We start from the raw sequence: 113,368 nt of genomic DNA, 5'->3' as shown, positions 1-113,368 counted from the left end.
GCTCAAATTAAGCACTGCAGCAATTGACCAATGAAACAAATACCTACATTTATTTTCCCATAAATACAGTGCATGTTTGCAAAATGTAATGTACCCGGTAGGTGCTTGAGAACGGCAACGTTTTCAGTTACAATCTGAAGATATGCATAGCATTGTAACATACGTCACTCTCCCGCTTTAAAATGTGTTTTGTGTTTATAGGGGGCAAATGGTCCCTTTAATTTCCCCTCTATTTATTTATGGTGAAATTGAATACTATTGAAAACTGACCCGAACCATTTCTCCATTTGTCTATTTGGTTGGTTTCAATGACAACAAGTTCAGATTCCCCTTTATGAAAAACACATATTCAAGAACATATTGAGGGCAAATTTAGGACAATAAAATGTGAATACTGAATAGTCGGATCTAACCCATCAGCCCTGCCAATTTTAGAAAGTGATACTCTTGTATTTTCGAAATAAAGACCAAATTAAAAAGGTGTCTGTTGTATTGCTTTATTATGAACGCTGTTCCCTATGTTAATATTTCACAAATTATATCTTGATGTGCAGCATTCTGCTTTTCTTTTCAAGCCATTTTATCATCTCTATTTTACATCCACTTTACCATAAAGTCATGATAGTAACAACGGATAATGTGTAAACACAAATGCGTGTGTGTCATTTTGTCTGTAAGTGTGTAGCTACACATTAACGTGGTTCAGTGTCTCTGAGTACAAAGATTTTTCGTGAGCGGTAATCAGTGTGGAATTTACAGTGCCTTCAGAAAGTATTCACACTCCTTGACACCCTGAATTTAAAATGGGTTAAACTGAGATTTCGTGTCACTGGCCTGCCCCATAACGTCAAGGTGCAATTATGTTTTTCAAAATAGTTTACAAATTAATTCAAAATGAAAAGCTGGAATGTCTTGAGTCAATAAGTTTTCAACCTCTTTGTTATGGCAGGTATACGTTCAGGAGTAAAATGTCACTTAAGTCACTTAAGGAAATGCATGGACTCACTCTGTGCAATAATAGTGTTTAACATTATTTTTGAATGACCACCTCATCTCTGTACCCCACACATACAATTTGTTACAATAATTATCTGTAAGGTCCCTCAGTTGACCAGTGAATTTCAAACACCTGTATCAACCACAAAGACCAGGAAGGTTTTCCAATGCCTCACAAAGAAGGGCACCCATTGGTAGATGGGTACAAATAAAAAATAATCTGACATTAAATATTATTTTTTAAATTATTTATCTAGGCAAGTCAGTTAAGAATTATTTTTACAATGCCGGCCTACACCGGACAAACCCAAACAATGCGGGCTGGTTGTGAAACAGCCTGGATTTGAACCGGGGTGTCCTGTAGCACTGAGATGCAGTGCCGTAGATCGCTGCGCCACTCGGGAGCCTATGGTGAGCATGGTGAAGTTATTAATTACAATATGGATAGTGTATCAATACACCCAGTCAATACACAGATACAGGCGTCCTTCCTAAATCGGTTGTCAGAGAGGAAGAATACCTGTCATGGATTTCACCATAAAGCTAAAGAAATGTACTTTATGTCATGATACAAATCGTTATGTTTGGGGCAAATCCAACACAACACATCATTGAGTACCACTCTTTGAATTTTCAAGCATGGTGGTGGCTGCATGTTATGGGTATGCTTGCAATCGTTAATGACGAGAGAGTTTTATAGGATAAAAAGAAATGGAATGAAGATAGGCACATGCCAAATCCTAGAGGAGAACCTGGTTCAGTCTGCTTTCCAACAGACACTGGGAGACAGATTCACCTTTCAGCAGGACAATAACCTAAAACACAAGGCCAAATATACACGGTAGTTGCTTACTAAGAAGACATTGAATGTTCCTGAGTAGCCTGGTTACAGTTTTAAATTAGTTAGGCTTGAAAATCTATGGAAAGACATGAAAATGGCTGTTTAGCAATGGTCAACAACCTATTTGACAGAGCTTGAAAAAGAAAAAGGTGCAAATATTGTACAATCCCGGTGTGCAAAGCTCTTAAAGACTTATCCAGAAAGACTCACAGCTGTAATCACTGCCATAGGTGATACTAACATGTATTGACTCAGGGGGGGGCGGGAATACTTATATAAATTTGATTTATTTTTGTTCCTTTTTAAATACATTTGCAAAAATGTTTTAAAAAACAACATGTTTTTGTCTTTAGGAGGTATTGTGTGTAGATGGGTGAGAAAAACATATATTTAATCATTTTTTAATTCAGGTTGTAACACAGCAAATAGTGGAATAAGTCAAGGGGTAGGAATACTTTCTGAAGGCATAGACCAGAGGAACATACTGTATGTACAGTACAGTACTTGGAAAAAAAACGTTTCATTTTCTGGCGACTGCACACGATGACGTGCGGATAAATCGAAGAGAAAAGCGAGCAACTCACTTTCTTACTGTGATTGGCTAAATATTCCCCATTGAGAGCCAATGGATGAGACTCTTTGTTGTTCATGGGAAATGATGTTCTAATACATTTCAAGATGTATTGAGAACTATAAGAAACTCTATTGTATAAACTACAACTTCCAGCAACAGTTTCAGGGGCGTGGGCGATTTGTGACATTTTTTGTTTTGCAGCAAGAAAAACATTACGATTGTTGTAGCTAGTAAATGCCACTTTTGGTAACATAGATATTAATGGTATATACATTGTTGGAGTATTCATTTTTTTTTTTTAGATAGAGGGGAACATATTAAAGATTTATCATCCCGATGTATTTATTTGTAACTAGCTGGCTATTCAGTGGCCGTTAACTAGCTAGCTTAGCTAGCCGGTTCGGGTAACGTTAGCTAAGTCACATCTCCTATTCTTGGTTGCCCTTTCGCCAGTAAAAAGGACGATTTTAAGATGAAAGGAAAGCTTAGCTAACTGAATGACAAACAGTGTATCTGCAAATTCATCTAGTAACTGTATCAGCATAATCCCAGGGTGGGTGGCTTTTGACCTAGAGGGCACGGTCTTGCTATGGACAGCTAAGAAGAGATTGGTTGGATGTGATGGTCATGTAACCATGTCTTGTAAATCCACCAAAGTTGCACCAAGTGTTGATTTCGACCATAGCTGCTCGGACAGTGTGGAATATTTGACACTTAATTTCGGCCCATTCGAGACTGTCCATCGCTGGAGAAGGCTCCCACCGTGTGATGAGTTTGTCGGTGCCAGGTGAGTTGACAACTAATGTCACTATACATTTCTTTGTAGCTAGTGCTGCGGTGCTGACGACAATGTTGTTAGGCTATTCCTTGTGATTGCTGGTGTGACCATTGTGACAGTTGCATATGTAAAACATATTTTCAATTCTGCAGACGCAGCAAGCATACCGTTGTGGCATACAGGGATGCCATATATGTATTCGGGGGAGATAATGGGTAAGACATGTTTGAGTCACATATTCATGTGGTTGCATTGCAATGTCGAGGTCGTGTGGAAATCCTCAGTGATCTAACTAAGCCCCTATTGACTTCTGACAGGAAAAACATGCTGAATGACTTGTTGCGCTTCGATGTGAAGGACTGCTCATGGTGCCGGTAAGAATCACCTTCACAAATTCCTTTAAATATACCGCGCCTTCTGAAAGTATTCACACCACTCCACATTTTGGTGTGCTAAATTGAAAATGGTTTGAATTGAGATTTTTTTTGTCAATGGCCTGCACACAATGTATGCGCGCACGACTGTATGTCGTTTTGGATAAAAGCGTTTGCTTATATATTTTATATATATAATGTCAAAGTGGTTTTATGTTTTTAGATTTGTTTTCTCAAATTAATAAAAAATGAAAAGCTTAAATGTCTTGAGTCAATAAGTATTCAACCCCTTCGTTATGGCAAGCCTAAATAAGTTCGGGAGATAACATTTGCTTAACAAGTCACATAGGGGGATGGTGCCAACAGAGAGGGCTGCCTTTCTTCCAGCTCTTAGGAAACTTTGCAGTATTATTTTTTTCTCTGTTTTATTTCTCACATTATTAGCCCAGAGAATGTTTTGTGTTACTACATACAGCCAGGGCATTTTTACAAGCATTTCGCTACACCTGCAATAACATCTGCTAAGCACAGGTATGTGGCCAATAAAAGTTGATTTGATAAGTTGCATGGACTCACTCTTGTGCAATAATAGTGTTTGACATAATTTTTTGAATGACTATCTCATCTCTGTACCTTACACATACAATTATTTTTAAGGTCCCTCGGTCGAGCTGTGAATTTCAAACACAGATTCAACCACAATGAGCTTTTCAAATGCCTTGCAAAGTGCACCTATGGAAAAAAAATATATATATTCATTTGAGCATGGTGAAGTTATTAATTACACTTTGGATGGTGCATCAATACACCCAGTCACTACAAATAAACATGCGTCCTTCTTAACTCAAGGGAAGGAAACTGCTCAGGGATTTCACCATGAGGCCAATGGTGACTTTAAAACAGTTCCAGAGTTTAATGGCTATGACAGGAGAAAACTGAGGATTGATCAACAACCATGTAGCTACTCCAAAATACTAACCTAATTGACAGAGTGAAAAGAAGGAAGTCTGTACAGAATACAAATATTTCAAAACATGTGTTCTGTTTGGAACCAGGCACTAAAGTAATACTGCAAAGAATGTGGCAAAGCAATTCACTTTTTGTCCTGAATACAAAGTCTTATGTTTGGGGCAAATCTTGAGTGGCTGAGTAACAGTTTTGACTTAAATCTAGTTGAAAATCTATGGCAAGATGTGATAATGGTTGTATAGCAATGATCAACAACCAATTGGACAGAGCTTGAAGAATTTAGAAAAGAATAATGGGCAAATGTTGCACAATCCAGGTGTACTCAACAGGATTCAACCTGTCTCTAATTATTCTCTCTTGTTTTGGTCTCTCCACAGTAGATATGCTACCATTCTATCAGTTAAACCACCTCAAGTGGTAGTTTAGAATTAATCTTCAATCTAAATGTATATTTTTACAAAAATTCTTTGAGCAACAGGCTTAAATTTAATCTAGGTTTAAAATGAAAACTAAACTTAGATTAGAGGAATGATTTAATTTAAAACTAGGTTTAAAATTTGGTGCAACAAGATTAATAGATTAACCATGATTTAACCCAGTTTAAGTGTTAATCCATGTTGGTGCAACGCACCCTTAGAGACTTGCCCAGAAAGACTCACAGCTGTAATCACTGCCAATGGTGCTGCTACAAAGTATTGACTCGGGGATGTGAATACTTAGGTAAATTAGATTTCTGTATTTCATTTTCACAACATTTGCAAACATTTCTAAAAACATGTTTTGACTTTGTCGTTGTAGGGTATTGTGTGTAGATGGGGGAGGGTATTTAATCCATTTTGAATTCAGGCTGTAACACAACAAATGTGGAATAAGTTAAGGGGTATGAATACATTCTGATGGCACTGTACATGACACTGACAACACTGTTCTATAAGATCCATCATACTTGAACTGAAGGCTGACAAACTGAATGTGTTCCAGAGCCTTCACCACCGGCACGCCACCTGCACCCAGGTATCACCATTCTGCCGTGGTGTATGGCAGCAGCATGTTTGTGTTTGGTGAGTTTTTCTTCAATGCCTGCTAGTTTATGTTCATCTAACTTCACGTGTGGTCCGTAATAGCTTTAATCTTGTATTTTAACTTTTCAGGGGGCTACACTGGCGATATCTACTCAAACTCCAATCTTAAAAACAAAAATGACCTTTTTGAGTACAAGTTTGCAACAGGACAGTGGACGGAGTGGAAAGTGGAGGGCAGGTAATTTGTGATATAGGGAAGTACAATATGTGTTTACCAAAAGATATCACCTCTTAGTCTGTCATATTGCTTCAAGCAGTCTTTGTTTATATTTCAGTTTGCCTGTGGCCAGGTCAGCACATGGTGCCACAGTGTACAGTGATAAGCTATGGATATTTGCTGGCTACGATGGAAATGCCAGGTAGGTTTGTTTGACAATTGTGTCATATTTATTGACAATGTCCTGATGTTTACATAAAAAGATAACTGATTTGATGGTTTGCTCTACCTGCAGGTTAAATGACATGTGGACCATCAGTCTTCAGGACCGAGAGCATGCCTGTTGGGAGGAGGTCATTATGCAGAACCTTCTCTTAACGAAGGGACATACACAGGAGAATCTTCAAGCACACTCAAGTTTATAGACATGCAACCAACCACACATAATGCATATACATACAGTGCCTTTGGAAAGTATTCAGACCCCTTGACTTTTTCAACATTTTGTTACGTTTATAGCCTTACTCTAAAATGTATTTTAAAAAATCTACACACATAATGACAAAGCAAAAACAGGTTTAGACATTTTTGATAGTTTATTTTTATTTATAAATGATCACATTTATATTAGTACTCAGACCCTTTATCATTACTTTGTTGAAGCACCTTTGGCAGCGATTACAGCATAAATTTATAAATAAAAATAATTTATAATTTATAATTTATAATTCATAATTTATAAATAAAAATAATTCTTGGGTATGACGCTTGGCACACCTGTATTTGGGGGAGTTTCTCCCATTCTACTCTGCAGATCCTCAAGCTCTGTCAGGCTGGATGCGGAGTGTTGCTGCACAGCTATTTTCAGGTCTCTCCAGAGATGTTAGATCGGGTTCATTTCCAGACTCTGGCTGGGCCACTCAAGGACATCCAGAGACTTGTCCTGAAACTACTCCTGCGTTGTCTTGGCAGTGTGCTTAGGGTCGTTGTCCTGTTGAAAGGTGAACCGTCGCCCCAGTCTGAGGTCCTGAGCACTCTGGAGCAGATTTTCATCAAGGATCTCTCTGTACTTTGCTCTGTTCATCTCTCCCTCGAGCCTGACCAGTGTCCCAATCCCTTCCCCTGAAAAGCATCCCAATAACATGATGCTGCCACCACCATGCTTCACCGTAGGGATGGTGCCAGGTTTCCTCCAGACGTGATGCTTGGCATTCAGACCAGAGAGTTCAATCTGGGTTTCATCAGACCATATAATCTTGTTTCTCATGGTCTGAGAGTCTTTAGGTGCCTTTTGGCAAACTCCAAGTGGGCTGTCATGTGCCTCTACTGAGGAGAGGCTTCCGTTTGGCCACTCTACCATAATGGCGTGATTTGGTGAAGTGTTGCAGAGATGGTTGTCCTTCTGGAAGGTTCTCACATCTCTATAGAGGAACTCTGGAGCTTTGTCAGAGTGACCTTCGGGTTCTTGGTCACCTCACTGACCAAGGCCCGTTTCCCCCCGATTCCTCTGTTTGGCTGGGCGGCCAGCTCCAGGAAGAGTCTTGGTGGTTCTATAATTCTTCTATTTAAGAATGATGGTGGCCATTGTGTTCTTGGGGATCTTCAATGCTGCAGAAATGTTTTGGTACCCTTCCCCAGATCTGTGTCTTGACACAATCCTGTCTCTGAGCTCTACGGACACTTTCTTCGACCTCATGGCTTGGTTTTTGCTCTGTCATGCACTGTCAACTGTGGGACCTTTAAATAGACAGGTATGTGCCTCTCCAAATCATGTCCAATTTAATTTAACACAGGTGGACTGCAATCATGTTGTAGAAACATCAAGGATGATCAATGGAAACAGGATGCACCTGAGCTCAATGTCAAGTCTCATAGCAAAGGGTCTGAATACTTATGTAAATGAGGTATTTCTGTTTTTTATTTTTAATACATTTGCAAAAATGTCTAATAACTTGTTTTCGCTTTGTCTTTATGGGATATTGTGTGTGTGAGGATTAAAACAAATATATATATAATCCATTTTAGAATAAGGCTGTAACGTTACAAAATGTGTGAAAAGTCAAGAGGTCTGATTATGTTCCGAAGCCACTGTACATGGCAACAACAAACAAATGCATAGGAAAGCAAATGCTGATGTCATTTCTGTTTTTGTGGTGTCTCAGATTGAACAGAGCGGTGAGATCCCTCCCTCCTGCTGCAACTTCCCTGTAGCCGTGTGCAGGGACAAGATGTTTGTGTTCTCCGGCCAGAGTGGAGCCAAGATCACCAACAACCTCTTCCAGTTTGAGTTCAAGGGCCACATGTGAGTAAGCCAGATCAGACTGAACGTTAATAAAGCCATTCTGAACGAGTAGACACAAAAGAGAGGCATTTAATGACACTACGAAGGGAGTGCTTGTGCTGCTGATGTTCGAGGGTCAGATGACCGAGATTCTGTCTTGTCGATCCTCCCGTCACGCCCAGGTGGACGCGCATCCCGACTGAACACCTGCTGCGGGGCTCCCCCCCGCCCCCCCAGAGGCGCTATGGCCACACCATGGTGGCCTTCGACCGTCACCTCTACGTGTTTGGAGGCGCGGCCGACAACACGCTGCCCAACGAGCTGCACTCCTACGACGTGGACTCCCAGACCTGGGAGGTGATCCAGCCCAGCCTGGACAGCGAGGTATGTGCTCAGCAGGTGTCCAACTGGTCACCGAGTAGGGCCCCTAGTTATTAGTACTGATTAGTCTTAAACCCATTCCCAAATCCACTCCTAGCTTCTACTCCTGTGCAGTTGTAGAGAATGTGATTGGTGTAAGCAATTTGGGATTAGTTCCACTTTGTCCTCTGATAGGGGCTAGGTGGAATTTTCTCCATATTGCTTCAACCTATCAAATAATCTCAGATGCCCAGAAGTGCCTAGGGTGGAAGGGCTTATGGGTTGTAATGTATTCTCTATACCCGAAAAGAAGTGAAAACGTGGCATGTTTGCATTGTCGGGTGCATTGTCATATTTTTGGGCGCAGCCCTAATTTGATGTCAGAGGTACCCATGTGTCTGTGTTGATCGGGCTGCCAATACAGAACATTAGAGAGATGAGTTGCATAGCAAGCATGAAAAAAGACGGTGACTTTAATAAGCTCCCACAGTGTTTTATTGAGACACCTAACATACAACTTTGTGTGCGTCCCAATAAATCACGGTGGGAGTGTATCAGAGTTGCAAGACATAACTTCAGATTCTTTTTTTCTTATTTTCATCCAGCACCTTAAAGGAAAATTCCACCCCAACACGATCTTTTGGTATTTGTTTCATTAGTTAATTGTTGATATAGTGAACAAAATGTTTTGTACATCAACAATCAAGTTTTCAAGATGTATGTAATTATGAAAATACAGAAATACAGCCTGTATGATGCAAAACGCAGAATCATATTGTGCAAAATGCATCATACTGGCTGTATTTCTCTATATTAAAAGTGATATATCTTGAAAACTTGATTGCTGACATACAAAACATTTTGGTACTATATCAACAATGCACAAATAAAACAAATACCAAAAGATAGTTTTTGAGTGGAGTTTTCCCACTAAGATATGTGCATATTTTTGCATGCGATCCATTACATTTGTGCCATTTGATTTACACGTATATGTTTTGAAGTCCCACTGCTCTCTACCTTTTCCAGGATCCCCTTGGAAACGAGATGACCTCATCTCAAGGGTCAATCCTGGTAAAAAAAATATATCTTTAATCAAATAGAAAAATGTCTCTCTCTGTTTGCTCTCTCTCTCGTCTGGTAAGCTGCCCCCGGCCGTAGCTTTTCTTCTCCATACAGTTACAGCTCAAAACAAACACAAAAAAACAACCGCTGTTTGATTTAAGCCAATCTGGGTGGTTCTTCTCCTCCTCGCACATACCCAACCCTTCTGAGTACTACAGAAACAAACAATCTCCAGAGGGAATTGAAAATAAGCTACAGAGTGCAGCTTTAATAACATCATTGTGTATTTAGTCAGAATGGAATAGCTCAACAAGCCACTGGTTAGGCATGCGCATAATTGGGGAGCAAAATAATAAGATATGGCCAAAGACCCCATAGACTAATTGATTGTCCACCTTGGATCTTCCATTGCCTATAGACCTGTGTCAATGCGGTACGAGCCACTGACTGCTGGGTCATATTCATTAGGGCACATAGTCACAAAAATGCTTTAAAACGTTGTGCACAAGAAAAAAAAATTGTCAGGTAGTCCCTCCTTGTTTCATTTAGTTGTCTTCTGTTTGTTGCCTAATGAACACGATCTAGGGGATTTCTAAAACATGGCTGAGGAGGAAAAAGCCATTGCATCTCTTGCCTCTTGTATCACGAACTGACCTCATCCGCTTTCCTCTCTTTCTAGTCATTTTGAAGGGATCTTCTGCTAAACCAGTGGGGGTCTCGTTTGTCCATGTTGCCCTAATCACTCCCTCTTTCTCTCCCATCCTCTCTCTCCCTCTAGATGCCCAGTGGAAGACTTTTCCACGCGGCCGCTGTGATCCAGGATGCCATGTACATCTTTGGGGGAACGGTGGACAATAATGTGCGCAGCGGGGAGATGTACAGATTCCAGGTGGGTGTCTGTGGGAGTTGAAAAGCATTTTTAAGGTCAAAACACACAATCAGCTACCCGACGTGTCACTGTGTTGCTCTGCATGGTGGGAACAATCGACGTATTGATTGAAGAAAATGAAATGGGTTAAATAGGACCATTTAGTCGCTCACTACCCATATTAACCCTTATGAACTTTTGTTATTCTTTTCCATCAGTTTTCTTGCTACCCAAAGTGCACGCTCCACGAGGACTATGGCAAGCTGTTTGAGAACCGTCAGTTTTGCGATGTGGAGTTCATCCTGGGAGAGGTGGGTCCTCACAGCTAATCAACGTGCTGCTGGGAGACTGAGCTGAGATTTTTTTTTTTAAATAGGCACCAAATACATTTTATTTTTTTAAACGGACTGGAACAGGGACTTAAGGGTCTTATAAGAAACGCTCATTTTCGTCTTCCTTTGCTAAACGTTTTAAAACGTTTCCTGTTGCATGCCCTAATGAGCACGACCCTGCCTCGTAGAGGACAAAAGTGGATCAGCTGCCTTTTAATAATTAAGGGATTGTCCAGCTTTTTGCTTCCCTTCCTATTTTTTTCCTCTTTATTTTGACCTCCGCTCTCTTTCTCACTCCCTGTTCTTTCTCCGACTGCAGAGGGAGGAGAGAGTCCTTGGTCATATTGCCATTGTGACTGCAAGATGCCAGTGGCTGAGAAAGAAGATCCTGCAGGCCCGGGATAGACAGAGACAGGTAAGTGGAGAGAGCTTGGGTCCTCTTCTCACCTTCGTCATGCTTTAGTCGTCAGTCTCCTATGTATAAATGACGTGGTGGAGCAGAGGCACACTTACAGAACTGTCAACATTATTCAGTATAACATGGTCCGTGCAGGAATCGAACCCACATTGCTGGTTTTGCCAGCACCATGCCCTTAACCCACTGACCCAATGGAACGACCATTTCCTAATTATTTGAATGTAACCCACATGGGGCTGATTTCCGTGACTCACATTGAGCCTAGCTCTGGACTAAAAAGCCCTTTCAATGGAGAACCTCCATTGAAAGGACTTTTTGTTGTTGTCCAGGACTAGGGTTAATAATATGTCTGGGAAACTGGCCCATGAAGTAGTGACTGTTTGTAAGTGTCCTATATCTGTGCACAGAGGATTAAACAACAGGAGAACAGTGAGGAGGGGGGTGAGGAGGGGGCGGGGGCCGGAGGTCCCAGGGATATCCCAGGGGGCACCAGGGCTTCGGGGAACCAGCCGATGCTGGAGGTGCACATCAGAGAGGCCGAGGCCCAGCCCTTCGAGGTGTTGATGCAGTTCCTGTACACAGACAAGATCCAGTACCCACGCAGAGGTCAGAGTTCACCCACCGCTTACTCATACCTATTCATAACCAAATCAACCCTTAGCTCCCAGCCCCCAGGGCACCCCTATCAGAAGGCAAGGTGGATAAATTACCATATTGCTTGAACCCAGCCACTCCTCTCAGGTCAACAGGAGTGTACTGTAAGAGCTAGGGGTTCGATTAGGGAAATATTTACCCCCACACATACTGCATATGAAACCTCTTCAAAAGAGCACATACATTGTACTTGTCTTTTTTGGATAGTGGCGATTTTTAAGATCCTCTGCAATTGACTAAAATGTCAATGTTTTCCTGGACTCCCCTCAGGTCACGTCCAGGACGTTCTGCTAATCATGGATGTCTACAAGCTGGCGCTGAGCTTCAAGCTGTCGCGGCTGGAGCAGCTGTGTGTGCAGTACATCGAGGCGTCGGTGGACCTTCAGAACGTTCTGAGCGTGTGCGAACAAGCCAACAAGCTGCAGCTGGATCAGCTCAAGGTAGGACGACCCAAAAGAGGGTTTTTGCTAATTCCAGGTTGTAAAATCAAGCATTAGCAAAACAAATAAATATTCTGTCAATCTATCGCTCACACGACCTGTTCTTCTGTCCCACCATAGGAGCACTGTCTTAACTTTGTGGTGAAGGAGACTCACTTTAACCAGGTGATCATGACCAAGGAGTTTGAGCACCTGTCCACCCCTCTGATCGTGGAGATAGTCCGGCGTAAGCAGCAGCCTCCCCCCAGGGTGTACTCGGATCAGCCCGTGGACATCGGCACCTCCCTGGTGCAGGACATGAAGGCCTACTTGGAGGGCGGCGGCCTGGACTTCTGTGACATCGTCCTGCTATTGGACGGACACCCGCGGCCCGCCCATAAAGCTATACTAGCCGCCCGCTCAAGGTACTGTCACTGTACAGGGCTGTAATCAGTGGGGAGAAACATCTTGACATGGATGTCCTAACTGATTCCCCCCCCCATTGCAAAACTTTGTTGCGGTAACGTCTCGTGCCCTACTGAACACGACTCAGGTCTATTTGAATCCCACACGTGAACTACCACAACCTCTTGATCAGAAGTTGGGGTTGATTACTCGTGTTGAGTTACTTTCCCTGACTGCTTGTGTGTCCGTTCTGTATGTGTGCAGGCTTGTAAATGGGGTTGATGTGTCTCTCTTTCTCTGGGCAGCTACTTTGAGGCGATGTTCCGTTCCTTCATGCCCGAGGACGGCCAGGTGAACATCTCCATCGGGGAGATGGTACCCAGCAAGCAGGCCTTTGAGTCCATGCTCCGCTATATCTACTACGGCGACGTTAACATGCCTCCCGAAGACTCTCTGTATCCTCCCCACTCGGCCCCATACGTGGCTAGCATCTTCCACATTCATTTGTTATTGTGTCCAATACTATGGGGGAGCCATTTTGTATAATGCTACATGCATATTGGGTCATTAGAAGTGGCAGGACTATCACTTGGCAATACTGATCTTTGCGTGCAATGACGGCCTTGACTCTTGATAACAGCTACCTGTTCGCAGCGCCATATTACTATGGTTTCTCCAACAACAGGCTACAGGCCTACTGCAAGCAGAACCTGGAGATGAATGTGACGGTGGAGAACGTCCTCCAGGTATACTGCACCCACCGTTAATCCCCGCTCACGTGTTCTAATCTAGCCTGTAGCTGTATCCTGTTAGTGTGTGCCGCATTCATCCCCCTTCAGTTCCGTGTCCTTCTTTTCAGATCCTGGAGGCGGCGGACAAGACCCAGGCCTGGGACATGAAGAAGCACTGCCTGCACATCATCGTCCACCAGTTCATCAAGGTGGGTGGGCTACTGGTGTCTGGAGCCCTGGGGGGGTGTTGCCTCCCACTCCACAGCTAAACTAAGCCCCCGAGGGGAAACTCTGTGGGGAGTCCCCCCCCCCCCGTTGCCCAAATGGATTACCCCAGTCTTCCTCTACACAGTGGTTAGAGAAGAGACAGTTTACAGCCAAGCACCTTATCCTTCGCGCTTGTCGTCTCTCCTTACAGTGCCATTCCGGGAATATCTTTTTGTCTTAACTAACCAAGCAAAATGCTACGTACCTCTTTTTCTACGCCAGGGGCTCAAACTTGCCACCCTCGAGCCAGATGCGGCCCGCAGTTGTCTTGGTAATGTCTTACTTGTCAGGGTTTTCCTCTAGCCGATTTCATGCGGCCCGCAGTTGTCTTGGTAATGTCTTACTTGTCAGGGTTTTCCTCTAGCCGATTTCATGCGGCCCGCAGTTGTCTTGGTAATGTCTTACTTGTCAGGGTTTTCAGTTTTGCACTTTGATCCGCTATTTTTTTTCACTCCCTCTTTTGGCTTTGCTCAACAACTTTGCTCTTCCTGAGTCTTTGTTTGATCGTGACAGTTTTTTATTTATTTGTTGCTTCTCCCCCCCCCCCCCTTCTGAAGGTGTCCAAGCTCCCCAACCTGAGGTCCCTCAGCCAGCTGCTGCTGCTGGACATCATCGAGTCTCTTGCCTCACACATATCAGACAAGCAGTGTGCAGAGATGGGCTCCGACATCTAGGACCAGGCTGCTCACTTCTCCCTACCGCCTACCGAAGCCCTCCGTGTCTGCTCCCTCCCTCTTTAGTCATTCCCTTACACCAGTGGAGGCTGGCGGAAGGAGAAGTGGGGAGGATGGACTCCCCTGCCCTCCCCATTTCTCCTTCCACTAGCAGCCACTGCCTTATACGTTACTGTGGGCCTTTACATAGCATTTCTTCATCCTTGTCCTAAATGTCAATTTGTATCTATGCTGGGTTACCTTGTATCAGCTCTCTTATTGGAAAATGATCACCTGAATGTGTACATCTGGGCCAGGCTTGAGAATGCTGACCTTCACGATTGCGCTAGCATGAAGTAACCTTCCGTTCATCCTTGTTCAGTTAGCCTGATTTCAGTTAGCATGGTTTATAAGTACCCTTTTTCATCTACTTATTTCCTCGTATATTCATCTTCTAATTTCAGAAATGGTGTAAAAAAGAAAGAAAGTTGAATTCTCCTGCATAGTAAGAGTACATACCACAGGAGGTTGGTGGCACCTTAATTGGGGAGAACGAGCTCGTGGTAATGACTGGAGAAATATCAAATTCATCAAACATGGATTCCATGTCTTTGATTCAATTCCATTCGCTACATTCCAGCCATTTATTATGAGCCGTCCTCCCCTTTGCAGCCTCCACTGGTACATACTGTATATGTATCTATCATATAATAATTATTTATGGTTGCACTATTACAAAATACATTTTACGAAGTATTTAAGACATAGTTGCAGTACGTGGTCATTATTCTAAGGGGATTCGGTTTCCCTTAGCAACTAATTCAGTGTGTTCATTGAATGGCTAAGTATTTCCAACCTCTGCTTCGCGGTCAAGATGGTTTCAGATTAGCTATGGCATGTCTAGTACTTGAGTGGTGTTTATCTAAGCTTGGGAGAACCATGTTTAGTTTGACATTGACATTGGAATTGAATGGATATTTAACATTGGCAAACACAGGACCTATATTTCTAAGTCTCTGAACCAGCAGCGGCTGTACAGTTTGCAGAAATAAGCCCACTCAAATACTCTGTTTTAGTTATGACGACATGCTGCTAAGTCAAATGTTTGTTCACGTTGGTTGCGTGTACTCAAAGCTTTAATAAATGACCTAAATGAAGTTCATCAATTAGTCTATGTATACTTAGCATACACCCCATCTTGTCACCCATAATAGGTTAGCTTTGTTTCAATTGATGTTTTGCTGTGAGGGAGATTATCAGCAAATTTTGTGAAGGTTCCCAAAAACCCAATAAGCAACAATCTAAAAGAGAACACTTTTTGAAGAAAAACATTTATACAGTTGAACTACTAGCTCTCTCTTTCTCCTGCCGTGTACTGTGTCTACCCGTCCCGGACCCGAAACATAATAGTAGAGAAGAGACTGACTTGATTCTAGCACAATGTATCTCTTGCCAGTAGTGTGCAACCAACATTGCCTTTAGCCCAAAGGGAGATACAGAACCCAAGTGCCCAAAACCCTGTTTTAGCATGGGCAGAGCCATTGAGGACGCATAATTGTCAAGTAGTCAACTGGATGGGTCTTCTTATGGGTTAAGGTTCACATGATTCTATCCAGGTCATTAGCCAATTAATTAGACTCATGAGCAAACGTTCCATAACTGCAGGTGGCAGTACATTGCCAACCCAGGCTTTATACCTGTTCAAACAACACACTCCAGGTGGCAGTATGCACCATTCCAGTTGGTTTACCAACTCATAGAGGTAGTAGAAGAAAATAGACTACTTCAAAATTGAGATGGCCTCAATGGCGCTGCCCGTGCGCTCACAGACATATTGCGCCCTCTAACTGTCGCTATGCTTTAGCTGTTGGGCTGCAGCAAGCTGGCATTTAGAAACTTGAAATATTAGACTTTTTGAAATCCAACAGATATTGAATCAGGGGACCACTTGAGGGCAATGGAGCACATCAAAGCTGAAGGAGACCTTCAAGTCTGCGCAGGTTAACCCTTGACCTTTGTCTAAACAAATTACCAGTGTATTCCAGTAGTGTCAGGTTCCAATGATATGTGGAAGATAAGCTTGCACCCCCAAAAACTGTATGACATACTAAATTATATTTTGATATTTCTGTATACCGGTAGTCGACCTTACCTAAGGTTGCGAAGGGAGGGTATATCACATGTAAAATATATTGAATAAGATGATTATAAAATGACAAAACATTATCCTCAATATAAACCAACTTAGAGAATACCATTAGTGTTTCATATGAGGGATTCAGCATGAAATATGTAATTTTTTTTACAAACTATGTCAATATGTTTAATGTTTTGGCGTCAAACTGGGAAAGGGGGATACCTAGTCAGTTGTTTCAACTGAATGCCTTCAACTGAATTAAAGAGGTGTGGGGGGGCTGCCTTAATCGACATCCACCTTGACATCCACCTCTTCGGCGCCCGGGGAACTGCCTTGCTCAGGGGCAGAACGACAGATTTTTTCCTTGTTAGCTCGGGGATTTGATCCAGCAACCTTTTGGTGGTGGCAGTTGGGAAAAAAGGCAATAGTTGGAAGAGTTGGAGTTAATTGAAAATAATGCCATTGTTGATTTCTTTAATTAGGCTATTTTCTCTTGAACCATATGGTCTATTTCAGGGGTGTCAAACTTATTCCACGGAGGGCCGAGTGTCTGCAGGTTTTTGTTTTTTCCTTTCACTTAAGACCTAGACAAACAGGTGAAGGGAGTTCCTTACTAATTAGTCATCTTAATTCATTAATCGAGTACAAGGATGGAGTGAAATCCCACAGACACTTAGCCCTCTGTGGAATGAGTTTGACATGTGGTCTTTCTACTAGAAACTCATGGACACATTAAATGAATACTAAATATGAATACATTTAAAAAAAGTTAAGTGTAAATTACCAAAATTATGATAGATTGCCATAGACTTTCTGATAATTACTGAAGATTCTGGTAAATTACCGGTAGCTTTGCAACCTTAACCTTACCATTCATTTTGGATTTTTGGATCTGCGTATAGCTGGGTCTACAAAACATGGCCTAGGATGTGGACTGATTTTGACAAAAGGCCACTTTTGAGATCTGAAAACATCTGATAAACTTTGATTGGAGTTTAATATCCATTTTAAGGCTGTGTTGATTTTCTGTGGAATGTGACTCCTTTTCATCTGTTCCCAATTGATTTCATGTAACATTTAAAATAAAACGCTTTCCCTAAGGTCGATGAATGAAAGAGTCGAGGGCTTAGTGGCCAGATAGGATTTCATGTTCCCTGCCAGCTACAAACCCAGAGCTCTAAAACATAAATGAGGACCTCACCAAGTGTTGGGCTCTTGTTCAGCCTAAGTAGTATTGCTTTGAGCACGAGGTGCTATTAATAGTCTTGACACTTGAGACGTTTTGGCAAATCAACTGATTTTCTCTAGATGAAAAAAAACTTGACTCAAAGAGCCAATCTCAAAAACTCATATCAGTAACATCAACACATGGTTTCATTTGAAATAATGAGTTATACATGAGGCAGCAGTAGCCACTCGGAGTTGAATCCATTGAATCGGGCCACTCTGGACACCCTTGCGAGAGTTTCTGGCGTTTCCTCTTTGTGTTTGTACCCCCATGCCCAACTTGCTCGTGTTTCCTTCCTGTGCACACGCTCCGTCCCCAGGATCACACGGGACATATCTGGTTTCATCTCAGAACAGTGCTCATTGTTCCCTACAATGATATGTATCAATACGACAAAACAGTATGTCTGTTGTATTTCCTCATGACCTGGGATTATCTCCTGGTTATCAGGTGTATTTTATTAAGATGCTGGATGAGGCGGGCTGGCTGAGTCGGTCCGAGTGTTACCACGGGATAGGGGGACGGGGTGCCCAGTCGCTCACTGGCTGTTCTTTGGCCAATATAAAGAGAGGGACAGAGAGAGTGTGAGGAGTGTAAACGACGACAACGACTGACAGAAGATGGTGCTCCTGACTGCCAAAATCATGGCAGAGAACTGCGCTCTTTGTCACAGTCGGGGGGTCTGGTCACTACTCTTGTAACCACCTTCATCCCCCTGTGGAAGACCTTGAACTCGGACCTGAACTAAGCGGAGGACTAGTAGTCAGGCCTGTGGCACACCTGCATCTTCACAGAGGAGGTTGGGATATAGCCTTTGAATCCCTCATGGCCCTGCCTGTGGACTTGCTGGCCTCCATGGTGCTCATGCTGTTGTCAGGGCACTAGGGCCCTGACCATGGTGGTGACCTTCCCAGGCCTGAAGGGAGTGGAGCTGGGCTCTCTGGAAGCAGCAGGGTTTGAAGAGGGCCTCCTCATTGTCAGCGGTGTGCTGTCCTGGGTGTCGGGGCTCACCACCCTGGCCCGTCTCCCTGGTGACCTACATGACTGTGGTAGAGTTCTGGGACGAGAACCTGGCCGACGTGGTTTCATGCTCGGAGTTTGGAGAGGCCATGTTCTCTGGCTGGTTCTCAGGCCTCTTCCTGGTCATTGGAGGCTCCCTCTTCTTTGTGGCTGTGTACATGGCAGACCACAACCTGCAGCAGCGAGTGGCCAGCCTCCCAAACACCCCCCAGGAGAAGCCAAGGGGACAGTACTACTTAAAGACAGGTTTTATAGTCAAACCTTCGGTTGATCAAGTTATCTTTATTGTCCCAATTGGGAAATTTACAGTCGGGGTTCAACAAGAAAAAATAAAAATAAAAACAGTGACAACCATACAACCGATATAAACATAACATGAAACAATGAGATGGATAAAAAGGAGTAATAATTGTGCAAAAGTGCAGCAATAGAGAGACATTTCATGTGCAGATTCAGAAAGTTAATGGCCTGTGGGATAAAATAGTTATTGTATATGTTGCTATTGAATTTGGGAAGTCTGAAGGGAGAAGCGCAAAATGGTCAAGGTGGGGGTGACCAGGACAGTCTAGGATACTGTTAGTTCTCCTCACCATTCGCTTTCTGAACGCCACTGAGCTGTGCCTGTTGCATCCCAATGAAATTGCTGCCCACTTTAACCACCCCGTACAACTTATTTCTGTTGCAAACATTGATTGCCAAACCAGGCCACCTTTGAGAACATCAATACGGATTCAATAAAACAGTGTCATCATTGTCTTGCTGACGTTAAAAGAGTTAATCTCAGATGGTATGTGTTCTCCTCAAACGTCAACTTGTTGTCCAGCACTGTTCCCAGGTACTTGTAGATACTGACCAGCTCAATGTCATGTCCCATGACCACAGTGGGTGTGGGGTTCAGTGGCAGCCTTCTAAAGTCAATGGCCATATCTTTAGTTTGGAAGACATTCAGTTGGAGGAAGCAGTTTTCAAACCATGACGCGAAGTCATCTACCACAGGCCCATGTTCAGACTCTCCATCCTGTAGGAGACTGACGACGGCAGAGTCATCTACCACAGGCCCATGCTCAGACTCTCCATCCTGTAGGAGACTGACGATGACAGTCATCTACCACAGGCCCATGCTCAGACTCTCCATCCTGTAGGAGACTGATGACGACAGAGTCATCTACCACAGGCCCATGCTCAGAATCTCCATCCTGTAGTAGACTGACGATGACAGAGTCATCTACCACAGGCCCATGCTGCAGACTCTCCATCCTGTAGTAGACTGACGATGACAGAGTCATCTACCACAGGCCCATGCTGCAGACTCTCCATCCTGTAGTAGACTGACGATGACAGAGTCATCTACCACAAGCCCATGCTGCAGACTCTCCATCCTGTAGGAGACTGACGATGACAGAGTCATCTACCACAGGCCCATGCTTCAGACTCTCCATCCTGTAGTAGACTGATGACGACAGTCATCAGCAAACTTGATGATGTGCCTGTTTTCATATTCGCTACGACAGTCGTTAGTGTATAGTATGTATAGGAGAGGAAAGAAGACACAACCTTACCAAACGGTGGAGGAGCAGAGCTGCTTTGACATGACGCCATTTAATCACACTTGTTGGGACTGGTCGGTAAGGAAGTCCACTATCCAGCCCACAAGGCTCACATCCAGCTTGATGTGGGAGGAGCTTCTCTGCTAGTATGTGAAGCTGGATAGTATTGAAGGGAGACGAGAAGTCCATGAACAGAAGCCTCAAGTGGGGGTTTTCGGCCCTCCAGGTGCTTGTAGAGGAAGTTGAGTAGGGTTAGAGTGTGGTCCTCCATCCCTCGCTTGGCCCTGTAAGCAAACTGCAGGGGGTTCAGGGAATACTCAAGAGTTTAGGCACCTTCTGCAGCTTGAGTGAAAATGTGATGAAAAAATCTACTGAGTTGTTCTGCACATGACTTAAGTTCCTGTCCACCAATGTCTGGTCCTGGGCTCTTTTTTTAAACTTTGGTCTGTCTGAATAGGCTAGTGACACTGGATGCAAAATTCCATTTTGGGAGTAGCAATTGTCCTCATACGCATCTGAGTAATTCCTCCACTAACGTTCTGATTGTCAGATCTGAGATAAAACCATTTAGCTCATCAGCCAGTCCTTTGTGTTTAAACGGTATCATCTTGTTTCCCTAGTCTTGTAGCCCAACCACAGTTCTCATTCCATCCAGGCAGCCCTCAGATTGTTGCTACTCCAGATAGCTTTTATTGGTCCAAACCTTCACTTACCGCTTTTGCGCTTTCCCACTCTTCAGCACAGTCCTGTAAAGAGGCAGAAGTTGCACTGTGTTGTGGTCAGATGAGCTCTCACTTTTGCCCTTTCTCACTCTTCAGCCCAGTCCTGTAGAGAGGCAGAAGATGCACTGTGTTGTGGTCAGATGAGCTCTCGCTTTTGCCCTTTCTCACTCTTCAGCACAGTCCTGTAGAGAGGCAGAAGTTGCACTGTGTTGTGGTCAGATGAGCTCTCACTTTTGCCCTTTCTCACTCTTCAGCCCAGTCCTGTAGAGAGGCAGAAGATGCACTGTGTTGTGGTCAGATGAACTCTCGCTGTAGACTTGTAGGCCCCTCTGATGGAGCCATAACATAGGTTCAGGGTCTTGTTGAGGTGTGTTGGGAAGGTGACATATTAATCTGTGTTATTCTGAGTTTTCTTCATGTTACAGCGATTTAAAATGTCCTAAAAGAATATTGGGGGCATCAGGAGACAGAGGTTGCATTTTGTGTCACAGTATAAATAAGATTAGCAGCATTCTTCGCATTGGCATTACGGTGAATGTAAACGACCATTGTAAATATTTGGGGAAACTCTCTTGGGAGATAGAAAGGCGACAGCAGCTCAATATCAGGTAGACATAGTCTCGCAGGACAGTTACATTGTTGCACCATCGGTGATCTATGCACAAGCAGACTCTGCCCCCGTGATTTCCCAGTCGAACTGCTGTCCCCATCCAGTCGGAACAGACACCCGAATCATTTTATCTCCAAAGACGAGTCAGTCAGCCAAGACTCATTAAAAGCCATAAAACAGGTGCCTCTGCACTCCTGAAGATGATTGACCTTTGCCTGCAACTCGTCTGTTTTATTCCTCAAGGATTGCACATTCGCCAGGATAATATAAGGTAAGGGGATGCGTAGCCTGCTGCTGATGTTTAATCCGTAATCGAACGCCACCTCTCCTCCCCCGTTTGCGAACACGGCCATCCTTTCCACGGTTCAGAGCATTAAATCTATTCATCGATTGCCAACACTTTCATGTGTTTCAGAAGAGAGTCCACAGACTTGTTAAGGGGTTTATCCACCGAAGCCGGGCGATCCCATTGCAGCAGGAACTCCAGTGAGTAACGTTTTGTTTGTTTGGGAGTGGCAAGAGTTCACGAAGGCCAATGGAGAGATTCAGTAACGTTATAATCAACCAAACGAGTGAAAAAAGTATCTCCATTTTACGAATGATCTCAAACATTTAGAACATTTGCCACATCTAACTGGACAAAAACAGGCTCACTTGGGACTTTACAAACAACATAGTAACAGAAAGTGTAACACAAACACCTGCTATCTGGAGCCGCAGCTTTGAATGCCTAATTTGATTATTTGAATGAGAACGGTAAGAGAAGCTACAGTTGACTGTGTGAAGTTGACTTCAGACTGTGACTACCTGGGTCTATTTTGAGATATTAAAACTAGGGTTGCAAAGCTACTGGTAATTTACCAGTAATCAGTAATCTTCAGTACATTTGGTAATTCATAGAAAATATATGGCAATCTATCATAACCTTGGTAATTTATACTTGAATAGTAAAGAAATAGAATCATTTATATCTGTCTATATTGTCCATTAGCTTCTAGTAGATAGACCATATGGTTCAAGAGAGAATTGCCTAGTTAATGAAAAAAGCATCTAATGAACAATGGCAATATTTCAATTAACTCTGCCAACTAGTGACTTTTTTTCACAACTGCCACCAGTTTGACCACAGAACGAACATTTTTTTTAATTGTACCTTTATTTCACTAGGCAAGTCAGTTAAGAACAAATTCTTATTTTCAATGACGGCCTAGGAACTGGGTGGGTTAACTGCCTGTTCAGGGGCAGAACGACAGATTTGTACCTTGTCAGCTTGGGGATTTGAATTTGCAACCTTTCGGTTACCAACGCTCTAACCACTAAACTACCCTGCCGCCCCATTGACAACATATACATATAGACCATAGTTCATGATGATACACAATGGTATTCACTAAACTGAAGTTATTTAGGATAATGTTTACAGCATTGTCATTATATTTTCATTTTATTCAATATATTTGACATGATAAAGCCACATAGAGGGCCAGAGATTATTACAGACGCCTGTGATAATCTCAAGTACCCAAAAGGGCCACTAGATGTCTTGTGATAGATTACTTCAAATCCTTGGTAGTTTACTGGTACATTCTGAACGTTTCCAGGAATATACCCTCCCTTTGCAACCCTAATTAAAACACAATTTTGAAATGTTTGATAGCCACCTTTTGTATATTTCGATATTGTTTGACATGGATAAAGTCCTGTATTTCTGATGGAAAAGTGCAATGAAAGCTTTTGTCGGTAACCCTAACCCGTTTGCACTCATTTTATTAATTGCATGAGCCTCTGGTCATTGTAATTCATGTACCTGCTTGGTTTCTGCATGTCTGGTCTCTTGATATGGACAATTCCAGAGTAACGGGATTACGCTGAGAACTGTTCAAAATGTATTCCAAACTAAAACCATTGATTTCGAAGTTGAACATACCATATAACTTAACAAGTAAAAAAAAATGGATTGTACAATATTTGCCGATTTTTGTTATTTTCCAAATTCTTCAAGCTCTGTAAAATGTGTCATTGATAGACAAGCATTTTCAAGTCTTGACATAGAATTTCAAGCAGATTTAAGTCAAAACTGTAACTCGGCCACTCAGGAACATTCACTGTCTTCTTGGTAAGCCATTCCGGGGTAGATTTGGCCTTGTGTTTTTAGGTTATTGTCCTGCTGAAAGGTGAATTCATCTCCCAGTGTCTGGTGGAAAGCAGATTGAACCAGGTTTTCCTCTAGGATTTTTCCTGTGCTTAGCTCAATTCTGTTTATTTTTTATCCAGGAAAAACTCCCCAGTCCTTAACAATTTCAAGCATACCCATAACATGATGCAGACACCACTATACTTGAAAATATGAAGAGTGGTACTCAGTAATGACTGGATTTGCCCCAAACATAACACCTTTGTTTTCAGGACAAAAAGTGAATTGCTTTGCCACATTTTTTTGCAGTATTACTTTAGCGCCTTGTTGCAAACAGAATGCATGCTTTGGAATATTTGTTCTTCTGTACAGGCTTCCTTCTTTTCACTCTGTCAGTTAGGTCAATATTGTTGAGTAACTAAAAGGTTGTTGAACCATCCTCCGTTTTCTCCAATCACTGCCATTAAACTATGTAACTGTTTTGAAGCCACCATTGTCTACATGGTGGAATCCCTGAGCGATTTCCTTCCCCTCCGGCAACTGAGTTAGGAAGGACGGCTGTATACTTGCAGTGACTGGGTGTATTGATGCACCATCCAAAGTGTAACTTTTCATTCTTAATTAATTTGTAAACATTTCTAAAAACATAATTCCACATTGACATTATGTCGTATTGTTTGTTGACCAGTGACAAAACAAAAAAAGTCAAGGGGTGTGAATACATTTTCCAAAGGCACTATAACTTCCACCAGTTAGAGGTAGTTAGAGGTAGTTTCGTGAGCCAATGCTAACTAGCGTTAATGCAATAACTAGAAGTCTATGGGTATCTGCTAGCATGCTAGTAGATATCTATAGACGTCCAGTCATTGTGCTAACACTAGTTAGCATTGGGTCACGAAACTACCTCTAGTTTATATATTGTATCGTCCCTTAAGGGATACATTGGGATTTTGGCAATGAGGCCCTTTATCTACTTCCCCAGAGTCAAATTAACTCATGTATACCATTTTTATGTCTCAGTGTCTAGTATGAAATAAGTAATATATATATATATATATACACACAAAAAAAAGGAAATGATAAGATGGCTTTGAGAAGTGTTTTTCCTCAATTACCTCGACTAATCGATGCCCGGTTAGTAATTTTACTGCTGCTCTTTAATTCTTTTTTATTTATTATTATCTATTTTTTTTTACTTGTTTTTTTTGTTGGTTAAGGGCTTGTTAGTAAGCATTTCACTGTAAGGTAACCTGTTGTATTTGGCGCATGTGACAAATAAAATGTGATACAATTTGAAATGCTATCTTATTTTTTAGGGTCCCTGATCAATATTACGTAACATAAGGGGGAGCTATTTATTTTCTAATGCAAACTCTGCAGTTATTTCTTTAGTGTAATATATTGACGATCCCTAACGATCTCCGGATAGTTGTGGCAAAGTTAGGCTAACTTCAGCTACCTTAGCCACTGCTACCTAAACATCTATGGGAGTGGTGGGGTCATGTGGTAGCTGTTAATTTATTTGGTTGCCATACCACCTTTAAGTAACATCAAGCAAAATGATTGAGTTGATTTGGCCATGCCGCATGCCTTTACTACTCCCATTGATTTTTAGCTAGTGGTGGCTAAAGTTAGCTGAAGTTTCTACGGGCTGTTTAAAGAAAACCGAACCATGGATTACAGTTAGTCTGGGCCCAAAGACTACTTTCAGCGTGAGGGACCGTCTAACAAAAAGTGGAACTTCCCCTTTAAGTATGGCAATTGCTGAGATTCATTGCGACAGGGAAGATAAATGAATTGTAAGCCTCAATAGATACTTCCAAAGTTTTTTTAGTACACTTGGCCACATGAGGCAGCCTGAGTTCTTAATGCACATTTTGGCTCAGAAACAAGGAGCTAGACCAAAAAAAAGTTTGTTTGAGGAAAGACTACGTAGTCTACTGTAAATGTAAAAGGGAGAAAGTTCAAGCAATCATTTATCACCAAGTAAAGTAAAATGAGTCACTCTCTGTGTCAAAGTCAGTTAAATCAGATTTTTTTGTATTTACACAGCCTAGTATTGCCCAGAGAGTGGCAGGGGTTAAGCCTACACTTAAAGCTGCTGACATTAACATTTGGAGATCGTAGCTCGTAAATGAGTCACCCATTTGCTAGCCTGTAGTACTTTAATCTGGGTTTTTGGAGTGTGTGGCTGGCTGTCCCTGGGCAAGTGTGCAGATAGGAGTACTACCAGAAATAAATGAAACTGAGTGATGTACCAGTAATGGCATGTTGTGACCCTCCTCCTGCCGTCGGGTCGAGAGATGATCGGTCATCTTGCTTACCTTATAGTAACAATAACACTTGACAGACACACGTGCATGCACACACACACACATTCACACACCCAGTGTTGTTGTTCGTTCTCTATGTGACCAGCAGAGGGTATTTTTTTGCAGAGCAACAATACACAAGAGAGCCCAAGTGATTGCTTGTTTGCAGTGGCTGAGCATTACAGGCAAATCAAAACATTTCATTTGCAACGTTATGGTTCAGGTGTCACCTCTGGGTCCAGGTATTTTAATAGTCTTTGTTTTTAATGACCTGTATAATATTTTAAATACTTTTTGTTTACTTTCTAGCATTCAAAATAATAGAAAGCTATCTTTTATTTCCCCAAAACCTGTCAATACAACTCACTGGGACAAGCCAATTTGCTTGCCCGTAGTACTTTAATTAAAGACCTGCAGTATAAAGGACTTGCATTATGTTTTAGCATTAATTAACAGTTCCATATAAACAAAATCATGTATGATGTGTAACTATTTGTCAATTTAAGTGTTGTTCATGTTGCAAAGAGGCTCAAATGCCTACGCAATTCAAGAATAACCCAGCTGTGTGTTGTTGGTGCAGTATTTCCATAAAATCAATCACTTTACATGAATTATGATATGAGGCCTTTGCCGTTGTCATAAATTACAGAGGGGATCTGACAATCCACCTGGATAATAATACATCATTGTAAATGAACAATTCAATCAGAGAAACCAGCACAGCTGGATAACAAGGACTGCTTCAGTGTTCCCTTTTCCCACTCTATCCAGCAAGCAGGGGAAAACTATACTTTTCTGGTTGCAAACTGGTTTTCTGTTGATAAATACATAAGATTACAACCAAGCAAATATGTATTTTTCCCCTAACGTCTTGGAAATATTTCATATTTCGGTTATTAACTGGTCAGATTTACAACCAGTAAGAAATGTCTTCTGGTCGCTTCCTGAACTGAAATATAAACGCAACATGCAACATTTTAAAAGTTTTTACTGAGTTACAGTTCATATAAGGAAATCAGTCAATTGAAATAAATAAAATGGGGCCCTAATCTGTGGCTTTAACATGACTGGGAATACAGATATGCATCTGTTGGTCACAAAGACCTTTTTTTTTTATTTTTTAAGTACGTGTGTGACCACCATTTGCCTCATGCTGCGTGACACATCTCCTTCACATAGAGTTGAGCAGGCTGTTGATTGTGTCCCACGCCTCTCCAATGGCTGTGCGAAATTGCTGGATGTTGGCAGGAACTGGAACATGCTATCGTACACATCGATCCAGAGCATCCCAAACATGCTCAATGGGTGAGATGTCTGGTGAGTATGCAGGTCATGGAAGAAATGGTACATTTTAAGCTTTAAGGAATTGTGAACAGATCCTTGTGACATGGGGCCGTGCATAATCATGCTGAAACATGAGGTGATGGCGGCGGGTGACTGGCGCGACAATGTGGCTCAGGATCTCGTCACGGTATCTAATGTGCATTCAAATTTCTTTTGATAAAATGCAATTGGGTTCGTTGTCCGTAGCTTATCCCTGCCCATACATAACCCCACCGCCACCATGGGGCACTCTGTTCATAATGTTGACGTCAGTAAACCACTTGCTCATATTACGCACGGTGCCTGCTCTCTGCCCGGTACAGTTGAAAGCGGGATTCATCCTTGAAGACCACACTTCTCCAGCATGCCAGTGTTCAGTGGGCAAATGCTCACTTTTGATGAAGTCGGTTACGACGCCGAACTGCAGTCAAGTCAAGACTCTGGTGAGCTTGACGAGCATGCAGATGAGCTTCCCTGAAACCGTTTCTGACAATTTGTGCAGAACTTCTTCGGCTGTGCAAACCCACAATTTCAACAACTGTCCAGGAGGCTCATCTGAGAACACCCCGCAGGTTAAAAAGCCGGATGTGGAGGTCCTGGGCTGGCGTGGTTACACATGGTCTGCGGTTGTGAGGCCGGTTGGAAGTATTGCCAAATCGTCAAAAATGACGTTGGAGGCGGCTTATGGTAGAGAAAGTAACATTTAAATTATCCGGCAACAGCTCTGGTGGACATTCCTGCAGTCAACATGCAATTGCACGCTCCCTGAACTTGAGACATTAGTGGCATTGCGTTGTGTGACAAAACTGCACGTTTTATAGTGGCCTTTTATTGTCCCCAACACAAGGTGCACTTGTGTAATGATGATCATGCTGTTTAATCAGCTTCTTGATATGCCACACCTGGCAGGTGGATGTATTATCTTGGCAAAGTAGAAATGCTCACTAACAGGGATGTAAGCAAATTAGTTGACATTTTTGAGAAATAAGCTTCTTGTGCGTATGAAACATTTCTGGGAAATGTTATTTCAGCTCATGAAACATGGGACCAACACGTTACATGTTGCAGTCAGATAGGTATTTACAAGTGGGCAGAACATTTCCACACAGACGGGCATGTAAAGTGGCAAGAAAAAGTATGTGAACCCTTTGGAATTACCTGGATTTCTGCATAAATTGGTTGGTTTTCAAATTGGTTTTCAAATTTCATCTGATCTTCATCTAAGTCAAAACAGTGTGTTTCAACTAATAACACACAAATTATTGTATTTTTCTTGTCTATATTGAATACATAATTTAAACATTCTCAGTGTAGGTTGGAAAAAGTACAGTTGAAGTCGGAAGTTTACATACACCATAGCCAAATACATTTCAACTCAGTTTTTCACAATTCCTGACATTTAATCCTAGTTAACATTCCCTGTCTTAGGTCAATTAATTTAAGAATGTAAAATGTCCGAATAATAGTAGTGATTTTATTTCAGCTTTTCTTTCATCACATTCCCAGTGGGTCAGAAATTTACGTACACTCAATTAGTATTTGGTAGCATTGCCTTTAAATTGTTTAACTTGGGTCAAACATTTCGAGTAGCCACCCACATTAAGTTGTGTGAATTTTGGCCCATTCCTCTTGACAGAGCTGGTGTAGCTGAGTCAGATTTGTAGGCCTCCTTGTTCGCACACACTTTTTCAGTTCTGCCCACAAATGTTCTATGGGATTGAGGTCAGGGCTTTGATGGCCACTCCAATACCCTGACTTTGTTGTCCTTAAGCCATTTTGTCACAACTTTGGAAGTATGCTTGGGGTCATTGTGCATTTGGAAGACCCATTTGCGACCAAGCTTTAACTTCCTGACTGATGTCTTGAGATGTTGCTTCAATATATCCACATTATTGTCCTGCCTCATGATGCCATCTGTTTTGTGAAGTGCACCAGTCCCTCCTGCAGCAAAGCACCCCCACAACATGATACTGCCACCCCCATACTTCACGGTTGGGATGGTGTTATTCGGCTTACAAGCCTCCCCCTTTTTCCTCCAATCATAATGACGGTCAGTATGGCCAAACAGTTCTATTTTTGTTTCATCAGACCAGAGGACATTTCTCCAAAAAGTACGATCTATGTCCCCATGTGCAGTTGCAAACCGTAGTCTGTTTTTTTTTATGGCGGTTTTGGAGCAGTGGCTTCTTCCTTGCTGAGCGGCCTTTCAGGTTGTGTCGGTATAGGATTAGTTTTACTGTGGATATAGTTACTTTTGTACCTGTTTCCTCCAGCATCTTCACAAGGTCCTTTGCTGTTGTTCTGGGCTGATTTGCACTTTTCGCACCAAAGTACGTTCATCTCTAGGAGACAGAACGCGTCTCCTTCCTGAGCGGTATGACGGCTGCGTGGTCCCATGGTGTTTATACTTGCGTACTATTGTTTGTACAGTTGAACATGGTACCTTTATGTGTTTGGAAATTGCTCCCAAGGATGAACCAGACTTGTGGAGGTCTCCATTATTTTTCTGAGGTCTTGGCTGATTTCTTTTGATTTCCCCTTGATGTCAAGCAAAGGAGCACTGAGTTGGAAGGTTAGGCCTTAATACATCCACAGGTACACCTCCAATTGACTCAAATTATGTAAATTAGCTTGTCATGGCTTTAGAAGCTTCTGATATCATTTTCTGGAATTTTATAAGCTGTTTAAAGGCATAGTCAACTTGGTGTATGTAAACTTCTGACCCACTGGAATTGTGATACAGTGAATTATAAGTTAAATAATCTGTCTGTAAACAATTGTGTGAAAAATTACTTGTGTCATGCACAAAGTAGATGTCCTAACCGACTTGCCAAAACTATAGTTTGTTAACAAGAAATGTGTGGAGTGGTTTTAAAACGAGTTTTAATGACTCCAACCTAAGTGTATGCAAATTCTGACTTCAACTGTATGTGAACCCCTAGGCTAATGACTTCTCCAAAAGCTAATTGGAGTCAGGAGTCAGCTAACCTGGAATCCAATCAACGAGATGAGATTGGATATGTTGGTTAGAGCTGCCATGCCCTTAAGCTGGAAAGGGTTACAAAAGTATCTCTAAAAGTCTTGATGTTCATCAGTCCACAGTAAGACAAATTGTCTATAAATGAAGAAAGTTCGGCACTGTTGCTACTCTCCTTAGGAGTGGCCGTCCTGCAAAGATGACTGCAAGAGCACAGCGCAGAATGCTCAATGACGTTAAGAAGAATCCTAGAGTATCAGCTAAAGACTTACAGAAATCTCTGGAACATGCTAACATCTCTGACGAGTCTACGATATGTAAAACACAAAATAAGAATGGTGTTCATGGGAGGACATCACGGAAGAAGCCACTGCTGTCCCAAAAAAAAACATTGCTGCACTTCTGAAGTTTGCAAAAGTGCACCTGGATGTTCCACAGCGCTACTGGCAAAATATGATGACAGATGAAACCAAAGTTGAGTTGTTTGGACAACACAACACTGTGTGTGGAGAAAAAAAGGCACAGCACACCAACATTAACCTCATCCTAACTGTAAAGTATGGTGGAGGCAGCATCATGGTTTGGGGCTGCCTCTTGGCCTGGACAGCTTGCTATCATCAACGGAAAAATGAATTCCCATGTTTATCAAGACATTTTGCAGGAAAATGTTAGGCAATCTGTCCACCAATTGAAGCTTAACAGAAGTTGGGTGATGCAACAGGACAACGACCCAAAACGCAGAAGTAAATCAATAATAGAATGGCTTCAACAGAAGAAAATACGCCTTCTGGAGTACCCCAGTCAGAGTCCTGACCTCAACCCGATTGAGATGCATGACCTCGAGCAGTTCACACCAGACATCCCAAGAATATTACAGTTTAAACAGTTTTGTAAAGAGGAATGGTCCAAAATTTCTCCTGACCGTTGTGCAGGTCTGATCCGCAATGACAGAAAACATTTGGTTGAGGTCATTGCTGCCAAAGGAGGGTCAACCAGTTATTACATCCAAGTGTTCACATACTTTAACCACGCTGCGCTGTAAATGTTTACACGGTGTGTTCAACAAAGACATGAAAACGTATAACTGTTTGTCTTATTAGTTTAAGCAGACTGTGTTTGTCTATTGTTGTCCTAGATGAAGATCAGATCAAATTTTATGACCAATTTATGCAGAAATCCAGCTATTTCCAAAGGGTTCACATACTTTTTCTTGCCACTGTAGGTTAGGGTTACGGTTGGGGGAAGGGTTAGCTAACATGCTAACTAGTTGCTAATACCTATAATGCTAAAGTTTTCAGTGATGAGATTTGAGCACGCAACCAACATATCATGGTAGGGCCTCCCGAATGGCGCAGCGGTTTAAGGCACTGTATCGCAGTGCTGAGGTGTCACTACAGATCCGTGTTCGATCCCGGGCTGTGTTGCAGCCGGACGTGACTGGGAGGCGGTGCACAATTGGTCCAGCATCGTCTTGGTTAGGGTAGGGTTTGGCCGGTTGGGATGTCCTTGTCCCATCATGCTGACACGGTTGCTAGTTGTACAATGTTTCCTCCGACACATTGGTGCGGCTGTCTTCCAGGTTAAGCGAGCAGTGTGTCAAGAATCAGTGCGGCTTGGCACGGTCATGTTTCGGAGGACGCATGGCTCTCAACCTTTGCCTCTCCCGAGTCCGTATGGGAGTTGCAGTGATGGGACAAGACTATAATTCCAATTTAGATATCACGACAAAGGGGTGAAAAGTTTTTAAAAAATAACAAAAATTAAACATCATGCTCATTTCACTGTCCTGGATTTACATTTACTATGTTATGTTTAGTTTATGAGACTAGTCTGACCAAGCAGGCAGAGCAAGCAGGCAGTGCAGGGGGGAGCCCAGGCAGACCAGCCAGTGCAGGGGGGAGCCCAGCCAGTCTTTAAACAGGCTTAACTGGCAGTCAGGTCTTTAGCATCTGAAGGCGATGCTGAAAGGATCTAAGCAGGAGGGGGAGTGTGTGTGTGTGTGTGTGTGTCTGCGTGTGTGGGAGAGAGTGAAAGAGGAAGGGGGGGAAGAGAGCCGAGCACTGTGAGAATTTGTGCCATGTTAGCATCCACCCAGCAACTCTGTCAATACTGCATACGGCTTGGAAACTGGCAGAGGTCCCTGGTGCTGCATTCGCAGGCTCCGTCAGTGAGAGAGAGCAGCTTCCACGACCCCCCCCCCCCCCCCCCCCCTCCCAATCACTGTGCTGCTCGAGAGGTTTCTCTCAGTGATAGCACATCCACTAGAGCACCGGCCGTTACTGCTGCAGAGGAGGAAGTGGGGACAGGAGGAGAGCTGAACGGGAGATACGGAGTGGGAATACTCTAGAAGAGCAAGCTAATCCCGGAGGAGGGACATGATTCTCGGAGGACTGGTTTGATAGTATGCTACCGTGCTCCACAGGGAAGGCTGAACATTGGGACGTTTGACAGACAGGCACTCGACAGTGCACCTGCTCCACACTGGATTGTTGGGTAAAATTATTTTCCTCTTTTACAGTCAGCAAAGGCTGATTTTAGGATTGTGCTTGTTACTGCTGATATAGCTTAGTGTGGTGCTTAGTATATCAAATGGACTATACTACATTCTGTGTTCAGCATGTGGTTCAGCACTATGTCCATTCAGCATTATAGAGCCAAGGAAGTACCTTGTTTCTGGGCCAGTTCCACATATTTCTGCAGTCCTGCTTAAAGAAGTGGAGAAATGTGGTGCAGTGATATATCAAATACTCTGACACACAGTACACCAATAAACACAAGGCACTTCACAAATATGTACACTTATACAGTGGCAAGTGTGTGTTTATGTTCGGGAAATGACAAGAATATTGCTTCAATTAGGAAGTCTTTCATTGAGGGATATTCTGCCCTCAACACAATGAAAGGTCCACTGAGGGAGATAATAATTGTTTCGTTTCATTTTGATATTGTGTGTGTGTGTGTGTGTGCGCTCACGTGAGTGTGTGCAATTCATGTGTACCTAGGTGCTGAATGTGTGAAATGTCTGAGAAATTGGTTGTTTCAATCGTTGTTTCTGACCATGGAAACTGGTCCCCTGCAGGAGTGGACACCCCTCTGTAAAATTCTATTCTGGTTTTCCATGACATCACAACTCCTTTGGCCTAATTTGGAGGCAAATGCTGAAAGTAGCACAAATGCCCTGACACTCCATCTCTATAGTGCCGCTGCCAGCTACTCCACGTTATACATTTCTTTAATTCTTCATTATTTGTTGTTTATCTGCCAACTTCAAAATCAGACTCAATGTTTATGTGCGTGCTTTTTTCCCCAGATAGGGGTCTTTTTTTAATTGAAGTAAATTCAGTTCAGTTTCAAGTTTGGTGTGAAGTTACATGGTTAACACAACTAATTGGAAGCAGAACTTCTCTGGTACCACGTGGTATTCCTGCCTTATCTCACCAAGTGTACTAATGGTTACCCTCTGATTTCCACAACAAGTTCAACAACCTGACCTCTGCAGCCTGATCATGGAAAAAACGCATTTCAGAGATCATATGTTACATTCCAGACTTAACAACTTTCAGCATCTATTGAATGGCAACTTAACTGTCTTTTAGGCGTAGGATCTACATGGAACCTTGTTCATCTTGGACATATGCATGATTACATGATTTAACTGTGATGGAGTAAACGTAACTGTACAATTATGAACCTTCTGTTTCCATGGGACTGCCATACACGTAAAAATAAACGTTAGATTTTGATCTTACCTTAAATAACTATAGTTTTTGGACAACAAACTTAAACAAGCATGCCAGCATATGCAAGACAAAGGGGGAATGCACTTAGTCACAAATGTAGGATTGTTTCCCATGCTTCTAGAGCCTCTCATTGGGGAATCTGATTAGCTCCAATGCAATGTTTTATAATACATCCAGTGTGAAACTGGTAGCCTCTGGAAATAAACAAAGTCACTCAAGCTTCTTTCCATCCTTTAACCTAGAGTCGATGTCCACGCCCCCACGGAAATCTAATTAGCATAATACACAAATCCCCATTAAAAAATGGGTCCATTTAAACTAGAGATAGTCACACTAAGTACAAATCACATGGGAATGGCGTAGCGCTGCAGAATACTATAGTAGCCTTGCTGGTTAAGTGTGCCTTGAATTCTAAAGGAACCACAGACAGTGTCCCCAGCAAAGCACCCCCACACCATCACACCACCTCTTCCATGCTTCATGGTGGGAAGCACACATGCGGAGATCATACGTTGTTGTTGTGGATAATTGTTTCAGAAATATAATACTCTCAGAAGAACTTTGTGAATTCAATGTAGACTTTAATACAAGTTATTAAGAGCCGTGCTGGTCCGCGGAACAGCCGCCCCTTCTTAGCACTGGCTCTGCTTTTATACATACATAGTATTTGTGTACATCACATATGTAAATAAAGTTACTCCCCCTTAGTTCGTCTGCCACCATTAAAATCCTATTCTGAGTTCTTTGCTTGTTTACGCCCACTAACGCTCATATCTGCTTTTGGTTAGGTTATAACGATGACAGAACTCTTTCCATGTTCTAAAAATAATGTATGTATTGCATGCTTATGTTTTACGTGTTTTACGTCATTAGTTATCTTGCCTACATCTTTCTTCCTGTATCCTGCTGACCATAGCACGTTCAGCTGTCATAAATGCACGTATGGTCTTGGTTAATGTATTCTTTCTTAAATAGAGTATGGTCTGGGTGTCATATGGCCTGGGTATCATCTTCTCTTAATGTGCATGTCCTTGCTACTACAGCCTAGTAGCCAAACCTATATGTAATGCTGAGCTTTCCTTAATAGTTCGCTCCAACACTGTTGGAACCAAAAATCTCAAATTTGGACTCATCAGACCAAAGGACAGATTTCCACCGGTCTAACATCCATTGCTTGTATTTCTTGGCCCAAGCAAGTCTCTTCCTATTGGTGTCCTTTAGTAGTGGTTTCTTTGTAGCAATTCGACCATGAAAGCCTGATTCACGCAGTCTCATCTGAACAGTTGATGTTGAGACGTGTCTGTTACTTGAACTCTGTGAAGCTTTTATTTGGGCTGCAATTTCTGAAGCTGGTAACTCTAATGAACTTATCCTCTGCAGCAGAGGTAAGTCTGGGTCTTTCTTTCCTATGGCGGTTGTCATGAGAGCCAGTTTCGTCATAGTGCTTGATGGTTTTTGCGGCTGAACTTGAAGAAACTTTCAAAGTTCTTGAAATTTTCCGGATTGACTGACCATGTCTTAAAGTAATGATGGTGTCACGTTCTGACCTTAGTTCCTTTTTTATGTCTTTGTGTTAGGTTGGTCAGGGCGTGAGTTGGGGTGGGTAGTCTATGTTCCTTTTTCTATGTGTTTGGCCTAGTATGGTTCTCAATCAGAGGCAGGTGTCGTTCGTTGTCTCTGATTGAGAATCATACTTAGGTAGCCTGTTTTCCCCATTTTGGTTGTGGGTGTTTGTTTTCTGTTTAGTGTATGTCAACTTACAGAACTGTTTTGTTTCTTCCATTTAATTTTGTTATTTTGTTTTGTGCGTTCAGTCAATACATTATGACGGACACTTACCACGCTGCATATTGGTCCGATATTTCATACTCGTCATCAGACGACGAAGAGATCCGTTACAGATGGACTGTCGTTTCTCTTTGCTTATTTGAGCTGTTCTTGACATAATATGGACTTGGTCTTTTACCAAATAGGGCTATCTTCTGTTTCCCACCCCTACCTTGTCACAACACAAGTGATTGGCTCAGACGCATTAAGAAGGAAAGAAATTCCACAAATTAACTTTTAACAAGGCACACCTGTTATATGAAATTCATTCCAGGTGAATACCTCATGAAGCTGGTTGAGAGAATGCCAAGAGTGTGGAAAGCTGTCATCAAGGCAAAGGGAGGCTATTTGTTTAACACATTTTTAGGTTACTACATGATTTCACATGTGTTATTTCATAGTTTTGTTGTCTTTACTATTACTACAATTTTAAGAAAAACCTTTCTGTTCCAGATAGGGGATCTTATTATTTCATGCGTTTGTATGGGCTAATAAATGTTTCATCAAAACATAAAAAGATTTATCGATTTGAAATAGCAAAATTATCCTTGGTATGACCTTAACAATTCCGTGTAGCTTAGTAGAGTCCCCCTTCCCCGGCTTAGACTGTTATGTGTAAACAATTGTTATTATTTCATCAGCTTAAAAAAAAAAATCAATCAAAGACAAGCTAAGTATTCTATCAGTCGTGCAGGTTTTATAATATATCAAGAATTTTCAAAATTAGAACTTCACAGGCTTGATTAGGTGAGAGGTGTGGTCAAACATGAAGTGTGGTGTTACTCTGTCATGATCGTCTGCCCTTATCAGCCATGGATGAAAGCGAGAGGCCTAATCTTTAACCAAGGCCTGATTTACCTTTTGGAACAGGTGTTAGATGAATGAAATATTAATATAGTAACCAATTGATATGTTAAATAACCAGTCACCCGCGCTTCGGGGACAATTGATCCTGTTCCTTCATCTACAGCATCGAGAAACCACATCCTTACAGAAGGAAAACATACTGTCGCTGTCTGATGAAAACCATCTCCAAAACCTCATTATTCAGGAAATGGAAAAAATGTACATTTTCCTATTAACGAACATACAATTAGGAAACTTCTGAAGATATTTTGAATAAATGCTCTTGGTCCGAGAGTCATAAAATCTTCAGAATACATTAAGGGGAGTGACTCCATTCAATAAATGTAATAAAATGTCATTTTTTATTTCACAATGTTAGACAGCGAGGTTAGACACTCTTGCATAGCATTACTGGTGAAGATCTGACCGCATTGAACTGAGGACTTTTAAAGGCCCAATGCAGCAGTTTTTTAAAATCTACATTTGCATTTGACATTTTAGTAATTTATCAGTTTTCGGAAGATGGGCAGGGACCATTGGGATGCCAGGACAGAGAAAAGCTTTGACTAGCCTGAGCAGGAGCGTGCTGTAGAGGTGGGACAGCCAAGAGACCAGGCGTGGCAGAACGGAGTGCTCAGAGTTGGGATGTAGGATTTGAGCATAGCCTGAAGATGGGGAGGGGCAGTTCCCCTTGCTGCTCTCTAGGCAAGCACCATGGTCTTGTAGTGGATGTGTGCTTTGACTGGAAGCCAGTGGAGTGTACGTAGGAGCGGGGTGACGTGAGAGATCTTGGGAAGGTTGAACAGCAGACGGGCAGCGGAGTTTTGGATAAGTTGCAGGGGTTTAATGGCACAAGCAGGGAGCCCAGCCAACAGAGAGTTGCAGTAGGCCAGAAGGAATATGAGGAGTGCCTGGGTTAGGATTTACGCTGCTTCCTGTGTGAGGAAAGGTCATACTCTATAGATGTTGTAGAGCTTGAACCTGCAAGAGCGAGTCACTTTTTTGATGTTTGCAGAGAACTGTCCAGGGTCTTTCCTAGGTTCTTTGCACTCTTTGAGGGGGGGGGGGGGCACTGGAGTAGTCAACCGTGATGAGAGGAAGAGCAGCTCCATCATGTCAAGATGAGCTTGAGGTGGTGGGCCGACATCCAAGCAGAGATGTGTGTCGCCACCTGGGTGTCAGAGGGGAATGATAATATAGTTGAGTGTCATCTGCATAGCAATGATAAGAGAGACCATGAGAGGATGTGACTTGGTGTATAGAGGAAAGGAGCTAGAACCGAGCCCTGGGGGATACCAGCAATGAGAACACGTATTGCAGACACAGATCCTCTCCATGCCACCTGGTAGGATCAAACTGCCAAGTAGGATGCAATCCAGCAGTGTGCAGAGCTTGAGATGCCCAGCCCTGAGAGGGTGGAGAGGAGGATCTAATGGTTCACGTTGGCTAATGCAGCAGATAGATCTTGGAGGCTGAGAATAGATGAGAGAGTCGGCTTTGCAGAGCGGAGAGCCTCTGTGACACAGAGGAGAGCAGTCTCAGTTGAGTGACCCGTCTTGAAGCCTGACTGGTTGGGCTCAAGAAGATCGTTCTCAGAGTGATAACGAGAGAGACAGCATGCTCACGTGTTTTGTAAAGAAAAGAAAGAAGGGATAGAATATCTGTTGTTATTTTTGACATCAGAGGGTTTGAGTTTTGGTTTCTTGAGGAAGGGAGTGATTTTTGGCCATCTTGAAGTCATAGGGGATGCAGCCAGTGGTCAGTTGCTGATGGAATAAGGTCTCCAGAGAGAGTCTGAAGAGGGTATGGGGTCGAGTGGGCAGGTTGTCGGGCGGCTGGAAATCACTAGTCGCAGGTTTTCATCTGGAGAGCGAGGGGATGTGACTCCTGTGATGAGATGCATGTGGCAGGGACTCCAGACTATTCCGGAGATAAAGGGAAAGCCAGACACGATATGGAGTGTTTACGGATTTATTCGATCTCTCCCTATCCCAGTCTGTTGTCCCCACTTGCTTCAAGATGTCCATCATTGTTCATGTACCCAAGAAAGCGAAGGTGACTAAACTAAATGTCTACCGCCTCGTAGCGCTGACTTCTGTCATCATAAAGTGCTTTGAAAGGCTAGTTAAGACCCACTACACTTTGCATATTGCCCCAACAGATCCACGGATGCCTCATTGCCATTGCACTGCACACTGCCATATTCCACCTGGACAAGAGGAATACCTATGTGAGAATGCTGTTCATCGACTACAGCTCAGCCTTCAATAACAACATTGGCCTCCAAGCTCATCACTAAGCTCAGGGCCCTCGGTCTGTACTCCTCCCTGTGCAACTGGATCCAAGACTTCCTGACGGCCGACCCCAGGTGGTGAAGGTAGGCAACAACACTTCCGCCACGCTGATCCTCAACATGGGGGTCCCACAGGGGTGTGTGTTCAGCCCCCTCTTGTACTCCCTGTTAACCCATGACTGCGTGGCTATGCACATCTCCAACTCAATCATCAAGTTTGCTGACAACACATCAGTGGTAGTCCTGGCTACCAACAACCACGAGACAGCCTACAGGGAGGTGAGAGCCCTGGTGGAGTGATGCCAGGAAAATAACCTCTATCTCAACGTCAACAAAATGAAGAAGATGATCGTGGACTACAGGAAACAGCAGAGAGAGCACAACCCGACCCACATTGATGGGTCAAAAGCAGTTCCTCAACATGCAAATCACTGAGGACCTGAAATGGTCCCTCCACACCGACACTGTGATGGCGGCTAAAGAAGAAATTCAGCTGTGTCCCTAAGACCCGAAGCTTCTATCTCCAGGGCATCAAACTGTTTAGGCTGGGTTACTGTACACCACTTTGTGACATCAGCTGATGTAAGAAGGGCTTTATAAATACATTTGATTGATTGATTGAACAGTCATCACTACTAGTTGGCTACCGCCCAGTACTCTACTCTGCACCTTGTACAGTCGTGGCCAAAAGTTTTGAGAATGACACAAATATGAATTTTCACAAAGTCTGCTGCCTCAGTTTGTATGATGGCAATTTGCATATACTCCAGAATGTTATGAAGAGTGATCAGATGAATTGCAATTAATTGCAAAGTCCCTCTTTGCCATGCAAATGAACTGAATCCCCAAAAAACATTTCCACTGCATTTCAGCCCTGCCACAAAAGGACCAGCTGACATCAAGTCAATGATTCTCTCGTTAACACAGGTGTGAGTGTTGACGAGGACAAGGCTGGAGATCACTCTGTCATGCTGATGGAGTTCGAATAACAGACTGGAAGCTTCAAAAGGAGGGTGGTGCTTGGAATCATTGTTCTTCCTCTGTCAACCATGGTTACCTGCAAGGAAATACGTGCCGTCATCTTTGCTTTGCACAAAAAGGGCTTCATAGCCAAGGATATTGCTACCAGTAATATTGCACCTAAATCAACCATTTATTGGATCATCAAGAACTTCAAGGAGAGCTGTTCAATTGTTGTGAAGAAGGCTTCAAGGGCGCCCAAGAAAGTCCAGCAAGCGCCAGGGCTGTCTCCTAAAGTTGATTCAGCTGCAGGATCGGGGCACCACCAGTACAGAGCTTGCTCAGGAATGGCAGCAGGCAGGTGTGAAAGCATCTGCATGCACAGTGAGGTGAAGACCTTTGGAGGATGGCCTGGTGTCAAGAAGGGCAGCAAAGAAGTCACTTATCTCCAGGAAAAACATCAGGGACAGACTGATATTCTGCAAAAGGTACAGGGATTGGACTGCTGAGGACTGGGGTAAAGTCATTTTCTCTGATGAATCCCCTTTCCGATTGTTTGGGGCATCCGGAAAAAAACTTGTCCGGAGAAGACAAGGTGAGCGCTATCATCAGTCCTGTGTCATGCCAACAGTAAAGCATCCTGAGACCATTCATGTGTGGGGTTGCTTCTCAGCCAAGGGAGTGGGCTCACTCACAATTTTGCCTAAGAACACAGCCATGAATAAAGAATGGTACCAACACATCCTCTGAGAGCAACTTCTCCCAACCATCCAGAAACAGTTTGGTGACGAACAATGCATTTTCCAGCATGATGGAGCACCTTGCCATAAGGCAAAAGTGATAACTAAGTGGCGGAGAACAAAACATCGATATTTTGGGTCCATGGCCAGGAAACTCCCCAGACTTTAACCCCATTGAGAACTTGTGGTCAATCCTCAAGAGGCGGGTGGACAAACAAAACCCCACAAATTCTGACAAACTCCAAGCATTGATTATGCAAGAATGGGCTGCCATCAGTCAGGATGTGGCCCAGAAATAAATTGACAGCATGCCAGGGCGGATTGCAGAGGTCTTGAAAAAGAAGGGTCAACACTGCAAATATTTACTATTTGCATCAACTTCATGTCAATAAAAGCCTTTGAAACTTATGAAATGCGTGTAATTATACTCCAGTACTCCATAGTAACATCTGACAAAAATATCTAAAAACACTGAAGCAGCAAACTTTGTGGAAAATAATATTTGTCATTCTCAAAACCTTTTGCCACGACTGTAGACTGCTGCCATATGCACAGTATATATGCTCATTGAACACTGGTCACAAATCGTTTCTGTAGTTAAAAACAGTTAAGATTAGCATTCCTGCAACATTATTTTGTTAATTTTATTTGATATCTGAGAAATGAAGCTAATCAATTACTAACTTTATAAACTCAGCAAAAAAAGAAATGTCCCTTTTTCAGGACCTTGTCTTTCGAAGATAATTCATGAAAATCCAAATAACTTCACAGATCTTCATTGTAAAGGCTTTAAACACTGTTTCCCATGCTTGTTTTAATGAACCATAAACAAGTAATGAACATGCACCTGTGGAACGGTTGTTAAGACATTAAGACACTAACCGCTTACAGACGGTAGACAATTAAGATCACAGTTATGAAAACTTAAGACACTAAAGAGGCCTTTCTACTGACTCTGAAAATCACCAAAAGAAAGATGCCCAGGGTACCTGCTCATCTGCGTGAACGTGCCTTAGGCATGCTGCAAGGAGGCAATAAATTGCAATGTCCGTACTGTGAGATGCCTAAGACAGCGCTACAGGGAGACAGGGCGGACAGCTGATCATCCTCGCAGTGGCAGACCACGTGTAACAACACCTGCACAGGATCGGTACATCCAAACATCACACCTGCGGGACGGGTACAGGATGGCAACAACAACTGTCCGTGTTACACCAGGAACGCACATCAGTGCTCAGACTGTCCGCAATAGGCTGAGAGAGGCTGGATTGAGGGATTGGAGGCCTGTTCTAAGGCAGGTCCTCACCAGACATCACCGGCAACAACGTCGCATATGGCCACAAACCCACCGTTGCTGGACCAGACAGGACTGGCCAAAAGTGCTCTTCACTGATGAGTTGCGGTTTTGTTTCACCAGGGGTGATGGTCGGATTTGCATTTATTGTTGAAGGAATGAGCGTTACACCAAGGCCTGTACTCTGGAGCGGGATCGATTTGGCGGTGGACTGACTGACTGTTACTTGTGATTTTGACCCCCTTTTTTTGTTCAGGGATCCATTATTCCATATCTGTTAGTCACATGTCTGTGGAACTTGTTCAGTTGGTATGTTGTTGAATCTTTTTATGTTCATACAAATATTTACACATGTTAAGTTTGATGAAAATAAACGCAGTTGACAGTGAGGACGTTTCTTCTGTATTCTCGACATAGCTCATCCTACTGAACTACTGCTGTACGTATATTTTCCTACTTATATATCGTCCATACTGTCTATACATATTTATATTCCGGACTCTGACATTGCTCGTTCTGATATTGTTTGTTCTGAATTTTGTATAATTTTTTACATTTGGGGGTGGGTTGGGATTATTTGTGTATTGGTATTCTAGTGTTAGACACTTACTGCACCGCTGGAGCTAGAAACATAAGCTTGTCGCTGCATCTGCTTTAACATCTGCTAATCTGTGTACGCAACGAATACAATTTTTAGGGTAGTTTTGTGTAAGTGGGACCAGTGGACTCCGTAGGCTGTGTAAATAAGGAGCTCATGTTGTCAACCTTTTTTTTCCAAAGAGAGGGAGGAGGGGAGGAAAAGACTTGCCCAGGGTTGGAGACAGAGGCAGATGTAGAGAAGGCGTGGAAGGAGGATAGGTCCTCCGGAAGTTTAGATTTCCTCCATTTTTCGCTCAGCTTTCCACAGCCCTGTTCTATGAGCACGCAGTGAATCTCAATATTAAATCATTTTTGGGTAACAATTAAGTACCTTACTGGAATAGTTTTCCTTTTAAAATTGTACAATTTTGCTAGGACTCTCTGGAGGTGGTCTGAGTGAAGGGCCCAATTGGACGGCTATTTAACCTGAAAGCTAGCTGTTATTCGCAAAGAGGTTTGGAACTCTCTTTGTTATTGGTCTGTTGACGTATACCGCCTGGTGATGTCAGCAGGCGAGCCAAAACTCCACCCATGCAAAACCTGCTGTTTAGATGATCCTGTTTCAACTGTAATTTCAACCAGCTGGAAATAGCACTAATATCTTCTAACTTTTAGTGTTATTTTCATCAGCTGTTGTACAATATGCTACAAAGCACAGGGGAAACTGCATTTTGACTGCACTGGGCCTTTAAGGTGAAAATGGCACCCTACTGTATGGTTGCTTGAGGAACCAAAATAATTTCTGATACAGATTTACTGAAGCTACTGTACATCTGACTCTTGATGTCACTGAATGCCCAAGGCAGTTCAGTGCAGGTATAGTCTGTGTGGAGTTTGTTATTGTCTCTTTAGGGAAAAGGGTCACTTACTACCTGGCCTGCTGTATCTGTTTGTGTGTGGGCTTCATCATGACCTGGATGGGTCAACATTCTCCTGGTAGTATTAGGTGGAGGTGCAGGTGTGGAAAGTTGTTATATCTGGGAATCACATTTTCCCCCCTTAGTTTACCTGGTGTGTGTGATACCAACCCCTCGGGAGTGCCACATCGGTGATCAAGTAAGGTACTATTGGCTGTGGTGCAGTTAAATGTTCATGCAGTTGGAGTCCTTAACTGGAGTCCGTTTAGAAATGAAGTATGTTTACTTGGGCTGCTCAAAAAAAGTAAAGTCCCTTTTCTAAGAAATAGAAGTGGCCATCGATTTGAATCTGGTCCTCTGTTTAACATTATTGTCGATTTAATAAAAATAAAAATCTATATATTTTTACAAGGGGGGGGGGGGGGGGGGGGGTACTGCCTAAGGTTTGAGCCATAATGGCTTATTCCCAGCTACATTCCAGTGAAAAATATTACATGTGGGGAGAAGTGAGTGAAACTGACAGCTTGTTTGCAAGAAGGATCATTAGCACTGCTTGGGGACAGGCCCAATGGTGAGTGACTGGGATCTGCATCATGTTGTGAGGACCAAATCTGCTTAACCTACTTTGGGTTAGCACTAAATATCTCGGGCTTGCTTGAACCTCACAATAGCAGCCTTTCTGGTGCAGTTTTGATGTTCATAAAATATGAATTTGTATGGAATTATTGATATGGACACATGGAAGATATAGTGCTCTTCCCTGACACACACACACACACACAGTATTTTTTTGTATGTGTGTATATATCATCTATATATGTAATTGTTGTTGTTGTTGAAATTTCAGGTGTGGTTTTTGGACACCTGTGAAGTTTTCCCCCCATGTGATATTTATTTTTTCTTACTTCCAGCTACAGCTGGTCTCCCATCCAGAGACCGACCAACTATATAGTGGTTGTTTACATCTACTTTGTTTACAAGCATTGGTGTAAACAAGCTTATATTTTGTGTTCTGATGGGGTATGAGTTAAGCTAAGCTCATGAGGCATTTATACGTTGTACACCTCCCATTTTGCCCTCAGAACAACCTGAATTTGTCAGGGAATGGACTCTACAAGGTGTCAAAAGCATTCCACAGTGATGCTGGCCCATGTTGACTCCAATGCTTCCCACAGATATGTCAACTTGGCTGGATGTCCTTTGGGTGGTGGACCGTTTTTTGATACACACAGGAAACTGTTGAGCGTGAAAGCCAGCAGCGTTGCAGTTCTTGAGACAAACCGGTACGCTTGGCACCTACTACTATACCCTGTTCAAAAGGCACTTAAATTTTTTTGCCTTGCCCATTCACCCTCGGAATTGCACACATACACAATCCATGTCTTTATTGTCTCAAAGCTTAAAACTCCCTCATTAACCTGTCTCCTCCCCTTCATCTACACTGATTTGAAGTGGATTTAACAGGTGACATGAATAAGGGATCATAGCTTTCACCTGGATTCACCTGGTCAGTCTATGTTATGGAAAGACCAGTTGTTCTTAATGTTTTGTATAATCAGTGTATTCTTCAAGAATTTTTGGGTTCATATTTATAAGTCCAAAAACTGATGTAGCAACTAAGGATTGCCCCTTTTTACAGACAGCAGAACTATGTCGCCATTTGAATGTGATCCATTAACCTGCCCCAAAAACAATTATTCTGTCCACTGTTTTGCAAATGTCTTGCAAAATCGTTCCCTTGTCCTGCATTTGGGCTTTTTAGATTTTGCCACCCTAATACCACCGGTGGAAACATTGCTACTGCAACATGTGAACACCATCTTTTCACATGTGAGGAGAATAACATTATTTCAACCCCACATGTGAGTCTGCAATTCCACATGTGGAAGTGAGATTTTCACAGTTGGAGTTTTCTAATGTGAAAATGCAAAATTAAAATGTGAAACTGCATTTCACATGTGTGGGGAAAACAACATGTTGTTCTTCTCACATGTGAAAAGGTGGTGTTACCATGTGAACTATAATTTAGTACACGTGACATCTTAAGCTCAGCATGTGAAAACAGCTATTTCACGTGTGAAAATACAATTTTAAAAATTGAAATTGTATTTTTTTGTTGTTGTAAGGGTTCAGTCTTAATGCAGTTTTTGACTGTTGTTGATATCTTCATAGGGAAACATCGTTCTAATACAACATTACATTTTGAGGTGTGTTTGTTTGTTGGTGCGTCATTGAGAGTGGAAATTATGAACTGTTGCCATGGAGATTTTCACAAATTGTGTAGGGAAAAACAAACGCCCACATTCTTCCCAAAAAGAACCAGGCTTACCCAGTTGTTTATCATGCTCAGCTTGTATATTACCTTTTTTTTTTTTAAGATGACGAAAACTGACTCTTGATCATTTAATTCCATGCTGCAAAATAAGAGAAATGGAAATATCCTTCAACTTCTTGAACGTTTTTTTGTGATCCTTTTGAGGTGAATGTATTGCGAAGTATATGTGTGCGTAAATACTGTCTTAAACAGTTTGAGAGTGATGACACGGCACAAACATTTTACTGCGTGAAATGTGTTTTGTCACTCAGAAGAGCGAGCTTTCCACGTCTCACTTGGTCTCTAATACTTTAACCACTGCTCCATTCAACAGGTTCTAGCTTTATTTTGTTCTTCTTTTTTTTTTTTTTTTTTTTACCTCATGGACATTAAGCTGTGCTCTGAATATCAAGTACTCCCTTTAGTTGCACCACCCAAAGGATGTTTTTGCTATTGACGATGAATCATACTGTTCTTATGCTTCTTACTGTAGTACCGCACTCGTATTCCTATCAACTGCTGTATTGTTAAGCAACAGCAAGTGGGTTGAAATACCACAAGTTCTGGCAGGGGTGTGTGGGCAGCGTTTGGCAGCAAAACAAAGGTGGTTTTGAAACTCATGGGGCCTCTGCTTCCCTTCACTACAGAGTGACATTTAAAGTGAATAGGTGCAAAGGCTGTTAATGGTTAACACTTATGTATGCAACATGTCATGTATTAAGTAACAATGTACGTGGAAAAATGTTACCAATTAACACTTATTCCACTTTAAGGGCATTTGGACACACACACACACACACACACACACACACACACACACACACACACACACACACATTAGCTTCATGGTAGAGAGAGAAGGGTTGAAAACAAGTGACAACCTTTTCTCAGCCTTACATTGTTGCCAAGTGTTGCTGGAGGGCAGAGCACACAGGAATAGTAATAGCTGCTCTATACAACCTCATAGAACCAAGTTTGGGCCTCACAGGACATACTGTATTAATGAAATCGCTAAAATATGGAGTTCTCTTCTCTGATCCAATATATACAGACGGGCAGGTTGACGGACAACTACATACCCTTTCCTTTTCAAACGAGTGGTTGATGAGGCTGTTTTTTGTTGTTGGTGGAAAACAAATATGTTTTAACAATGCCACTGAGAGGACTGTGGATGGCATGGTGAATGCTAATGGCTGTTAGTGTTAGGCTAGTCTTAACTACCACAGTGGCCTTTCCAGGACTTTGTCCATGTTTCTCAGCATCATGAATAGCTCGAAAAGCTTATTGGTTCGTTGTAAAAATGTTGAGCCACAGTTGATATACTGTAAGTATTGTATTTCAATTTCCAAAATGGGCAGTGGTTCACATACATGCAAACACACCACACACTACAGGAGAAGGGCTTGCGAAAACTCTAGGTTACTTACAGGATGCGCCTGGGTGTGTCCATAAGCTCAAAATATCCAATCACACAGCTGTTGGAGACCGACAAGTCGAGTGGCGAATGAGAGCCCCTCTCCATAAAGGGAGCCTTTAACCCGCCAAACTGCATGCCTCTCCTCCTTGCACTCTTGCTCATCTTCCTTGTGATCTCACTCATATTCATATAGAATCGGGGTTACGTAAGTAATCTAGAGTTCTATTTCAAATACTCGTTTTGATGTCTCACTATGGGACAACTCCCATGATGCAGACATGCTCTCCGAAGCCAGTGTAGTTCCAACAGCATCATCCCTCAGATGCCACAAGTATGCCACAAAAAAGGCGCAGAGACATCCAGTTGGTAAAGACCTTATTAAAGTATAAGGGGTGGCTGTACTTGCCAAAATGCAAATCTCCCATAATGAGATGCCATTGAACAGAGCCCAAGAGGTAGCCATACCTCTGGTGTAATGAGCCCTTCCGGGCTGTAGCCTTTGCTATTATATTTTCCAATACAACAGCCTCCACCATCCAAAGATAGCTGTTAATGAGGTAGGGTGGCCTGCCCTTGCAGGGAGGTGCCCAAAAAATGCAGGGGTCATTGCCACAAATGGTGGAGACACTCTACTTCCATAAACAGGAAGAGCGGTGGGTGTAACCACAACCTCCAGGGCGCTACAACACAATTGCCACTGGGCCCAGGCATAAAAGAGTGGGTTTGGGTACCCAGGAGGACCCCGGGGCAAACTGAAGGCACGTACGGTCGCTTTGCAGCCATAGGGTAGACGGAAAAGCAGGTCAGAAAAAAAAACATGACATTTCCCCGCTTTCCAGCGGCACAACAGGCCACGATGGGAAAGCCTCAAGCACAACAGGCCACGATGGGAAAGCCTCAAGCACAACAGGCCACGATGGGAAAGCCTCAAGCACAACAGGCCACGATGGGAAAGCCTCAAGCACAACAGGCCACGATGGGAAAGCCTCAAGCACAACAGGCCACGATGGGAAAGCCTCAAGCACAACAGGCCACGATGGGAAAGCCTCAAGCACAACAGGCCACGATGGGAAAGCCTCAAGCACAACATGTCCCATGTAGAGGACCCGAACAGACCCAAGGACAATCAGACCAAATAGGATCAGAGTGACAAAAAAAATAACGTTTATCAGCCAAGTTGCTCTTCTGGTTAACAAATAGGTCTTTATATGTTGGCTAAGCCTTTACAAGTCAATAAAGTCACCTTATTAGCGTAAAATAACTATGCTATAGGCTATGCTGAGCCGTTGTCGGTCCATTCGGTTCCAACCGAGTCTATCAGCTGTAGTTACGTAGATCCGATGACAATCAAACAGGACCCGTCTCGGGTGGACCCTTGAAGACCTCTAGTCCCATGTGACGGGCTAAATGCTTGAAGACTGGTTTTGTTTAAGTGACATGCACCCTCAACTTTGGTGTTACCCTACAGTAAATGTCCAGGCCTGTGTGACAGGTGAGATGGCAGTTAACTGGACCTTTAGGAGATCGTCCCTCTGCTTCCAAGGGATGATCTGTGTAGGTCACACCACTTCTCCAAAAACGCATCTCCTGTTTTACCAGACAGTGGGCGTGTGGAGGGGCACTGTCACTCTGGTGAAAGGTCTTGACTTGTTGGCTTGTTGCAGGCAAACGTCATTTGGGTCCGCAGATCCCTGCCTAACGGTAACTACCAGGACTGGTTAAATGCGGGAGAGTGATCTCCACCAACCAGGGTATCCTTGGTCATTTGAAGGGCTCGAAGATGAGGGATAAGCCTGTGGCAGGCCTAGGAGAGAGAAAAAGCTTAGGGCATTACCATTGAGAGGCTGTGCCAGTGCTTCCACTCCTACTGGTGCAAAAACACTAAATAGGGACGGGTTCTCCAAAACCCTCCATAGGGTTGTCGCTTTTTACAGTCTGTCTTTCAAGTCAGTCTGGATAGATGCAGAGGGCTGCCTCTCAGGAACTGGTTTAAACTGCCAGCGAGAGCGTGTCATGCGCACCCCAGGACATGATAACATTGCAGGGGAGGGCAGAGTATGTTCTGTTGCTGGGATATCCTCTTAATGCGTCCGAGGCATATGGGCATAACGTTATAACCCTAAACAACATGCCTGATCCTCTTGGACTGTGTCCCTAGCAGGTGGCAATTGGTATGGCTATACCGTGTCACCGAGGTGGGTTTTTTTTGCGCGAGAGAGCAGCCAACGAAATGACACAATGCTTCAACTGGCGTAGCTTAAAGGTGGCAGGAAACATGCTTGTAACCCAGATGTCCTAATCCTAAGCAATAGATCAGCTATGTGTCTCGTCTGTCTTGGCCCTAACTCGGAGAGGAGGGCTAATTAGAGCAAAACATTTCCCCAAAGGTAGAGTAGAGCTGGCAAATCCCTGACTGCGTGACCAAGCGCAGATAGGAACGAGATGAGGGAAAAATGGACTTGGTGTACCAGATTTCCCCGGACCAGAAAATATGAGTAATGGAAAACCTTACTGACTGTCCTATAGCTCGATAGAGTTTTCTATCAATAGAGCTAGGTCGCCATAGGATTTCCCCAAAAAGATCCAGAGAAACCCAGTGGGTTACGGCGATCTTTGATGTGAACCCCGGAAACCTGTTTCCCTGTTTTAGTATATGGAAACAGGGGAATTGACTGCCACCTCCTGGTGATAGCACTGAGGAGGTACTCGTGAGCCTGTTTAAACCGGGTTGCTGGCGCAATAGACGGTAAGAGGCAAAAATGCCGCAAGGCAAGGGGAGCCGTGGTTATGGCAATCTGTCATTCAGCTCCGTCAGTCAGAAGAGACTGGAGAGAGAGAGGACATGCTGACTGCCGTCCTGGCTTAAAACATGAGAAGGTGCCTAGGGGATAGCCTAGGGGATAGTCTAGGGGATAGCACCTAGGGGATAGCACTTGGGGGTAAGAGTGCACCCCCCCCATTTTCCCATGTGAGCGAAGACATTGGCAGTCTGCTGAGTCGCCAGGGGTCTTAGGCCCCCAAAGACGGTGCGTTGCCTCCTCCCTGCTGTGAGGCTATGGTGAGTTGCAGTGACCAACAGGTTGCCACGGGGCCTGGGAGACTTCGCCTTCTTTCATACGCATTTCATACATCTGCATGGAGTCAACAGCAGGCCGAACAACTCCTTGGGTGTCATGGGCATCCAAGAGGTCCGCTGTTTCTTTGTCTGTTAAGCTGGAAAAGCTTAGCCAAAGTGCCCTTTCTTCCAACACCGCCAGGCTTACGGTATGACCACAGCCAGGAGGTTTAGATCCGTAATCATACAGATCTCATCCCAAGCATCCTTATTCAGGGTCCCCGAATCCAGTTGCTTCCACACATCCTTCACTAACTCTGCTTGGAAAGCCAACAATAAAGAGGTCAGGTTAAGTGCTCTGATTGACAAGGCCAGGGCTTTGTACGTCTTATGGAAAATGGAGGCAGAAAAAACGCTCTGTCTTTCTAGGGAGGGAACTTCCAGTAGTGTTGGTTGGAAGTGGTAAGCCAGTGACGGCTCCACTTCGGAAAACCCAGATTCTTCCATATTGTTAATGTCCATTCTCGGGAAACCCCTAGCCAGGATATTGCTGGCAAGGGGCTTATCCCATGAGCTCCTAGCCTCTCTGATGCAGGCTGGGAATGCGGGAAGCAGTTGCTTAGGGGGATGGTAGTCTTTTCCCATCTTATTGGTCCCTTCCGTGATCCTAGGCCCCCAAGGGAGCTTGCCACTCGATGTTGTGGGGAGTTGAGCCTCGGCCGGTGGCTGAGAGGGGAGGGAGGGGGTAGAAATAGCGGCGCATTTTAGCCTCCTTTTCAAACACACTCTAGAGAGAAATTTACCATGCTTACAGGACACTGGGTTGTCGTGTGCTTCTTGAGCATGCTCCCTTAACAGACAATTGTTGCATAAAATCCTTCCAACTAGCCACAAGCACAAGAATGTGATTGTTTGAGTGTTGTGGCTCGTCTAGGGTTGGGGCAGCAGTTGCCATTGTGTAGAACAGGGCTATGCTGAAAATGCCTGTTGTAAAAACAATGTGTAAGTTCTGGGCTTTAGTTAGGCGTAAGATACTTCATAGAAGCCTTGCTAAAGCTAGCTAGGATGTGCACAGTGGGAACGCTACAGCCGCGAGGCTAGTGCTGCGTTAGCTAGCTAGCAGCTACCCTTGCTAAGGTGCGCTGTAGCAAAGAGGCCAGAATGACCAGTTTGGCTACACGGACTATCTGTCTCTATGAACACTCACAGGGCTCTACACACTTACGCACACTGACAATCCAACACACATACTCACTCCATCATTTGCTCACACACACACATAATATCCACATACATTTATACTGACTCTACACACCCACTCACATACAATCATCATATACAGTACACTGCTGCTACTCTGTTTACATTGATCCAGTATCCCTGCACATTGTAAATATGGTGCTGGAACTGACCCTGTACATAGTACGTTTACTTACATTATCGTGTTCTTATTCTTCTCTCATGTGTTTTTGTTCTACCTTGTTATTTTTAGTATTACATTGTTATTGATTACTGCATTGTTGGGGTTAATGCAAGAAAGGCATTTCACTGTACTTGTGCATGTGACATTAAAACTTCAAACTCGAGAGGGGCTCACCTCATTCGCCACTCGACCTGTCTGTCTCCAACAGACGCTATGTGATTGGATACTTCGAGCTTATGGACACGCCTAGGCGCATTTCCATAGTGAGACATCGAAACAAGTATTTGAAATAGAATGATGAGTAGTCATGTGAAAAGCTTTTATAGAGCTGTCTAGTGGTGCTGTCTGATGTTCGGGCTTTTCCAGCGTAGCTGGTGGAGGGATAAATGTGTGGACGGGCTCAATGTAATCAACACATTTTTCTCCCTCCACCAGCCTCCACTGGGCTTTTCAGACACTCTGTTGTTTATCACTCTCCCTCTTCCCAGGTGGTGATGTGGAGGAGCTGAGGTCTACGATGGCTGGCCTGGACCTACACCTGCACGTGCTGATACCCCCATTTCAACGTTGTCATCGTTACCTCCCAACCCAGCAACCCAACCCCAGGATCTGACCCTGTCTCCCCCTCACCTCCCCTGGGCTTCCTCCAGCCAGACCTCCTGGCTCTACCCTGGGCCCATCATGGGAGGATGCCTCTCCAAAAGCAAACCAGGTGCCCACCTTCCCCATCCCGTTTTCCTTCCCTCCTTTAAAATCCTGGAATAATTGCCACTTATTCTCCAGCTATATATATATATATAGGTCATACAAACTCCCCTCCCGACTGCCTTTTGTAGCATGGCATTTTGTGGAGGATGAATTCTTATGCTCTCAATTGCCATTCCTTCAAAAGGGTTGCATAGTCAAATATGAGTTTCAAATGTACGGCACAATGTAATAATAAGAACTTTATTTGTATAATTAAGTGCTTCACGTCATAAAATGAAAAGTACAAACAAAGACCGGAGGAAGGAGAATGAAAAAAGATAGCTAGTTAAAATCATACTTTTAATGTAGGATTTCAAATGCATCTTTATAGAAGTGTGTCTTCAGTAGGGATTTCAAAAGAGATGCTGAATCTGCAAGCCTGATGTCCTCTGGCAGACCATTCCAAAGTCTAGGGCCCCTCATGGCAAATTCCTGGTCTCCTTTCGTTTTCAACCTAGACTTTAGAATGGTCCACAATGCCCTGCCAAGAGGATCTCAGGCTGTGTCCTGGCTCGTAGGGAGGTCAAAGATCAGAGTTATAGGAAGGAGCTAATAAAGCCTTAAATGTGATTTTAATACAATTTTAAAATCTATTCTCAACATAGAGAATGTAGAGAATCCAAAATAGATGTGCCATGGTTACATTTCCTGGTGCCTGTTAAACGCCGAGCTGCATGCAACTCGAGCTTCAGGTCAGGGTCAAAGAAGACGTCAACGTTTCTGGCCCTAGGCTTTACATTGGTGGACAAATGAGCAAGGTTATTTACAGTATGGGTTCGAGCAAGGTGACAGGCGAAAAGAACGACCTCGGATTTCTTAGCATTGAAATTTGTCCGACATCCCACATTTGATGTCATTTAAGACACTTATGAAGGGTAGCTACGCTATCTCAGTCACCGGGTCTGATTTGGCTGCATTACTGTAGCAGTGAAATTGAAAATGTAGGATTGCGGATGTATGGCTGTTTCAAAGCAAACACATCACTGTTTAAATGCAGTCAGCTTGTTGGAGGGGGCAGTAAGTGTTGAAAATCAAACGCATTACTTTATTATAATTTTTAAAAAATCTCTAGTTGTTCTTAAATCTTTGACTTTCAACGGTGCATAGGGAGAGCGATTTTTAATTTGTTTTTGTGTTGTTTTTTTAAGCATAATTTTCACAAAAACAACCACCGCAATATACAGTATAATGTGTAGGGGATAGGGAACTTGTCTCCAGTACTATAGGGAGATTGTTTTGAGGGTGGTGTGTTGGAATAGATGCCCCTCACAGTGAAAGTCTAATTAGTCCGAGTCTGTAGGAAACAAATGGGCCCCTGAATGGAACCTTGGACACAACAGTGATGAGCACCAGTATAGTCAACAAAATCAGACACTGAACCAGACAAAAACTGATTTTACACAATGTGAGATAAATACATGTTTTCAATCTGTAAAACACAGTATCACACCATCAGGGTAAAACTTTACATTTAGTGCCCTTACTCTGTAGTTATTCCTGTAAATACAGATTAGCATGTATTGTAATGACTCCTGTATTTATTGTTACATTGTATTTAGAGTTAAACGTTCAATCGTGAAGAGGAACATTGAAGATGATGGTGATTCTCTAAGTGTATTGTCATGATGCTGCAAATTCCAGAACAAAACGTGGACTTAGTCAAAATATTCCAGAACACAGAGTTTCTGCAGAATCAGTGAAAAGCAGATGTGTTAGTGGGAGCTGAGATGTCATGCACGTTGCCCCTCAATTTGGTCCAATAAAATATTTCAGCAACATATTGTAAACGCGGAATTGTTTCTAAGACTGGAAAGTCCATCAATGCCCACTCAAAAAGATGCAGCACATGATGCTTCTGAATGAAAAGAATAGTAGAAGTGTGTGGGAAAGGGGGATAGGGGAGAGGGATAGGGGAGATGGTACTGCATTCTATGTAGGAGTATCTCTTCCTTCAATGAGAATGCAGATTATACTACATTCTATGTAGGAGTATCTCTTCCTTCAATGAGAATGCAGATTATACTACATTCTATGTAGGAGTATCTCTTCCTTCAATGAGAATGCAGATTATACTACATTCTATGTAGGAGTATCTCTTCCTTCAATGAGAATGCAGATTATACTACATTCTATGTAGGAGTATCTCTTCCTTCAATGAGAATGCAGATTAGACTGCATTCTATGTCGGAGTATCTCTTCCTTCAATGACAAGCAAGGGTATGTTTGTCCTGAGGTGTACAATTCGCTCAGTTTTCCTCGTTGATGCATTGGAGAATCTCAGTGGAGAGAAAGGTCCCTTAACTAAGCAGGTAGAATCCAAAAACAAAGCAGTTTGCATTGCTAGAAGAAAAGGTCATATATAGAACTGCAAAGCACCCATATTTTTTTTTTTAGCAATGTGTATGATGGTAAAAATGACACTTCATGCATGTTATTTACAGTATGAAAGCAATGGCTTGGTTACACAGCTACACATCATGGGCAGATCGCCAAAGACTCAGTTAAAGGTAACAGGTTTTTAGGACGGAGTCATCTGACATCGTTTGCTAATCATTGACAAATAAACCCCTGTCCAGGAGAAGATGAGTAGAGGACCATAATATACACGTTCTATATGATTTTAATGATGATTTTAAAATATTTTAAAAAAAATTGCTAATGCACATGAATGGGTTGTGCCGGCTTACATTAGATTGATTTAATGAAATAATGATTGAGTTTGTTGTTTCATGTTAAATTATGGTGTTACTCTTCATTGTATTTGTATACTGTATATCTCTTATCAAATACATGTGGCAATTACTGGACATTTAAAGATGCATCTGATGTTTTAGGAGAGATTCTGACTTCAGCATGGAGCAATATGGTTGAGGATCAACTTATGGATTCAGAATGGTCCTGATCTGTGGATGTGATTTTGTGCTATTTAAAATCAAAAGAAAGATCATCAAAAATATATATATCTCTATAGCAAATCTCTAATGTACAAATTGTGAATTCCTCTTATGTAAGATTCTATAATATATCTCGCAAAAATAAAGATCCCATATTAGTCTGGGGATGGAGCCTCTCCCCTTTCCTCTCCTGCGATTGCAGTCACTCTCATGATTTTCCAGTGATTTTAATTAAGACTCGCTCAGCAGGTGAACATTCCTGCCAGATTACCATGTAAGAACCGGATGGTCAGCACATTTCTCCAGCCGAAGAGATAAAGCTAGCTGCAGTGAAAACGGGTTACAAAACCATTTCTTCGAATGAAGAAAAACAAACCCCAGAGGCAACTGTCATCAAATTTCTCTTGGGCACCTCACAACAAATAAACCCACACATCCACTTAGGCTTGTATGTTATTCAGGAACATATCTAATGCATAGTGTAGTGATCCTAAATATATACTGTATCTGAACTGTCAAAATCATGTTTTTCATGAAATTGGATGATATTTGGATGAAACCAGATCAAAGTATGATGACCAAAGTATGAACAGTGACTGTTGCCTCTACGTTTGATAAAGTGTGATCATAAAGTTACTGGTCCCCTCCCCCATGTCCAACACTTGGATTCAGGAGGCGGGATTATTAAGGGGATAGTGACATCACTCTAACTCTTTTTTTTATTTAAATACACCAATGGTAACATGATGTTCTCTTACCTAATTTAAATGAGTACAGCCTTTTAACCAATGTCAGAGAAGGTGTGTTTGCAGAGAGGTGTGGTTTATCTGCAAATATAATGAAAAGTTTACACTATTTGTCTATGGCAAAGATACTTATGTTTCCTTTTTCATCGGTGTCTGGTGTTGGCTAGCTAGGTCTTCAGCCAGCATGGAACAAAAAGGGGGGGTCAGTCAAAACTCTGACACAGTTGTCATGTCAACTCAGCCGTCAGTGCTGCTGTGAACCGACCATAACAGACATGCCAAACTGGAGATGTATATAACAAATTGACATCATCGATGCAATTTAAATGTTGTTTGAGTTGCTTTGTGCATCACCAAATTTGCTTGAGATGATTTTACTGCACCACTGGTCTCTGCTTCCAAGTTGCTTGACATGGAGCTGTCAGTCAAGCGAGCTCATAAATATAAGCTCTTCTCCCACTCAGCCTGTCTTTTCTGGTAGTAAATAATTAAAAAAGTTAATTCCTGGTAATTAACTATGAGAGAGAGATACATTTTTCTCAAATTTTGAGCATTTCTATTCCCCCAAAATATTATGGGTGATTCACTACATGGCAAACAGGATGTGGACACCCCTTCAAATTAGTGGATTTGGCTATTTCAGCCACACCCATTGCTGACAGGTGTATAAAATCAAGCATACTACCGAGTGCTGAAGCGCTTAGTGAGTAGAAATCGGCTGTCCTCTGGAAGCAACGTCAGCACAAGAACTGTTTGTCGGGAGCTTCATGAAATGTGTTTCCATGGCCGAGCAGCTGCACACAAGCCTAAGATCACCATGTGCAATGCCAAGCATCGGCTGGAGTGGTGTAAAGCTCGCCACCATTGGACTCTGGAGCGATGAATCCCGCTTCACCGTTTGGCAGATGCCAGGAGAAGCTACCTGGGCTGTTTTTCTCGGTTATGGCTAGGCCCCTTAGTTCCAGTGAAGGGAAATCTTAACACTACAGCATACAATTAAATGCTAGATGATTCTGTGCTATCAACTTTGTGGCAACAGTTTGGGGAAGGCCCCTTTCCTGTTTCAGCATGACATTGCCCCTGTGCACAAAGCGAGGTTCATACAGAAATGTTTTGTCGATTAGTGTGCTTCCAACATGACTGGCCTGCACAGAGCCCTGACCTCAACCCCATCGAACACTTTTGGGATGAATTGGAACGCCGACTGTGATCCAGGCCTAATCACCCAACATCGGTGCCCGACCTCACTAATGCTTTTGTGGCCGAATGGAAGCAAGTCCCCGCAGCAATGTTCCAACATCTAATGGAAAGCCTTCCCAGAAGAGTGGAGGCTGTTATAGCAGGGGGGTGTCCAACTCCATTATAATGCTCATGATTTTGCAATGAGCTGTTCGACGAGCAGGTGTCCACATACTTTTGTATGTAGTGTATTTTAGTCACTCAAAAGGGTATTTTTACAGGGAATTCAGAATGACTGTGCTGGACCTTTTGTCACACAGCAGGTTGTCACACAGCAAAATCATTTTCATGATCAAGTCGGTTTCATTCGATACAGAAACCCTTCTCCATTGGGAGTCTGCTGGGTATGGTAATCAAAGGGAAAATGAATAAGAATATCAGGGGTGGCTGGTGGCTTAAAAGTTGAGGAGGAGGATGTGGGTGAAAATGATGAACTGTACCGTATGATAAGATTAAAAACAAGTGACTGGGCGAAGATCAGCCTGAAAAGTGTTTCATATTTCTAATGGTCTGTCCTGCAGTTGAGGTGAAAGTGGAGCTTACCCTCTTGGAGAAAGACAAGGAAGCAGATGTGATGTCACCCAATGGAAAGGCAAGCCCCTTCTCTGACTGCAGGCCAAACGGAGCGCTGGGACACTGCTCCGACGAGGACGCCGCTGCCGCACCCCTTCGGCTCTACAAACCCCGCGACTACGTGGAGGCCTCAGTGTGTCATGTCAAGGACATGGAAAATGGACAGTAAGGCCACACAAAAGACAACATATCCGGTCAATCACCTGGAATTGTTATGGCTGCAACCAGTCCTTTTTTTCACTCAGATATTTTCTCTCTTCCTGTGTGTGTGTGTGTGTGTGTGTGTGTGCGCTCTTATCCCTGCCTAGGATGCGAGAGGTTGATTTGGGAAGTGGCAGAGCGCTGCTCATCAAAGAACATGGAGAGTTTTCTGCCATTGGGCACAAGTGTCCACATTATGGGGCACCGCTGGTCAAAGGTGAGTCCGGTTCTGCATTGTTTGCTTGTTTGATGTAATATTGGTATGGTATCTTTTTGCTGTCTTCTGTTATAAACAAGCTCTGAGGTGGATTGGTGTATGATACAGTGGAATACATATCTTTGTGTGTTGCAGGTGTCTTGTCCAAAGGGCACGTGCGTTGCCCCTGGCACGGAGCTTGTTTCAACATCGCTACAGGAGACATTGAGGACTTTCCTGGGCTGGACAGCCTGCCCACCTTCCAGGTGACCTTCCTCGTTTGGTTCGCCGTGCCATTCACATTCCCTGCCTTCACATACTGTCTCTAAGCATCGTCAAAAACCGTGTACACATCGCTCATGTCTGTTTGCTTCAGGTCCGAGTTGAAAAGGACAAGGTGATAATTCGCGCTAATAAACAGGTAAAGATATTCTGGGACAATCTAGAACAGATCATTGTTCTCAAACAACTGATTCCCCTTTGTTGACCTGGCAAACATTTTTATCTTCCAGGATCTTCAGTCACAGAAGAGGTCAAAGGCCATGGCCCGATGTTCAGCAGTCATTAACTCCAGCACTGGCTTCAGCCACATCCTCATCGTTGGATCAGGTGAGTTGGCCATTGAGCATCTCCTTGCACTCACACACAGCTGGTCCTGAGTATTCCAAAAAAGGATAGATGGCAGCTCCCAAACATTACCGCAACAGCCAGGTTTTTAGGTGATGGTTAGTGTTGCAAAGCTACTGGTAATTTACCAACATTTTTGGTAATTAACAGAAAATCTATGGCAATTTATTGTAACTTTGATCATTTATACGAATAACTTTCCAAAAATGTATTCATATACAGTATTCATTTATTATATCCGTGTCAATATTGTCCATGAGTTTCTAGTAGATAGCCTAATTAATGAAAAAAGCATCAACAATGGCATTATTTTCAATTAACTCTGCAACTCTTCCAACTATCGACTTTTTTCACAACTGCCACCAGGTTGACGCCAAAACAGTGACAACAAATACGTATTGACATAGTAAAATAAATACAAGTTTATAAAACATTATATGAATTATATTTCATGCTGAAACCCTCACATTAAACAACATTAGTATTCACTAAGTTAATGGTTTATATTTGGGATAATATTTTACAGCTTTGTCATTCTGTTTTTTATTTTAAAATCCTCTTGTTAAATTATTTAATATACTCTGAGTGTACAAAACATTAAGACATCTTTCCATGACTGACCAGGTGAATCCAGGTGAAAGCTATGATCCCTTATTGATGATCCACTTCAATCAGTGTCGATGAAGGGGAGGAGATGGGTTATTAAAGAAGGATTTTTTTATGACTTGAGACATGGATTGTGTATGTGTGCCATTCAGAGGGTGAATGGGCAAGACAAAATATTGAAGTGCCTTTCAACGAGGTTTGGTAGTAGGTGCCAGCCAGGTTTGAGTGTGTCAAGAATTGCAACACAGCTGGGTTTTTCCACACAACAGTTTCCCATGTGTATCAAGAATGGCCCACCACCTAAAGGACATCCAGCCAATTTGGCACAATTGTGCGAATCATTGGAGTCAACATGGGCCAGCATCCCTGTGGAAAGCTTTCGACACCTCCTAGAGGACCAATTGAGGCTGTTCTGAGGGCAAAAGAGGGTGCAACTCAATATTAGGAAGGTGTTCCTAATGTTTTGTGCACTGTGTATTTTTTTTTTTACATGTGATAAGGCCACACAGAGGAACAGAGATAATTACATAGACTTGTGATAATCTGAAGTACCCAAAAGTGCCACTAGATGTCTTGTGGTAGATTACATGAAACCCTTGAAAGATACCAACATTCTGGTAGTTTACTGGTAAACGTAGAAAGTTTCCAGTAATATACCCTCCCTTTGCAACCCTATTCATGGTGCTCTTTTTGAAAACTTTTTTAAACATATTTTATGCTCTTTGGCCAAGTTTTGTTTGTTTACACCGCTCTAAGATTGTGTCTGGTATTTTAAACTGAATCCACGCTCCGATTCACTATTATTTTTCTCTCTCAAATAGTTCTGGTAAACGGAGCATGGGTTCAGTTCGGATAGCAAGGATCTAAGATCCTACATAGACGTTAAACCAGTGTCTTGTGCCTCCAGGTCCAGCAGGGCTGGTGTGCGCTGAGACGTTGAGACAGGAGGGCTTCACCGATCGCATTGTCATGTGCACCATGGACAAATACCCACCCTATGACAGGCCTAAACTGAGTAAGGTTTGTACAGAGATCCAGAGCACACCACAGAGACTACACAAGGACTATCCCCATAAAGACTTAAGTGTCCATGAGGGTTCTTCTGGATACAAGCATGGTTGAAATTGCTGATCGACGGTCTACCAGTTATGCCCTACTGTGTTTCACAGCAGATTATATATTCTTCCCAGAGATGTCATGCTCCAAAATACTTACCATTTTGTTATTGCTAGTATTAACCCATCCTGAACCCATCTTTAGCCTGTAATCTTGGGATAATATTGGTCCTGGCCAATGTTGACATTTGGCCGTGATATCTATGGGAAAACGGTTTGCTGACGTTGCGATTTAAATTGGGATAATGTTGAAAGCGAAACCAACCAATTTAACGTTGCGTTAGCATCATAAAAGTGCTATTTCTTCAATGAACTTCACCTATAACATTTCAACTTAACAAACGTCACCCCATAAAATCCAGTCTGTGGCGTACTGTAACTAACTGTCTCCCCCTCAGTCCTTAGAGAGCACAGCAGAGCAGCTCCGGCTGCGCTCCATAGACTTCCTCCAAGCCCATGACATCGAGCTTCTCACGGAGAAGGAGGTGAGACCTGAAACACTGATTATATAGGTTACATTTGAATCCATGTAAAGTAGGGAGTTTTGAAATGGAGTGGCTACCTGAACATCTTCCAATGAGAAGATTTGAGCTTTCCATTGCAAAACTTTTAGTTTGGTGTCCCTAATGAACACATCCCCTTGGGGACACCCATGTTCTCTTTCTAACTGTGATGTTTGGATGCCATAGGCTGTGGCAGTGGACGTCAAGGTGAAGGCTGTGACTTTTCAAGACGGCTCTAGGATGGAATACAGGAGGCTTTTCATTGCCACAGGAAGCAAGTGAGGAGTGACCGGAAATAGTCTTTGGTTGAATGCAATAAAATGGAATTCAATTCTGATGTGATTGATATAACCAGTTTTGACATGAGTCATTGTTCTATTGACACTGGTATACCACTGTTCTGTGTCTTTTGTCAGACCCAAGCCATTGAACTATAAAGGCCAGGACGTTAGGAATGTGTTTCACCTCAGGACCCCTGAAGATGCTAATAACGTAGCCAGGTTGGCCAACAACAAGAATGCTGTGATTGTGGGAACATCATTTGTTGGTGAGAGAGATGACAGACATGCAGTAGATGTAAATTCACATATGTAGAATATTTATAAACGGTTCTTGAAGGCTACGTTAAGCCTTAAAAGTTGTAGCTTGTGGAATCTTTTGTATTTATAGTAGCACTGTAGCACTTCTATGTGTGAATGAGTAATCATCAGTGTTCTGCGTTAGGTATGGAGGTGGCTGCCGCTCTCACTGACAAGGCCCACTCTGTCTCCATCATTGGGATAGAAGCAGTCCCTTTCCGGAAAGCTCTGGGGGAGAAAGTAGGGAAAGCCATAATGAAGGTAGGGACCCGCCCCTGGGAAAATGGCCCTGATACCTCTAGAACACCCTCATCTGCATTCCTACACATAGAAACATATACTATACATGTGAATCATGTTCCTTGGGCTCAATGCACCAGGCACCAAAAGGGAATATGTCTAGTACAGTATATTCTTATCGGTGCTCATGCACTTATTTAGACAATCAGGTATATATTGTCCATTTTAATCCTGTTTTTTTTCAGGGGAGGGTATACCGGGTGTATCCCTGGTGTGTGCATGCATGCACGGCCATGTGTGTGTAGGGCCTCCGTATACCATGTTTTTGATGTAACACTGCATGTTCCCTGCTGATAAGACACAGCAGAGGGAGACTGTGGAAACAGTCATGCCTTGTACCATAATACATAGTGTTAATAATCCGTTATGAAGAGGCTATTTATAGGGAGGGTTGCCGCCTCACCGCCAGTTAAGCTTAACTCTTTGAGAAGTAGCTTTGATCTTATGAACCTTAACCCAGTGCTCTCTCTGGCTCTGTCTGTCTTTTCAGCTGTTTGAGACGAACAGGGTGAAGTTCTACATGTTGAATGAAGTGTCGGAGATGGTTGGCCATCATGGACAGGTATTCCGAAAGTGAGAGAAACAGCATGACATTATGCACAGTTGGCTCTCTCCTTCCTTCGCACTGCTGGCCAGTCAAGACCATTCTCAGGCTTCGCCTAGATTCTCTCCCATGGATTTCGCTATGGTGGAAACTCCCTCTTTGCGAATGACACACAAATCTATGAGAGGAAGTGTGCAAGTATACACTTGGGGAGAAGAGGAGAATGGGTATCCAGCCATTAAACGCTGATGAATGGGTGTGATTTGACCCGAGTAGACCACAGAGTGCCAACAAGCAAAGGATAGGCAGCCCAGATAACAACCAGTTACAACCTCCATTTGAAGTGTGACTCAGTAAAAGAAGCGTGTGCCAATACTGGTTTTGCAACAAAACAAAGATACTTTGTACTCAAGCAGTAAAGTAGCAGAACTGCGGGTAATCTAGTGGTAATATTATGTGTGTGTTGCCTCACTGTTTTTGTCAATGTTTTTTTGTTGTTTTATGTTCCACAGTTGAAAGAGGTGGTTCTGAAGAGTGGGAAAGTACTAAGGGCGGACGTGTGTATTATTGGCACAGGTGAGGTGGCCAGCTCAGAGACACATACGCTCGTTCCGCGATAGCCTCAACTTTAGCACACTCGCTCATTTCAGTGGCCGTGCAGGAGTGTAAATGTAGACTTCAACAAACTCAACCACTAATGTTACCCTGATTCCCGGTGGTGAATTCATGGTGGTCGATGTCTCTTCAACCTGCAGGGTCAGGCCCAGCCACTGGATTCCTGAAACAGAGCGGAGTTCACATGGACTCCAAGGGTTTCGTCCCCGTCAACAAGGTAGAAACGACAATGATGACGCACAACAATTCTAATGACGCACAAATACTTTGAATGCACTCATTTCAGTCAAACAATTCACTTCAGTGCCACTCTATTGCAATGATGCACAAGTGTTGCTGGGTCATTTGTAGCGCTAGAGCCGTGAGTTTTTCATCAGTTGCCTAATTTGTCAGGTGGCTTGTCTAGTACGAGATACTCCTGATTTCCACATTGGCTCCTGTATTCTTCTGGATAACCCTCTAACCCTCAGACAATGCAGACTAACATTGATGGTGTCTATGCCGGAGGAGACATTGTGACGTTTCCTTTTCCGGGGCGGAGCAATAAGAAGGTGAACATCCCACACTGGCAAATGGCCCATGTGCATGGTAAGTGTTCATTGTTGTGTTAATAAAGTGTTAAAGGAAACAATGCATCATAATGAAACAAATACCAAAATATCATTTTGGGGTAGAATTTTCACATTTCCCCCTAAAGCAGGGGTGGGCAACTCCAGTCCTCGAGGGCCTGATTGGTGTCACAGTTTTGCCCCAGCTAACACACTTGACTCCAATAATCATCTAATCATGATCTTCAGTTTAATCAAATTACATTCTAATCAGCTGTGTTCACTAGGGATGGAGAAGAAGTGTGACACCAATCAGGCCCTGGAGGACTGGAGTTGCCCAGCCCTGCCCTAAAGGGTCAAACACTCCGCTGCGTGTATGGGGCTGGATTTGCAGGGGATTGTTTTTATGGGACCTTTTTCTATTTGTTTGTGATTGACAGGGAGAGTGGCAGCGCTCGGCATGATGGGAAGACCCACTGAGATCAAAACGGTGCCCTATTTCTGGTCAGCCATGTTTGGGAAAAGCCTACGCTACGCAGGTAAACAGAGCCTCATTCCACAAGTAATATCATTTAATACAGGTAGAGTCATTTAGCAGATTTTATCCAAAGCACATGGCAGAACTGTCAAATGTGACAGTGACACATCTACTTAGTGTATGTGGCCTGTGCATGTTTCAAAACCTCAACCATGGTGTTGCCAGCACCATGCTCAGTCTAACCCACTGAACCGTTGGAAACTTTCATTTCTTTTGTTGTTCACATAGTTATACAGGTGTTGTTCATGTACTGTATTCATTGTTTGGGAAGCGTTACATTGGGACTGAATAGGTAGGGGGGGGATCTGCAAATAGTGAGTTGGTAAGACTACTACCAATGCTTTCCTCCAAATGCCTCTGAGATTGTAGTGCCAGTACTGCCACCTAGCTGTGATGTCAGACACTGAGGCATTTCAGTCATTTTAGGATTCAGAAGTAGGCCATTTGTGATATGTATGGTGGTGGTGTGGCACCCTGTTTACAAACCTAAAGTGTATCTATTCTATCACCAAGGTTACGGGGAGGGCTTTGACGATGTCGTCATCCAAGGGGATGTGGACGAACTAAAGTTTGTGGCCTTTTACACCAGGTATGTGTCCAAAAACCATCGTGGCTATCTGCTGAGATGCCATCAGTCCTGGTTGTTTTGTAAAGTAAATCCTCTGTTTTTTGTTGTTGTTATGTTTAGTTCTTATATATTCCAGTAGAGTTCATCCTTACCATAGAATGAACTCCCTTAAACCGAGTTTGTTGTCTAAAAGTTGTTCGGGTGTATCTCTCCCACCTATAGGAGTGAGGAAGTGGTTGCTGTTGCCAGCATGAACTATGACCCCATTGTATCCCGTGTGGCAGAGGTCTTAGGGTCCGGAAAGACGATTAGAAAGCGAGATGTTGAGTAAGTGCATGTCTATGCTCCTCTACAAATGTTACCAAATGATGTGCGATAACTGTGAAAGACATTCTCCTATGTTAATAAGCAGAGGAGGGTTTGCATACATTTGCCAGTGGGTGTCTGTCCGTTTGAAGATGTGTACTGCAATGCTTTACTGTAAACACTGTCTTACTTTCTCTAATGTTGATCTTTCATTTTTTTAATTGTGCACTCACACAAAATGAAGGCTGTTAACCCGACAACGCAAGTACGAAATCTAAGACGCATGCCTTTCTCAATCCCTCCACGAACAATCCCCTCATGTGAAACACTGTTGGAACACACAAATCTGCCTCGGCATGCTTATTCTATACATGCAGTTCAGTTCCAGCCGTACACTCTTGTTTTCTGTTGTTCAGAGCCTAGAATACATTATCCAGGTCATTCTTGTTTAAACTGCATAATATGCACTCTGAGTGATGTTTTTTGTTGTTTTTGTTTCCTCTGCATTGCAGGACAGGGGACATGTCTTGGTTGATAGACAAAGGGTCGCAGTGAGCGAATCTCCACGTCTCAGGCTCTCCGTGCGTCTGAGGTCTGTTGGACACTAGAATATGGACACGTTTGGTGCTGGTGAGATGCCGTGCAGCCATACTGTGGACATACAGCAGCAGACCCCTGTCTGGGACTGTTGGAGTCACTCCCCTTGGATTCGAGACTGAGATGGTTCGACAGAGAACGTCTACGGTGATGGATTACATACTGTATTCTTACCAATAACCTGAGCCATACACGGTTTTAACACGCTCCAATGCCGTAATGGCAGAACTGTGTGCTCATGGCTATGTTCTGTGATTTCACAGTTAAAGCAATCCTGGATGCAGTCTCTGTGCTTCTGCATGATGCATCTACCTGTACACTTTGTTTATAAAGGGCCGGAGAGGGTTATTGCATTTTTTTGTATATGCAACTTTGTATATAGTTATAATCCTCAATACACTGTAACAAAACCGGGCTGTACAATTTTAAACTGGAGTTTTCTAAGGTTGAGGTCAAACTAATTTAGTTGAGTATGCTCATGTGGGCTAAAACAGACCAGGTACAGTATCTGGTAGTTGAAATAATAGGATTTCTTAAAGATTGTTCAGCCCCAATTTATAGAAGCAAAGACATTGTTACCTATCGAAGCCACACAAATACGACGCTTAGGTTTGTCAGCGTTGCAATTAGACCTTCAACTGCAATGTTTGCCTCAACCATGCAAATATCATACGATAAACTGCACATAATCCTTTAGTTGCAGCAATTGAATGTCCCTTTCCCCACCTGACGCGTACATGCACGCGCACGCACACGTGAAATCCTCACAATATGATTACAAATCATTATTTTATGGAATACAATGCATCCCTTCTTATTGGTGGTGACCTTTGTTGCCTTGCTCATACAGATGCAGGATCTTAATTTGATACATTTTTAGTTAGGGCAAATCAAGTCTGAAACGTTTAAGTGGAAATGTCAAACTTTTAGAAGCCTTTTTTAAAAATGGAATACACTAACTACAAGTTTGCATTTCCTGCATCGGGATGATCAAATTAAGATGCTACATCTGTGGATTGCACAAACGAGAAATTGAAATGTACTTTAATCTATGTTAATGCTTGCGCAATAGAAAAGGTATGTCTGTGCTTTCTAACAAAACTTAAATGACTGTTGTTCTTTTAGATATGGTCATGTAATATTTGCTGAAGGCTATGAATGCTCTTTGTTACTAACTCAGGGAACTGAAGTTTGAGGCCTGGTCACATTGGGGTTGGTCCTGTTGCAAAAAAAAATAATAACTTGTTGCTTTTATTTTCTTACCATATATTGGTTATCTGTATTTGAAGAGGTCTTGTTTATCATTTCCTTAGATACAGTGCCTTGCGAAAGTATTCGGCCCCCTTGAACTTTGCGACCTTTTGCCACATTTCAGGCTTCAAACATAAAGATATAAAACTGTATTTTTTTGTGAAGAATCAACAACAAGTGGGACACAATCATGAAGTGGAACGACATTTATTGGATATTTCAAACTTTTTTAACAAATCAAAAACTGAAAAATTGGGCGTGCAAAATTATTCAGCCCCCTTAAGTTAATACTTTGTAGCGCCACCTTTTGCTGCGATTACAGCTGTAAGTCGCTTGGGGTATGTCTCTATCAGTTTTGCACATCGAGAGACTGACATTTTTTCCCATTCCTCCTTGCAAAACAGCTCGAGCTCAGTGAGGTTGGATGGAGAGCATTTGTGAACAGCAGTTTTCAGTTCTTTCCACAGATTCTCGATTGGATTCAGGTCTGGACTTTGACTTGGCCATTCTAACACCTGGATATGTTTATTTTTGAACCATTCCATTGTAGATTTTGCTTTATGTTTTGGATCATTGTCTTGTTGGAAGATAAATCTCCGTCCCAGTCTCAGGTCTTTTGCAGACTCCATCAGGTTTTCTTCCAGAATGGTCTTGTATTTGGCTCCATCCATCTTCCCATCAATTTTAACCATCTTCCCTGTCCCTGCTGAAGAAAAGCAGGCCCAAACCATGATGCTGCCACCACCATTGACAGTGGGGATGGTGTGTTCAGCTGTGTTGCTTTTACGCCAAACATAACGTTTTGCATTGTTGCCAAAAAGTTCAATTTTGGTTTCATCTGACCAGAGCACCTTCTTCCACATGTTTGGTGTGTCTCCCAGGTGGCTTGTGGCAAACTTTAAACGACACTTTTTATGGATATCTTTAAGAAATGGCTTTCTTCTTGCCACTCTTCCATAAAGGCCAGATTTGTGCAATATACGACTGATTGTTGTCCTATGGACAGAGTCTCCCACCTCATCTGTAGATCTCTGCAGTTCATCCAGAGTGATCATGGGCCTCTTGTCTGCATCTCTGATCAGTCTTCTCCTTGTATGAGCTGAAAGTTTAGAGGGACGGCCAGGTCTTGGTAGATTTGCAGTGGTCTGATACCCCTTCCATTTCAATATTATCGCTTGCACAGTGCTCCTTGGGTTGTTTAAAGCTTGGGAAATCTTTTTGTATCCAAATCCGGCTTTAAACTTCTTCACAACAGTATCTCGGACCTGCCTGGTGTGTTCCTTGTTCTTCATGATGCTCTCTGCGCTTTTAACGGACCTCTGAGACTATCACAGTGCAGGTGCATTTATACGGAGACTTGATTACACACAGGTGGATTGTATTTATCATCATTAGTCATTTAGGTCAACATTGGATCATTCAGAGATCCTCACTGAACTTCTGGAGAGAGTTTGCTGCACTGAAAGTAAAGGGGCTGAATAATTTTGCACGCCCAATTTTTCAGTTTTTGATTTGTTAAAAAAGTTTGAAATATCCAATAAATGTCGTTCCACTTGTTGTTGATTCTTCACAAAAAAATACAGTTTTATATATTTATGTTTGAAGCCTGAAATGAGGCAAAAGGTCGCAAAGTTCAAGGGGGCCGAATACTTTCGCAAGGCACTGTATGTAGAGGAGGAAGTATTTCCATCTCCGTTTTGGCATGTTGAAGATTCCAAAATGCTTCAGCCCTGAGGTGAAAAACAAGACCACATTTTGAAAGACATTCTTCATACAGAGAAGCTTAAATGGTAGTTTTTGTTTTTTTTAATAATGGAAACTTTGAAATAAAAGTCTTCAATAATGTTTCCTGTTCTGCTATCAGTATGTATTGGCATTAAAGCTATATTTTATTAAAGTCAATGGCACAAAGCCCCTTTACAATAATTACAAAAGAGGATCTTTTTACACAGCAAATTGACCAGAGACGCCTAGTGCTGATTTTTCAGTGTAACACTTCCAGTGTTGATTCATTCACTCTGTGTGGTGTTACACCAAAACCACAACCATCATTATATTTCCCAGCATGCTCTATTGCAGAAGTGTATATATATATTTTTTAATGTACATTTGATTCATTAATTTTATGCTACTTAAATGTTTTTCTAAACTAATCCAATCGGTTACTTGGACGATTGCAACCGTTACTGAAATGGTTGTTCCTGTTAAGTCTTGTGGGTTACCTTAGTCTAATCAACCCAGTCATTCATTCTAAATGCAGGTTGTGGGTAATACAAATTCTAAATGTTGCCTATCCCAACTCGGGCTGGATTCCAATAGGAATTACACATCACTTTGCAAGCCAGCATAATGTGACCTGCAGGGCTGATGTGGCCTGTAAACTTGTGATGTTATGGTTGATACCAGAGCTCCGAGGCATGCGTCAAAATTGCTAACGCCTTGATCACACCGACAGTGTCGTTGCACAAAAAGGTAAGCAGCAGCATCTGGATATATGTGTAACAAAAGTTAAACATTTACTTTCTGCTACCATTTCTGTCTATGCATACAATTTGACTCATACTTCGATAAATCAAACGTACGCGCCACACAGAACGCACAGCAGCAAGCCAAATGCAATGTCCCATTGGAAATGAATGTACTTCTGGTGTACCAAAATGCAAGGCCACTGTCGGTGTGATCGAGGCATTACTTTGAAGAAGCACGTCCGACGCTTCATTTGATCACGTGCTTCTTCAAACCATGTTTTGCACTGATTGGTTCAGGTGCTTAGAGTCCAAGCTGCTACTGGACACCGTACTTACAAATATAGTTAGGATTTTGTACAAAAAGGTAGCGTAGGGAACCATGGAAATTCAGGGATGTGACGGTATGAGGTCAGATCCAGTTGAAGGCAAAAAGTTGTTTTATGCGAAACACATTCAGCACTGTTGTTCATTTTTTAATTTAGTCTTAAACTGGGTAGTTCAAGCCCTGAATGCTGACTGGCTAACAGCCGTGGTATATCAGACCGTATACCACATGACAAAACATTTTTACTGCTCTAATTACATTGCTAACCAGTTTATAATAGCAATAAGGCACCTTGAGTTTGTGGTATATGAACAATACGCCACGGCTAAGGGCTGTGCCTAAGAACATCCCTTAGTCGTGGTATATTGGCCATATACCACACCCCCTCGTGCCTTATCGCTTAATTAAGCATCCCAAATAATGCCATCAATATACATTTTTGAAAAATAGGTAACTTGAAGGCGAACCTGGTTATAGGCTACTAAAGACAATTTACCAGTTTTGATTAAAACAGTGGATCATTTATTTATTTTTAAAATCACACTGCCATATTTCTGACCAGATGTCACTAATGTGCATTGTGGACAGAGCCTCAGTTTCCCGTCACTCTTTAGGGTAAAACTACACCTTGCGAAATACTTGTATTGTTCTAAATTTGCTTAGGATCTCACTTGAAGGCTACAAGACTGAAAATGGATACAGTTATGGGTAGTAACTACACTTCAACCAAAAGGCAAGGCACACTGGGAAATATGCAAATAAGGCTTTACACAAAGCAGTGTGTGAACCTATACAGACACTGGACCAGTTTTAAATGTAACTTTCTAGTTCTCAAACTGATCCCTGGTTTGTGATCGTGGTGGAAAATACACAGAACAATACACAGGATTAATCAGAAAACATTTAATTACCTTATATTACATTGTTGTTACAGAGTATAGCTTAATGTATAAGATACCTCCTACTTTGAGGAAATGCAACACGTAAACTAGTTATACAAGCAAAAAGCAAAAAACAGGATACATTTACATAATTTAAGTATATTATATTGAAAAATAAATAACATCAAACACCAGTACACAAGAACCCTAATACATGTAGAAACAGCACCATTTCACAAGAACTTCAGTTGTGATTATTCCCTAAAGCTACATCGAAGACATACCCAAACTTGGTGTTTACAGTTTGAAACATTATTGCAAACAGCACACAGTGGAGGTATTCTGCATTGTACAAGTATAAATGACCCCAAAACAGGCACCTTATGAGGCCAATAAATATATATATATTCTATATACTGTATTCATTGAAGGCATTAAATGGTAAGTTATTTTACGTTTCACTGATCCAAAGACTAGCAGTAAGACAAACGGCATACTAATCCATATAATTGAGTATTATAACCATGTACTACCAAACAACGAGACATTCAGAAGGTGAAATACACATCAGTGCTTAGTCAGGGCTTCACTTCACAAGCAGGATTAGAAACTGGGTGGGCCCGAGCCCTGAATGCTGATTGGCTGACAGCCGTGGTATATCAGTCTGTATACCACGGGTATGACAAAACATTTATTCGTGCTGCTCTAATTACATTCGTAACCAGTTTATAATAGCAATAAGGCACCTGGGGGGGTTTGTGATATAGGGCCAATATACCACAGCTAAGGGCTGTGTCCAGGCACTCCAAGTTGCGTCGTGCTTAAGAACAGCCTCTAGCCCTGGTATATTGGCAATATGTTACACCTCAGGCCTTATTGCTTAAAAATACTTTTCACACCTTTCACTACTACTATACTGTGCTGTGTGAACCATTCTACATTCTGTATTGGGAATCTTTCTCATCAAAGGAAATAGGAGGCAGGAGAAAGCACTGAACTGACTGTTCTATTTAATTTGCTAACCATGTGGAAGCAGTCTGGTAAAAAAAAGTCTGGCCTTTTAAAATAGAGTTGGTGTGTCTCCATATATTGCCATAAAATAGCATTCCCTGCCACACACACAGTGTTCTCACGTCATGATCATCTCTATCTTTGCATTCCCATAGAAAAAATAAATAATAATTATTGTCCAGAATAGACACTTCTATTGATACTGTAGTTTGTAATACAACATATTCATTACAAAATGTCAAAGGATCCCCCAAGCACGTTCAAACATTAGAATCTAAGATGTTTCAAAAAAAGACATCAAGAAACACCTGCCAGCAAATTGTTTGCTTTTTAGCTTAAGAGAGTCATTTAAGAAAGGTAGCCTATAAACAAGTAAACAGTCCCATACATGCTTTCAGATGTAAATACATACACATCCTGAAAAAGTCACGAGAAATTTCAGATTGAGATACTTCTTAAATCACAGTTTTCCAAATAGAAAAGGCACTTTATAATTCTCTCACAGTTATATACTGTATCTCACAAATTGAGTTATACACTGAACAAAAATATGAAAGCAAAATGCAACAATTTCAAAGATTTGACTCAGTTATAGTTGGTATAAGGATATCAGTCAATAGAAATAAATAAATTAGGCCATAATCTACAGATTTCACAGGACTGGGCAGGGGCGCAGCCATGGGTGGGCCTGGGAGGGCATAGGCCCACACACTGTGGAGCCAGGCCCAGCCAATCAGAAAGAGTTTTATTACAGAAAGAAATACTTCTCCCTCCGCCCAGTGGCATATAAATGTACCAGAAAGCTTCCCAAATTGTGCAATCCTAGGCATGTGAGCCCTTGATCAGTGTGATTAGGAAAAGACTTACGAAGACGTCCTACATAACAATCAAGGAGAAAGTCCGGCATGTAGATTTCCGATGGATCCGCCCGCCCCTTATCAGAAGTCATATTCAGCAGCACACTGCGCGAGATACTCCTCGTATAGTTTTCCCTGTTGAAATAAGTTGAGAATGGAATACAGATGATATGTACCCAGTAGCGCATTTCATGCCTCAGAAATATATCTAAATCGACACACTTGATATACACAACTTCTTCGACCGAATTGCAGAATGAGAATTATTGCAATGAAATCGCACCTTCTTGGCTTTGACGACATCCTGGACGTAATCGCTGTACTCTGTGAGGCTTCTCTTCTCCTTCTTCGTAAGAGTCCTATTCCCTTGGCTGAGGACACAATCACATGACAACGGCTGTCAATCAAAGTGGGAAATGTTTTCCATGAGGGAGGGGGGGAGGGAGGGGGGGGGGGACTGGAGTAAGCAATGGATTAGTGTGTGTTTTTTGTGCGTGAGAAAATGAGAGAAACAGTGATTCTGCTTACCGGGCAAAATATTTGGCAAGACAAAAGAAAAAGTAGCAGAGTACACCAAATATGATCACAAACAATATCTGGAAATCCTCTGGTATCCAGGTCCACAGAAAGACAACTACACCCTGTTGAGACGAGCATAACAGCAGTATTTAGAACAGTATTTTGAGGCAAACGGGATATCAATTCTTATTCTGAGTCTTGGTTGGTCATGCTCATGACAAGTTTTTAAATGCATTAGAGCTGCGTCGTAATGCATCTACAGGAGTGCCTAGGGAAGAGGGGCTAGGGGGCGATTTGAAATTCAGCGTCTGAATGTTCGAGTCAGGGGTTAGGAGTCAGAGGTTACCTACCATGGAGAGCCCAAGGGCTTTGGCCAGCCCATCTCCCAGCAGCTCCTGCAGCTCCTCTGGAGTCAGGGTGTTGACGACGAAGCTGAGGATGAAAAGGCACGGCAGTAGGATGCCCAGTGCCCCACACAGGAAGGAGTGCAGACGGACACTGCTGTTGAAACTCACGTCCGCCCTGCAGCAACACAAACAGAGGCCCAGGGGTTAATGGAGCTTTGAGAGGAATAGCCTGGTCCCCTATTTTTGGGGTTCAGTGCCTTGCTCAAGGGCACAAGGGTAGAATGACACCAGCAGCTCTCCAGTGGCCAGTTCAAGCCCTACTTTTCTGTCACCCGGCCCAGGACTTGAACGAGCAACCTTTCGGTTACTGGTCCACCTCTCAAACCACTAGGATACCTACTGTTTCCTTCTCTTACCTGTCCTGGGACAATTTGCTGTCGATTGTGGAGGAGATGAGGTCACAGTCCTTCTCCAGCTGGTCCAGTGTCTTCTGGACGGCCTGGTTGATGGTCTTCTCTATCGTCTGACACACTCCGTCGATCTGGTTCACACACCGGCTCGGCTGGACAACAGGACAGAGGTATAAGCAGCCAACCTCTTGGTCACACAACATCCTCCTCCATAAAGTACACAATGCATTTTGCTCACTTCTGATGTTGATATACTGTATGTGTTTTGGAGTTTTGAGAAGGAAAGACTGGAAAGTTTGGCCTCCCTCTCTCAGCAGTAATCCATTGGTGCAGGACGAATGCAAAAATCCACCGACCATCCATCACACAGCCTGACGACCATTGATTACCGGATGAGGGAGCGATTACTCAGGTCTGAAGCTGCTAAAGGTGGCTGATCAGGCCTAGTGGTTTATAACCCCTAGTCCCACTGAGACTGAATGTAACTCTCCCAGCTGTCATAACACAAGTGATTCATCCTGTTCTCAGCGATCCACAGCCATCAGATCTCCTGATCAGGAGGATTTACCTTCCACAGCAAGAGTGCCTTAAATCCAGACCTAACCAAACGACATTCAACAGCTGAAGATCGATTACAGGGAGTAGGCTACACTTGACGGAAATGCTCTGAAACAACTCCATAGCCTCCCTCCAGAGGACAGTGTCATGGGTTTAATATTTTAATAAAACTTTTGTATTTATTCTCATCCCATCCACATGGTTTCAAAATATAATTATTTTGCACTTAAAAGCCTCATATACAGTGCCTTGCGAAAGTATTCGGCCCCCTTGAACTTTGCGACCTTTTGCCACATTTCAGGCTTCAAACATAAAGATATAAAACTGTATTTTTTTGTGAAGAATCAACAACAAGTGGGACACAATCATGAAGTGGAACAACATTTATTGGATATTTCAAACTTTTTTAACAAATCAAAAAACTGAAAAATTGGGCGTGCAAAATTATTCAGCCCCCTTTGTAGCGCCACCTTTTGCTGCGATTACAGCTGTAAGTCGCTTGGGGTATGTCTATCAGTTTTGCACATCGAGAGACTGAAATTTTTTCCCATTCCTCCTAGCAAAACAGCTCGAGCTCAGTGAGGTTGGATGGAGAGCATTTGTGAACAGCAGTTTTCAGTTCTTTCCACAGGTTCTCGATTGGATTCAGGTCTGGACTTTGACTTGGCCATTCTAACACCTGGATATGTTTATTTTTGAACCATTCCATTGGTATATATTCTTCAGCAGGAACAGGGAAGATGGTTAAAATTGATGGGAAGATGGATGGAGCCAAATACAGGACCATTCTGGAAGAAGACCTGAGACTGGGACGGAGATTTGTCTTCCAACAAGACAATGATCCAAAACATAAAGCAAAATCTACAATGGAATGGTTCAAAAATAAACATATCCAGGTGTTAGAATGGCCAAGTCAAAGTCCAGACCTGAATCCAATCGAGAACCTGTGGAAAGAACTGAAAACTGCTGTTCACAAATGCTCTCCATCCAACCTCACTGAGCTCGAGCTGTTTTGCTAGGAGGAATGGGAAAAAATTTCAGTCTCTCGATGTGCAAAACTGATAGACATACCCCAAGCGACTTACAGCTGTAATCGCAGCAAAAGGTGGCGCTACAAAGGGGGCTGAATAATTTTGCACGCCCAATTTTTCAGTTTTTGATTTGTTAAAAAAGTTTGAAATATCCAATAAATGTTGTTCCACTTCATGATTGTGTCCCACTTGTTGTTGATTCTTCACAAAAAAATACAGTTTTATATCTTTATGTTTGAAGCCTGAAATGTGGCAAAAGGTCGCAAAGTTCAAGGGGGCCGAATACTTTCGCAAGGCACTGTATATCCTACTTGCCCTATTAATTATCAGTTCAGTAGAAATTTATTTTTTTTAAAACCTGGTAAAGTAGTAGCTGAAAAGGAAATCTTCAGCTTTACCACTACTTGATTGACTTTGTCAAATTAACTGTGAGGCAAGCTAAACAGGGCTAGAGGGCGGTAGGGCCTAAATATCCTGTGAAAAAACACCAAGACATTTCTCATTGTACATACACATTGAAATATCAGGAAATGCTTTGAGAATACTTTTCAACCTACATTTGTGACTTTGTGCAGAGTTTTATATTGAACGAGGTCTCTGGGACAGACTTGTCTAGCCTTAGTCCGTGGTGTCTTACCTTCTGGGGGTTAGGGATGTATATGGTGGGCATCTCAAAGCCACACTTGTTCAGCCCCGGTCGGCGACACAGTTCCTGAACTATCTGCATCATGACACGCTGTTCATGGGAAAACAACAAATGAAAACTCAAATTAAATCACATTTATTTATATAGCCCTTCTTTCACCAGCTGATATCTCATAGTGCTGTATAGAAACCCAGCCTAAAACCTCAAACAGCAAGCAATGCAGGTGTAGAAGCACGGTGGTTAGGAAAAACTCCCTAGAAAGGCCGAAACCTAGAGAGGAACCAGGCTATGAGGGGCGGCCTGTCCTCTTCTGGCTGTGGCGGGTGGAGATTATAACAGAACATGGCCAAGATGTTCAAATGTTCATAAATGACCAGCATGGTGAAATAATAATAATCACAGCAGTTGTCGAGGGTGCAGCAAGTCAGCACCTCAGGAGTAAATGTCAGTTGGCTTTTCATAGCCGATCATTAAGAGTATCTCTACCGCTCCTGCTGTCTCTAGAGAGTTGAAAACAGCAGGTCTGGGACAGGTAGCACGTCCGGTGAACAGGTCAGGATTCCATAGCCGCAGGCAGAACAGTTGAAACTGGAGCAGCAGCACGGCCAAAACCAAGGTATTCTAGAGAGATTTCATGAATGCAATATTCTAAGTTTGGGAAGTAACATGTGCTATAACACATATTATAAGCTGGTTGGTTCGAGCCCTGAATGCTGCTTGGCTGACAGCCGTGGAATACAGTGCATTCGGAAAGTATTCAGACCCCTTGACTTTTTACACATTTTGGTATGTTGCAGCCTTATTCTAAAATGGATTAAATCGTTTTTTCCCCCCTCATCAATCTACACACAATACCCCATGATGACAAGGCAAAAACTGAAATATCAGACTTCCTTTACTCAGCACTTTGTTGAAGCACCTTTGGCAGCGATTACAGTCTCGAGTCTTCTTGGGTATGACGCTACAAGCTTGGCACACCTGTATTTGGGGAGTTTCTCCCATTCTTCTCAGCAAATCTTGTCAAGCTCTGTCAGGTTGGATGGGGAGTGTTGCTGCACAGCTATTTTCAGGTCTCTCCAGAAAATGTTCGATCTGGTTCAAGTTCGAGCACAGCCTGGGCCACTCAAAAACATTCAGAGACTTGTCCTGAAGCCACTCCTGCTTTGTCTTGGCTGTGTGCTTAGGGTCGTTGTCCTGTTGGAAGGTGAACCTTCACCCCAGTCTGAGGTCCTGAGTGCTCTGGAGCAGGTTTTCATTAAGGATCTCTCTTTCCCTCGATCCTGACTAGTCTCCCAGTCCCTGCCGCTGAAAAACATCTCCACAGCATGAAGCTGCGACCACCATGCTTCACCATAGGGATGGTGCCAGGTTTCCTCCAGACGTGACACTTGGCATTCAAAGAGTTCAATATTGGTTTCATCAGACCAGAAAATCTTGTTTCTCAGAGTCCTTCAGGTGCCTTTTAGCAAACTCCAAACGGGCTGTCATGTGTCTTTTATTGAGGAGTGGCTTCCGTCTTGCCACTCTACCATGAAGGCCCGATTGGTGGAGTGTTGCAGAGATAGTTGTCCTTCTGGAAGGTTCTCCAAAGAGGAACTCTGGAGCTTTGTCAGAGTGACCATCATGCTCTTGGTCACCTCCCCGACTAAGGCCCTTCTTCCCCAATTGCTCAGTTTGGCCGGGCAGCCAGCTCTAGAAAGAGTTTTGGTAGTTCAAAATGTTCTCCATTTAAGAATGATGGAGGCCACTGTATTCTTGGGGACCTTCAATGCTGCAGAAATGTTTTGGTACCCTTCCCCAGATCTGTGCCTCAACACAATCTTGTCTCGGACTCTACGTTCCTTGGACATCATGGCTTGGTTTTTGCTCTGACATGCACTGTCAACTGTGGGACCTTATATAGTCAGGTTTGTGCCTTTCCAAATCCTGTCCAATCACTTTAATTTACCACAGGTGGACTCCAATCAAGTTGTAGAAACATCTCAAGAATGATCAATGGAAACAGGATGCACCTGAGCTCATAGCAAACGGTCTGAATACTTATGTATCTTTTTTATTTTTAATAAATGTGCAAACATTTCTAAAATCCTCATTGTGGGGTATTGTGTGTCGATTGATTAGGATTTTTTTAAAATTTAATCCATTTTAGAATAAGGCGGTAACGTAACAAAATGTGGAAAAGGGGGAGGGGTCTGAATACTTTTTGAATGCACTGTATCAGATTGTATGACAAAACATTTATTTTTACTGCTTTAAATTATGTTGGTAACCAGTTTATAGTAGCAATAAGGCACCTCAGGGATTTGTGAATATGGCCAATATATCATGGCTAAGGACTGTGGCATAGGCAGAGTGCCTGGACACAGCCCTTAGCCGTTGTATATTGGCCATATACCACACCTCCTCGAGCCTTATTGCTTAATTATGATGTGATAAAAATAGTAGATGTAATTAAAATTGGCAAGTTAAATGAAATTGTTATACCACACAGCAACTGCCATAATGTGCTTCAAAAATCTAATCCATTCTGAACCAACAAGCATAAACCAACACACATTGTTCTCCACAGACATCGATCCAGTCACTGCATGGACAGCAGAGGGTTCTAGATGGAGGTTAAATGGAAAGTACATCGTCAAAGAGTAACTGACCTGTCTGTCCGTCTCCCTCCCGGCTTCATCTGCCTTGCTGAGGTAGAAGCGCAGCTTGTCCGCAACCTTATCGCTCAGCTTCTCCACAATGTTGAGCGTGCGCTTGCACAGCGCCTGGCCCATAGGGTCGAAGAACACAAAGACCAGGTCCGCCTGCTCCCCTGGAAAGAGGCACCCCCACGTAGAATGCGTTTATAAAAAGATACAATCAAGTCCCCCCAAATAATATTTGTCACATGCGCCGAATACAACTGGTGTGTAGACTTTACTGTGAAATGCTTGCTTACGAGCCCTTCCCAACATTGCAGAGTTTAGAAATAACGACACAAGAGGAATAAAATACACAAACATTTAGCTATATACAGGGAGTAGCAGTACCAGATGAATATGCAGGGGTAGGAGATATTTGAGGTCGATATGTACATGAAGGCAGGGTAAAGTGACTAGGCATCAGAGTGATTACAAAAGATCCTCTTTGTGCTATCCCATCCTCCCCCATGCACCAACATACCAGAATGATTACACAAGGTGATGCAGTCCTGCCTATGTGACGGGATCAGGGTGTGTGCGTGGGTGAGAATGTGTGCGTTAACTGCATATCAAGCCACACCAGCGAAGGGAATGAGTCATACCAAACGAGGTGATCGCGCGGTTGACATCAAAGGGATAGACCATGTCCCCATCCACCAGGCCCGGTGTGTCCACGAACGTCACCAGACTAAACTTCTTCTGCTTGGAGGTGGAGATCTCAGCCGACAGATAGTCCGTAACACCTACAACACACGCCGACACAGTCAGCCGGACCCAATTTGCTCTCGGTCCCTCCCCCTTGACCCGAACCCTTTAATTTGATCAGATCTGTAAGGTCTGGATAGGTGTAAGCAGTGTAATGGTGGCACTTCCACCATATTGCTTCTACCTTCCATATCTGCAAACATTGAACGGGCCAAGAGGAAGAGGTAAAGAGTGAATTGGGACTGTCTGTGTGCATACAGTGCCTTCAGAAAGTATTCATACCGTATTCATGCACTTTGACATATTCCACATTTTGTTGTGTTACAGCCTGAATTCAAAAATTGATTAAATATATTTTTCCCCTCAGCCATCTACACACAATATCCCATAATGACAAACTGAAAACATGTTTTTTTTTTATGTTCGCAAATTAAATACATAAATATCTCATTTACATAAGTATTCACTGTGTCAATACTTTGTGGAAGCATCTTTGGCAGCGATTACAGCTGTGAGTCTTTCTGGGTAAGTCTCTAAGAGCTTTCCACACCTGGATTGCGCAACATTTGTCCATTATTCTTTTAAAAATTCTTCAAGCTCTGTCAAAATGGTTGTTGATCATTGCTGGACAACCATTTTCAGGTCTTGCCATAGATCTTCCAAGTAGATTTGAGTCAAAAATGTAACTCGGCCACTCAGGAACATTCACTGTCTTCTTGGAAAGCAACTCCAGTGTAGATTTGGCCTTATGTTTCAGGTTATTTTCCTGCTGAGAGGTGAATTCATCTCCTAGTGTCTGGTGGAAAGCAGACTGAACCTGGTTTTCCCTCTAAGATTTTGCCTGTGTTTAGCTCCTTTCCGTTTCTTTTTAATCCTGAAAAACTCTCCAGTCCTTAATGATTCCAAGCATACCCATAATATGATGCAGCCACCACTTTGCTTGAAAATATGGAGAGTGGTACTCAGTAATGGGTTGTATTGGATTTGCCCCAAACATAACACTTCGTATTCTAGACTAAAAGTGAATTGCTTTGCAGTATTACTTTAGTGCCTTGTTGCAAACAGGATGCATGTTCTAGAATCTTTTTAAAAATTCTGCACAGGCTTCCATTTTTTCATTCTATCCTCAGTTTTCTATTACAGCCATTAAACTCTGTAGCTGTTTTAATGTCACCGTTGGTATGGTGAAAAGCCCTGAGCAGTTTCCTTCCTCTCCGGCAACTGAGTTAGGAAGGACACCTGTATCTTTGTAGTGACTGGGTGTATTGAAACACAAATTTTAATTATTAACTTCACCATGCTCAAATGGATATTCAATGTCTGCTTTTCATTTTTTACCCATCTACCAATGGGTGCCCTTCTTTGCCAGGCATTGGGAAACCTCTCTGGTCTTTGCGGTTGAATCTGTGTTTGAAATTCACTGCTCGACTAAGGGACCTTAAAGATAATTTGGGTACAGAGATGAGGTAGTCATTCAAAAATCATGTTAAACACTATTATTGCATGCAGAGTGAGTCCATGCAACTTATTATGTGACTTGTTAAGCACATTTTTACTCCTAACTTATTTAGGCTTGCCAATAACAAAGGGGTTGAATACTTATTGACTCAAGACATTTCAGCTTTTCATTTGTAATTAAGTTGTTTAAAAAAATGTAAAACATGATTCCACTTTGACATGATGTGGTATTGTGTGTAGACCAGTGATATTATTTGTGTAGACCAGTGACCAAAAAATCTAAATATAATTCATTTTCAATTCAGGCTGTAACATAATAAAATGTGGAAAAGGTCAAAGGGTATGAATACTTTCTGAAGGCGCTGTAAAGGAGGCTGGACTAAAGTATGGCCCTTCTGGAGAACTTGTGGGTGATAAATAAGAAGTGGAGTCCCGTTGAAGGCTGTCAGCACCAAAATCTGTTTTATTTGTTGCCCATAAACTTCAGTGCGGTCAATACTTGGAAAGCTGAGGACGATGCCCGCAGCGCTAGTCTGCAAGAATGCAAGGACTGTCTATTCTACATTTCTCTACGATTTTGCATACGCCTGCAGAGACAATTAGGATGAAGCATTTGTAAACAATTTCAAAACCATTTTGATTGGATCCAGAGCAAGTAGTACAGTGCAGTAGGCTACTTCACTAAAAACCCTCTACTCAGACAAAAACAAAACACGGCCTCAGATCAACCCTCAATTTGACTCGTAAGGTCTGAATTATGCCTTTACCATCCCCTTCTGTAGAGAGGTCTGTAGTCATAGTTACCCACAACAGCTCTTCAACTGGCAGCTTTACAGAGGGGAGTGAGACATAAAGCTAGCCAGTGAAGAACGACTGTGAAGCAACGCACAGTGGGGGTTACATGACACACACACAAACACACCATGCACTGCAGCTATGACTGACCCTCCCCCTCCCCCAACCCCTTCCCTCTCAGAATCAGAACAGGATGACTGTTGAGAGACACATACCCACCTTCCTCCCCCACTTGGGATGACACTGGGGCTTTATCATTGCGAGAGGCAGGTGTTACCAGCCAGTACAAATCACAGCCTTGTGCTGCTCTTGCTGTTGGTGCACATTAGCATTCCCAACATTCTCCTATATCAACGCGGCTGCTCGCTCCCCTAATGCGTCAATCTCCCTAGCAGCTCGAGACGAGATGAGACGTCTCCATAGATTTCCACCCACACGGCCCCGTCTCCAATCACAACACAACCAAGACTCAAGGACAAGGTCCCTTTCACGGCACAACAGAGGGGCATGTCAAACACAGTTAATGAGGTCCAGCACCCATTACTGCGCTCCAGTTGGGTCCGGTTCTAAGACATTAAGGGTGCAGCGCAGACTCCTGTGCCCGTCCCTATAGGGGTTGAAGACAACTTGTGCTTTTACCATTGTCATTATGCAAGAAGAACATCTAAAAATAGCCAAATCAAATAGATTAGATACAGACATGCTGCCCCAGTATGGGATAGATTCCTTCATTGCAAGAGCCCCCCTCCCCCCAATAAGCTTCTTGAAAGGAGAAAAGGTGAAGAGAACGATATTCTATTCTGGCCCTGCTAGCGCTGGGCTTGCCACCTCAGACAGAGGGATAGATACCCGGCATATCCAGTGCACCAGGATAAGGTCAAAGGCTGCAAGACAACGTGACCCTGCGGGGCAGCACAGGGCAGGGGGGTGTTTATATCAAGTGTCTCGAAGTAGAAGTGACGATTTAGGATCAGTTTTGCCTTTTAGGTCACAATTAATACGATTGTAGGGACAGGGGGCGCTGATCTAGTTTTGATACATATGGCTCCAGAGCCGCCTGTGTTAAACCCAATCCAGAAAAACTCAAGTACTGTAGTATAGTATACCCAACCAGAGTTGGACCAAACTGACGGCTGTCAAAACGGATAACTTGACATGCCATTTTGATGCTGTACATCAAATTTGAGATCTGAACATGTAACCTCTTGACAAGACTTTGATTAAAGACTGTTGTTCCAAGACTGTGGAAATGACACTAAACATATTACTTGATTAAACACCTGTTCCTCAAGAGCACACACTCTTGTTCTGACAAGAGTATCAAGCAAATAGAGAAATTAGACTTGAAAGACAGTGTAAACCAGCAAACAAATGGCAATAATCACACAGAGGACAGATTTTGATGAGTCATCCTCCACTGCTTAATAACATCTCAACATGTCGTTGGCGTACGGCGTTGGTGTCGGTGGTGATGTGGACATAAATAGCTAGCTGTATCCAGAACAGATCCATGATGATTCTCCAGCGCCTCAGCAGGCGGCCTGTGGCTCCTCAGTCAGTGGCAGTGGCTGCTGCTGGTGCCTTGGCTAATCCATCTCTCACGGCTGTGACATTTCTCAGCTGCTCCTCCTCCTGTCCTTCTGACTCCACCGCACTGCCGTAGACGGGGCGTGTGACTCACAGCTCCATACAATGCAGTGTGCACTCTGCACCCGGTGAACCCCCTCTCTCTCTCTGTGTACACGTCTCGCTGTCAATGTGGAGACACACTGAATCCGCACTGCACAGGCCCTCCCCTGGCCTTAGACACCTTGGACACACCCACCAAGACCGTATCTACATTCATGTTGCCAGCTACCTTGTAGCCATCAAATTGGAGCTCCAACCTACTGCAGCTACTCAACAGGCACTTTGCCTAAGATGACAGCACGACTTTGTCTGATGGTCCTATGTAATCCCAGTCTCATCTCCACCTCCCCGAGATATTAATGACAGTGAGAAGCAACCACACAGAGTCTGCAGCACAGATGAAGTGTTAAACCACACTGATGTCCCAAATGGCACCCTATATAGTGCACTACTTCTGACCAGGGCCCCATAGCGAACGGGGCTCTCGTCAAAAGTAGCGTGCACTATTATAGACATCGGAGACGCAACCAGACTATGATGACTCAGAATTGAGCGTTAGTCATCAAGACACACCACCTATAAGCTCTAGCTCCTATCAGACAGACACACCTTGTGGAGGGAACCAAGCAGCAGTATGTTTGAACCAAGACTTCAGTAAGAAATCAATGCATTCCAAGTAGATTTGATGCAATGTTCTGATACCGTGGACAAAGTCACTTGGATCAGATTTACAACTTTAAAAAAAAAAGGTCCAATGCAGCCATTTTTATCTCAATATCAAATCATTTCTGGGTAACAATTACTGTGATTGTTTTCAATTAAAAGTGTAAAAAATTATTACAAAATTACTTCTTAGCAAAAATGCAATTTCTCAAGCAACAATTGTGCTAGGACTATCTGGGAGTGCTCTGAGAGAGGGGCCTAATTGGAGGAGCCAAATGGGAGTGACGTGTCACCTGAAAACTATCTGTTGTTTGTTATTGGTCTATTAAAAAATTATTTTCAAACAGCTCTTATATTAAAAGTTCATTATCATAATTTTCACAATTTCATAGAATCATTCCATCCTCAGTGTGAAAATATATATAAAACACAGGAAAATCATGTTTTTGACTGCACTGCCCTTTTAAGCCTTTACACCAGCGTAAAGTTTGCATTATTTCAATTAAAACAGTTTACCGTGAAATGTATTTTCTTCTGTATTTACCAACATGTGTGTGTTTTAGTCCTCCCTGAACAGAATAGATGAAAACTTAAGTAGCAAAATCTGCTCCAGACTAAACACTTTTAGGTGGTTCTGAGGTGCACCAAAATGTGCCTACCATAAGGATAATGGACAGAAGAACACAAACGTGCCATTAAGTTACAGGTGTGCAGTCTTTCCTGCCGCTGTGAAAACGACAATGGGTTCAAAATAGGAAGACAGCATTAAAAAAACAACAACTGTGAAATAGGCAGAATATAAAGCTGTGGAAGTTAGACGGCAATCAATTTTACGCCGTAAATACTCATACAAGAGAAAAACATAAAATTGTGCCACAAACGGACTCGTAAACCAGGCACACTGGAAAGGATTTCCGACGACAGGGGAAACCCTACCTTTAAACTCCAGGAGTGGTCGGAAATGGGGGTAGAGATGGAGCGTGGCATTTCCCTGTGGAAGATTTTTAAAAAGATAGTGAGAGAGGTGGTAGGAACAGACAGAAAATGTCTAGCTACGTATAGACTTGTTGGGAGCCCAGCTGGTCAGAAAGATGTCTTCCTCCTAGAGTAGCCAGGCGAGGCGTTATTCTTGGTCTCAATGCCAGGGGCTTTGCTGCAGCTCGCGCATGGCTTTAAGCCCTTCCTGTATATAAAGCAGATAATCCTTACAGTCCTTCACTATAATTACATTATTCATCTTCATCTCCTTCACCAAGGTAGGGGAGGGAGAGAGAGAGAAAGAAAGAGAGAAGCTTGTTGCCTAGCCTGATGATACTGCAAATATGCCAATCGCTCTCTCTGCTCTCTCTCTCTCTCTCTGCATGCAGCCCAGGTCCTCTGGGGATGGAGCAGCATGCAGAGTGAGCCATCACCACTGTACGTACCATTACGTTTACACAGGCATACATGCATTGCTTAAGCAAGCAAGAAAAGTGGCCTCTCATTTTAAAACTACACAGAGTTAAAATGAAAAAATTAAAAATCTGCGTGTTACATGGTACCTGCACGCTTGGTTTTTTAAACTCACACGAGCGCAATTTCACTGCAGTGACATTATTCAAGTCATAAAAAGAAAGTTTGTTCAATTTTTTTTTCAGACCTCAAAAGTAGAGTAATATATCAAGATGCAACCACGTCCCAATGTAATATACCGAATATATCATATGTAATTCAGCAGAAGCTTTTATCCAAAGCGACTTACTTTCATACGTGAATACAGTGCTCTCCATAATTATTGGGATAGTGAAGCATCATCCATATCGGGGGGAACGGTTTAGCAATTACAGCACTTTTAATAGATAGTCAACCCCATTTTAGGGGACCAAAGGTATTGGGACAAATTCACTTATGTGTATTAAAGTAGTCAAACGTTTAGTATTTGGTCCCATATTCCTAGCACACAATGAATACATCAAGCTTGTTAACCTATAAGCTTGTTGGATGAATTTGCTGTTTGTTTTGGTTGTGTTTTAGATTATTTTGTGCCCAATAGAAATGAATTGATAAAAATACACCTTATGGAACAGCGGGGACTGTGAAGAGACACACACAAAGTACAGAAACATTGCATACGCACACAAGCGCTAGCACACGCACGTACATTGTAGTATGGTGGTATTATACATTTTGTATTGTAGATATGTAGTGGTGTAATAATGTTATATGATGTGCTGTTTTATATTTTGTTTTATATGTAATGTAAGTGCCTTAATGTGTTTGGACCCCAGGAAGAGTAGCTGCTGCCTTGGCAACAGCTAATGGGGATCCCTAATTAATACAAATACAAAAGTCAATAAATACAAATGGTAAATAATGTAGTGTAATTTTCAAGTCACCTTTATTGTAAATAAGAATATAATAGAATATAATATGTTAGTCCTGAATTAATTGTGACTAATGATAATGAGAAAGTTAAGACACACAAATATCATACCCCCAAAAATGCTAACCTGTGGAGTGGTTAGCATTTCTTAACTTTGACATGTCATCATTCACGATTAATTCAGGACTATCCGTAATCATGGTAGCATCCACATTGATGTAGAAGTGTTAAGAAATATATTCTATTCTTATTTACATTAAAAAAAGGGAATCCAAAACACAATACATTATTTACTATTAATTTCTATTGGGCACAAAATAGTCTGAAACACAACCAAAACAAACAGCCAATGCATCCAACAAGTGTGTAGAGTTACAAGCTTGGTGTAATCATTACATGCTAGGAATTTGAGACCAAATACTAAACTTTTGACTACTTTAATATATACGGTATAGGTTCATTTGTACTAATACTTTTGGTCCCCTAAAACTGGGGGACTATGTACAAAAAGTGCTGTAATGTAATTTATAAAACGGTTCACCCGGTATGGATGAAAACACTCTCAAATTAAAGCTGACAGTCTTTAACCTCATAGTCATTATATCATTTAAACTTGAAAGTGCTGCAGTACAGAGTCAAAACAACAACAAGTGTGTCACAGTCTCAATACTTACGGAGGGCACTGTACATCAATGTGTAGATCCAGCTATATGCCTAAATCTCAAATGAGTGTACAACGCTGTAAAGATTTCCTAAATATGTACCAGCGGTGACCAACAACAGGCTCCAGTGAACATAGTTATGGCTGCAATGAATGAGATTCATGGCGCCAGCGACAGTAAACCATTGGTAAGCAATTATTAGCATACCACAAGGCTTACTGTTATGGTATTCAATCGCCACTGGCTGAATACGAAGCAAGTTGTTTACAACATGGTTAAAAGAGCTTTGAGAGACATTCACAGCAGCGGTGGCGTGGTGCTACGAACTTACCGTCAGCGATTCTCTTTTCCGACCACTTGTTATAAACGTAAATCCCTGCGTTTCTATGGCAACGCCTGTTTTCTGTATATGTTCTTCCACATACCTGAAATGGCAGCAAGTGAAATTGAGTCAACAATTGTGTGAAATGCACAGCACATTGACAAATTCCATCACTAGGGATTTTAAAAAAAATATATAAATATTTAAATCACAGAATCAAACTTGACAGTTATTATTAATTTCAAATGTATGTGTGACTATGACATTCATGATATCCTTTAGGATACAGTGTGATAATGAAAACGTTACACAAAGCAAATGCAAAACAAAAACAGAATCTTTACATGTCATATTCATTAAACAGACTCATACATCTACATTCTTAGGTATTTCACATCCTCACTAAATTGCTAGATTCCTTTCTTTCCATTAGGAAAGGTCTCGGGTAAATAAATCACCGGATTGTTAGACCACAACGTCTAGGCTAATGCTGTATCTTGCAGCACCTCCAATCCATGTCCCTGTGTGGACATTCGTCAGCCACATTTTAACAAACATATTTGCCTCTTCCTTTCTCCTGCCCTCTTTCCTTCCTTCCTACACTCGACTCTTGATTTGTGGCCTAGCCTGTGCCGATCCTTAGCAGTGATACTAGGGAGCTATATTACCAATTAATAAATGAGCTTTTTCCAGCAGAGTGGTTCCCCATTATCATCACAATGATCTTCTTCCGTGGAGGAAGGAGCCGGAGACCCAGTCGGCTTGATATCTTCACCAGCCCTGAACACACACAAACATACACAGGTCAGACGGCTTTCCTTTCTTTCGGACACTACCGTTTCAGTATGGGTCAGGCAAGCCGTGCTATCAAATCTAATCAAATTTGTGGTGTAGACTAACAGTGAAATGCTTACTTATTATGGGTCCTTTTCCAACAATGTTTTTCTAAGACCCCTTTTCCATCTTTATCCAGATATCACAACATTTACTTATGCCACATTAAGATTTTTTTTTTTTTTAAATGGTTGAAAAATGTATCTATATCTATCTAGCTCAGGAAATAGGGCATGAACATAGAGTAGGCCCTAGGCCCTGAGAGCATGATCTGGCCAACAAACTGCAGTGGTGTAAAGTATTTAAGTAAAGATACTTCGATGTACTACTTACATTGTTTTTTAGGGTATCTGTACTTTACTATTTATATTTTTGCCAAATTTTACTTCACTATAGTCCTAAAGAAAATAATGTACTTTTAACTCCATATATTTTCCCTGACAACCAAAAGTACTCCTTAAATTTTGACAGGAAAATGGTCCAATTAACACACTTAATGGTCATCCCTACTGCCTTTAATCTGGCGGATTCAATAAACACAAACGCTTAATTTGTAAATGATGTCTGCGTGTTGGATTGTGCCCGTGGCTATTTGCCAATAAATAAATAAAAAAGAAAATGATGCCGTCTGGTTTGCTTAATATAAGGAATTTGAAATGGTTTATACTTTTACTTTTGATACATAAGTACATTTTAACAATTCCATTTTACGTTTGACACTTAAGTATTTTTTAAACCAAATACTTAGACTTTTTGCTGAAGTAGTGTTTTACTGGGTGAGTTTCACTTTTACTTGAGACATTTTCTATTAAGGTATCTTTACTTTTATTCAAGTATGACAATTGAGTACGTTTTCCACCACTTGACAAACTGTAGGCTATATTTATTATTTAAAATATGACATAAGACCAATATTGTACTTTTTTTTAATGCCAAATACACATCCAAACACTTGGTTAAAGACCTGGTTAAAACAACAATACCAAGAAGTTTGCCACTGTTAAAGACCCTGTTTGTTTGGGGTGTTTGACATATTAGTGGATAGTGACAGACAACGCTTGATGATCAGAGTAGAACATTCGAGCACGTGTAAACACAGGCATTAACTTTTAAATGAATTGCTACTTTGTTGAACAGCAGGCTTGACGAATATGCACGGCTGTTCTATTGATCATGTAGGCTATGTGTGTAGAAATAGCTTGCTATTTACCGTTTTCGCTGTCGATATATAAATTGTGGCATTCTCTCAAGATTCGTTCACTGGGTGTGGTGATCGCGGATTCCAGAGGGTTTGCCACAGAACGGGGCTTTCTACCGCCCGACATGACAGTTGTAGAACTACCTTCCACCATCTTTAAAATGACAGGGGGAACGTTTACGGTGATGCACAGTGTCTATGATTTGCTCACAGATAGAACCATTTGCGTTTTAGATGAGGTTACGGCTAGATTGAATACAGTTGTCAAATTGACGTCTAAAGAAGATTTGTTTTGTGCGGAGTTTAGCATTTTAGCTAACTCAACAGTTTTCCGAATCATAATTGAATTATCCTAACCGGCTGCGTAAATTCTAACCGACTACGTAAAAAATATATTCTGTGCGAGTCTGACATAAACCGTATCCCATCTAGTCACGTCCATTAGAAGGCTTGACAGCGTCGCCTTGAGACTAAAATACAGAAGTACAGCTCAAAAGAACAAGGAGGCCTATGTCGGTAGCACTGTTTACAGTAGTATTAATGTAGTAGACTATACATCACATAATATAAGTAAATAGAAGGGTCTCTTTTGTCTTACAAATTGCGTAAGAATTTAGGCATTTTGACATTCCAAGTCCAATATGTTTGTGTAAACTTGTAAGGTTAGGCTACTATACAGTGGGGCAAAAAAGTATTTAGTCAGCCACCAATTGTGCCAGTTCTCCCACTTAAAAAGATGAGAGAGGCCTGTAATTTTCATCATAGGTATGACAGACAAAATGAGAAAAAATCCAGAAAATCACATTGTAGGATTTTTAATGAATTTATTTGCAAATTATGGTGGAAAATAAGTATTTGGTCAATAACAAAGTTTATCTCAATACTTTGTTATATACCCTTTGTTGGCAATGACAGAGGTCAAACGTCTTCACAAGGTTTTCACACACTGTTGCTGGTATTTTGGCCCATTCCTCCATGCAGATCTCCTCTAGAGCAGTGATGTTTTGGGGCTGTTGCTGGGCAATACAGACTTTCAACTCCCTCCAAAGATTTTCTATGGGGTTGAGATCTGGAGACTGGCTAGGCCACTCCAGGACCTTGAAATGCTTCTTACGAAGCCACTCCTTCGTTGCCCGGGCGGTGTCTTTGGGATCATTGTCATGCTGAAAGACCCAGCCACGTTTCATCTCCAATGCCCTTGCTGATGGAAGGAGGTTTCCACTCAAAATCTCACGATACATGGCCCCATTCATTCTTTCCTTTACACGGATCAGTCGTCCTGGTCCCTTTGCAGAAAAACAGCCCCAAAGCATGATGTTTCCACCCCCATGCTTAGGTAGGTATGGTGTTCTTTGGATGCAACTCAGCATTCTTTGTCCTCCAAACATGACAAGTTGAGTTTTTACCAAAAAGTTATATTTTGGTTTCATCTGACCATATGACATTCTCCCAATCTTCTTCTGGATCATCCAAATGCTCTCTAGCCAACTTCAGACGGGCCTGGACATGTACTGGCTTAAGCAGGGGGACACGTCTGGCACTGCAGGATTTGAGTCCCTGGCGGCGTAGTGTGTTACTGATGGTAGGCTTTGTTACTTTGGTCCCAGCTCTCTGCAGGTCATTCACTAGGTCCCCCCGTGTGGTTCTGGGATTTTTGCTCACCGTTCTTGTGATAATTTTGACCCCACGGGGTGAGATCTTGCGTGGAGCCCCAGATCGAGGGAGATTATCAGTGGTCTTGTATGTCTTCCATTTCCTAATAATTGCTCCCACAGTTGATTTCTTCAAACCAAGCTGCTTACCTATTGCAGATTCAGTCTTCCCAGCCTGGTGCAGGTCTACAATTTTGTTTCTGGTGTCCTTTGACAGCTCTTTGGTCTTGGCCATAGTGGAGTTTGGAGTGTGACTGTTTGAGGTTGTGGACAGGTGTCTTTTATACTGATAACAAGTTCAAACAGGTGCCATTAATACAGGTAACGAGTGGAGGACAGAGAAGCCTCTTAAAGAAGAAGTTACAGGTCTTTGAGAGCCAGAAATCTTGCTTGTTTGTAGGTGACCAAATACTTATTTTCCACCAGAATTTGCAAATAAATTCATTACAATGTGATTTTCTGGATTTTTTTTCTCATTTTGTCTGTCATAGTTGAAGTGTACCTATGATGAAAATTACAGGCCTCTCTCATCTTTTTAAGTGGGTGAACTTGCACAATTGGTGGCTGATTAAATACTTTTTTGCCCCACTGTATACCGTAGGTCTAGTGAAAGGTCTGTAGTCCCTAGGCTCTATAGGCTATAGTCAATAAACTGAAGAAAGAGGTTTCAGTTTTTTTCCATTGTGAAAATTAATGTAGAAATGGAAATCATTGAAATTCTAGCAATGGCATGTAGCCTATCCGGAAACAGTGGAATGACCATCCTGCTGACCAAGAAGGGGCTTATGAGCTTTTCTGGTCACTTGACTTCACAAACAATGAGGTCTTTATAATCAAAAAGGAAAATTGCCACACTGATGACCATAAAATAGGTCAAATCCAATAACTCAATATACCTCTTCTTCGTTTTCGTGCATGGTTTTCAAATAAGACCTGGGCTATACCTTTGAAATTGCACCTTTCATAGGCCTACTGATAGCACAGAGTAACCTAAAGGAATGCTGTCAAGAGTTCATTAAACACCTTCATACAAGTGATAATAACACAGCCTAGGCTACAATGGAATCATCACACCTACAACTAGTATGGGTGTGACCAGACCATAAATAGCCCAGGTTTAATCCATAAGTAGGCTGCAGTTGCTTTACTTGAATAAATAGTGCCTTTTTATTTGTTGGGCTCAATGAACGAAATTCAAAATGGATAGCAATGAAGTGTCTGCAGATTTAAAGAAAGAGGTAGGCCTTTTATTCATGTGAAAGGTAAAAATAGCCTACTGCTTGATGAAGATATCCGCACAAAATGTATTATCTGTAACCGATGTGTGATAGAGAAATGTGTTTCATGGCATATTTAATAGTTACTGTGTCTAAAGAGTGCAGAGTTTCCCACTCGTAAAAAAGAGAGAAGTCTGTAATGCAATGTTATGCTCCGATGAGGAGACACTGGGTCATCCAAGGAACAACTGATCAATTGTATTATCCTCACCATATTTATGGCGCAGCCCGACCACATCCTCGAAAGGCACTCCACTTGAGGATGAGTGGTCTACATTAGCCTAGGAGAGAGCAACTTTTGCACTTTGCCTTTGGCTAGACAGAAAAACCTGTGTACAATCTGAAGTTGGACATACTGTAAGATAAAACAAAAAGCAGGACTCAAAATGACTAAAGGAGATACGGAATATCAATTTTTGCTTGAAGGCAGCAAAGAAACAAAAAAGAAAATTAAGGTATGCATAATAATTATAATAATAATAATAATAATAATAATAATAATAATAATAATAATAATAATGAAGAAGAAGAAGTGTTATTGCTATATTAGTAATAATAACAACCGTGATAACACATGTATTGTCATTATTATTATTGGTGTTGTTGTTATTATTATTATCATTAGTGTGAATTATAAGTTATATTTAATCAATGCTAAATAATAAATACATGTATTATACTGCATATCTTGTTTTAAACTAACTAAGCCCACTGTTTTTGGTGTCCTTCACCTGCAAACAGGGACTCCAATTATTACAAAGTTATTTAAAGAAACCAATAGCCTATTTCATTGTCTACACTTGGCTATTGTAATTATTAACCTAAGCTAAAAATATATTTGATATGTATTTGTGCCTCATTTGAACGTCTAACAGCTATCTAATAGCAAAATATGACCGTGATTGGGCTACACCCGTGAGAGTTATCCTTTTTCTGTTCAATGCTGAAAGTTGAAAAGTACAGCACAGAATCTGAACGTACCATCTGATGCTAAACCACCAATTATGTGTGTTATTGGTTTCAGCGTCCGAACAAATCCCTTCTACTGGCAGTTTGTGCAGCTTGCATTGGAGGAACCTTTCAATATGGTTATAATATTTCAGTCATCAATGCCCCCACCAAGGTAAGACATTATGGTCAATATGTGTCTACTTAAAAAAAAAGGGGGGGGGGGGGGGGGGTCTGAAGTTGCTACATCCATTTTGGGACTTAATTAAGGATATGGACCTACTTATTCCTTAAGAATGTAACTTGTAAATGCCCCTTAGTTCAACTGCTGTACCCCGTCACAACCCAAAATGTGAGATTATTTTATTCCAATGTTTGTAGACAAAGTACATGTAAACACTGTATAGCCTTAAAACATGGTTTAAACTATCATTTGTATGTCGTTGATGGTCAGCCGTTGCATCAATAGCTCTGTCTATGAATTTGAGCTTGGTTACATTTATCCAGACCCCTCCCTCAGCTTTTTACTGAAACAGTGGAGGGTTATTACATTTTGTCATTGTTTCAACCGCAGATTGCTCCTTTAAGTTTAATATACCTAGATGGCTAAATAGAACATGTTTTGGTGTTATTGAATTCATGAGAAGATGATACTGACATCGGATAATCATTTGTAGTCTGTCCTCATTAAACCATGTCTGTGTGTTCAGAAATCAGTCCGTCTAAGCAGTCACACACAGCCCTGGAGGCTCCATGTAAATCTTAGGGCACATTTACAAGGGAATCATGACAACAGCAAAAAATAACACTTACGAGCATGTAACATGGAACCCTTTTGAGTAAAAAGAGATTAATTCTACCATGCCATTTCAGTATTGTGCAATTGCTGTGTGTTGGTACATTTCTCACACACATTCAGAGGTATAATACGTTCTTAAGTTATGCAAATTACGATTCCATTTCAGCTGTGAGCAGTGCATCTGCTTTTCAAGGCTATGTTGAGTTAGGGGTGCTTTTTTCCCAGTCTGTGCAGAATTTCATCAACCAAACCTGGCTGGAGCGCTATGATGAGGACATCTCAGAGCAATACCTCACTCTCCTGTGGTCCAACATCGTGTCCATTTTCACAATAGGAGGATTCATTGGAGCAACTATAGGTGGAACACTGGCCATTCGATTTGGGAGGTATAAAGAAGTGTTTTGTTAATAATGGCTTGAATCCTCATTTGGATATTTGTGTTTACACATAGGCTATTACTGTTTTGGCAATAGCCATTAGACTGCATGCATTCTTTCCCGCCAAACAAGGCACTTTCAATACAAGTTTAATTAACGGCAATTATTCTGTGTCAAAGAAAGGGGACACTAATGATGAACAACGCATTTGCCTTACTGGCTGCTCTGTTGATGGGCCTGAGCTACCCCACTGGATTATTTGAACTGCTCATCGTTGGACGATTTTTCACAGGAGTAAATGCGGGTAAATATGTTAGTGCGTTAGTCAAGGGAAGTGTTGACATCAGTAGTTTGCAGTCTTTATTTCTTAGCTGGATGTGTTGAAAAATGTATATTTATTGAAGGTTTTGTCTTGTCTGTAAGTTAATGTGCCACACTTTGTTCTAATAATATGCTGATTGCCAGGTATCGGCATATGCGTTCAGCCACTGTATCTGGGGGAAATCGCCCCAAGGGCACTTCGTGGTGCCATGGCAATGGGGACTTCTATTTTCATCACCGGGGGCATCCTTACTGGACAGGTGATTGGGCTTAAGTAAGTTTAGATCATCCTGGACTATTGCCTACTAACTTCCAGAGTACTTTGAAATGAAGACTGCGCATAACGTCTTGTGTAGGTTCCTATAATGAGTGTCTATGATCCTGCAGGGAGCTCCTCGGTAAAGAAGAACACTGGCCCATCCTGCTCTGCACCACCTGTATCCCAGCGTTCCTGCAGCTCCTCATACTGCCCTGGTTCCCAGAGAGCCCTCGCTACCTGTTGATCGACAGAGGGGATGACGTTGGATGTAGAAAAGGTATGTTCCAATCACATGTCAAAATATCTACCATAATATCTACCACATAAGGACTGACAACAGTCATCGTGCTGAAAACTATTGGGACAGAAAACAGTTGTTTTAGCGAAAAAGCAGGATCCAAGTCTGCAAACCTAAATTGTAACGTAACCTACGATCATTCATCTAAAAAAAGAGAGCCGACCTGTGTCACTCCATACCTGAACATTGATTTGACATGATGGAAAGTTTGGAGGGGGTGATGATTCTTCCTTTATCTGAGATTAGAAGGGACGGGAAACATAAATTATACAAATCTTTCCCCTTGAGAGACATACTGGGTCAAGCACATGACTGCAGTGCATACTGTAACAGCAAGTTACACTGCGAATAGGCAATGTCTCTCATTAGTCACACAATCCTTGCTAATCAAATAAATACCTCTGTGTATCCCACTGTGTCTGTCTGCTTTGGTTTTGTTACGCTGGCTGGGTGGATTCCTGTTATGAGTGTGAGGGATAATAAATGAAGCGTGGAGTGGAAAGAGACCATGTGAGCTGTGTCTTGTGTTTCCTGTGGACAGCGATGAAGCAACTCCACGGCACGGATAACTTTGATCGCGAGCGGGAGGACATGGAGAGGGAGAGGGTCAACGCCATTGGCATTAAACCCAAGAAGCCGTGGCAGCTGTTCATGGACCGCAGCCTCCGCTGGCAAGTCCTCACCATCATCCTGCTCAACGCTGCCCAGCAGCTCAACGGCATCAACGCTGTATGTTAGCAACAGACCACATTTCCACACATGACCCTATGTCCCCTCGGGGGTGCAACGTTTATCAGTATGAACTCAAATCAGAAGAAGTTGGTTTAAATGTACAATATTCCATTCACAGAATTCTCATGTTAAATTAATATACCTGCAGGACATACAGATTGTTATAGGGCATACACGGTGGCGGATCTAGCTTGTATGGCTCCCTGGGCGACCCCCCCCCCCCCCTCTTTTATTCTCTGTTCTGAACGTACTAGACGACCAGTTCTTTTAGCCTTTAGCCGTACCCTTATCCTACTCCTCCTCTGTTCCTTGGGTGATGTGTAGGTTAACACTTCCATTCCCCAGGCGCTCTCATTTCTTGACTTCTGTAACCGTAAAAGCCTTGGTTTCATGCATGTTAACATTAGAAGCCTCCTCCCTAAGTTTGTTTTATTCACTGCCCTAGCACACTCTGCCAACCCGGATGTCCTAGCCGTGTCTGAATCTTGGATTAGGAAGACCACCAAAAACCTTTCCATCCCTAACTATAACATTTTCTGACAAGATAGAACTGCCAAAGGGGGCGAGTTCTGTCTTACTATCCAGGTCAGTGCCCAAACAATTTGAGCTTCTACTTTTAAAAGTCCACCTCTCCAGAAACAAGTCTCTTACCGTTGCCGCTTGCTATAGACCACCTGCCCCCAGCTGTGCCCTGGACACCATATGTGAATTGATTGCCCCCCATCTATCTTCAGAGCTCGTGCTGTTAGGTGACCTAAACTAGGACATGCTTAACACTCCGGCCATCCTACAATCTAAGCTTGATGCTCTCAATCTCACACAAATGATCAATGAACCCACCAGGTACAACCCCAAATCTGTAAACACGGGCACCCTCATAGATATCATCCTAACCAACCTGCCCTCCAAATACACCTCTGCTGTCTTCAACCAGGATCTCAGCGATCACTGCCTCATTGCCTGCGTCCGTAATGGGTCTGCGGTCAAGCAACTACCCCTCACCACTGTCAAACGCTCCCTAAAACACTTCATCGAGCAGGCCTTTCTAATCGACCTGACCCGGGTATCCTGGAAGGATATAGACCTCATTCCGTCAGTAGAGGATGCCTGGTTATTATTTAAAAGTGCTTTCCTCACCATCTTAAATAAGCATGCCCCATTCAAAAAATGTAGAACCAGGAACAGATATAGCCCTTGTTTCACTCCAGACCTGACTGCCCTCGACCAGCACAAAAACATCCTGTGGCGTACTGCAGTAGCATCGAATAGCCCCGCGATATGCAACGTTTCAGGGAAGTTAGGAACCAATATACACAGGCAGTTAGGAAAGCAAAGGCTAGCTTTATCAAACAGAAATTTGCATCCTGTAGCACTAACTCCAAAAATGTATGGGACACTGTAAAGTCCATGGAGAATAAGAGCACCTCCTCCCAGCTGCCCACTGCACTGAGGCTAGGAAACATTGTCACCAACGATAAATCCGCGATAATTGAGAATTTCAATAAGCATTTTTACACGGCTGGCCATGCTTTCCACCTGGCTACCCCTACCCCGGTCAACAGCCCTGCACCACTCACTGCAACTTGCCCAAGCCTCCCCCATTTCTCCTTCACCCAAAACCAGAAAACTGATGTTCTGATAGAGCTGCAAAATCTGGACCCCTACAAATCAAATCAAATCAAATGTATTTGTCACATACACATGGTTAGCAGATGTTAATGCGAGTGTAGCGAAATGCTTGTGCTTCTAGTTCCGACAATGCAGTAATAACCAACGAGTAATCTAACTAACAATTCCAAAACTACTACCTTATACACACAAGTGTAAAGGGATAAAGAATATGTACAATGAGTGATGGTACAGAGCGGCATAGGCAAGATGCAGTAGATGGTATCGAGTACAGTATATACATATGAGATGAGTATGTAAACAAAGTGGCATAGTTTAAAGTGGCTAGTGACACATGTATTACATAAAGATGCAGTAGATGATATAGAGTACAGTATATACGTATACATATGAGATGAATAATGTAGGGTATGTAAACATTATATTAAGTAGCATTATTTAAAGTGGCTAGTGATATATTTTACATAAATTCCCATCCATTCCCATTATTAAAGTGGCTGGAGTTGAGTCGGTGTGTTGGCAGCAGCCACTCAATGTTAGTGGTGGCTGTTTAACAGTCTGATGGCCTTGAGATAGAAGCTGTTTTTCAGTCTCTCGGTCCCAGCTTTGATGCACCTGTACTGACCTCGCCTTCTGGATGATCGCGGGGTGAACAGGCAGTGGCTCGGGTGGTTGATGTCCTTGATGATCTTTATGGCCTTCCTGTGACATCGGGTGGTGTAGGTGTCCTGGAGGGCAGGCAGTTTGCCCCCGGTGATGCGTTGTGCAGACCTCACTACCCTCTGGAGAGCCTTACGGTTGTGGGCGGGGCAGTTGCCGTACCAGGCGGTGATACAGCCCGACAGGATGCTCTCGATTGTGCATCTGTAGAAGTTTGTGAGTGCTTTTGGTGACAAGCCAAATTTCTTCAGCCTCCTGAGGTTGTGGGTGAACCAATTCAGTTTGTCTGTGATGTGTACACCGAGGAACTTAAAACTTACTACCCTCTCCACTACTGTCCCATCGATGTGGATAGGGGGGTGTTCCCTCTGCTGTTTCCTGAAGTCCACAATAATCTCCTTAGTTTTGTTGACGTTGAGTGTGAGGTTATTTTCCTGACACCACACTCCGAGGGCCCTCACCTCCTCCCTGTAGGCCGTCTCGTCGTTGTTGGTAATCAAGCCTACCACTGTTGTGTCGTCCGCAAACTTGATGATTGAGTTGGAGGCGTGCGTGGCCACGCAGTTGTGGGTGAACAGGGAGTACAGGAGAGGGCTCAGAACGCACCCTTGTGGGGCCCCAGTGTTGAGGATCAGCGGGGTGGAGATGTTGTTACCTATCCTCACCACCTGGGGGCGGCCCGTCAGGAAGTCCAGTACCCAGTTGCACAGGGCGGGGTCGAGACCCAGGGTCTCGAGCTTGATGACGAGTTTGGAGGGTACTATGGTGTTAAATGCTGAGCTGTAGATGAACAGAATTCTCACATAGGTATTCCTCTTGTCCAGATGGGTTAGGGCAGTGTGCAGTGTGGTTGAGATTGCATCGTCTGTGGACCTATTTGGGCGGTAAGCAAATTGGAGTGGGTCTAGGGTGTCAGGTAGGGTGGAGGTGATATGGTCCTTGACTAGTCTCTCAAAGCACTTCATGATGACGGAAGTTAGTGCTACTGGCGGTAGTCGTTTAGTTCAGTTACCTTAGATTTCTTGGGAACAGGAACAATGGTGGCCCTCTTGAAGCATGTGGGAACAGCAGACTGGGATAAGGATTGATTGAATATGTCCGTAAACACACCAGCCAGCTGGTCTGCGCATGCTCTGAGGGCGCGGCTGAGGATGCCGTCTGGGCCTGCAGCCTTGCGAGGGTTAACACGTTTAAATGTTTTACTCACCTCGGCTGCAGTGAAGGAGAGTCCGCATGTTTTCGTTGCGGGCCGTGTCAGTGGCACTGTATTGTCCTCAAAGTGGGCAAAAAAGGGATTTAGTCTGCCTGGGAGCAAGGCATCCTGGTCCGTGACTGGGCTGGTTTTCTTTTTGTAATCCGTGATTGACTGTAGACCCTGCCACATACCTCTTGTGTCTGAGCCGTTGAATTGCGATTCTACTTTGTCTCTATACTGACACTTAGCTTGTTTGATTGCCTTGCGGAGGGAATAGCTACACTGTTTGTATTCGGTCATGTTTCCGGTCACCTTGCCCTGATTAAAAGCAGTGGTTCGCGCTTTCAGTTTCAAGCGAATGCTGCCATCAATCCACGGTTTCTGGTTTGGGAATGTTTTAATCGCTGCTATGGGAACGACATCTTCAACGCACGTTCTAATGACCTCGCTCACCGAATCAGCGTATTCGTCAATGTTGTTGTTTGACGCAATACGAAACATATCCCAGTCCACGTGATGGAAGCAGTCTTGGAGCGTGGAATCAGATTGGTCGGACCAGCGTTGAACAGACCTCAGTGCGGGAGCTTCTTGTTTTAGCTTCTGGCTGCAGGCAGGGAGCAACAAAATGGAGTCGTGGTCAGCTTTTCCGAAAGGAGGGCGGGGGAGGGCCTTATATGCGTCGCGGAAGTTAGAATAGCAATGATCCAAGGTTTTACCAGCCCTGGTTGCGCAATCAATATGCTGATACAATTTATGGAGTCTTGTTTTCAGATTAGCCTTGTTAAAATCCCCAGCTACAATGAATGCAGCCTCAGGATATGTGGATTCCAGTTTGCAAAGAGTCAAATAAAGTTAGTTCAGAGCCATGGATGTGTCTGCTTGGGGGGGAATATTTATCGATTATAATCGAAGAGAATTCCCTTGGCAGATAATGCGGTCGACATTTGATTGTGAGGATTTCTAAATCAGGTGAACAGAAGGACTTGAGTTCCTGTATGTTGTTGTGACCACACCATGTCTCGTTAACCATAAAGCATACGCCCCCGCCCCTCTTCTTACCAGAAAGATGTTTGTTTCTGTCGGCGCGATGCGTTGGGAAACCAGCTGGCTGCACCGACTCCGATAGCGTCTCTCGAGTGAGCCATGTTTCCGTGAAGCAAAGAACGTTACAGTCTCTGATGTCCCTCCGGAATTCTACCCTTGCTCGGATTTCATCAACCTTGTTGTCAAGAGACTGGACATTGGCGAGAAGTATGCTAGGGAGTGTTGCGCGATGTGCCCGTCTCCGGAGTCTGACCAGAAGACCGCTTCGTTTCCCTCTTTTACGAAGTCGTTGTTTTGGGTCGCCGGCTGGGATCAATTCCGTTGTCCTAGGTGAAAGGCAGAACACAGGATCCGCTTTGGGAAAGTTCTATTCTTGGTCGTACTGATGGTGAGTTGACGCTGCTCTTATATTCAGTAAGGGCTAGACAAGCTGAAATGGTTGTAATCCCTATTACTAGCTTGTTCAACCTATCGTCCGAGATCCCCAAAGATTGGAAAGCTGCCGCGGTCATCCCCCTCTACAAAGGGGGAGACCCTCTTGACCCAAACTGCTACAGACCTATATCTATCCTACCCTGCCTTTCTAAGTTCTTCGAAAGCAGACAGTTCACCGACCATTTAGAATCCCACCGTACCTTCTCCACTATGCAATCTGGTTTCCGAGCTGGTCATGGGTTCACCTCAAGCCACGCTCAAGGTCCTAAACGATATCATAACCACCAAGACACAATACTGTGCAGCTCTATTCATCGACCTGGCCAAGGCTTTCGTCTCTGTTAATCACCACATTCTTATCAACAGCCTTGGTTTCTCAAATGACTGCCTCGCCTGGTTCACCAACTACTTCTCTGACAGAGTTCAGTGTGTCAAATCGGAGGGCCTGTTGTCCGGACCTCTGGCAGGCTCTATGGGGGTGCCACAGGGTTCAATTCTCAGGCCAACTTTTTTCTCTGTATACATCAATGATGTTGCTCTCGCTGCTGGTGATTCTCTGATCCACCTCTACGCAGACGACACCACTCTGTATACTTCTGGCCCTTCTTTGGACATTGTGTTAACTAACCTCCAGACAAGCTTCAATGCCATACAACTCTCCTTCCGTGGCCTCCAACTGCTCTTAAATGCAAGCAAAACTAAATGCATGCTCTTCAACTGATCGCTGCCCACACCTACCCAGCCATCCAGCATCACTACTCTGGACGGTTCTGACTTAGAATATGTAGACAACTACAAATACCTAGGTGTCTGGTTAGACTGTAAACTCTCCTTCCAGACTCACATTAAGCATCTCCAATCCAAAATTAAATCTAGAATCAGCTTCTATTTCGCAACAAAGCATCCTTCACTCATGCTGCCAAACATACCCTAGTAAAACTGACTATCCTACCGATCCTTGACTTCGGCAATGTCATTTACAAAATAGCCTCCAACACTCTACTCAGTAAATTGGATGCAGTCTATCACAGTGCCATCCGTATTGTCACCAAAGCCCCATATACTACCCACCACTGCGACCTGTATGCTCTGGTTTGCTGGCCCTTGCTTCATATCCGTCACCAAACCCACTGGCTCCAGGTCATCTATAAGTCGTTGCTAGGCAAAGCCCTGTCTTATCTCAGCTCACTGGTCACCATAGCAGAACCCAACCGCAGCACGCGCTCCAGCAGGTATAATTCCCTGGTCACCCCCAAAGCCAATTCCTCCTTTGGACGCCTTTCCTTCCAGTTCTCTGCTGCCAATGACTGGAACGAACTTCAAAAATCACTGAAGCTGGAGATATATCTCCCTCTCTAGCTTTAAGCACCAGCTGTCAGAGCAGCTCACAGATCACTGCACCTGTACATAGCCAATCCAACTAGCCTATCCATCACCATAGTGCTTCTACACCTGCATTGCTTGCTGTTTGGGGTTTTAGGCTGGGTTTCTGTACAGCACTTTGAGATATCAGCTGATGTAAGAAGGTCTATAAAATACATTTGATTTGATATTGTTATATATTTCATTTATTTTACTCCTTTGCGCCCCAGTACCGCTACTTGCACACTCATCTTCTGCACATCTATCACCCCAGTGTTTAATTTGCCATACTGTAATAATTTTGCCACTATGGCCTATTTATTGCCTCACTCATCTCATTTGCACACACTGTATATAGACTTTCTCTATTCTATTATTGACTGTATGTTTGTTTATTCCATGTGTAACTCTGTGTTGTTGTTTGTGTCGCGCTGCTTTGCTTTATCTTGGCCAGGTCACAGTTGTAAATGAGAACTTGTTCTCAACTAGCCTACCTGGTTAAATAAAGGTGAAATAAAATAAATAAATTAAATAAAAAAAGTTGGTTAGGACATCTACTTTGTGGTACCTTCAGATGTCACACAAAGTAGATTATGACACACAAAGTAGATTATTTCACTTAATTTTTTCACATCATTCACTCTATCACAATTCCAGTGGGTCAGAAGTTTACATACACTAAGTTGACTGTGACTTTAAACAGCTTGGAAAATTGCAGAAAATTATGTCATGGCTTTAGAAGCTTCTGATAGGCTAATTGACATCATTTGAGTCAATTGGAGGAGTATATGTGTATGTATTTCAAAGCCTACCTTCAAACTCAGTGCCTCTTTGCTTGAAATCATGGGAAAATCAAAAGAAATCAGCCAAGACCTCCGAAAAAATTGTAGACCTCTACAAGTCTGGTTCATCCTTGGGAGCAATTTCCAAACGCCTGAAGGTACCACGTTCATCTGTACAAACAATAGTACGCAAGTATAAACACCATTGGACCACGCAGCCGTCATACCGCTCAGGAAGGAGACACGTTCTGTCTCCTAGAGATGAACGTACTTTGGTGTGAAAAGTGCAAATCAATCCCAGAACAACAGCAAAGGACCTTGTGAAGATGCTGGAGGAAACAGGTACAAAAGTATCTATATCCACAGTAAAATTAGTCCTATATCGACATAACCTGAAAGGCCGCTCAGCAAGGAAGAAGCCACTGCTCCAAAACGGCCATAAAAAAACAGGCTATGGTTTGCAACTGCACATGGGGACAAAGATCATGATCTTTGGTGAAATGTCCTCTGGTCTGATGAAACAAAAATAGAACTGTTTGGCCATAATGATCATCGCTATGTTTGGAGGAAAAAGGGGGAGGCTTGCAAGCCGAAGAATACCATCCCAACCGTGAAGCACGGCGGTGGCAACATCATGTTGTGGTGGTGCTTTGCTGCAGGAGGGACTGGTGCACTTCACGAAATAGATGGCATCATGAGGAATGGAAAATGATGTGGATATATTGAAGAAACATCTCAAGACATCAGTCAGGAAGTTAAAGCTTGGTCGCAAATGGGTCTTCCAAATGGACAATGACCCCAAGCGTACTTCCAAAGTTGTGGCAAAATGGCTTAAGGACAACAAAGTCAAGGTATTGGAGTGGCCATCACAAAGCCCTGACCTCAATCCTATAGAAAATTTGTGGGCAGAACTGAAAAAGCGTGTGCGAGCAAGGAGGCCTATAAACCTGACTCAGTTACACCAGCTCTGTCAAGAGGAATGGGCCAAAAATCACCCAACTTATTGTGGGAAATTGTGGAAGGCCACCCGAAACATTTGACCCAAGTTAAACAATTTAAAGGCAATGCTACAAAATACTAATTAACTGTATGTAAACTTCTGACCCGCTGGGAATGTGATGAAAGACATAAAAGCTGAAATAAACCATTCTCTCTACTATTATTCTGACATTTCACATTCTTAATATAAAGTGGTGATCCTAACTGACCTAAGACAGGGAATTTTTACTAGGATTAAATGTCAGGAATTGTGAAAGACTGAGTTTAAATGTATTTGGCTAAGGTGTATGTAAACTTCCGACTTCAACTGTGATATGATATGTAATACACCAGGTATAGGCAACTGGCTGCCGCCCCCCTTTTGTAGGCTTGCGGATCAACTCCCCCCAACAAAATTTTACTTAGGGCCCCAAAAGGCTAGGGCTCGTTCTGACTGCATGATGAGTTCAGATTTGAGCTCACCCCCATCAAACTTGTCCATCCCTGTTATACACTATAGGGTATAATGTGAAGGACCGGGATTTCATTTTGTTTTCTATTACTCTCTCTCTTGCAGATTTATTTTTATACAGATTATGTGTTTGAGGAGGCCGGAATTCCAGATGTCAACATACCCTACGTAACTGTGGGCACAGGAGCCTGTGAATGCCTCACTGCCCTTACCTGTGTGAGTGTCAACTATTGGTCATAGTACATACAGTACCATTTAACAGTAGGTAGTTTTTCATAGTTTTTCTTTATTTTTACTATTTTCTACATTGTATTATAATAGTGAAGACATCAAAACTATGAAATAACACATATGGAATCATGTAGTAACCAAAAACGTGTTAAACAAATCAAAACATATTTGGGATTTTAGATTCTTCAAAGTAGCCACCTTTTGCCTTGATGACAGCTTTGCACACTCTTTGCATTCTCTCAACCAGCTTGATGAGGTATTCACCTGGAATGCTTTTCCAACAGTCTTGAAGGAGTTCCCACATGCTGAGCACTTGTTGGCTGCTTTTCATTCACTCTGCGGTCCAACTCATCCCAAACTATCTCAATTGGGTTGAGGTTGGGTGATTGTGGAGTCCAGGTCATCTGATGCAGCACTCCATCACTCTCCTTCTTGGCCAAATAGCCCTTACACAGCCTGGAGGTGTGTTTGGGTCATTGTCCTGTTGAAAAACAAATGATAGTCCAATTAAGTGCAAACCAGATTGGATGGTGTATCGCTGCAGAATGCTGTGGTAGCCTTGCTGGTTCTGTGTGCCTTGAATTCTAAATAAATCACAGACAGTATCACCAGCAAATTACCCCCACACCATCACACCTCCTCCTGCATGCTTCATGGTGGAAGCACACACACAGTTGGAACCAAAAATCTCAAATTTGGACTCAGACCAAAGGACAAATTTCCACCGGTCTAATGTCCATTGCTTGTGTTTCTTGGCCCGAGCAAGTCTCTTCTTCTTATTGGTGTCCTTTAGTAGTGGTTTCTTTGCAGCAAGTCAACCATGAAGGCCTGATTCACGCAGTCTCATCTGAACAGTTGATGTTGAGATGTGTCTGTTACTTGAACTCTGTGAAGCATTTATTTGGGCTGCAATTTCTGAGGCTGGTAACTCTACTGAACTTATCCTCTGGGTCTTCCTTTCCTGTGGTGGTCCTCATGAGAGCCAGTTTCATCATAGTGCTTGATGGTTTTTGTGACTGCACTTGAAGAAACTTTCAAAGGATTTGACATTTTTCAGATTGACTGACCTTCATGTCTTAAAGTAATGATGGACTGTTGTTTCTCTTTGCTTATTTGAGCTGTTCTTGCTACAATATGGACTTGGTCTGTTACCAAATAGGGTTATCTTCTGTATACCACCCCTACCTTGTCACAACTGAGTGGCTCAAACGCATTACTTAATTCACTTTTAAACAAGGCACACCTGTTAATTTAAATGCATTCCAGGTGACTACTTGTCACATATACTGTCCCTCATGCTCATGATGGCGCACACCTGTCACCATCGTTACACTCACCAGCGCGTCATCAGACTCACCTGGACTCCATCACCTCCTTGATTACCTTCCCTACATATGTCACTCCCTTTGGTTCCTTCCCCAGGTGTTATTATTTCAGTTTCATGTCTGTGTGCTCTTCGTGTTTCTTATTTTGTATTATGTTCCATTTATTAAATATTCACTCCCTGTAATTGCTTCGCGACTCTCAGCGCACTCGTTACACTAGCTGGTTGAGAGAATGTCAAGTGTGCAAAGCTGTCATCAAGGCAAAGGGTGGCTACTTTGAAGAGTTTCAAATATAAAATATATTTAGATTCATTTAACACTTTTTTTTGGGGTTATTACATGATGCCATGTGTTATTTCATAGTTTTGATGTCTTCACTACGATTCTACAATGTAGAAAATAGTCAAAATAAAGAAGAATCCTGGAATGAGTAGGTGTGTCAACTTTTGACTGGTACTGTATATTTCCAAGTATTTAGTAGCATGCATGGAGTCCATCGTAGAGCGGAAATGTCATACAACCCCATGCCTCTGCATGGATTTATGAGTCTTTTAGAATCTTCGTTAATGACTGATCGCTAATTTCATCATGTTATGCTGGTATGACAGTACTGTTCTCATTGAATGCTCTGCTATGATTTACGTTACTATTCATCGAGTGGACTAACATATTTAAGATGTGTTGACTACAGCTGTAGGATCTTAATCCTGCAGCAACAGGAAATGTGAATTATGTGGATTTATAATTCATGGACATTTTTGTAGGAGTTGATACATTTTTCGTAAGGGAAATCAAGTCTGAAATTTTAAAGTCGAAATTACAAACTTCAGAAGCCTTTAAAACCCTCAAATACACTACAGGTTTTAAATGTCCTGCATTAAAGGAAAATTATCTTGCAACAGGTTAATCAAATTAATATCCTACATCTGTAGGTTATTTTAACTCCGATCTTATATTTCTCCACGATCTTATTCTTCTGCTGGTATGCCATATGAGATGCTGTGTCTTTCAGGGCATGCTGATCGAAACTCTGGGACGAAAGGTGCTTATCATCGGAGGGTACACCCTAATGGCTTTCTGGTGCATTTGCTTCACTCTGACCCTCACCTTCCAAGTAAAGTATCTTTGATCTAACAATTCCATTTCAGTCTCTTATTAATCAGAATAAGAGACCCGTGTTGCACTTAAGTTATGGTTGATTAAACCAACCCTTAAAAAAGGCGCAATGTCGCCATTTGTATCTCAATATCAAATCATTTCTGGGTAACAAGCCCCAGTGCAGTCAAAAATGTGATTTTCCTGTGTTTTATATATATTTCCACACTATGAGGTTGGAATAATACAGTGACATTTGAAAAATGAGGATAATGAATGCCCTTTTGGTGTAAGAGTCGTTTGAAAAGACCTGAAATGTTAGGCTGTTTTGGTGGAATGGAGTTTAGGCCTGCCTGGTCACATCACCCGGCAGTAAATTAGTTAATAGACCAATAAAAAAGAAAGTTCAAAACCTCTCCGCCAATAACAGATAGTTTTCAGTTTTCCACTCCACACTCTCAGACAGTCCTAGCAAAATTATTGCTTTAGAAATTGCTCTATGCTAAGAAGCTATTTTTGTTTCTTTTTGACAATTGCAATTGAAAACAATCACAGTAAGGTACTTAATTGTTACCCATAAATGATTTGATATTGAGATAAAAATGGCTGCACTGTGCCTTTGGCTGGCCACTTTGAGAGCACTAGTTTTCTATGATCGAATTGTTGTCTTCTTTCGTTGAACGCAGGGAGCAGGCGTATGGATGCCTTATCTTAGCATGGGATGCGTCTTTGCTTTCATACTCAGCTTTGGCTTGGGGCCAGGTAACCGACAGAACTTACTTATCGCTCATTTATGCCAGTATTGCCAAACTTTGGGTGATCTGGCAACAATATTATTATCTGATTATAAATGTATTTGAAACTAACACTATACCTTCGCTTTGTCCTTGGAGGTGGGGTGACAAACATCTTGACCACCGAGTTATTCACACAAACCAGTCGGCCTGCCGCGTACATGATCGGAGGGTCCGTGAACTGGCTCAGCTTCTTCGTCATTGGCATGGTGTTTCCATTTATTGTGGTAGGTTCCAAGTGTTTGCATCCATGGTACTTAACCTTTAAATGAAGGAGTATGGTTAGTGTCGCAGCTGTCTAAGGCACTGCATCTCAGTGCAAGAGGCGTCACTACAGTCCCTGGTTCGAATCCAGGCTGTATCACACCCGGCCATGATTAGGAGTCCCATAGGGCGGCGCACAATTGGCCCAGCGTCATCCGGGTATGGCCAGGGTAGGCTGTCATTGTAAATAAGAATTTGTTCTTAACTGACTTGCCTAGTTAAATAAAGGTTAAATAAAAAAGACAAATACATTGTGTAACAGTAGGTTATACAATACTAGAGTAGTTTGATCCGTACTGTCGATTGATATAAAATTAGGAGAGATGGCTGTTTTGAGAGCTGGTTCTAGATGGGTTTGGTCTGCTCTTTTACCTCCACAGACTAAGTTGCAGCAGTACTGTTTCCTGGTGTTCTTGGTGATATCTGTCTTGGTGGCTGTATACATATTCCTGGTAGTCCCTGAGACCAAGAACAAAACCTTCCTGGAGATCCATACCGAGTTCCAGTCCGGAGATAAGAGGAAGGCTTCAAACGCAGATGACGGCCCAAGGACAACATTGTTGTCAACCCCTCTGTGAAACACAGCTCCCGTGTTTGCTGAAAGGACTTGTCAAACTTGTACCACATTACTTATTATTCAACAACTGGCAGTGCTATGAATATCTCATTGCCATATTGATACAAAGTTCCAGAATATGTGTTCTTCGTCAGGGATTGTGAAGTGTAGACATTATAGTAATTGGAACACAGGTAACAACAAAATGAACTAGGTACTGTTAAAGGGATACTCTGGGATGTTGGCAATGAGGCCGTTTATCTACTTCCCCAGAGTCAGATGAACTCGGGGGTACCATTTTTATGTGTCTGTGTGCAGTTTAACGGAAATTGCTAACTAGTGCTAGCGTAATTGCTAAAAAAACGTTAGCGCAATGACTTAAAGTCTATGGGTATCTGCTAGCAGATACCATAGACTTCCAGACATTATGCTAATCCAGAAATTATGCTAATCTGACTCTGGGGAAGTAGATAAAAGGTCTCAAAGCCAAAATCCTTAAGTATGCCTTTAATGTTGCTGATAAGTCCAGATCAATGATTTATATACAGTATGCATGAGATTTACATTTGACATTTTATTCATTTAGCGGACACTCTTATTCAGAGCGACTTACAGTTAGTGTATTTTCCTCAATAATGTAGCTATCAGCAAAGTCAGAGCTAGTAAGGGGGGAAAAAGTAGTGTAAGTATTTGTTCACAAAAGGCTGTTTTTGGGGGGGGAGGGGGGTGTCGGGGTGAGAGGGTCGGTGCTGTAGGATTATTTAAGATATTCTTCGAAGAGGTAGGGTTTTAGATGTTTTCTAACGATGGACAGAGACTGCTGTCATAGCTTCAGGGGGAAGCTGGTTCCACCTTTGGGGTGCCAGGACAGAGAAGAGTAGAATGGTCTTGTAGTGGATGCGAGCTTCGACTGGAAGCCAGGGGAGTCTGTGGAGGAGCAGGGTGACATGGAAGAACTTTGGAAGGTTGAACACCAGGCGGGCTGCAGCGTTCTGGATAAGTTGCAGGGGTTTGATGGCACAAGCAGGGAGCCAACCAACAGCTAGTTGCAGTAGTCCAGATGGGAGATGACAAGTGCCTGGATTAGGACCTGCACCACTTCCTGTGTGAAGTAGGGTCGTACTCTATGGCCGTTATAGAGCATGAATCTACAGGAGTGAGTCACTGCTTTGATGTTTGCAGAGAACGAAAGGGTGTTGTCCAGTGTCCCACCAAGGTTCTTTGCACTCTTGGAGGGAGTCAAGCGTGATGGAGAGGACTTGGAGCGGGCAGGCCATCCCCGGGAGGAAGAGCAGCTCCATCTTGTCGAGGTTGAGCTTGAGGTGGTGGGCCAACATCCAAGCTGAGATATCGGCCAGGCTTGCAGAGATGCGTGTCGCCACCTGGGTGTCATGAGAAGGAGAGTAGTAGCTCAGTGTCATCCGCATAGCAATGATAGAGAGACCATTTGCGGATATGACAGAGCCGAGTTACTTAGTTTATAGTGAGAAAAGGAAAGGGCCTAGAACCGAGCCCTTTGGACACCAGTCGTGAGTATGTGGTGAAAACACAGATCCTCTCCACGAGCGGGCAGGTTGTTGGGCGGTCCAGGGAGGAAAGAAAGCGGTCAAGGTGTAGGGTAGCTCTATATGTGTGGGACCATTGGACTCAATAGGCTGAGTAAATGAGGAGTGGATGTCGTCAACCTTCTTTTCAAAGTGGTTAACAAAGTCGTCCGCGGAGAGGGAGGAAGAAGGGGGAGGGGTGAAGGATTAAGGAGGGAGGAGAAGGTGGAAAGTAGTTTCCTAGTGTTAGAGGCAAAAGCTTGAAATTTAGAGTGATAGAAAGTGGCTTTAGCAGCGGGTACAGAGGAAGAGAAGGTAGAAAAGAGGGAATGAAAGGATGATAGGTCCTCCAGAAGTTTAATTTTCCTCCATTTCTGCTCAGCTGCCCACAGCCCTGTTCTATAAGCTCGCAATGAGTTACTCAGTTACTCATCCTCTCTTTCCTTCCTCGAATAACTCTGAAGATGAACTCGGCAGAACCATCTTAGTTTTGCGACGTGACCACCGCTGACACAACCATCGCTGTCACACCCGCCACTGACACGACTGCCGCTGAGGAAACAAATGGCTGATAGGGGACGCTGTTTTGAAGCCAACTCCATCTTGGCACTCCCCCACCATTGTATAAAATATTTTAGAGGCTATATGAATGCATTTATTAATGTCTACATTTGTTTTTTCCATGTTTATTCTATTAGGCCCAGTAGTCGAAAACGTGATTTTCCTGTGTTTTACATATTTTTCCACACTATGATGTTTGAATAATTCAGGGTAAAGAGGAAGGAAAATTCCATAACGGGTATAGATACAAATAAAATAAGTTACTACAGAAATTGAGGGATACATTTTATATTGAAAATACAGATGGAGATATATATTCCATGTGAATTAAAACAAGAAACCTAATATATTCCTTGTCAATTAAAACAAGAAACTGATGCACCCCATGCTCAGTCTGTGCTTCATGCTTGCTGCTATATATACAGACATTTGCAAAGCTGTGATCTCAACTGATATCTCACAAACTAATGGTCAATTTTCGTAAAAGTACATTCTGAGAATGAGCCCCGTCCTGTTCATGCATACCTATCGCACTGACAAAAGTCAACCTGCAAGTACGTCACAGCTAAAGATGGTAAAGTACAAGCTGAATGACTACCAGTCGGCGGGTACTTTCTGCCATGTGCCCGGAAACTCTCCCCTAGGTCGTTCCTGGAAAAACTTAGTTCTCATTTAAAAGCCTAGTAATCACGCCTTTGTAATATTCGCATGGCGTTATCACGTAAATTCATTATCTAGGTTAAAGTAAATATAACATTTTAACTGACGGTGTAAAACTTTAAGAATGTTGTTGTTTTTACAGCCATAATGTAAACTTTAAAAAACGGAGCATGAACTACAAACATTTACTTACAAAATAGATTTTAAGCGTTCTTTTATACTAGAACAAAATTCTTAAACCCTAAGCTAAAATGTAAAAAGAGGAAATCTGCCGCTCGACCATCCATTGATCACGCCCTGCACGACTTTTGTTTTGACTCAGTTGGTGACTATGTAGCCTACAGATTACCGTTCTCAAAGCAACAGAATATTGTGCTGGTAGCACGATCGCGGTTGTTTCTTTTCAAAACAAGAGTCCCCTGCAAAGACACTAAATTGTGAATATCTATTTTTTTGCAGTCTAGTGCAGTAGAACTGTTTTTGAACAGCACTGCAACCACCTTTGAAAAATATATAATTTGATGTATTTTATTGTATATTGGATTATTTATACAATCATATATTTTGAAAGTTTACACATACTGGTATGTTGAAAGCTACCGTGTAGACTACACAGAGTTTACAAAACATTAAACATGACATAGACTGACCAGGTGAATCCAGGTGAAAGCTATGATCCCTTATTGATGTCACTTGTTAAATCCACTTCAATCAGTGTAGATGAAAGGGAGGAGACAGGATAAAGAAGGATTTTAAGCCTTGAGACAATTGAGACATGGATTATGTATGAGGGCCATTCAGAGGGTGAATGGGCAAGACAAAATATTTAAGTGCCTTTGAGGTATGGTAGTAGGTGCACCGGTTTGTGTCAAATACTGCAACGCTGCTGAGTTTTTCATACTCAACAGTTTCCCGTGTGCATCAAGAATGGTCCACCACCCAAAGGACATCCAGCCAACGTGACACAACTGTGGGAAGCATTGGAGTCGACATGGGCCAGCATTCATGTGGAACGCTTTCGACACCTCGTAGAGTCCATGTCCTGACGAATTGAGGCTGTTCTGGGGGAAAAGGGGGGTGCAACTCAATACTAGGAATGTGTCCTTAATGTTTTGTACACTCAGTGTATATTTAAAGAAATACACTTTAATAAAATACTAATATTTGTTATTGGAATTACTCAATAGAGTCTGCAAAACTTAAATGGGTCAATTGTGCTGGGCAACAGGTTAATACAGAGTACTGGTGATTCCCATCTCCACCCACTCCATTTACTGCAATGCAATACACGGTATATGGGATACTTGTTGGCTTGTAGAGAGACATTTTTTCTTCCTGTCTCAGCTAAAGTAAGGTGGGAAATACTCAGTAGGGTCTTTACTAACCAAATATGGTTCGTTTTGGAGGGGGACACATATTTGTTTAGTAGAGACCCTACTGAGTATTTCCCACCTTACTTTAGCTGAGACAGGAAGAACAGTTCTTTCTACAAGCCAGTATGTATCCCATGTACAGTCTATTACCGTGTATTGCATTGGGAGCTATGGACGGGCAGAGTGAAGAGCCAGCAGCAGGCCGTGCGACACAGTCCCCATCCAAAACTAACCATATTTGGTTAGTAGAGACCCAACGGAGTATTTTCCACCCCACTTTAGCTGAGACAGGTAGAAAAGTTATCTCGCTACAGCCCAATATTCTCAACATACCAGTGTCGACATAGTTTTTTTTACATGACACTCTTATCCAGAGCGACTTACAAGACCAATTAGCGTTAAGTGCCTTACTCAAGGGCACAGCGACAGATGTTGTACCTAGTCGGCTTGGG

General features: G+C 42.6%; 5 protein-coding genes across 14 annotated transcripts; 4 read left to right on the top strand and 1 right to left on the bottom strand.

Moving 5' to 3' along the window:
- The first annotated feature begins 2,354 nt into the window (after positions 1-2,354).
- On the top strand, positions 2,355-15,386 carry lztr1 (leucine zipper like post translational regulator 1). Its single transcript, XM_021620977.3, has 20 exons — positions 2,355-3,198; positions 3,342-3,404; positions 3,507-3,563; positions 5,514-5,593; positions 5,684-5,792; positions 5,890-5,973; positions 6,067-6,124; positions 7,934-8,073; positions 8,235-8,436; positions 9,442-9,486; positions 10,256-10,366; positions 10,564-10,656; positions 10,997-11,092; positions 11,503-11,701; positions 12,020-12,189; positions 12,310-12,593; positions 12,879-13,028; positions 13,214-13,319; positions 13,433-13,513; positions 14,129-15,386. Exons 1-20 carry the CDS (start codon positions 2,909-2,911, stop codon positions 14,243-14,245), a joined length of 2,535 nt encoding a protein of 844 aa, XP_021476652.2. The 5' UTR covers positions 2,355-2,908; the 3' UTR covers positions 14,246-15,386.
- Positions 15,387-18,085: 2,699 nt separating this feature from the next.
- On the top strand, positions 18,086-21,582 carry cldn26 (claudin 26). The gene is given in 6 exon segments (XM_090190247.1): positions 18,086-18,236; positions 18,238-18,264; positions 18,266-18,395; positions 18,398-18,464; positions 18,466-18,606; positions 18,608-21,582. Coding segments are annotated over 6 exon segments (762 nt in total). The 5' UTR covers positions 18,086-18,209; the 3' UTR covers positions 18,978-21,582.
- Positions 21,569-68,776, top strand: aifm3 (AIF family member 3). 8 transcript variants are annotated; one of them, XM_090190240.1, is made up of 22 exons: positions 21,569-21,759; positions 21,904-21,974; positions 52,128-52,351; positions 57,787-58,003; positions 58,147-58,256; positions 58,392-58,501; positions 58,612-58,656; positions 58,748-58,844; positions 60,376-60,488; positions 60,982-61,068; positions 61,273-61,364; positions 61,503-61,633; positions 61,810-61,925; positions 62,455-62,526; positions 63,021-63,084; positions 63,264-63,340; positions 63,594-63,711; positions 64,112-64,210; positions 64,723-64,798; positions 65,000-65,104; positions 65,328-65,348; positions 65,596-68,776. In XM_090190240.1, exons 3-22 carry the CDS (start codon positions 52,321-52,323, stop codon positions 65,636-65,638), a joined length of 1,824 nt encoding a protein of 607 aa, XP_090046366.1. In that variant the 5' UTR covers positions 21,569-21,759; positions 21,904-21,974; positions 52,128-52,320; the 3' UTR covers positions 65,639-68,776. The 8 variants fall into 8 exon arrangements, 6 of the variants coding, with proteins under 6 accessions (XP_090046366.1, XP_090046368.1, XP_090046369.1 ...); XM_090190242.1 differs by lacking the exon at positions 65,328-65,348; XM_090190239.1 differs by lacking the exons at positions 21,569-21,759; positions 21,904-21,974 and adding an exon at positions 32,179-32,727.
- Positions 68,777-70,220: 1,444 nt separating this feature from the next.
- Positions 70,221-89,694, bottom strand: si:dkey-98f17.5 (uncharacterized). 3 transcript variants are annotated; one of them, XM_090190245.1, is made up of 13 exons: positions 89,306-89,673; positions 87,930-88,041; positions 87,271-87,364; positions 84,852-84,906; positions 79,268-79,408; positions 78,636-78,796; positions 76,471-76,605; positions 75,976-76,074; positions 73,756-73,901; positions 73,343-73,514; positions 73,002-73,114; positions 72,757-72,844; positions 70,221-72,608 (listed from the first exon to the last, which is right to left on the bottom strand). In XM_090190245.1, the coding sequence occupies exons 1-13, from the start codon at positions 89,445-89,447 to the stop codon at positions 72,555-72,557; spliced, it is 1,512 nt and encodes a 503-aa protein (XP_090046371.1). In that variant the 5' UTR covers positions 89,448-89,673; the 3' UTR covers positions 70,221-72,554. The 3 variants fall into 3 exon arrangements, with proteins under 3 accessions (XP_090046371.1, XP_021476650.1, XP_090046372.1); XM_021620975.3 differs by lacking the exon at positions 76,471-76,605 and having other exon boundaries at positions 89,306-89,694; XM_090190246.1 differs by lacking the exon at positions 76,471-76,605 and having other exon boundaries at positions 84,852-85,098; positions 89,306-89,456.
- A 2,424-nt stretch (positions 89,695-92,118) lies between these two features.
- On the top strand, positions 92,119-111,269 carry LOC110535747 (solute carrier family 2, facilitated glucose transporter member 11-like). Its single transcript, XM_021620974.3, has 12 exons — positions 92,119-92,677; positions 93,247-93,345; positions 94,195-94,355; positions 94,526-94,650; positions 94,812-94,941; positions 95,055-95,203; positions 95,766-95,953; positions 104,619-104,729; positions 107,082-107,183; positions 107,851-107,926; positions 108,058-108,185; positions 108,603-111,269. The coding sequence occupies exons 1-12, from the start codon at positions 92,609-92,611 to the stop codon at positions 108,798-108,800; spliced, it is 1,536 nt and encodes a 511-aa protein (XP_021476649.1). The 5' UTR covers positions 92,119-92,608; the 3' UTR covers positions 108,801-111,269.
- The last annotated feature ends 2,099 nt before the right edge of the window (positions 111,270-113,368 follow it).

Source organism: Oncorhynchus mykiss, chromosome 11 (assembly GCF_057628025.1).
Source record: "Oncorhynchus mykiss isolate SJ-2025 chromosome 11, ASM5762802v1, whole genome shotgun sequence".
Lineage (NCBI taxonomy): Eukaryota > Metazoa > Chordata > Actinopteri > Salmoniformes > Salmonidae > Oncorhynchus > Oncorhynchus mykiss.
This window is presented reverse-complemented; position numbering and strand designations above follow the sequence as displayed.

What these genes read in the sequence shown, in the direction of transcription:
- aifm3 (XM_090190240.1), top strand. Translation starts at nt 52,321, where the DNA reads ATGGGAGGATGCCTCTCCAAAAGCAAACCAG. An exon ending in TTCATTGCCACAGGAAGCAA is followed by an intron (nt 61,365 to 61,502) that starts GTGAGGAGTGAC and finishes GTCTTTTGTCAG; the next exon opens with ACCCAAGCCATTGAACTATA. An exon ending in GTTTCGTCCCCGTCAACAAG is followed by an intron (nt 63,341 to 63,593) that starts GTAGAAACGACA and finishes TCTAACCCTCAG; the next exon opens with ACAATGCAGACTAACATTGA.
- LOC110535747 (XM_021620974.3), top strand. Translation starts at nt 92,609, where the DNA reads ATGACTAAAGGAGATACGGAATATCAATTTTTGCTTGAAGGCAGCAAA. An exon ending in AAACAAAAAAGAAAATTAAG is followed by an intron (nt 92,678 to 93,246) that starts GTATGCATAATA and finishes TATTGGTTTCAG; the next exon opens with CGTCCGAACAAATCCCTTCT. An exon ending in TGGTGTTTCCATTTATTGTG is followed by an intron (nt 108,186 to 108,602) that starts GTAGGTTCCAAG and finishes TTACCTCCACAG; the next exon opens with ACTAAGTTGCAGCAGTACTG.
- si:dkey-98f17.5 (XM_090190245.1), bottom strand. Translation starts at nt 89,447, where the DNA reads ATGGTGGAAGGTAGTTCTACAACTGTCATGTCGGGCGGTAGAAAGCCC. An exon ending in GGAGGGAGACGGACAGACAG is followed by an intron (nt 76,606 to 78,635) that starts GTCAGTTACTCT and finishes AAATCTCTCTAG; the next exon opens with AATACCTTGGTTTTGGCCGT. An exon ending in ATGTCGTCAAAGCCAAGAAG is followed by an intron (nt 72,609 to 72,756) that starts GTGCGATTTCAT and finishes TTATTTCAACAG; the next exon opens with GGAAAACTATACGAGGAGTA.
- lztr1 (XM_021620977.3), top strand. Translation starts at nt 2,909, where the DNA reads ATGACAAACAGTGTATCTGCAAATTCATCTAGTAACTGTATCAGCATA. An exon ending in CATCTCAAGGGTCAATCCTG is followed by an intron (nt 9,487 to 10,255) that starts GTAAAAAAAATA and finishes CTCTCCCTCTAG; the next exon opens with ATGCCCAGTGGAAGACTTTT. An exon ending in GGGAGATGTACAGATTCCAG is followed by an intron (nt 10,367 to 10,563) that starts GTGGGTGTCTGT and finishes CTTTTCCATCAG; the next exon opens with TTTTCTTGCTACCCAAAGTG.